At 40.1% G+C, this 123,439-nt stretch overlaps 3 protein-coding genes across 3 annotated transcripts in view; 2 read left to right on the top strand and 1 right to left on the bottom strand.

The window, feature by feature from the left end:
- The window catches only part of tmem72.L (transmembrane protein 72 L homeolog), a 21,260-nt gene extending 14,149 nt beyond the window's left edge, over positions 1 to 7,111 (top strand). The window contains exons 2-5 of the mRNA XM_018225623.2: positions 3,522 to 3,588; positions 4,114 to 4,185; positions 5,247 to 5,386; positions 6,107 to 7,111. Of these exons, the coding sequence (XP_018081112.1) occupies positions 3,522 to 3,588; positions 4,114 to 4,185; positions 5,247 to 5,386; positions 6,107 to 6,573 (746 nt within the window). The 3' untranslated portion in view covers positions 6,574 to 7,111. The remainder of the gene's footprint in view (positions 1 to 3,521; positions 3,589 to 4,113; positions 4,186 to 5,246; positions 5,387 to 6,106) is intronic.
- A 30,214-nt stretch (positions 7,112 to 37,325) lies between these two features.
- On the top strand, positions 37,326 to 119,936 carry rassf4.L (Ras association domain family member 4 L homeolog). Its single transcript, XM_018225624.2, has 12 exons — positions 37,326 to 37,476; positions 41,223 to 41,340; positions 73,051 to 73,128; positions 84,158 to 84,233; positions 104,536 to 104,681; positions 108,763 to 108,830; positions 109,259 to 109,407; positions 110,733 to 110,834; positions 111,991 to 112,042; positions 115,663 to 115,784; positions 117,909 to 118,006; positions 118,509 to 119,936. The coding sequence occupies exons 3-12, from the start codon at positions 73,070 to 73,072 to the stop codon at positions 118,576 to 118,578; spliced, it is 942 nt and encodes a 313-aa protein (XP_018081113.1). The 5' UTR covers positions 37,326 to 37,476; positions 41,223 to 41,340; positions 73,051 to 73,069; the 3' UTR covers positions 118,579 to 119,936.
- LOC108696348 (growth-regulated alpha protein) lies at positions 55,560 to 65,472 on the bottom strand. Its single transcript, XM_041569132.1, has 5 exons — positions 65,314 to 65,472; positions 64,164 to 64,302; positions 58,210 to 58,290; positions 57,144 to 57,242; positions 55,560 to 56,896 (listed from the first exon to the last, which is right to left on the bottom strand). Exons 1-5 carry the CDS (start codon positions 65,378 to 65,380, stop codon positions 56,788 to 56,790), a joined length of 495 nt encoding a protein of 164 aa, XP_041425066.1. The 5' UTR covers positions 65,381 to 65,472; the 3' UTR covers positions 55,560 to 56,787.
- Positions 119,937 to 123,439: the final 3,503 nt, after the last annotated feature.

The following is a 123,439-nucleotide window of genomic DNA, read 5'->3' on the forward strand; positions in this document are numbered from 1 at the left end:
GAGAGCCATCTCTTGGTACCTACTTGCTGGGAGTAGTTTTTTATTTATTTTCATATGCTGACTGTTTTAGGATATCTGATTTGGTTGTGTTTAAATGTTAATTTTGGGTAATTTGCTTATATTGCTTGGCTCACGACATAGTTACATAATAAAAGACGCCAAAAAAGACACACTTCCATGATGTTAAATTTTTGCTCAGATAATTCCTACGTCACCCCATTTCCTCAGAAGGGGAAAATTCCTTACCATAATTCTGAGCTTTCCTGGATAACAGGTTTTCGGAGAACAGATCCCATACCCGTATTAGCTGTAGCTCTTAGGTAATATGTGGGCAACAGCAATGGAAGACCAAGAGAGTTGAGGGAGGGCAAAGTTGCATGTCATATGATCTATTTGAATTATGTCTATGCTCACTTGCTCTCTCTTTAAAAGTCACACATTTCAGAAGCCAATCCAATTTAGACTTATGCCAGTTTTCATAAATTGGATTTTTTGGGCAACAAAAAGGGTGGTCCAAGGAAGTGCAGAAATAAATGAAAATAGGGGGGAAACAGCAAATGAAACTCTAAAGGCATTCCTTGCATTTTATGAGCCCATGTTAAGGTGCACTACCCGCTGGTTAGTTCTGCAGCTCTGGTGGTATCCTCTTAAAGCAGAACAAATAAATGATATGAAAATTACTCCAACAAGATCAAAGCGCTTACATGCACACAATTACATTACCCAACTTTAAAAAAACACAATAACTTTCAATATTTTTACATTAGTGTGTCAATAGGCCTCTCTGCTCCAATTTCTTTTCTGAAAAATAAGTTCACATTCACATTCAGTGAACCTACTGTATTCTGTGAGAAAATCTTCACCACTTTTGTAACTGGTAAGAGCAGCATTTGCTTCATCATAGATCTTTATCTGGTAAGTATTTCTCTCCTGCCTTAATGGAGCATGTACCAATCATTAAGTAGGGGTCCCCCCTCCCCTTAGCTCTGTTGCAGTAATTGCCTTGTGGTTGGCTCTGCTGCAGCAAGTGTCTGGCATCGGGCTGGGGATATTTTAAAAAGTGAATGGTTCATACAAATATTTGTCACCTGTTGCATATTTGTATATGCATTGTATGTAATGTTGTGGTGTAAATAATGCACCACAGGCCCTGGTGTAAAGACTGACTTCAGCCCCCTATCTGAATATGTGCCATGCACATGCTTTACACTTGCAGTGTATGGTGATTCCACTGGGCCTAGATGAAATTGCATCTGCTCTTCCCCTGGTAGTTACACTATTGTGTATAAACTTCCTAAAGTGATTTGTCCCAAAAGCCTCAATGAGGCAATGTATATTAAAAGTATAGGCTATTAGGCTATATTAAAGGTATAGGCTATTTATAAAACAGCAAACAATACTTGCTGTGACATAATCCTTGCCTATATCATTATGGTGGTATAGCGGTTAGATTTACTGCATTTTAGGGGGTTATTTACTTAACCCCGAATGCAAAAATCACAAAAAATATGTGAATTTTTCGGAATTTATTACACCCCGAGGCTGGAAAACTCAGAATCTGAAAACCCGGCATCTCAGACCTGTCGAGGTTGTGTATTAGTCAATGGGAGAAGTTCCAATGATTTTTTGATGTGTGCTGTGTCTCCCAATGTTTTCGGAGGTTTCAGGAAAAAATCTGAGTTTTCACCTGAAACCTAACATAATTATGTCCAATGTAAAAAAAAAATGTTATTACAATAAGAGAGGGTATTTATGTGATGACACTGAGGGGGTTATTTCTAAGCCCCGAATGCAAAAATCATGAAAAATGTGTGATTTTTGTTTATAAAATCGGGCTTTTCGGAATTTATTACACCCCGAGGCTGGAAAACTCAGAATCTGAAAACCCGGCATCTCAGACCTGTCGAGGTTGTGTATTAGTCAATGGGAGAAGTTCCAATGATTTTTTGATGTGTGCTGTGTCTCCCAATGTTTTCGGAGGTTTCAGGCAAAAGTCTGAGTTTTCGGCTGAAACCTAACATAATAACGTCCAATGTACAAAATAAAATGATTTTACAATAAGAGAGGGTATTTATGTGATGACACTGAGGGGGTTAATTACTAAGCCCCGAATGCAAAAAATCACGAAAAATTTGTGATTTTTTTTTATAAAATCGGGCTTTTAAAAAATCACGAATTTTTCAGAATTTATTAAACCCTGAGACTGGAAGACTCTGACTCTGAATCTGAAATCCCAGCATCTCAGACCTGTCGACGTTGCATATAAGTCAATGGGAGAAATCCCAATGATTATATTAATGTGCGCTGGGTCTCGTGTCATACCCCAAAGTTTTTTGAGGTTTTGGGCAAAAATCTGAGGTTTCAGGTGAAAATTTTTTTAAAAAAACGGGTAAAACCTCAAAAAAAATGGTGGAAATCTGAGTTTTTACCGCAAAGCAAATTTTTGGGAAAATGTAATAATAAATAAGCGTTAAAAACCCGAGTGGCTTACATCGGAGTTTGTAGCAGCCAATATTGAGATAAGTTCAGACCTTGGTAAATAACCCCCTAAGACTATAAGCTTAAAAAGTAACCATAGCCTAAGTATTTGTGAAAGTTAGAAGGCTCTGATGGAAAAAGGTAAAGACAATATATAGTTTTTTGTGATACACTGGGTAAAATAGCTATATGAGTAAGAGCAATAACAGTGCTGCACAGTTCATTGTTTTATAAGAGAAAAGGTGTGGAATTATATTTTTACGTATGTACCAATTAAATCAGCTAGCTGTTTGTTATAAAAGACTTACATGCAGCTTTGCATGACTCAAAAAAACAGAACAAGAAAATCTGCATATTTCGGTGATTATGTCAATTCACACTGTTTTGGGAAAACTACTAGTCTACTTTAGCTCATATGAAACTTGCATGTCATCCTTATAACTTGCTTAGCTATGTTGCTATTCAAGGATACTGTCTGCAGTCTTAACACTAATTTTCCATCTGCCTTTAATATATTTATATATAAATACTTGTCACTGACCATGAAAGCATTATAGCATTATTCACCTGCCTCGAAAAACATAACTGTCTGGTAATCAGTAAAATCCTGAACCTGTTTACTTAAAGTTACAAACACATGTGCATTTAAGGGCAAAGAACTACGGATTTAAGGTCAAGGGTGATTGAACGGACATCCTGCACACTAATATTCCATTAAAGGTATTAAACTTTATCCTGTGCTAGCTATATTATGCAGTATAACACTGCCACCTGCTGTTTAATGCCTGGGGCTACATACTGGCTGGCTAACTTCCAGAAAACCATCTAAATTTACCTGATAACTGGGACTAGTGCTTATTCTATAAATATCTGGAAGCTACAGTATACAATGTAAATTTCTGGGATAAAATTGCAGGTATGTTTATCATGCTTTGTAAAAAGTAGAGTGAAATTGGAATTGATTAAGAGTGAAGTGGAGTTGATTAAGAGCTGTCATGGCATTGATATTTTTGACAACATTAATTTTTCCCTCCATTCTTTAGTGTCAACTGGCGTCGGAATTGAAACTCTTCAACAGGGGCATTTCCCCAGTCTAGGCTACTATTTATTGTGAGTAATACACTGGCACTAGCCCTATGTACAATGATGCATTACATGACACCAATTTAATCACAGATATTGATTGAGTTTTTACACAAGATAAATAGTTTAAAAAGATAAATTCACACACAGATGGAAATGATTTATGTTCTATGCAAATGATAAATAAAAGCGAAAAACTGAATATCAAAACAGAAAAATTTGAACTGGGCAATTTTGTGTATATTTGTAATTGTTATAGCTATTTATTGAATGAGAAGGGGAAGGGGAGGAGGAAAACTAAAAGCTATTGATTTATGGGGGGTAGGAAGGTGAATGGTCAAATTAGTGAGGTAGTAGTAGAAGAAATGTTGACAATGAAATACCATTTACAAGGCCTGCAGTAATCTTTGCAGACAATAAACAGAAATCTTTTAGCTACAATATTATCTATTTTCAGGAATTTCTATGAAAATGTAAACTGGCTTTGATTACAACTGCAAGTGGGTTTGTACTGCAACTACACAATTACTGCAATGTTTTTTTCTGCAATAGATTTTGTTCAAGCATATTATTTGTCTGCGAGGGATCCTTCTTCTTACACCTATTCCTTACATCATGCTTCAGGTAAGATTCACTTTTATCCTCTGTGCTCTATTTTGTATTTCCCATGACCGAACCAACCTACAGGATGCAAAGCCAAAAGAATTCTTCCACATCATTTTTATAGGATTACAGTCAGGACTCCTAAACTTGCACCAATATAATAAAACCAAGCATATAAAGTTGTAAGTCTAGATCCCTGTAACAGCCTACTGTTAAATGATAGGTTTGCAGGAGAAGAGTTTGAATCCCACTTATTGAGGAATTCTAAATGGTTCAATGGTATCTCAGTACTTTAGTTACTACATACCTGGGTTTATTCAACATAAAAACTGAGAAATTTTAATTCAAATCCTTTTAAAGCAGCAGAAAGACAGACAGAAAATATTTGAAATCATATTTTAGATTGTAAGCTTTATTGAGCAGGCCAGGTATCAGTTGTATATCTGTATGGAATCAGTATGTTCAATATAAAATATAAACTCTTTTCTTGTAAAGAGCTGTGGGTGGAATATGTTGAAGCCTTATAAATACAGTATGTAGTACTAATAATAATAAAATAAAAATGCTCTCAATTCAAACCCGATTCAGGGTTCATTCCATTAATTGTTTAAATATATAAACCAGTACTATGTGAGAAAAAAAATGCATTCCAGTTCCAAAATTTAAGCTCCAACAGAGAGCAAGAGGAAAGAGGAAAAATGTATAAAATCAATCTTGTCTAAAAGAGATGGAACATAGCAACACTAATGGGTAAGATTACACATTACACCTTAGTAGTGATAAGCAAATCTGTCCCGTTTCGTTTCACTGAAAAATTTGCAAAAATTTTGTCTTGGTGACTTTTTTTGTCTTGGCGACTTTTTGTTGAAATGCAAGTCAATGGGCGATTTCTCTCACAGCAACTTTTTTTGTCTCTGAAATTTGGTCATGGCAAATTTTCACCACAGTTAAGTGTAAAAATTCGGAGATGGTGAAATGTGGAATTTCCATGGCTTCACTACACCTTAGTATTACACAGTGGTAAATTAACCTATTAAAATGGTTATGGCAGAACATATGAAACAGGCTCTACTCTCTTTTAGATGCCAGACAGAGCCTCGTCTCTATGTGTGCTTAGGCAAAACAGGACGCATGGGAGGATTTCAAAAATTTGTGGGATATGGCCTGCTATCAGTGGCTTGCTTTTTGCACCCAGTTTTGGTCTGGCATGTTACTATTCCTGGTAAGTCAAATTCCGAGTCTACTGGCTAGTATTGTAGGAAATACTTGGGCATCACCAATTTGAAACATAACTGTCTACATTACAATCATCACAATTACCAGTATATTTGTAAGTATCATTGCTGTACACTACCCATACAAGCACCAATCTCTTCATACAATGAAATCATTTTTATCTGTAGAATACCCAAGTGATTTAGATTATCAAATTCTAGTGCAACTTTACACTGATTGTCCCAGACATCCATATTGAGAGCCAATCTACAACTGCACAAAACCACACTCTCTCATATATTTGGCCAGTCCCATGTGCGATCAGTCAATTTCCTATGCCAAAAGTCAGCTATGATTTACTATTTGCCAAATCATCGTGTTTCTTTAAAATTACTCATATCCTATATCCCTTCCCCTCAGTCTCACTTTCTGGTCTTTTTGTAGATGAGTAGATAGGACCCCAGACTCTTTATATGTAGCAGCCCCTTTCTAATATTATGCATTTTCTTCCCTTACTGTCGTTCTATTTGTTATGGAAAAGGAGATTTGTTTGCATCTTTAGAAGTGGTGAAATAATGAAATATGTTTTCCCATATTCAGAACATAGGCTCCTGTTTTGCATTTACATTTCATTACATTAATTAACAGATGTTTTTGAAGAAAATATGTATGTGTTTGTACAAAGAGCTTTGCAGGTTCTTACCCCTTCTGTTCTACACCCTCACAGGCACCATGCTTATTGTAACAGGTATGGCCTATCTCCTTCTAAGCAAGAGAAAGAAGTTTGACAAGGAATTCATAAATCAGTCAGAATGCTATTCTGACCCATCCAGAACAGCCATTGCAATGACCGGAACTGGTGATACAGAACAAACCTATACATTTAATAGCTCTCTGAAGACAAAAAAAGACTCTCTTCTTACACAGATGAGAAGTATATTGAAAGTCAAACGGAACCATCAGTGTCCCCAGAAAACAGACTCTGACCACTTGCACAATCTGACTGATATTAATGCTGTAAAGAAACAAGTGCATTTTAAAGAAAATGTAATCAGCATTATCCCTGTCGAGGATGGGATGGTGGAGGATCAAGAAAGTGAGCAAGAGGAGACCGTATCAGACACAGCTCCCATTATACCAACAGAGCCTAAGCAGCATCATAACACTTTGCCTGTAAATATAGGCCTCTTCTAACAGCAAGATATGTGCTAATAATATATATACTGGCTGACATGCCAAACCTCAGTACAAAATGAACACATACTGTATATAGCACAGGACTTCTAGTTATTTCCTGTATATTTTGATGCATAGCATTTTGTACTACATTCCAGTGTCTTTGTGAGACATGTTTCTGTTATTTTTATTTTCTTAAACTGCAGGATACCATATATATTCTTCATGTATAGCTTTTTCTATAAGCTATTTAAGCATGTTTATCTCTTTGTGATCTGACATTTCCCTAAAACTTTAGCATAACACAATCATTTTGATAACCACAGTCTCTTCATGAAGAACCACAACAACCAAAATACTCTTCTTTGCTTGCATCTACTTTCCTTTTACGTAAATGAATATGCAGTGTTTGTTTATGGTAAATTCTTGTTCTGTTAGGTGGGTATCAGTAAGAAACATTGACATCAACATTCTATTAAGAGGACTACAGAAAATCTTATATTTGCTTTACTGCAGTGTTCAGAACTTACATATAACTAAATAAAACGCCATATAATCAATACTGACCAAAAGGTATATTTCGACAGAAACAATGGAACACAAAGTTTTGCAATCCTTAGACTTTATTATTATTATAATAATAACATAGTCTGCAGCATGCAGTATGTTGCATCTCAACCTGCGTTCGGTGCCTACACGCGCCTGTGTGAGTACAGCCCCATTGGAAAAAATGTAATGCGTCTATTCCTGCGCTCCCCTGCGGCTGAACGCAGAAAAACGGAACGCAGGGGAGCGCAGGTAGAAACACTCATCTGTAAGAGCCCTAAAGGAGAAGGAAAGCTACGGAGGCATTTTATTGCCAATAGATTAGCCACAATAGTTCAAGCCAGAATGCTATATTTACATACCTCCCAACTGTCCCATTCTGTGCTTTTGACAGCTCAACCCGCAGTCCCAGATATGTACTGCTATGTCACGAGTTTCTCTTTCATCTCCTGCACTGAACAGCCAGAAAAAGATACAAGTTTCTAAATAATTGGCTCTTGGCAGAGAGCCCAGAATATATACTTAAGATACTTTTGTAACAGTTTTAGATAAGATAAAAACTAAGACTCACAGCTTAACCTTTTCATTGCCAGCCAATTTGGCCAAGTTGGCACTTCTATTGCCAGACCGTTTTTAACATTTTTTGCTCTTTCACTTTAGGGGACTTCCTGACAAACAAGATATTGTTTTTTCAGGACAACCTAAGCTTTCAAAATATGCTAGAATTTAGTTGTCATTCCAGTCCTGTAAAAAGATATGGGCTTCTAAGTGTGTAAAAAAAAAAAAAATGGTTTCACATGATACAAACGCATATATTAGAAGCATAAATTATTTTATGCATGAGAACATGGCAGATTTGGAAAGTTCTGTGTCTCCTGAACGAGCCAATACCAAATATAAATAGTTTTATGGAGGTTTCTCACTTCTATAGATCAAAAACACAGAAGCAGTAAACTACCAAATTTCCAAAGCACCGCTCCACAAAACTGCATACATCTGATTTCAAAAATTACCTCAAAGTGTCCAGTCTACAGCATTGCATCTCCCACATATCATTATATACCAAGATAAAGCAAACTAAACATGAAAGTCTGGGGTCCGCTGAACCGTTTGATACCCAATATGCATAGGTACACCTATGTGGCAAGTATGTGGCGTATAGGGGCCCCAGAAAGAGTTCTATAATTCCAGATTCTGCATAATCAGCACATATACAGCATTTTGCGACAGGCAAAGGTACAAAAAACTACGTTCACCCCAGAAAACCATATATTTTTGGAAAGTACACATTCTGCCGAATAAAAATTCACTATACTGTCTTTCTACTCCAAACTTACATACTGCAAAGCAACGCTAAAGGCCGCGGTTTTTATGATATTTCTGAAAATCTCCTAAAAATATTGCAGTTGGTCGCACTTATCTCACCCAATTTCTTATATACAAATGGAAAACACCCTAAATATTGACATCAAGAGTCTACTGAACAGTTTGAGGCCCAATATGCATAGATATACCAAAGCAGATGGGCACATGCGGACCCCAAATGAAAATAGTGCATAAGAATTTTCTCAGCTGTCAATTCGCCTTATTTGAACATAGCGCCCTGACTGCATATAATGTGCCGTAAGACCCCCTAACAGTACGAAGACCCCTCAAAACCATATATTTTTGGAAAGTACACATTCTGCTACTCTAAAGGCAGTGGTTTTTATGATATTTCTGAAAATCGCCTAAAAATATTGCAGTTGGTCACATTTATCTCACCCAATTTCTTACATACAATTGGAAAACACAGTAAATATTGACGCCAATGGTCTACTGAACAGTTTGATGCCCAATATGCATAGATATACCAAAGCAGGTGGGCACGTGCGGACCCCAAATGAAAATAGTGCATATAATGTGCCGTAAGACCCCCCTAACAGTACAAAGACCCCCCAAAACCATATAGTTTTGGAAAGTACACATTCTGACGAACACAGAATTGCTAAAAATGTGTTTCTACCCCAAATAATCAAAGTTTAAATGATGCTAAAAATGCAAGCATAAAACTGCAATAAAAATCACAAAAAATCAAATACAATCAAGGTGAATCAACGAAATAACAAAATACCTGATCCAACAGCGTGATTAGTGGTCAGAATGCTTGATCCAGTAGTCACGTTGTGAAATCTAAAGTTTTTAGGGAAATAACATAAGGGAAACTTAGAAAATGAAGAACTAAAAAAAAAAAGTAAAAAAAAACCCTATAAGTGTGTGTTTGTGTATGCATGAGTGTACAGCTCTAAAAAGTATATAAATATGTGCATATGTGTATGCTCCTCTCTGCACGCTGATTTTGCGGTGCGTGCAGAGAAAGCGCTGTTGTAGTACAGAATGTAGCTCCTACATTCTTGGCACTTAAAGCCTTTTTTTAAAAGAACATAGGAGCTACGTTCTTGGCAGGGAAAAGGTTAAAGGGTAATTCACCTTCATGAGCAAAACTGTAATAACCCATAAAAACCACAGAAATGTTTTCAAACTTTTCATAAATTTTGTAAAATGGACATGGTCATTTGGGGGTGTGGTCAAAATGGGAGTGGTCAAAAAATTGCCGTGCTCTACGCACCAAATCTTTTTGTCCCTCTTTCTGTTTCCAAAATGTTTGAAGGTATGTATTTATTCTGCAGAATGTGTTACCATACCTGAGTAAACAGCTCTAGAAGCTGGGACAAACCCAACATATATTTAAAGGAAATACACAACTGTCATATACAATAATCAATATGTATTTATTCTGCAGAATGCTTTACCATACCTGAGTAAACAGCTCTAGAAACTCTCTGGGGCAAATTTACTTACCTCCGAAGTTATGCCAGCGTTGAGTTCGCCACACTTCGCCGCACTTCGCCAGACGAAGTTTCGCCAGGGCACCACTAATTCACTAAAATCCGAAGTTGTGCTCAGGGAGGCGAAAGGTAGCAAAGTTGCGCTACCGTTAATTCGTCAAGCAACGCGAAGTTACACTAGCGATGCCTAATTTGCATACGGCGCCAAATTAAAGTACAATGGACGTATATGTAGCAGCAAATACATCACACTACCCAAGGGAAAGCTTCATAAAATAGAGTTGTTATTTTGCCCTATACATGTGCCAACTGTATAGTTTAGGTGCCATATGTTAGGAAATGTAGGGGGGACGGAGGGTAACCCAAAAAAAATGTACGATCTTTTTCAGCCTATCACCCTTAAAAAAGTAAAAGACGCCAGCATTTTTTGGGACTCAACTTTTTTTTGAAGCAAGCCCTATCTACTCTATTGCACTTCGCCTGGTCTGAGGTGGCAAAGGCAAGTCTGGCGCAACAGTTAACATTCAGTAAAATGCGCAAGTTAGTGAATTAGCGTAGTTACGTCCCTTGGCCATAGCACAATTTCACCTGACATAAGGGTGCGAAGTAGCGCTAGAGTAGGTCCACTTCGCTAGCAAATTTTTGCCAGCGCCCGTTACTAAATCGGCGAAGTAACGAAATGACGTCATGCTGGCGAATTTTTGCTAGAGTTAGCCACTTTGCCCTTTAGTAAATTTGCCCCTCTGTTTGTTTAGGATTGCAGCTGCAGTATTAGCTTGATGTGACATCACTTCCTGCCTGAGTCTCTCCCTGCTCACTTATAGCTCTGGGCTCAGATTACAGCAGAGATGGGAGGGGGAGAGGAGAGGAGCAAACTGAGCATGCTCATGTCGGGGCAAGGAGGTTTAAGATGAAGGCAGGAAGTCGGATACAGAAGCCCATGTGTACACAATAGAAGGAAAGAAATGCTGTGTATCATTTGACAGAGAACTCAAAACAGCACTACTTTGAGGTTTACTGGTATATTTAGGTGGACCTTTCTGATAAGGATTACTTAGTTTTAACCTTTCCTTCTCCTTTAAGCAGTCTTATGTTAGTTTGTCAAATGCAAAATATAACAGATTTCATTCTTTAGTGAAAAGCTGATATGTGTCTTAGTCAAAAAAAGAAAAAACAAAGGGACAAACCCAAAATGTATATTATAATGTATAATGTATAATATAATTAGTTCTGTTTAGCAATATTGGCCAACTAGTTGTTCTCTTTTGACCATAGATATGTTTTTAATATCACTGAAACACTGATTTTAATTATAACAATATATATATATAAATAGATTAGGAAAATAAAATATAAAGCATAGATTGATCAGGCGAGCAGTGAATTGAAATGTAGTATGAAGGATGTCTCTTTAGTCTACATACTAGAACTAAAAGAATGTAATTGATGATGTGAAACTCCTTGAAGAAAATGATGGATCAAAATAGGGCAAAAGGTTATCAATGGAATGGCTTGAACACTCTGGGGACAAGGGCTGCAGGCGAGACAGAAGCTTCTGTGACTTTATCTAGGTGGCAGGTTTTCAAAACAATAAGATAAATTAAAGACGTTGATGAATACATTTCTGCCAGTTACCATGTTAGAAAACAAAGAGCATGTATTAAAGTGAACCTGACCCTTTTTTGTGGATTATTTTTTATTCATTTATATGTTTAAATGTATTACACATTTTTGGTGAGCTTTCCTGACAAAGTTCTTCCAAGTTTTGCCTTTGAGGGAAAGGCTTTACCTAAGGGAATACTGGGGGCACACATTTTGTCTTGCATACTGCATGTGTCTTATATGCTGATGCACTCTCACTAACAAAGAAGTATTTTAATGTAAAAATATAATTCATACCTGTCCATAAATTATAGTCACTGTGGACTTAAAACAAAAATTATTAGCCCCCTAAATGTAATGGGATTGTCTTAAACACATAAACTGAAATAAATGTCAACTTAAAAAAAATATAGATTTTGCACAGTGTTTTTAAAAAGTGGCTGGTAAGACTACTTTTAGTAAACAAAAGTACAAATATCACAATGCACAGCTGAGACAGTCACTCCTAATAATCACAATTTACAGAGAGTATATTTTTATAATTCTATAGTTATATCACTTATCTCGAGTTCCAGGTAAGAGAAAAGGGTTAATGCATTGTATCAGTTATTGAAAGCACAGCCTTCACTAAATTATAGAAAACATTGGGTAAAAAACATTATAGCAATATAATCAAGGATGGAATGAGGTTGTTGCCAATTTCTCCAAGGGGTGAAACAGAGCTCACCAAAGGGAAATTCCTCTGCTCTCTATTCACTTGTAAAGGATTTTTAAAAAAATTATTAAGGGTCAAAGTGATATTTAACCCTTCACTAGCTCTGTTTAACCTTTTAACCAATGTGCCACAGGGTGTCATAGAATGTCACCCAAATATTAAGTATCAGAGTGTGTGTTCAACAATGTTATGCACCAATAACTGCAACTGTCTCAAAAATAAATGTGCACGTCGGTTTGTTTGTACTTTTCCACTTGCGTGCACAATAATCTGTGAGAACATGACAAAACTAAAACAAAGGATAATCATATGACTGTTAAATACTTAAATCTAAATGAATAATATATTAATTTACACTTGATGTACAGTTTGAAGGTTGAAAATAAACTCCTGCCCCATGCTCAACTGTTTATATGTACTGTATGCCCCTGCCTTTAACCTTACAATCCGAAGAAATAACTGTTAAAGATACAAAGGTAATTCCCACAAAGCAATCTCCCCAAAATAATGATATAATTACATATATATTATATAAGCAGGCCAGGAGCCTGCTTAACTGCACAATAAAAATCCCACTGTGATTATTTAAAAAGTAGGCATTTCATTTTAATCTCAAAATAAGATAATCATTTAAAAAATTAGACAGTGGTTAGCTATTGACTTCCATCATTGTGAATGTGCCAGAAGGGCTATTAAAGTATACACCGTGCCTAGCAAAGGCCCCAATAACTAGAGCTTGTGTTCAAAATGCATTATGGTTTTAATTAACACTAGAAGTTTGTATTCTGTATTGTTTGCAGTAAACAGTGCAGAACAGTGAAACTCAAATCACTTCCATTTTATACTTCATCCCGTCTTTAGGCTGTAAAAGAAATACCAGATAATAATTTGGATTCCCTTACCCTGCAACACCAGCAGCAAATAGTGGGAAAGTGACTCACTGTGTAGTGATTTTTCTAAAAACGTAAAGAACATAAAGAAATATAAAACAAGACAAACACATTTTTATACAAGTTCTATTGATTTGGCCTGTGGTGAGGATACATGTAGAAGAGAGCTTTGTAAAACCATATTTGTGAGATTTCTATAGAAATCCAATAATATGTTATGTATATTGAAAGTTTTAGAAAAATGTAAAGCTATTAAAGTACAATTAATGGAAAATGTTGACACTAAGTTAAAACATTTATACCTAAAGTTTTAAACACACTTGACCCTTGCTGAGATGCAGAGTTTAAATTTACACCAATATTAAATGAAAGTCTGCCATATTAGGCTCTCGTAAACTGCTGGGAAGTAGAAGGGAAGCATCCACTAGGATTATTTTAGGATCCCAAGACTGAAGGAGTGAACTTAATTTATTTACTTATTTAGAAGTAAAAATTTCTACCAAGATCACAGGACAGGAAAAGGTTAAACACCGGGTGGTGTCAGAGGGAGGCACCAAAAACTGTAGTCTAAATGCCAGGCAGAAGTCATGGTAAAAAGTATTCAAGGAAGAATGTTGTGGAGTTCTGGTAGCTAATGGTAAACAGAAAAGAAAAAACTTTTTGTTTTGGGAACACCACTTAAATGCATTAGGCATCAAATCCACAGTAGCCACTTGTTTTTTAATGTTATAATAAACAGTGGCTTTTACTTCAATTTTTTTTCTTTTTTTGTCTTGTATGATTGCAGTTTGAGGAGCTCTGCATGAATGTAGGTTCACTGAGCCCTCTGCAGTCAGTCTGTGATACCTGGTGAAGGGAGCAGGGGTGAGTCTGAATAGTTTTGCTGAACTATTACAAATAATGGCAAATCGCATCCATAAATAGAGAGCAGGGTTAAGTGCCAAGGATATTTATAAGAAAAATCTGTACCACATCAATTCAGGCACAGAATTGTGTTATAACTGTGAGTTTAGAAGGAAGTGAAATAAGGATTTATTTCATATGTAAATAGTTTGGGCAATATTCTAGTTTAGCCAGAAGGTGGTGCCAACTCCTAAATTTTGTCTGTAAGACAGTGCTGTTCAACTGTTTTGTTTTGTTTCCCTTTCTTCCAGTTGTAGCCAATGTATCAGTGTTTACAGATAAGGAGGAGTTCATTATATGGGGCTTTTACTAAGGCAGTGCTGTCCAACTGGGGTCTGGCCCCCCCTTGTGTAGCTCCCCCACATGAAAGTCTGTCTGCTGTGTCTGCTTACCATGTGTACAAAAGAAAGCCAGTAGCACACTGAGTCAGGTTGCAGTTGTGTTCAAAAAGAATTATTTTATTAAGCCCATATGCAAAAAGGCAACGTTTCGAGCCTACTAGGCCCTTGTGTGTACCATGTGTAAACTTTAAAAGATATCACTACAGAGATTAACTGGTCCATGCATTGTTTATACCTCAAAATCCAACTATACGGTCCTTCATTGTTCACACATGTAATCCCCCCTGCATTGTTGACACTTGTAACACCTCTATTCACCTGTTCGCCTGTTCACACCACATACAAAATGCTGAACGGGCACCAGCAGTGTGTCACTGTATGTAGTACATTTTAGGGTGGTGGCAGACGGGGAGATTAGTTGCCAGATGAATAATCTCCTGAAATGGCATATGAATTGCTTTGTATTTCTGAAGTTTCCTCATAAGTCAACTTCAGGCAACTTCGGAAATCCGGAGCGATTCTTATGCCATTGCGATTCTTATGCCATTGCGCCGGCGATTCATATTCTTGCAGACGGGAAGATTAGACACCTGCAGTAGTGAAGATTTGTCGTTGGGCAACTAATCTCCCTGTCTGCCACCATCCTTAGGGGGAAATTCATTAAAGGGCGAAGTGATTAACGTTAGTGAAAATTCGCCAGCGTGACATCATTTCTGGACTTTTCCGATTTACTAACAGATGCAGGTGTAACTTCGCTAGCGAAGGAGATTCTAGCGCTACTTCGCACTCTTACGCCAGGCAAAGTTTAGTTCTGGTGAAAGAGCATTACTTTGCAAATTCACTAAGATACACCTTTTACTCAACGTTACCTGTTCCGCCAGACTTGTCTTCGCCAGCTCAGACCAGGTGAAGTGCAATGGAATGTATAGGGCTTCTTCAATTTCTAGTTGAAAAAGATTCTAAGTCCCAAAAAACACTGGCGTCTTTTACTTTTTCAGGGTGATAGGCTGCAAAAAATTTTTTGGGGTACCCAGGCTCCCCTATACTTTTCCTAACATATGGCACATAAACTATACACATGTGTAGGGCAATATAACAAATTTATTTTATTAAGGTTTCCCTGGGCTTGTGTAATGTGTAATGTATTTGCTGCAACATATATGCCCATTCAACTTAAACTTCCCACTATATGCAAATTAGCCAACGCAAGCACAACTTTGCTTCATTTGACGCAGTAACGCTAGCGCAAGTTTGCCAGAGTTCGGCACCCTGGACACAACTTTCGGATTTTAGTGAATTAGCGTTGTCCTTGCGAATCGACGCCTGGCTAAGTGTTGCGATGTGAGCGAAGCCGGCACTGGCGAATTTCGGCAGGTTAGTGAATTTGCCGCTTAGGGTGGTCCTTATAGGTTTCCCTGTCTCCTGCTCTGTTCTGCCTGCCCTATGCTCCCTGTGTGTGCCATACTCTGCCTGCCCTATGCTCCCTGGGTGTGGCATACTATGTCTGGCCTGTTCTCGATGGGTCTGCTATAGCCTGCCTGCCCTATGCACCTTGGGTGTGCCATACTCTGCCTGGGTGTGCCCTGCTCTGCCTATTGAACAAAAGCCTGGTAGAGGTTTGTTCTGGGGGTTTGTTAGTATTTGAAAATTGTTGTTAGGGGTCCCTAATGTGTTTAATCATGTGCTGGGGGGTTGCTAAGTTATCCACAGGGGAGGATGAAGCATTTGGGTTTAAGGATATGTCTTGATATGACAACTTTTTTTCACATATACATGATATCCCTGCAGTGAGCACCAACCATTTAGTTTTTTGGTGTGCTACCACAAGTAGGGGCATATTTATCAAGGGTTGAATTTCGAATTTGAAAAACTTTGAAATTCGAATTCAAAAAGACCAATCAAAATTAAGTCAAAGGTTTTTTGGCCGATCATCCACTCCATTTTTGATCAAATAGGTCCTTATTCCCAATAAAAAACATACATTTTTCGACCACCAATTGACTCCAAATTCTAGGAGGTCCCCCATAGGCTAAAACAGCAATTCGGCAGATTTTAGCTGGCTAATGGTCAAAGTCGATTTTTTAAAGAGACAGTACATGATAAATTTCTATTTTCAATTTTTTTTCAAATTTGAATCGAATTTGGACTATTCCCTAGTAGAGAGCTCAAAAAATAACTCGAAATTCAATTTTTTTGAATTCGATAATTCACCTCGACCTTTAAATAAGTAAATCTGCCCCTTAATGTGGACATGGTATTGTGGTAACATCGGTGTGGTTTAAAGTGGGTGTGGTTTTAAAACAGGGAGTGGTTAACACTGGCTTCCATTATCGGCCCTCCACCACGTAGGCCGGAAAAATTATGGCCAAGTACAAGTTTGACAGCACTGCTGTAGGGGAATTCCCTTAATAGGAGTCTATATAAGGAAGTGCAGGAGATATACACTTCCTATTTTGGTCTAGAAAACAACTGTGCATCCCCTACATAACAGGGGTCCTGGAGGCTTAAGGAAAGTAATGCTGTGAATGCTGTAACCAACAGGCAACATTTCGGGCTTAGTCTTGCTCTTTCTCAAGCCTCCAAGGCAAGACTAAGCCCGAAACGTTACCTGTTGGTTACTGACCAATAAACACAACTTTTCACATTTGCAACTAAGAAGTGCTGCAGTTATTTCTTCTTTTCCACTATATGCTTTTCCCCTGGCAAGGGTCCCTGGACTGCCCTGCACTCTGGCCGAAAGGCGTTCCTGTGAGGTGGTTGAAGCACACACATCTTTACACTAGTGCACTTAAATAAACCCTTTTTAATCGAAAAGTCTGCCTGGAATATTGGTTCTTGGAAGTGCATGCTCAATTTCTCTATACGGTTATCCACTCCCTCAGCTGAAGGTTCAGCGCGGTGCACCTGGACCCCTTCCCTATACTGGCGAGTGTTTTCACTGAAAGATTTACTGCATCTACCCTTCAGTGTTTTTGATTCTAATTAGTAGTGATGGGCGAATTTGCGCCGTTTCGCTTCGACGAAAAATTAGTGAAATTCGCGCGAAATTCGCGAAACGGCGAAAAATTCGTGAAATGGCGCCGGCGTCTCGTTTTTGACACCGGCGCCCATTTTTTCGGCGCCCGTTTTTGACGCCGGCGCCCGTTTTTGACGAATTTTCGCGGGCGTTTCGCAAATTTATTCGCTGGCGGCGAAACGCGCAAATTCGCCGCGAATTCGCGCCTGGCGAATAAATTCGCCCATCACTACTAATTAGCCAAGCCAGACTTCCACTCAAGATTTTTAAGAATCTGTTTTTCAGTGTAAAGAACTAATCTATAATTAATTCAATACAAGTTGGAACCATGTGGTGCAAAATATAAAAATTAAATTGATTGTGTGTGATTGCTCATTTTGCCTTCTAGGCCATATGAATCTTTGCAATATAGTCCCATTAGTAAAAAAAATTCTATCATGTAAGTAGTAAAACAGGACTTCATTTAGACATTTTTATTGAAAGCAAAAATGCAAAAAAATGTACAACTATCCAACAGCTTAACCTTAAAAAAATTATATTGCAAGCAATACATATTTGTTATAAATATAACTCTAAAATCTCTGTCTGCCAATAAATTGTCTTGCTACCTTATGTTGTGTGTACTTCTTGCTAAACAATTTTTATATCAAAAGATACATGTCCCAAGGCTTGTTTTTAGTAAAAATAATTTATTTATTAAAGTTCACATTTTAAAAGTTTGATTCATACTAACCCCACATGGCCCACCTTACGCGATTCGTACCCTCTGGCACTTATTCACAGGTGTCTCAGAGACACCTATTTAAAATGTGAACTTTATTTTTACTAAATACAAGCCTTGGGACATATATCTTTTAATATAAAAATTGTTTGTGCTGGCTGCCTTTGGAACCCGGGGCATGTCTCTCTGGCTGTGGTGAAAGATACACGGAAATCAGATGCATGGACTCCAAATTATACAATGATTTATGTACTTCTTGCTAACCAAACTGTTTTTTCTAAGGAATTTCTCTGAAATGGTAACAAAATTCCTGGTCCACTGAAATACACCAGAATGTAACAAAAAGTAATTAATCAGTATTAGCAAGAAAATAATCACATGAGTAAATCAATCAAAGCGTAAAACAAAGAGTCCAGTGTAATCAGTGACTCATGGAAGTTTAGACTCCTGGGTGCAGACAGAAACGACTACTATATGGGCTTCACTCTTCAGCTTAATGATTTTACTCAGATTATCCATCAGTGTCAACACCGCTGTCACCAGGGATAATGCAGGGTACTCCTACATATAGCAATCCCAGACCCCTAAATCAATCAGTGAAAAACCCTTATAACTTTATAGGAAATGTCTGACCTGTCTTTCCAGCGCCTGGAAATTACAATTATTGATTGATCCAATACTAATTTGCATATTGTGCAGCAGTTTTTACCCCTTCCACCACTTGATTAGTAAAACCATGTTTCCTGGCACATCTTTTATGTTATCTGTAGTTAAAGCACTCTGTATTCCAAAAGGTCTAACAGCTCACTAGAGGAGTCATTTATCACACATGGGGAAGGGCACAAGCCGCCAACATTTTTGTATTCCACAGATTGAATAAAAAAAATATTATACTTGTACAAATAATTTCCCAACATACTTACACATACAATGTAAAGCAACCCCACCCTTCCCTTGTTCCATTGTGAAGTGATGGATTCTGGGACTTGAAGTCCCTCTTTGCAGAGAATCTGTGCACCACCCACTATGGAAAGCAAAGGAACCCGAGACAAATCCCAGATTCAATCATTTCAAACATAGTAGGGGAAGGGTTGTATTTTATGTGATTTTAAAGGGGATGGGAAACTGGTGCCTGAGAACAGAGATAGAATCGCTCAATTCAAAGGTCACACCGCCGACTGGGTAAGACCATTAACGGATAAGGCAGTATTGAACTCTGTATTGAACGGGAGGTGTAACAGCTCCATTTTACGAGTGCCGGGTCCGGGGCTAATTGCACCTGGGCCATTGAATGGAAATGGTGAGTGGCCCCTGCTTACATATAGATGTATGTATGTATGTATGTATATTTTTATTTGTAAAGCGCTCCTTGAGGGCAAAGCACTGTACAACAAAACAATAAATTAGTAGTAACAAACAAGGGGTCATTGGATTAAAAAGTAACAATAAGTGCATTATTAGAATACAATTCACAAAAATATAAAATATAATTACAATGCAGATTAAGTGCTCAGTGTCAAGGATACAAAAGGCTAGAGGACCCTACCCCGTAGGGCTTACAGTCTAAATGGAAGATATTTAGCAATATACTATTAACGCAAGTTGGCTTGATTGATTTACGTTGAACCCCTAGTACAGTGCTGGATACTTTTGTGTTGAGAACAGAGGTAGACTGTCATGGTTTCCATTCAATCCGTGGAACCAGATATGTTTGCATAAAGATAAAAAATGCATATGTTTAAGCACAAGTTCACAAGCCAAGTGTTCTACAGTATGCTACAGGTCATGTAATTCTGAAGTGTTATATATTTATAAATGCTAGTAGGGGGCACATTATTTGTTATATTCTACAGGTCTGCGGGGTCCGATGAGAAATTGCTACCCCAGCTCTAACCCAGAGCCTGACCTGTGATCTAACATTCCAGCCCCCCACATATACATTGCATGTTGCCATCATGGCAGAATGGCCAACCGCTAGTGATATACGTGGGGAATACAGAATAACTTACACAAGAAGGAAAAGGAGAGACAAATAACTGTTAATACTTCAGATTTAGACATTAAAACTGCAATAAACCACTGTCATGGCTTAGGTAGCTGAGATCAGCTTTCTGGGGGTAAAGCAGCCCACGGCACAATCACAACTCATAAGAGGGTAGTCTCTTTCTGGCAGTTTATTTTCACTTGCAGCAAAAACAACATAAACAGTTCAAAATCAAAATAAACCCCTTGCCACTTAATGGGCTTCAAACTAATACAGGTCAGTTCTCCTTACTAACCAGGAGTAGGCCTTTCGTCTGTCTCCCCAAAACATATGAAAAGGAAGTACAACAAAAGTTTCAACCTTGTAGTGATTCAAAAATCTCTTTCTGCTCACACAGGCAGCTTCACTGTGTATTTTTCCCCAGACTGGAGCTTTTCACTCTGGCTTGAGCTGCCTTTTTAATTAACCACCTGAGATGCCTTGGGACAACTCAAAACACCCGAGCTGGACTAGCAGTCCCGGAACCACTCTGTTAGGAACCTGGGGCATAAATTAGCTCCGTCCTGTAGTGACCTCACCACATATCCCCTCTTATTTCAACCCAATGGTTGGAACAACTGAGGCCCAGCAGGAATGAACCCATTTGTAACCCGGGCCTATGTTTCACTGTGAAACTGTAGTCCTGCAGCGTGAGGAACCAACAATTCACTCGTCTATTGGTCTCCTTCTTTTAGGCCATCCATTTTAGAGGCGCATGGTCAGTAATAAGGTCAAATTTTCTGCCTCCTCCAAACCAATGGCACATTTCTTGGCGTTGGCAGTAAGGCCTGCTTTATGGAGGGCATCCTAAACTCTGTGTGGATGAGAGTCCCAATCCGTCCCAATCCGTATGCAGCTGATCTTAATATTCTAGCCATAGCCCTTTGAAATGTGGCTGGGGCATTTTTTAGGCCAAAGAACATTACTTTGTACTGGAAAGAACCACCAGGAGTGACAAAAGCAGTTTTTTCCTTGTCATGTTCAGATAATTGTATCTGCCAATACCCTTTTGTTAAATCCAATGTTGTCAGATATCGAGCAGTACCAAGCCTGTCTATGAGCTCATCTACCCTAGGCATTGGGTAAGTGTCAAACTTGGATACCGAATTAAGCTTTTGAAAATCATTACAGAACCGCCAACTACTATCTGGCTTGGGAACAAGAACAATCAGGCTAGACCAGTCACTACTGGACTCTTCAATTAACCCCAACTCAAACATTTTTGCCACTTCATCAGCCACAGCTTTCCGTCTAGCTTCGGGAATCCTATAGGGTTTGAGTTTAACACAAACCCCTGGCTCCACAATGGGAGTCTTTCCTGGGAGGTCAAAGAAAGTATCCCTATTCCTCATTAGAAATTCTTTTACCTCCTGCTTTTGGGAGGTGGACAAAGTTTCTGCAATGGTAACCTCAGGGACCAGAGGGTTATCTCGAGTTACATTAGAACAGTGATCCCCAACCAGTAGCTCGTGAGCAACATGTTGCTCTCCAACCCCTTGGATGTTGCTCCCAGTGGCCTCAAAGCAGAAGCTTATTTTTGAGTTCCAGGCTTGAAAACAAGTTTTGGTTGTATAAAACCAGGTGCACTGTCAAACAGAGCCTCAATGTAGGTTGACAATCCACATAGAGGCTACTAAATGGCCAATCACAGCCCTTATTTGGCACCCCAAGAACATTTTTCATGCTTGTGTTGCTCCCCAAGCCTTTTACTTCTGAATGTTGCTCATGGGTTCAAAAGGTTGGGGATCCCTGCATTAGAAACAGCATAGGCTGGTACTGCAACCAATGACATCCTATCTTTCCAGGGATTAAGTAAATTAACATGATGAAGTTGTTCTGGCTTCCTCTTGCCAGGTTCAATTACACTCCTGTGGGGTGTACACTCCTGTGGGGTGTCCTGTGGGGAACTTCCCTAATAGCAAACATAAGATAAGGTAAAAGGCAGTCCCAGCCTTTCCCATCTTTGTCCACTACCTTTTTCAACATACATTTTAGGGTCTTGTTGAACCGTTCTACCAGACCATCTGTCTGAGGGTGGTATACAGAGGTTCGCAATTGTGAGATTTTAAACAGTTTACAGAGTTCCTTAGTTACTCTGGACATAAAGGGGTACCCTGATCAGTGAGGATTTCTTTAGGGATCCCAACCCTACTGAACACCTGAAGCAACTCTTTGGCAATGGTTTTAGCAGAAGTGTTGCACAAAGGAATAGTTTCTGCTTAGCGAGTTTCATAATCCATGATCACTAAAATATATTGATGTCCCCGGCAGACTTTAACAAAGGGCCTACTAAATCCATGGCTATCCTCTCAAAGGGTATTTCAATAATAGGTAATGGGATTAGGGGACTACGAAATTGTGGCCTTGGAGCAGAAATCTGGCAAACAGTACAGGACCCGCAGTAATCCTTTACTTGCTGATACACTCCAGGCCAAAAAAACTCTGCAAAACTCTTTCTGTAGTTTTTCCAACACCCAAATGTCCCCCCATTACATGACCATGGGCAAGGTCCAAAACCATTTTTCTGTATGGTTTGGGTACCACTAATTGTTCAATCACCTCATTTGATTTTTTATACTTGGTATAGTAGATCCCTTTTAAAGCCATGTGAGGATAGGATAACCTGATCCCTGGCTCAATGGGTTCCCCATCAATTACTTTCACATTTTCTCTATCTTTTATAAGAATAGGGTCTTTTAACTGTTCTGTACCAAAAATTCTCTTAGTGTACCTCCAAGTCAGAGAAATCCACAACATTGTCATTATTAACGGAATCACTGGTTTCCCCACTAGGGTTTGGACCATCTTCAGGGTCCTCCAAGTCTCCCGCTAAAACAGAGAAAGGGAAAGCTGGGGTTTCCTGAGGAGGATCCTCTGAACCTGTTACCTCTGAATTTTCTGTGGACACATGTCCTTCCCCTACTGCATCAGAGCAGGGAGAAACTGATTGATCCCAGAGATCCCAAAACTGGGGAAAATCCCTCCCATTTATAGCATCATGCAGAAGGTGTGGTACTACCCCTGCAGAGTGAGTCACTGTACCAAGGACCGTTCTAAACTTCAGGGTTGCCACGGGATACTCCCGTGTGTCACCATGAATGCAAATCACACCAACCCTTTTTGACTGGAACTTAAAGGGATACTGTCATGGGAAAAAAAAAATTTTTCAAAATGAATCAGTTAATAGTGCTGCTCCAGCAGAATTCTGCACTGGAATCCATTTCTCAAAAGAGCAAACAGATTTTTTTATATTCAATTTTGAAATCGGACATGGGGCTAGACATATTGTCAATTTCCCAGCTGCCCCATGTCATGTGACTTGTGCCTGCACTTTAGGAGAGAAATGCTTTCTGGCAGGCTGCTGTTTTTCCATCTCAATGTAACTGAATGTGTCTCAGTGGGACATGGGTTTTTACTATTGAGTGTTGTTCTTAGATCTACCAGGCAGCTGTTATCTTGTGTTAGGGAGCTGTTATCTGGTTACCTTCCCATTGTTCTTTTGTTTGCCTGCTGGGGGGAGGGGGTGATATCACTCCAACTTGCAGTACAGCAGTAAAGAGTGATTGAAGTTTATCAGAGGACAAGTCACATGACTTGGGGCAGCTGGGAAATTGACAATATGTCTAGCCCCATGTCAGATTTCAAAATTGAATATAAAAAAATTTGTTTGCTCTTTTGAGAAATGGATTTCAGTGCAGAATTCTGCTGGAGCAGCACTATTAACTGATTCATTTTGGGAAAAAAATTTTTTCTCATGACAGTATCCCTTTAACAGGGCCTACTAAGTCTACTTTAACCAAACTAGACTACCGGAGTCTAGCAATGCAAGCAATTGTTTCCCATTCACACTCACTTTACACATTTGTTTTTCTTGAACTGGCACCGCAGTGCAGGCAACAGTAGCAAACAGGTACTGGTGTCTATTCCTGGAAGAGAAATCAGATTGCATAGGATCATCAAGCAAAGGGCAATTTGCTGCAATATGACAAAAATCATTGCAACAGAAACATTTAACAGTCTCGGAATTAAACCTAAGAGTCTCGGACTTTTACCAGATTGCCAGCCTCCCGGGTTTTTTCCAAAAGTTTCTCCCTTTAAGGGTAATTTACTTTTACCACCACCACCCGTGTCCCCATGAACAGTCTTACCAGTTGCCACCCTTTCAGGTGTGGAGCCCGGAACGATGAGGAAGAGGTGCCAAAGTTCTCAGCGGCAAAGTACCTTTCCACTAACTCCACAAGGTCATCTGCTGTTTTAGGGTCTCCATGGGTCACCCATTGGCGCAGGGCAACAGGAAGGGACCTCAGGTAGCGATCCAGCACCGCCCACTCAATAATCTCTGGTCTGGTCAGGGACTCCGGCTGCAACCATTTTCTCACCAGGTGGATCATGTCAAACATCTGGGAGCGTGGAGGCTAGTCCAGGTGATAATCCCAGCTGTAGACTCGTTGGGCAAGCAGCGCCAGGGTAACGCCAAGGCTGGCGAGAATCTCTTTTTTTAGTTTCTCATAATCCTTGGCAGCAACAGGGTCAAGTTCAAAATATGCTTTTTGCAATTCAGCGATTAGCAGAGGTGCCAAAAGACCTGCCCACTGCTCTTTAGACCAAGCCTCTCTTTCGGCAGTCCGCTCAAATGTAGTGAGATATGCCTCCGGATCATCCTCTGATGTCATCTCTTGGAGGAAATGGCTCACGTTGATTTTGATCACGTTGCTATGGGCTACTGCAGGTAGCTCCCTGGGTCTCTGTGCCAATTGTTGGACCAATCCCATCAGTACCTGCCGGTCTTCCTCTGCAGCTTTTGAAACATGGCCATTGTCTGCTGCTGAGCGGCCTTATGGCAGGCTACTGCCTGCTGCTGTGCAGAATTATAGCGGGCTTCTGCTTGCTGCTGTGCCTATTGCAGGGTGGCATTAGACAACATTAACTGTTTCACAATCTCCTCCATGCTGCACAGTTCTTCACCACCCCTTTAATTCACAGTCGCTGCAATATTATACTGCCTTCTGTTGCTTTATTTTGTGCCAGAGCACCCTCCACCGTATGTAAGGGTTTAGGTAGCTGGGATCAGCTTTCTGGGGTAAAGCAGCCCACGGCACAATTACAACTCATAAGAGGGTAGTCCCTTTCTGGCAGTTTATTTTCACTTGCAGCAAAAACAACATAAACAGTTCAAAATAAACTCCTTGCCACTTAATGGGCTTCTAACTAATACAGGTCAGTTCTCCTAACTAACCAGGAGTAGGCCTTTCGCTTGTCTCCCCAATGAGATATGAAAAGGAAGTACAACAAAAGTTCCAACCTTGTAGTGATTCAAAAATCTCTCTCTCTCTGCTCACACAGGCAGCTTCCCTGTCTCTTTTTCTCCAGACTGGAGCTTTTCAGCTTTTTTGGCTCGAGCTGCCTTTTTAATTAACCACCTGAGATGCCTCAGGACAACTCAAAACACCCGGGCTGGACTAGCAGTCCCGGAACCATGCCGTTAGGAACCTGGGGTATAAATAAGCTCCGTCCTGGACTTTCCCAGGTATTCTAGTAGTGACCTCACCACACCACATCAGGCATGCAATTAAACCATCTTTCCCTTTCACAAAATAGTTGTGTCCAAGGCACGTGCCTCTGCTGCCACCCCGAATTCAGATCCTGAAAAGCAGGGTTGGACTGGTCCCTGGGACATGAGGAGAAAACCCTCAGTCCTGTTGGGGCACACTGCCCAAGGAACATCAGCTTTGTTATGCAGCATGGAGTGCAGTTGGAACGGATCGCCTTTGGCTATTGGGGAGAAGAGCAGCAGTGGGGTTATGGGGGGGGCTATGTGGTAGTGTGGCAGGGGGTGCTGGGCCCTTGACTCAGGGCTTTAATTGGGCCCCATTTTGTAAGTCTAACAAGTGCTCTGGATCACTAGGTTTAGAGAACAGAAAAAAAATTCTAACTGTACAGAGGTAGGGGATAGGTAATAAAATGCACAGAGTTTGCCCAAGTATTGATGTGAGGTCAGGAGATCAGAAAATTCTACCTGCTGATTGTTATAGGTGATTAGCAGTGTAGCTAACTTTGCATCATTCATTACATAAACCTATTGGGTGAATGTAATATTAATTGCATTAATATTAATTAATGTAAAAATTAGTGAATTTTATAATTTGTGATAATGTGCAGAGTATGTAATAAAACTTCTTACTGAACAAGTTGTTACATTTGCTGCAAAAGTTTACGCCACCTGCAAGCACGGCTTAAAGGAAAACTATACCCCCAAAATTAATACTTAAGCAACAGATAGTTTATATCAAATTGAATGACATATTAAAGAATCTTACCAAACTGGAATATATATTTACATAAATATTTCCCTTTTACATCTCTTGCCTTGAACCACCATTTCGTGACTCTATCTCTGCTGCCTCAGAGATCACCTGACCAGAAATACTACAACACTAACTGTAACAGGAAGAAGTGAGGAAGCAAAAGGCAGAACTCTGTCTGTTAATTGGCTCATGTGACCGAACATGTGGTTTGTAGGTGTACACAGTGAATCTTACGATCTCAGGGGGCGGCCCTTATTTTTTAAAATGGCAATTTTCTATTTATGATTACTAGGGATGTCGCGGACTGTTCGCCGGCGAACTTGTTCGCGCGAACATCGGCTGTTCGCGTCCGCCGCAAGTTCGCGAACGTCGCGCGACGTTCGCCATTTTGGGTTCGCCTTACCTGGCGCTTTTTTTTGACCTCTCACCCCAGACCAGCAGATACATGGCAGCCAATCAGGAAGCTCTCCCTCCTGGACCACCCCCTGGACCACTCCCCTTCCATATATAAACTGAAGCCCTGCAGCGTTTTTTCATTCTGCCTGTGTGTGCTTGGAAGAGCTAGTGTAGGGAGAGAGCTGCTAGTGATTTCACTGATTTGAGGGACAGTTGATAGTAAGTTTGCTGGCTAGTAATCTACTTGATACTGCTCTGTATTGGAGGGACAGAAGTCTGCAGGGATTTGAGGGACATTTTAGGGTAGCTTTGCTGGCTAGTAATCTACCTTCTACTGCAGTGCTCTGTATGTAGCTGCCTGCTGTGGGCACTGATCTCTTCTGATCTCATCTGCTGACTGCTGTAATAACCCAATAGTCCTTGTAAGGACTGCTTTTATTTTCTTTTTTGTTGTTTTACTTTGCTACTTTAACAGCCAAGTGCTATTAGTCTAGCAGTGTTGGGGAGTGGGACTGGTGTGCTACTGTGCTGCTCCTAGTAGTTCAGCAGCACCAACCCGAGAATATTTTTTTTTTTAATATACATATAATTTTTTTTTATTTTACTTATCTTACTGTTCTTTAAGGTGTCCAGTGCTGTTTGCTGTTCTTCATAGTAGTGCACCAATAGTAGTGCACTTGCAGGCATTATTTGCCCAGTGGCCATCTAGCTGTGTGAGCTTGTTCACATTCTGTCTAAATATCAATAATAATACCGTCTCCAGAAACACCACCTGAGTGACGTTTTTCAAGCAGCAATAATATATTCCGTATCCACCACTGCTGTAGTGTATACGTTGACCTTGTAGGCATTATTTGCCCAGTGTGTTCTTCATTTTCAAACCACTGCCACTTAGCTGTGTGAGCTTTTTCACATTCTGTCTAAATATCAATAATAATACCGTCTCCAGAAACACCACCTGAGTGACGTTTTTCAAGCAGCAATAATATATTCCGTATCCACCACTGCTGTAGTGTATACGTTGACCTTGTAGGCATTATTTGCCCAGTGTGTTCTTCATTTTCAAACCACTGCCACTTAGCTGTGTGAGCTTGTTCACATTCTGTCTAAATATCAATAATAATACCGTCTCCAGAAACACCACCTGAGTGACGTTTTTCAAGCAGCAATAATATATTCCGTATCCACCACTGCTGTAGTGTATACGTTGACCTTGTAGGCATTATTTGCCCAGTGTGTTCTTCATTTTCAAACCACTGCCACTTAGCTGTGTGAGCTTTTTCACATTCTGTCTAAATATCAATAATAATACCGTCTCCAGAAACACCACCTGAGTGACGTTTTTCAAGCAGCAATAATATATTCCGTATCCACCACTGCTGTAGTGTATACGTTGACCTTGTAGGCATTATTTGCCCAGTGTGTTCTTCATTTTCAAACCACTGCCACTTAGCTGTGTGAGCTTGTTCACATTCTGTCTAAATTTCAATAATAATACCGTCTCCAGAAACACCACCTGAGTGACGTTTTTCAAGCAGCAATAATATATTCCGTATCCACCACTGCTGTAGTGTATACGTTGACCTTGTAGGCATTATTTGTCCAGTGTGTTCTTCATTTTCAAACCACTGCCACTTAGCTGTGTGAGCTTGTTCACATTCTGTCTAAATATCAATAATAATACCGTCTCCAGAAACACCACCTGAGTGACGTTTTTCAAGCAGCAATAATATATTCCGTATCCACCACTGCTGTAGTGTATACGTTGACCTTGTAGGCATTATTTGCCCAGTGTGTTCTTCATTTTCAAACCACTGCCACTTAGCTGTGTGAGCTTGTTCACATTCTGTCTAAATATCAATAATAATACCGTCTCCAGAAACACCACCTGAGTGACGTTTTTCAAGCAGCAATAATATATTCCGTATCCACCACTGCTGTAGTGTATACGTTGACCTTGTAGGCATTATTTGACCAGTGTGTTCTTCATTTTCAAACCACTGCCACTTAGCTGTGTGAGCTTGTTCACATTCTGTCTAAATATCAATAATAATACCGTCTCCAGAAACACCACCTGAGTGACGTTTTTCAAGCAGCAATAATATATTCCGTATCCACCACTGCTGTAGTGTATACGTTGACCTTGTAGGCATTATTTGCCCAGTGTGTTCTTCATTTTCAAACCACTGCCACTTAGCTGTGTGAGCTTGTTCACATTCTGTCTAAATATCAATAATAATACCGTCTCCAGAAACACCACCTGAGTGACGTTTTTCAAGCAGCAATAATATATTCCGTATCCACCACTGCTGTAGTGTATACGTTGACCTTGTAGGCATTATTTGCCCAGTGTGTTCTTCATTTTCAAACCACTGCCACTTAGCTGTGTGAGCTTGTTCACATTCTGTCTAAATATCAATAATAATACCGTCTCCAGAAACACCACCTGAGTGACGTTTTTCAAGCAGCAATAATATATTCCGTATCCACCACTGCTGTAGTGTATACGTTGACCTTGTAGGCATTATTTGCCCAGTGTGTTCTTCATTTTCAAACCACTGCCACTTAGCTGTGTGAGCTGGTTCACATTCTGTCTTAATATCAATAATAATACCGTCTCCAGAAACACCACCTGAGTGACGTTTTTCAAGCAGCAATAATATATTCCGTATCCACCACTGCTGTAGTGTATACGTTGACCTTGTAGGCATTATTTGCCCAGTGTGTTCTTCATTTTCAAACCACTGCCACTTAGCTGTGTGAGCTTGTTCACATTCTGTCTAAATATCAATAATAATACCGTCTCCAGAAACACCACCTGAGTGACGTTTTTCAAGCAGCAATAATATATTCCGTATCCACCACTGCTGTAGTGTATACGTTGACCTTGTAGGCATTATTTGCCCAGTGTGTTCTTCATTTTCAAACCACTGCCACTTAGCTGTGTGAGCTTGTTCACATTCTGTCTAAATATCAATAATAATACCGTCTCCAGAAACACCACCTGAGTGACGTTTTTCAAGCAGCAATAATATATTCCGTATCCACCACTGCTGTAGTGTATACGTTGACCTTGTAGGCATTATTTGCCCAGTGTGTTCTTCATTTTCAAACCACTGCCACTTAGCTGTGTGAGCTTGTTCACATTCTGTCTAAATATCAATAATAATACCGTCTCCAGAAACACCACCTGAGTGACGTTTTTCAAGCAGCAATAATATATTCCGTATCCACCACTGCTGTAGTGTATACGTTGACCTTGTAGGCATTATTTGCCCAGTGTGTTCTTCATTTTCAAACCACTGCCACTTAGCTGTGTGAGCTTGTTCACATTCTGTCTAAATATCAATAATAATACCGTCTCCAGAAACACCACCTGAGTGACGTTTTTCAAGCAGCAATAATATATTCCGTATCCACCACTGCTGTAGTGTATACGTTGACCTTGTAGGCATTATTTGCCCAGTGTGTTCTTCATTTTCAAACCACTGCCACTTAGCTGTGTGAGCTTGTTCACATTCTGTCTAAATATCAATAATAATACCGTCTCCAGAAACACCACCTGAGTGACGTTTTTCAAGCAGCAATAATATATTCCGTATCCACCACTGCTGTAGTGTATACGTTGACCTTGTAGGCATTATTTGCCCAGTGTGTTCTTCATTTTCAAACCACTGCCACTTAGCTGTGTGAGCTTGTTCACATTCTGTCTAAATATCAATAATAATACCGTCTCCAGAAACACCACCTGAGTGACGTTTTTCAAGCAGCAATAATATATTCCGTATCCACCACTGCTGTAGTGTATACGTTGACCTTGTAGGCATTATTTGCCCAGTGTGTTCTTCATTTTCAAACCACTGCCACTTAGCTGTGTGAGCTTGTTCACATTCTGTCTAAATATCAATAATAATACCGTCTCCAGAAACACCACCTGAGTGACGTTTTTCAAGCAGCAATAATATATTCCGTATCCACCACTGCTGTAGTGTATACGTTGACCTTGTAGGCATTATTTGCCCAGTGTGTTCTTCATTTTCAAACCACTGCCACTTAGCTGTGTGAGCTTGTTCACATTCTGTCTAAATATCAATAATAATACCGTCTCTAGAAACACCACCCGAGTGACGTTTTTCAGGCAGCAATAATATATTCCGTATCCACTGCTGTAGTAGTGTATACGTTGACCTTGTAGGCCTTGTTTGCCCAGTGTGTTCTTCTTCTTCTTCATTTTCAAACAACTCCCATCTAGCTCTGTGAGCTTGTTCACATTCTGTCTAAATATCAATAATAATACCGTCTCCAGAAACACCACCTGAGTTGTTGTTGTTTTTGTTTTAAAAATAATGCCAGGCAAAGGCAGGCCGCCACGCAGAGGCACTAGGGGCCGTGCTGCTATGCTGTCCTGTGGCCCTAGGAAATTGCCCAGTTTTAAAAAGGCAATGACCCTGAACTCCCAAAATGCTGAAGAGGTAGTTGACTGGCTTACACAGCACACCCCATCCTCTACCGTTTCTAACTTTACCACAACATCCTCATCCTCCACTGCTATGGGCACCCCACGTAACACTTCCTCCACCACCGGCGCCCCTTCTTCACTGGAGTCAGAGGAGTTATTTTCACATGAGTTTCTTGAACTGAGTGATGCGCAACCATTATTGGCAGAAGAAGATGAAGGAGATGAGGACGTTACACCAGATTTAATTCTGGCAGAGAACACAACAGAGATGGACATAATGAGTGATGACGAGGAGGTCCCCGCTGCTGCTTCCTTCTGTGAGCTGTTAGAAGAAATTGATGCATCTGAGGAGAATGATGATGAGGAGATTGATGTTTTGTGGGTGCCCAGTAGAAGAGAGCAAGAGGAGGATAGTTCAGATGGAGAGACGGAGAGTCAGAGAGGCAGGAGGAGAATAAGACTTAGAAGAAGCAGGGAGGACAGCTCGCAGGGAACAGTAGGGCAACAACATGTATCGGCACCTGTGGTCAGCCGGCCAACGCACCCGCCATTGCCGCCAACGCCGCCGACTTCTACTTTTACCCCCAGATTGCCAGCCTCAAAAAGGTCAGCAGTGTGGGATTTTTTTAATGTGTGTGCCTCTGACAAAAGCGTTGTAATTTGCAATGAGTGCAGTCAGAAACTGAGTCTTGGGAAGCCCAACAGCCACATAGGTACAACTTCTATGCGAAGGCACATGAACGGCAAGCACAAAGCACTTTGGGAGCAACACCTCAAAGGCATCTTACTGCTCTACCTCTGCTGTCCTTGACCCGTCTGAACCACCCTCCACTCCGCCTTCCACCTTGACCACCAGTTCCCATTCCCAGTCATCTGCCCCCAGCCAAGTTTCTGTGAGGGCCATGTTTGAGCGTAAGAAGCCAATGTCTGCGAGTCACCCCCTTGCCCGGCGTCTGACAGCTGGCTTGTCCGCACTCTTAGCCCGCCAGCTTTTACCATACCAGCTGGTGGACTCTGAGGCCTTCCGCAAATTTGTAGCAATTGGGACACCGCAGTGGAAGGTACCCAGCCGCAATTTTTTTTCAAAAAAGGGAATACCACACCTGTACCACCATGTGCAGAGCCAAGTCACCGCATCTCTGTCACTTAGTGTTGGGCCAAAGGTCCATATGACTACTGACGCATGGTCCTCCAAGCATGGTCAGGGCAGGTATGTCACCTACACGTGCTTATGCGCGATGCCTGCAGGCTCATGCGCCCTTTTGAAGAGGTTACAAATATGGTCAGTCGCACCGAAGGCACCATCAGCGACCTAATACCCTTTGCTTTCTTCCTGGAGCGTGCCGTGCGACGAGTGACAGATGAGGCTGTAGACCAGCGTGACGAGGAGCAGGAAGCGCACGATTTCTGGTCGGAATCACCAGAACGAACCCAGGCACCTGCTGCAACGCAGGGAGAGGTGTCAGAAGTGGAGTCAGAGGAGGAAGGTGGCTTTGTGGAGGAGGAGGACCAACAGGAGCAGGCTTCCCAGGGGGCTGGTGGTGACCTTTTGGGGACCCCTGGTCTTGTACGTGGCTGGGGGGAGGAGACCGTGGATGATGCAGTCCTTGATAACGAGGAAGCGGAGATGGATACCTCTGCATCCAACCTTGTGAGAATGGGGTCTTTCATGCTGTCATGCCTGTTGAAGGACCCCCGTATCAAGAGGCTTAAGGAGAAGGACCTGTACTGGGTCGCGACTCTACTAGACCCTCGGTACAAGCATAAAGTGGCAGAAATGTTACCAACATACCACAAGTCTGAAAGGATGCTGCATTTACAAACCAGCCTGCAAAACATGTTGTACAATGCTTTTAAGGGTGATGTCACTTCAGGAACTCATCAACATTCCAGGGGCAGAGGTGCCAGTAATCCTGCCACGAGCGCACCTGCAAGGACAAAGCACTTTGGCCACTCTGTAACGTCAGACATGCAAATGTTTTTCAGCCCAAGGCAGCGGCAGAACCCTTCGGGATCCACCCTCAAAGAACGCCTCGACCGGCAGGTAGCGGACTACCTGGCATTAACTGCAGATATCGACACTCTGAGGAGCGATGAACCCCTGGACTACTGGGTGCGCAGGCTTGATCTGTGGCCAGAGCTGTCACAATTTGCCATGAACCTCTTGTCTTGCCCCGCCTCAAGTGTCCTCTCAGAAAGGACCTTCAGTGCAGCAGGAGGGATTGTAACTGAGAAGAGAACTCGCCTAGGTCACAAAAGTGTGGATTACCTGACCTTTATTAAAATGAATGAGGGGTGGATCTCGGAGGGTTACTGCACGCCGGAAGACTTGTTCTGAGTTTCTGATTCTGACTCCCCATGCAGCTGTCCTTCTCTGCACGCCTCATGACTCCACATACAGCTGTCCTTTAGCGTCCTCCTCCCTCCACCACCGTTACAAACTAGGGTGCAAACCCTACTGGTTTAATTTGAATCCAGGTAAATCCTGAGTTTTTCTGGCCTCTGTGCTTCAGTGGCTGCGACCAAAAAAAACAGAATATTTTCAGCATTTATATGGCATATTTTTTCTGGCCTCTGTGCTTCAGTGGCTGTGACAAAAAAATGAATATTTTCAGCATTTATATGGCATATTTCTTCTGGCCTCTGTGCTTCAGTGGCTGCGACTAAAAAAAACAGAATATTTTCAGCATTTATATGGCATATTTTTCCTGGCCTCTGTGCTTCAGTGGCTGCGACCAAAAAAATTGAATATTTTCAGCATTTATATGGCATATTTTTTCTGGCCTCTGTGCTTCAGTGGCTGCGACTAAAAAAAACAGAATATTTTCAGCATTTATATGGCATATTTTTCCTGGCCTCTGTGCTTCAGTGGCTGCGACCAAAAAAATTGAATATTTTCAGCATTTATATGGCATATTTTTTCTGGCCTCTGTGCTTCAGTGGCTGCGACTAAAAAAAACAGAATATTTTCAGCATTTATATGGCATATTTTTCCTGGCCTCTGTGCTTCAGTGGCTGCGACCAAAAAAACAGAATATTTTCAGCATTTATATGGCATATTTTTTCTGGCCTCTGTGCTTCAGTGGCTGCGACCAAAAAAAACAGAATATTTTCAGCATTTATATGGCATATTTTTTCTGGCCTCTGTGCTTCAGTGGCTGTGACAAAAAAATGAATATTTTCAGCATTTATATGGCATATTTTTTCTGGCCTCTGTGCTTCAGTGGCTGCGACTAAAAAAAACAGAATATTTTCAGCATTTATATGGCATATTTTTCCTGGCCTCTGTGCTTCAGTGGCTGCGACCAAAAAAATTGAATATTTTCAGCATTTATATGGCATATTTTTTCTGGCCTCTGTGCTTCAGTGGCTGCGACTAAAAAAAACAGAATATTTTCAGCATTTATATGGCATATTTTTCCTGGCCTCTGTGCTTCAGTGGCTGCGACCAAAAAAATTGAATATTTTCAGCATTTATATGGCATATTTTTTCTGGCCTCTGTGCTTCATTGGCTGCGACTAAAAAAAACAGAATATTTTCAGCATTTATATGGCATATTTTTCCTGGCCTCTGTGCTTCAGTGGCTGCGACCAAAAAAATTGAATATTTTCAGCATTTATATGGCATATTTTTTCTGGCCTCTGTGCTTCAGTGGCTGCGACAAAAATAAATGAATATTTTCAGCATTTATATGGCATATTTTTTCTGGCCTCTGTGCTTCAGTGGCTGTGACAAAAAAATGAATATTTTCAGCATTTATATGGCATATTTTTTCTGGCCTCTGTGCTTCAGTGGCTGCGACTAAAAAAACAGAATATTTTCAGCATTTATATGGCATATTTTTTCTGGCCTCTGTGCTGCAGTGGCTGCGACCAAAAAAAACAGAATATTTTAAGCATTTATATGGCATATTTTTTCTGGCCTCTGTGCTTCAGTGGCTGCGACTAAAAAAAACAGAATATTTTCAGCATTTATATGGCATATTTTTCCTGGCCTCTGTGCTTCAGTGGCTGCGACCAAAAAAATTGAATATTTTCAGCATTTATATGGCATATTTTTTTCTGGCCTCTGTGCTTCAGTGTCTGCGACAAAAAAAATTTATATTGTTAGCATTTATATGGCATATTTTTCCTGGCCTCTGTGCTGCAGTGGCTGCGACAAAAAAAAATTTATATTGTTTGCATTTATATGGCATATTTTTTCTGGCCTCTGTGCTGCAGTGGCTGCGACCAAAAAAAAACAGAATATTTTAAGCATTTATATGGCATATTTTTTCTGGCCTCTGTGCTTCAGTGGCTGCGACCAAAAAAATTGAATATTTTCAGCATTTATATGGCATATTTTTTCTGGCCTCTGTGCTTCAGTGTCTGCGACAAAATTTTTTTATATTGTTAGCATTTATATGGCATATTTTTCCTGGCCTCTGTGCTGCAGTGGCTGCGACCAAAAAAAAATTAATATTGTTTGCATTTATATGGCATATTTTTTCTGGCCTCTGTGCTGCAGTGGCTGCCACAAAAAAAAATTAATATTGTTTGCATTTATATGGCATATTTTTTCTGGCCTCTGTGCTGCAGTGGCTGCCACAAAAAAAAATTAATATTTTCAGCATTTATATGGCATATTGTTTCTGGACTTCTGGTTCAGTGGCTGCGACAAAAAAAACATAATTTTTCAGGAAAGTACACATGCCTAATTTTTCAGGGTTCTGCAACAGTGGCAAAATCGCATCTTTTATGGTCACCGCAGGTGATCAATAAAGTAGACCAAAACTGGGCCCACACTGCAGAATCAGTGTTTTTTGGTTCGCTTCACTGTACATTGAATTACCTCTGCCTGACCGTGCACGTGCGCACAAGCACGGTGACTGCTAAACACACCACTACAGAAATATTGCCACCAACAGGACGAACATCCTGGAGGTGACAAGCAACTAGTAATTAAAAACTATTATTTGCTCACTTGACGGTATCATTCATTAAAGCTCTTTGCGTCTTTTTGCGTTGCAGTAAGCACCGCGTTTCGTCTTTGCGTGTGAACAGGCTGTAACTTTTACACGACTTGATTGGCATGTAGACGCCGGACGTTTTAAAGCATTTTATTACACAGGTTTAGAAATGTAGTGTGATTTCTGCCCTTTACAGCACAAAACGCAGCGCTGTGTCAACAATGGATTTTTTAGAAACATTTTTGCCCTTGATCCCCCTCTGGCATGGCACTGTCCAGGTCGTTGCACCCTTTAAACAACTTTAAAATCATTTTTCTGGCCAGAAATGTCTTTTCTAGCTTTTAAAATTCGCCTTCCCATTGAAGTCAATGGGGTTCGCGACGTTCGCGAACCGTTCGCATTTTTGACGCAAGTTCGCGAATATGTTCGCGAACTTTTTTTTCGACGTTCGCTACATCCCTAATGATTACCCAATGGCACATACTACTAAAAAAGTATATTATTATGATTATGGTTCATTTACATGAAGCAGGGTTTTACACATGAGCTTTTTTACTCAGTATCTTTTAATAGAGACCTACATTGTTTGGGGGGTATAGTTTTCCTTTAAAAGTTCACAATGTGCAATTAAGATTCACAATGCAATAAAAGCTTAATGAAGAGTATTAACCTGCGGCAAGCAAATTTTTATTCTTATTTGTGCGCAACTTTGTTCTCTTTGTGAATTTTATTAAATTTCCTCCTATATGCTCTGTAGATAAAACAAAACACTTAGATGAGAGACTGAGCAAATTTATCCACTGACCTTCTAAAATTCATACCTACAAAAAATATAAACATCAAAAAATTACACAACAGTACTGAATCTTGTGTAATTAAATCGCAATAAGTAATGAATGACTCAATGCAGCCCAGCCAATACAGACAATTGTGTTTTAATTACATGGGAGCTAAATGCATTTACTGAATGTTCTATAGAGTATACAGGCCTCAAAGCGTCTCCAAGGAAACCAGAGAGAATAGAGGATGCCTCTCCAGGCTCTGGGATACTAAGGACACTCCCACTATAAGCTACTCCTCCAAACTGGTTTTAATCACGGAGAAGCAGGAAGAAGAAGAAAGGGATGAAGCAGGAAGAAGGAGAAAGCCTATAACAGGATTTGCAGAGCTGGATGAACAGGGATCAAAGTGACAGTTTGCACATTGAGGCTCAGGCAGCAGGAGCAGGTATTATTTTACTAATTTGGCCAATCATATAAATGTGACAGTCTATTCTCTTCAACACATTCATCAGGCACCAGTTCCCTTGCTTCAATCTCTCCCATCAGTCTTAATGATGTATTTCCTTTACTTCGACTCTGTCCTGCCTTAGCCCTTTATGTTGCATTTGCCTTGCTCTAGTTTTCTTGCAAGATAAGAAAATTCTTCTGAATTCCAGAATCAAACAAGCACCAGATCCCATAGAGGCACAACAGACGAGAGTGGAAACAGAGCAGGAGAGAGTGTTAAGAGAAGACTAAAGGGCAGACAGAATGCATAAATTATAGAGAATGGTGGGGGAGGCAGCAGCAAGGCAATTTGTATTGTAGAAGGTGACATCTGCCGATATACATGCCTACATCTCTCTCTCAACAAATGCCACTATCTACCGTACTCCTAGATTGAGCACAAATGAACAATGCTCAGAGCAGATCAGTCAGGTTAATATATATACATACATACACTCTGTATTGTTCATGGTCCTGCTCAGGGCCACCAATCTGAACTGTTAACACGGAAATGGGGAAAAGGAAGAAATTGCAAATGAAAAAAATAAATAATACGTTAAAATATTAAAATAGAGGATAAGTTGGTACAAGAATGGGATCAAATCCAAAAACTGGTATCCAGAAAGCTACGAATTACAGGAAGGCCATCTTCCATAGAGTCAATTTTAAGCAAATAATGATTTCCTTTTTCTCTGTAATAATAAAAGAGTACCTTGTACTCAGTGCCAGGCTAAGCCAGCCAGGCACCCTAAGCAACCCAGCCGCCACTTTGTCCCCCACCTGGTGTGGGTGCCCATGTGAAAATGCGAACCCGGCGATGCTTGTACTTCATACAAACTAAACTGTATAAATCCATATTGGTGGTAAAACAATCCTGTGTGGGTCAAGAGGGGGGGGGCATTGCTAGTGCAGCAAGTGTTATTGGGCTCTATGCCCTGCAGAGTCAAATTTCCATTTTAAATAATGGAAATTTGGCCTCTTAAAGTTCCAGACACAGAATTTTGCCACCCCTGGTAACTGGCTGCTCATGGCAGGAATGGCCCTGCCCTAGGCTCACAAATAGTGTTGTGCAGGCCGTGCCAAAACCCCTTTGCCAAGAAGATTCTGTTCGAGTAGGTCACAGGCAGGTGGCAGGTCAAAATTTTCCTTGGCCTCAACCCACCCATGACATCAGCTCCCTCTGATTTCTCCTCCCTCTGACCAAGGTAACTTATTTATATACCATGATAGTTTATCCGTAAATTGTACAAATCCTTTCTCAAATCCACTTTGGGTTCACAGGGTCAGGCAAGCCCTTCATAATTTTCTATTGTAAAGTGATGGATCCTGGGACTTGAAGTTTTTCTGCTTTCCAGAGAATCTGTGCACCACCCACTATAGAAAGCAGAGGGACTTGAAGTCCCAAAATCTATCACCTGGACAAGGTGAGGGAGGGGCTGCATCACATTGCAAGCACAAGTGCATCAGTTGGTCCAGGAGATTTTTGCTGAAATATATAAGGGGTGATTCTAAGCATATTTTCATCCAGCCATGGAAATTCATTTCTAAGGTGGCAAAACATCATGAACCAACTCTAATGCCATAACCTTAAAAAGGTTAACGGATCTCTCGGTAATTTGGATCTTCATACATTAAGTCTACTAGAAAATTGTGTAAACATTAAACAGGCTGGTTTTGCTTCCAATAAGCATTAATTATATCTTAGTTTGGATCATGTACAAGCTACTGTTTTATTAATAAAGGAAATAATTTTTAAAAATTCTGATTATTTGGATAAAAAGAAGTCTATGTAAAACAGCCTTTCTATAATCTTTCTGGATGATGGTGATTCTAAGCATATTTTCATCCAGCCACTGAAATTCATTTCTAAGGTGGCATCATGAATCAACTCTTATGCCATAACCTTAAAAAGGCGATTTCCCAGCTCAGTATAATTGTAACTGATGAGGAAGCTATATTGCTATATAATTTCAAGATTTATAACAGCCATTGTAAAGATCATTTTTACAGTGACAAAAGGTTTTTACATTGACGTACATTTACATTCCTCATACAGCTCACTTCAGTAGAGATTACAGTGCAAATATATATAATCTCGCCCATAAAAATAATGAAATATGACAACAATCTTAATGTTTCTAGCCTTGATATAAACATTTTTCTCAATAAATATGCAATAGTGATCTTTCATCTATCACAGTAATCTATGGTAGTATGCATGCAACTCATATACACTAACTAGATATTTTCAGATGAAAGGGGAAGTATACCCCTTTGTTTATCATAAATTCAAAATCTGTTTTTTTTTTTTGTTATTTCATGAGAGAAAGAGGAAAATTTTATTTACTTTATGTGTGGCCCTTGCAACATAGATAATTTATTACCAGTGCACAGATAATCCCCCTGTATAATGGATTCCTTCTCACAAAACAGTCACACCAAAGGGTAAAAGGAGGGGGCTGTATAATTGTATTAACATTTTAATACAGTCCTATTTGATGTGAAGAATAGTTTGAAAGTAATTTCAAAAAAATTCTGATTTAGTGCTTTTAACAAAGCCTTCCCTGAAATGTCCTATTTAACATGGAAAAAAACACGGTATCTTGTCTTTGGATAATTGGCTAATACTAGTTGAACAAACACATTTTTCATGCAAAGACATATTTAACAAATGAACACATAATAAGAAAACTCTCTTACATCAGTCAGTCAGAATAGGCTTATTGTAGTTCCTGAACAGTGAACAAATAACAAATATTCTTAGTGGAGGTTTGTACTTTTTCCCTATTTTGTTAATTGGACCTATTAGCCCAAGAAATTATACGTTTTTTTTCCACAGCCAAAACAATTCATCTGCCGACTTACAATAGGAGGGGAGCAATTTTTTGGATATGAAACAAATTATAAATTTGATATAAATTATTATTATAGGATAAGCATATTAAATTATATTTAGGTATGAATTAAGACAAGTATTTGTATTTGTGGGTATTTGTGCTCCCTGACTTATATATGTAAATATACCACCTCCAGCCAGCCCCTCATAAATACAGTACAGGTATGGCATCTGTTATCTGGAAACCCATAATCCAGAAAGCCCCGCATTACGGAAAGGCCGTCTCCCATAGACTCAATTTTATCCAAATAAACCAAATTTTGAAAAATAATTTCCTTTTTCTCTGTAAAACAGTACCTTCTACTTCATCCAAACTAAGATAGAATTAATTATTACTGGAATCAAACTTGGCCTATTGGGTTTATTTAATGTTTACATAGTTTTCTAGTTGACTTGAGGTTTGAAGATCCAAATTACAGAAAGGTCTGTTATCCGGAAAACCGCAGGTCCCGACCATTCTGGATAACAGGTCCCATAACTGTACTGCCAAATGCCTCACTCTGAAATAGACAGAGAGCTGCAGCAATTCAACTAGGAGAAGAAGTCAGCGGAAAATCTGAATGTTGCACCCTTCCATGTCATAAATGACACCTGAAGTCTTCACTGCATGTTCAATCTACTAGCAGAATGCTACATCTAAATTTAAAAAAGCAATGAAAAAATGTTTGTGTCCCCTTAAAATTGCCATTTGTCAATGTGTCAGTAGCCAAATTCACTAGGGCTGCATCTGTAACATGTAATATTTCAGTTCAGGTTCGTCCTAGAATTTACAGTAATTCAGAGGTTAATTGTATGACTTTTTTTTTTAGACTTATACTTCCTTCTTCTCTGAACTGTGATCCAGCAGAGTCCGTAGATGAATAGAAAAAGAAGATAGCTTACAGTACACAACTTTACTACCTGGAGCTAACTAACATCAGAGAACTGGTGAGTGTATTTTACTTTATAAAATATTTGTACCCAGGACAGGTACAGGTAAGTGTACCTAAAAGGGCTCTTCTGGAACCACCATGAACAAACATCTAATTTTTCTATCAGTTTCAGATAGGTTGCTTAGCATGTACAGTATTAAATAAAAATTGAACAGTAGTGAGCTTTTCATAAAACAAAGCTCTCTTATTAAAGATGATCTAACATCAAAAACTAGTATATAATAAATGCAATGTTCTTTCTATTTTTAAATATATTAACAGTTGTATACTACAAAATGGGGTTTTGGGCACAGTAGCTCTCTCATGGCTGCTGAGCCAGTAATATAAATGTTAACTGAATATGAGGGTAACATCTCCACTGAGACTGCACTCTGCTTACCACTAAGACCTTAGGGACATTTGTGTTGCACTACCAGATGGAGAGAAGGGACTGTTTCCCTCCAACCCTGCTTGTTTTTCTGCCTCTTCCTACTATAATTTGGATCTGCCATCAATCAGATAATGGGTATTCACTTCCTTTCTCTGGGGAAAGCACAAAACTGGTATTTTTTTCTGTTTAAGAAATACAATTGAAGCAATATTCAAAATGACTTACAATGCCATGAGCAGATTACATTAAATATTACTCTTGTATTTAAATGTGTTATCAAAATCCATGGTGACTAAACAACCAGGGTTGCACCTACTAGGGTTGTATGGCTGGCACAGTACAGAGTCCTTTGCAGAGATACATGACCATGAAATATGTAGTCTTCCCCATTAGTATATTAGTAGATAAAGAAAACAGACAATACTTATTTTTACATGTAGTTTAGTGGTTAGAAGGACTGGGATCAGGGCCTGATTTACATAGCGGGCGCCCCTAGGCCCGCTGTCATTCGTTGCCTCGTCCTCTCCCTTTTATTCAATCACATTTTCATCATCAGGACCAGAGCAATGGGGATTGGCCTACAGGAAATTTTAAAAACTATAATATCTCCTGCGCCTCCCCAGAGTTTCTGAACCAATGTGGGTGTAGTTGGGCAGCATGCCGCCCCCTAAAATCCTGCCACCCTAGGCCCGGGCCTTGGTGGCCTCTCCACAAATCCAGGCATGACTGGGATTAAGAATCTGGTGGGGATCTGGGGCACAGGAATTGGGTGTAACAAGGAAGAGGATGCAGCTTATAACTAAGAAACTGTAGATAGTTAGAGCTGCAGATCGGTTATTGCTGGGAAAGGAAACTCTATGCTGTGTACTCTGGCTTTTCCTAATGGAAAGGAAACTGCAGCATATTCATCACAGATTTACCAACATAGAAATGTGGAAGCTGAAGTGTGGAACCTCTGTAGCTATGTAAGCATCAAACTGGCACCTTTCTAAAATGCCCATACGGGCCGGAGGGGTGGCAGGCTAAGAAAGGGACAGGTTTTGATGTAAAAGAGGAGTGCTGTGATCAGGGGCGATCCTGGCCCCTCTGCCGCCTGAGGCAGCTGCTGCCCCCCCTCCCCCATGCGCTTACCTTTTTTCGCCTGAGGGGTCCACGAGGGCGACAGAGAGGGCCAATATGCTAGCGCAGAGAGCCTAACTGCACTCTCTACGCTAGAAGAGCCGGCTCTTAAAGTACCAGGAGCGGCATTTTTGCTGCCCCTGGTACCTAGTGGGGCGCTGCCGCCTGAGGCGACAGCCTCATCTCGCCTCATTGGCGAAGCGCCCCTGGCTGTGATGTAAAAGTGGTGGAGCGATGATGAAAGGAGGCAGAGCAAGGGTGTATGGTTAGACAGAGGGCAGGTTATGGAGCAAATCTGGGAGGAGAAACTGTAAAATTGAGTAGATCGGGGACTTAAGGGACAAGCCAGGGGCTAAACTTAAGGGTATTACAAATTTACCCACAACTACATTGCTGCTAAATTTCCTATACGGGTATAGAATCCATTATCTGGAAATAATTACCTAGAAAGCTCTGCATTACGTGAAAGTCGTCTCTCATTGATTCCATTTTAATCAAATAATTCACATTTTAAAAAAATGATTTCCTTTTTCTCTGTAGTCATAAAACAATATCTTGTACTTGAGCCTAACTAAAATATAATGAATCCTTATTGGAGGCAAACAATCCATTTTGGTTTATCAAATGTTTAAATTATTTTTCAAGGTACGAAGATCCAAATTACTGAGAGATCTATTATCCAGAATACCCCAGATCCCATGCATTTGGGATAGCAGGTCCCATACGTGTACTGGCTTTGGTGTTTTACCAGCTACACCAGTAAAATACTGGCCAGAATACTGGGACAAATTAGTGGGTCTAGTCATATACTAATATAAATACATTTAATTTCCCTCCAGTTTTCAATGTGATAGTTTGTTATTGCTCATTCTCAAGTGAGTGCACATTTATATAAATAGGACATAGTTTTACACTGTTAGTATTTATTATTATCATGAATAATAATAATAAGCATATCTGAAAAATAGTAGAATGGCAATTCAACATTACCTAGACAGTAATTTTTTAGTGAAGCATGGCACTAACACTAGCTGTATATTAAAAAAGGTACACACATTCTTTTTATTTTAGAATTCTAATTGTTCATTGCAATTCTTTTTTAACAGTCTGGGAAGCAGAAGTAGTTAAAAAAAGCTAATGGGAACAGATGGTTATGTTGGCTTCACATCTCTCTGAGTTGCTTTGTATTCCTCTATTGACATCTTGAGAACTGAATACAATGCCTCTTCAATAACAATACACTGCAGCTGTGGGACTGGCATCTGTTTAACTAAAAGGGTCAGTTCCCTCCTCTGTCCCATGTTGGCCTTTTCTATTAAAGAATTTCCTGAAGGACATTCAGTCCTTGATTTTGTATCTGTGTATTGTGTATTATGTTTTTGTCAGCTCTCATATATTTATATCAGTTGTAATGTTATAATGATTGCATTCTCAAGCACTGAGCTAATCTGCTTGAAGCTCCACCCTCCATTAAAAATAAATTTACAGATGTTATTGTGAAATGGATGTTTTGCAAAAGCTGTAATATTATTAAAGCATTGTGTAACACCTATTTGGGCCACTCGGGGTTAATTCACCAGCTAGAACACTAGAGCATGGGTTACACGCGACTTACACCCAGGGCAGGGCCTTCGCTAAGTGGAAGTGTTCCCTCTATGGTGTAGTGCAACTACATCCCCCCCAGGCTACTGTGCACACAAAAACAACTTGGGCGCCAGGAGGTTCTTAATCAGGAACGGTTTATTATGCCAAAAAGGGCAAATGATCACAGGTTTCAGTACTCACGCAGGAGTTGAGGAAAACAGCATATTGAGAGTTCACACAGAACAAGGCAGGCTCACACAGAGGGTACACAGGCAATTGCAGTACAACCTTTCCCTCCTGGAAGTTGTCAGGAGAGCAGCTTCTACCCTACAGTCCCTCTTCACTGAGGTCCCTGACTGGAGGCAACACACAGAGCCTCTGGGAAGCTACTCCCTTTCTGCAAATCCTTGTTGGAGCTTCAGCTGCTCTTTCTCTCTATCCTATCTGCCTTTCTCTCCTAGAGAGACTATGACAAGTCTGCCCTAGTATATCTGTTCCTCATTCACGGGGTTACCTGGTCCCCGACTTGGACACATGCCTTCTTCTGGGCCTATTGCACTCAGTCCCCCTGAGCACACCCAGCTGGAATCACATCCAGAGGCAAAAGAGGAAGAGGCCACTCCCTGCACACACTATATAGGAGTGAGTCAGAGCAGTGTCATCAAATCTCTCAGCCTATCACTGTAAAGGTTATTTTGTAACAGGGATTCTACCCAATAACCCAAGGAAATGGTGAAAAGATTAAATCTATAAGGCCTGTATCCCTATAGGGCCCTACATTCACCCGGGGGGAAAAAACCCATTTCTCCTGACAATGGTTTAACAATCCCCAACATTTCAACTTACAGTACCATCACATCCACTTCTGGTATCCTCTCCTAGGCATACCTGGTAACAATGGTCACTGCTAAGGAAAAATACACAGCATACACAATACTGTATCAAGATTAAATAATAACAGTTGCAGTTGGTCAACTTTATTACACATCTGCAAAAATACTTCTCCCCCTCCCAAGGGTCCACACAGGCCAGTCCTTGGGTGCAGAAACACTACTCAGCGAGTAGGTGAAGGCAGAAGAAATGGTGGTGGGGATCAATAGTCTTTTGTTAGAACCCACTTAGTCCACAGTCCTTCAAGCCACAAATAGCAGCTGTACTCTAGGCATCTCAAACTCTGAAGTGAGTCCGTAGAGAAGCTGTAGAAATCAGAAGAATCCATCCTCCAGGTTCTCCTCTTCCAGATCCATGATCCGGGATCACACATGAGCAGGAAATGGCTCCATCCGGGACATCCATCTTCCTCCCATCCAAGCGCGCGAAAAATCTCTTGCGCGGGAACAAATGGACGCCAGCAAAATCTCGCCTGGCGTGACTAGTAGTGGCGCAGGCGTAAAAGGGCAATCGGGAAAAACCTCCAAGCCCGAACCCACGGCCTAACATGCGCTCGCACAAAAACAGACATTGCGTGCAGGACTGCCCTTTGCCTATCTGGTCTGGCAGCCTGTCAGCAAAATTTAAAGAGAAAGTACTTAAAATAGCAAAAATTGCACAGCCTGGTAATTAAAGGGTTAATCCCCCACGTTGGGCAGCCAAATGTAACACCTATTTGGGCCACTCGGGGTTAATTCACCAGCTAGAACACTAGAGCATGGGTTACACGCGACTTACACCCAGGGCAGGGCCTTCGCTAAGTGGAAGTGTTCCCTCTAAGATGTAGTGCAACTACATCCCCTCCAGGCTACTGTGCACACAAAAACAACTTGGGCGCCAGGAGGTTCTTAATCAGGAACGGTTTATTGTGCCAAAAAGGGCAAATGACTACAGGTTTCAGTACTCACGCAGGAGTTGAGGAAAACAGCATATTGAGAGTTCACACAGAACAAGGCAGGCTCACACAGAGGGTACACAGGCAATTGCAGTACAACCTTTCCCTCCTGGAAGTTGTCAGGAAAGCAGCTTCTTCCCTACAGTCCCTCTTCACTGAGGTCCCTGACTGGAGGCAACACACAGAGCCTCTGGGAAGCTACTCCCTTTCTGCAAATCCTTGTTGGAGCTTCAGCTGCTCTTTCTCTCTATCCTATCTGCCTTTCTCTCCTAGAGAGACTATGACAAGTCTGCCCTAGTATATCTGTTCCTCATTCACGGGGTTACCTGGTCCCCGACTTGGACACATGCCTTCTTCTGGGCCTATTGCACTCAGTCCCCCTGAGCACACCCAGCTGGAATCACATCCAGAGGCAAAAGAGGAAGAGGCCACTCCCTGCACACACTATATAGGAGTGAGTCAGAGCAGTGTCATCAAATCTCTCAGCCTATCACTGTAAAGGTTATTCTGTAACAGGGATTCTACCCAATAACCCAAGGAAATGGTGAAAAGATTAAATCTATAGGGCCTGTATCCCTATAGGGCCCTACAATTGCTTTTCCCCATCTGAATAAAATATCCCAGGTTTATTAATCCAACCAGATTTGTTTGAATGACACCCATGACATCTCAGTTTTTAATTATGCGGTGTAAAAGCATTTCAGGTGATGTGAGATCAGTATGTTGATTGGACAACTGTAGAACATTAACCTTTTTGTTCTTTAGCTCTTCCAATGCTACTATGCCTTTTGTTTTCGGTTTTGTCCTGCAAAAAGAAAGATTTACCCATGCGTCAATGTTACATGAACTTTAACATATTAAGGTATTGCTCATACAAGTCATAACTCGTGTATAAATATATTTATATAAACACCCTTGTAAACCATTCTGACACTGCCTCATTCCATCTTTTATCCTGCTCTTTCTATTGTTTTCTCCTACATGCCTCCCTACGTATCTCAAATATGGCCACAGTCTTTCTTGACTAATTTTTTTATTACCTGTTTTGTCAAATGCTTATGCATGTCAGAAATACGTATCTGCTGCTGATGCAACCTAGGTTTTTCCTTCCTCTGTAACCCCTTTTTTTTTTTTACAATACTCAACCTTCTCCATTGCAAATTCATCTCTTGCTATATCAGAAGCTGATGTCCTTTGTTTTGAACTGAAGCCTTTCTCTTGATAACCCCTTTGTGTTCTTCTATTGCTTGAACTTGAAACTTGAATTTTCATACCAACTTTTTCTTTCTGTGGCAGTCTCACAGTTGTATGCTGGTAAAATTGCTCTTGTCTTTGCTGCTGAGGTGATTCCACATGTTGCCTTGCATTGACCTGCTGCCAGTCTGGTTCTCACTCCTAGAGATAAGATTCTGGGGCCCCGTGTGACCCAATGTTTTACCTAACCTGTATCAGCCTACTTTGTCATCTGCTCCCTGGCCTGACAGACTTGTCCCTTCTGCAGAAATGTCAGATCGTTTGATAATGGGGTCTGGGCTGCCTAGGTGGGCTGCAGCAAATGGAACTCCTGCAGTATGCTGGGGAGCATTTTGAGGTTTGACTTTGCCCTATGTGTATTACGGGTGTGCTTGTGGGTACTATAAACCTCAGCTGGTGGCTGAGCCTGGGGAAACATGTGGAGGGAGGGCACCTGGAAGCTGGGGCACTGTTGGGAGGATATGCTGTAAACCTGCAGGATTGTGATTTAATCTGTCCATCTTATTCACAGTTCAATTATAGCTAAGATTCAATGCCAAGACCTCTTAATTCCTGCTGGCTTTTTCCTAAGCACTGGGCCAGTAAGGCAGCAGTTCAAAACACAAAAACAAAAAGGACCCTCCTCCCTTCTCATACCTGCCTTGAGCCAAGGGGAGGGGGTTGAAAACAACCAACTAGAGAGACCCCCCACCCCTTCCCACTGGCAGTCAGCAACACCTAGCCCCAAGAACAATAGGCCTTATGGGCCTCCATTTAAAAAAATTGCATTTTTCTAAAGATTTACTCATCAATTTCAGCAGACTGAAACAAGCTATTTCCTGGTATTTTGCATCATCTATATTTTTTCTGCTTTAACAAAATGCCAGTCCTTGCTAATGAAAATCACCCCATTTATGCTAACATCGCCATACTTCCCTGTTTGGTGTTTTTAAGAAGTGGGAAGTATTAGATTTGTGCTGCAGAAACTGAAAAAAAAATCGTATTCTTATCTGACCACAAAACTTTGCCTACACGATGAACATCCAGATGAATGTGCTTTCACATAGTTTACATAGTGACATAATGACGCCAGACAAGTTAAGGCTAATGCCACACTTAGGCAGATCTAAGTTTGCATAAAAAAGCTGGCCAAGAATCAGTCCCTAAGGAGCTTTTTTCTTCTACGCCTGCACCCGGAACAATTGTGTTCGCTGGGGTCAGGCCCAGATTTGTGGCGAGGCATGATTTTAGGGGCTGCATGCCGCTAATTGTGTGATTGCGCTCCCCACAGCCACACATGAACCTGTATGAATGGGAGGGGGGTTCCTTGTCCTTGAAATCTTCCAATAGCTTTAAATTTGTGTATAAATGTTCTACTACCTTTGACTTAAAAAAAATCACCTCTTACCCTTGAGATCCTAAATGACACCTTTTGAGTTTGTTTAATCCACAGGACACTGGCCCAGGTAAGTATTACTGCATTGCAGTACTTGGGTCCTGACTTTCATATCAACCTGGGCACTATCTGCAAGGAGTTTCTATTTTCTCATTGGGTATTCCAGTTTCACAGGCAGCCTACATACAGGCACCATAATTAACTCCTGATCAAATTGACCCTAGCTTATGTGAATATGAGAAAGTCCTTAAATTGTTAGCTGGGGCAGGGACTAAACACTATTATTAAGCCGACCTTGTTTAATTTGTTGTGTCAAAAGTAGCATTAACAGTGCTGGAATTGGGGAGAGTTGCACAAGGATGCCATCCCTCCACTTCTTTATTTTTGTGAAATCGCCTCTCCTTAGGGGGGATGGAAACATTTCAATCCCATAAAATTTTTTGTTGTAATACCACAGCTTTCTTTGCTCCTTCCCACTTCTGCATGCAAACAAATTGGAGAGGTTAAAAAGCACAAGTTAAAAGAGCATATAGAAGATAAAAGGAAAGAAAAAAATCACTGGGAGAGAAGTAGAGACGAGACGAAGAAGTGTTATACAAATGAAGAAGGTGGAGGCATCAGAGAGGATTATAGAAAACAGTAGAGAAAAAGAAAATAGGGGAAACAAAAAGAGAAAATGAAAGTAGAGAATGGTAGAAGTTTGAGGAATGGTGACAGAATGATACATCTTAAATAAAGTGGGGTAATATAGAATATGCTGAGGTTGTGCTATGTTATGACAAAATATACAGGTAAGGTGCTGTGCTTTCAGAAGCTGCATTGGCAGTCAAGAAAAGCGATATTCACAATTTTCAGGCCACATACTTGGGTAAATCTATGTATCCTGGACATCAAACTGTTCATTAGACGGTACCAACATGTAAATAATAAAATGGCTTTGCTTTGAAGTGGATGAAACCGAAAAGTATTGGTAGGTGAGGCTTATTATAACAGAGGGTGTTGCTTACAATTGCGGGAGGAGCTTTTTGGATGCACAACATCCATAGTACCCCTCCACTTTTTCATCCCAGTTCAAACTCTGAACATTTATTGCACACAGTGTCAAGTAAGTGCTCAAACAAGAGTGTTCTTGACCCTAATGTGCTTGCCTATGTACAATTATTTTCAGAACAGAAAGCAAACTGTGACTGCAAAATTGTACATGCAGTGCACTGACTTTCTCCTGATTTATTTGCAAAAATCATAGTTAGCTGTTATAAAATTCTGCATTTAGCACTGCAGTGAAATCAAAATAGTTTTAAGAGAGGAATATGCTGTAAGAGAAGTGGTATAACCCTTAGTGCTAGTTTGCCCTCAAAATAATTTGTCAGTGCGGACACCTTTGGTCCAGATTTATAAGTAGCTTTAAGAGCATATGACAAAATATTAACGAGCTGTGTGAAGCTGCATAAAGATACAGTGAATTTCAGAAGCATTGTTGATTGTGGGCAGGATCAGTGCTTGGCACATAAAGGAGCTAAGCATGTGAGAGGCATTAAAGGAAAACTTTACCCCCAAAATGAATACTTAAGCAACAGATATCAAATTGAATGACATATTAAAGAATCCTACCAAACTGGAATATATATTTACATAAATATTGCCCTTTTACATCTCTTGCCTTGAACCACCATTTCGTGACTCTATCTGTGCTGTCTCAGAGATCACCTGAACAGAAATACTACAACACTAACTGTAACAGGAAGAAATGAGGAAGCAAAAGGCAGAACTCTGTCTGTTAAATGGCTCATGTGACCTTACACGTGGTTTGTATCTGTGCACAGTGAATCGTACGATCTCAGGGGGCGGCCCTTATTTTTTTTTTATTTATTATTATTATTATTATTAACATGTATTTATATAGCGCCAACATATTGCGTAGCACTGTAAAGTAAATGTGATTATACAACTACATCACATGAATTACATATATAGAATATATGGAGTAACAAACATCACAATCAATACAGGTATAAAGAGGTGAGGAAAGCTCCAAGCATAGGCATACAGTCTAAAGGGAAGGGAGTAATACACAAGGTGTGGGAGTGGGCAAGATCGAAGTAAGTGGGTGAGAAATGTGGTACTGTATGTGGTGTTGCGTTTGGTAGTTAAGCAGAGTGAGGGTAGGCTTCTCGAAAGAAGTGCGTTTTCAGAGATTTTTTGAAAGCAGAAAGGTTGGGAGAAAGTCGGACAGACCGTGGGAGAGCGTTTCAGAGGATGTGTGCAGCCCTTCCAAAGTCTTGAATGCGAGCATGTGAGGAGTTAATGAGAGAAGAGTTGAGTAGCAGGTCAGTAGAGGAGCGTAGTAAGCGAGTGGGTGAGTATATAGAGATGAGTTCAGAGATGTAGGGTGGAGCAGAGTTGTGAAGTGCTTTGAAAGTCAGTGTCATTAATTTGAATTTGATTCTGAAAGGTAACGGAAGCCAGTGCAGGGATTGACAGAATGGCGAGGCAGAGGAGGAGCGGTTGCTGAGGTGTATGAGCCTCGCAGCAGTGTTCATTATGGACTGGAGAGGTGACAGTCTCTGGAGGGGGAGGCCAATTAAAAGAGAGTTACAGTAGTCTAGACGCGATATGATGAGAGAGTGAATAAGAATTTTGGCAGCGTCTTGGGTGATAAATGATCGTATTTTGGATATGTTCCTTAGGTAGAAGTGACATGATTTAATAAGTGACTGGATATGAGGAGTGAATGACAGGGCAGAATCTAGGATAACCCCAAGGCACCGGGCCTGGGGAGAGGGGGTGATAGTGGAATTGTTAACTATGATGGATACTTCGGGGATGCTACTGGTGTTAATTGGAGGAAAGAGAACCATTTCAGTTTTAGAGAGGTTTAATTTAAGGTAGCGTTGCGACATCCAGGTAGAGATAGCGGACAGGCAGGAGGAGACGCGAGTTAGGAGTTCTGGGTTGAGATCAGGAGATGAGAGATAGATCTGAGTATCGTCAGCATAGAGGTGGTAGTGGAAACCATATGAATTTATTAATTTGCCAAGGGAAGAAGTATAGAGGGAGAATAGTAATGGTCCCAGGACAGAGCCTTGAGGAACTCCAACAGAAAGAGGTAGGGGAGAAGATGATACTCCATTGTAGGAGACACTGAAGGAACGATTGGTGATGTAAGAAGAGAACCAGGACAGGGCTGTGTCACGAAGGCCAAGCGACTGGAGGGACTGGAGGAGGAGAGGGTGATCTACAGTGTCAAATGCGGCTGAGAGGTCAAGCAGTATTAGTAGTGAGAAATGATTGTTGGCTTTAGCGGTTAAAAGGTCATTAGTTAGTCGAGTCAGGGCAGTTTCCGTGGAGTGTTGTGGCTTAAAACCAGATTGTAGGGGGTCCAGCAGGTTATTGTCAGAGAGGTATGAGGTAAGTCGGTTGTAGACTAGGCGCTCAAGTAGTTTAGAGATGAAAGGTAGCAGAGAGATAGGTCGGAGGTTGTCAAGATTGGAGGGATCAAGAGAGGGTTTTTTCAGAATGGGGGTGACAAGAGCATGTTTTAGTTGAGAAGGAAACAGTCCAGTTGAGAGTGAAAGATTAAATAGGTGAGTTAAGGCTTTGATTAGACAAGGATTGGTATTGCGGAGAAGTTTTGAGGGAATTGGATCAAGCGGGCAGGTGGTAAGGTGAGAAGAGGCCAGAAGCTTTGAGACTTCCTCATCAGTGACAGGGGTGAAGGAGCACAGGAGAGACTGGGCAGTGTGTATGATTACCCAATGGCACATACTACTAAAAAAGTATATTATTATGATAATGGTTCATTTACATGAAGCAGGGTTTTACACATGAGCTGTTTTACTCATTATCTTTTAATAGAGACCTACATTGTTTGGGGGGTATAGTTTTCCTTTAAGATTCTGTGAACAGAGGATGTGTAGTGAAAAATAACATAAGGAATTCTAGAAGGAGGAAACAGTGCTAATTTACAAGTACATGCGTCCTATCTTATGTTTTTTTAAAGAGGAAGGAAAAACACACTTCCTCATTCCTCATGTTGCATTTTTGCCAAAATTAGGTATTCTGCAGATACCTGACATAAACAGCATCTCCAATTGTTTATAAGTTTTCCAGCTACTCAACTGCTTATGGTAGAGAAGGATTTATAGTGTGTTCATTCTAAGCAACTTTGCAATATACATCCATTACAAATGTTCTATGTTTTTTAAGTTAAATGTACTGATATTGAAAACAGTGTTTGTCCCTTTATATTCTCTGCCCTGATGGCTAAGACTGTTGATACAATATAAGACAAGGCAGCTGATTAACAGACCTGTCTTTGCTGGGGCACTCTGGGGACTTTTGCAACATTGGTTAAAACGTAAAAAAAAAAGTTGCTTAACAACCTAATGCTGCTTTCAATAAACGTTAACCAAAAAACTTGCATGTTTCTTTAGGTCAGTTAATTATCTGACTTCTGCTACATTGCATAAAAAGAACAACTGGGACAGAAAATAGAAAGTGATAGCCAAATACTGTTATCAATGCATTATTATTATCATGCATTTTTATTATTAACTCTTGTGCTTATTTGCATAACTAGATGTTTGCTTTATACCCAGGGATGCCAACTGGGGGGAGGGGGGTGGACAGGAGGGACAGTTGTCCCCAAGGGGGGTGGCAGGAAGATAGGGCAAAGTTATGTTAATTGTATAATTAAAATATAAACTATAAACTTCTGCCAAAACATACATAATGCATATAAGTTATGTAAGTACTTACGTGGCTTACAAATAAACTTTTCTAACCTACATAGAATATAGAATGAACTTCACTGACCACCTATGAACTGATATAAGCAAGTCTGTATAGGCAGATTTCACCCGCAGCTTGGTGCCCCCGTTTGAGCTGTTTACGTGCAGTTTAAAGATGCCTGTGATCAATTTAACCATGTCCTTGAGTTCAGAACTACATAACTACTGGAGAGCAGTTTTTATAAGCTTTTTTTTATATGCTTGGACCATGAAAAGTCTATATAAATCTTGTAATTTCTTTGTGCAGTTTTCAGACTCTTGATGAGTTCAGAATCCATGTAGCTTGTGGCAAATAAACGTATTATCTTTTTCCTCAAGTGGTCTCCGGTAACTGAACTTCCCCAACAAAACTGAGTTATGAGCACATTACTTAATCAACTATTTATATGGGAACAAAATTCACATCAGTGTGAGGGATCTCCGATTGGCTCCAATCACGTGTCCTAGAATCTGGGTTCCTGGCTATGGAACTACTTACTACATCTTGAATAAGGATATATTCGACACGATTTCCAATTTATAAAATATATAACTTTATTTGTTCCATTTAAAATTTGTTAGCTTTGGTACAGTGCATGGTGATCACCACTGACGCGTTTCATGCCCTACGGCACTTCCTCAGAGTGTTCCGTAGGGCATGAAACGTGTCAGTGGTGATCACCATGCACTGTACCAAAGATAACAAATTTTAAATGGAACAAATACAGTTATATATTTTATAAATTGGAAATTGTGTCGAATATATCCGTATTCAACTATTTATATGATATGCTTATTAATATGTTTTTGTAAAATGGACATGTTCTAGGTGTGGCCACAAAGTGGGTGTGAGCTATGAGTACCAGATCATTTTGTCCCTTTATCTATTTTACAAATGTTTTGAGGCATGTCATAGTAGCTGTGTTAAAACACACAGAAAAAATTGCATTTATATTTAGTGAAATCACTTGCTTCAAATTAAATTTAATTGGAAGGAAAGAGACTAATTTAATTATGACCTTTTGTCACTTTTGTTATAGAATTATTTGAGATATAGTTTCTGGTATGGTATGCTTAACATTATAATCTTAAACAGTTAAAGATACATCTAATTCATTAGCATCATATCTGGTCTTCATCAATTGTCTTACTTGATTAATATGGATAAATTACATTTGTTAGAACAAATAAAAAGAGTATGCTTCCTTACAGAGATCTAGCCAAGCGTATTAAGTTACTCTTTAAGGATATAACACAATAGTAACATTATTTCAATGAATAGAAAAACATTTTATAACTGATAAGTAGTAACAGATTATTATGCAAAAGGAAGCACTGAATGTATTACCTTTATATAAACAATTACGGCTGCTGTAAAAAAAAATCGGCTTTGTATAGATGAGACATATAATAAGGCTGTAATAGGCAATATTTAAGTTTGTTTGTGTACAATATCATAATAATTGAATTTTATAATAGAGTGTGTCTATTAACAAACAATGTCATTTCCGGATAGCCGTTAGATATCTGTTAGCAATGCCTATGACTACGTATCGCAAGATACGAAACGCGTCAGGATTTTATGATTTTAACTTGCTGAAATAAAGTTGCCTTTTACCTCACGAGTGGCTCCAGGAGTGCTTGCCGATTCTTCTCCAAGTTGAAAAAAAACAAGTTCAACCTTTTGTCCTAGCAAAACCTACTTCTGATGATCTTTGTATAGTGCATACAAGGGGAATGGCCAGAAATTGTAATATTGCATACTTGTGTTTATGATAGGAGACAAGACAAATAATTTGTACAGGGCCCCAAGATTTCTGATGGCATGGCAGCCCTGATTGTACTTCAACCATAGAGTTCCCTCATTTAAATAATAAAAAAAAACATTTGTACCATACAAAAAAAATGAGGTAATGGCTTTTGTGTGCATAAAAAGTTTATTTTCTGTATATCTGTAGAGAAATGCCATACAGATTGACATTCACCTGGGGAGGCACATTTATCAAGGGTAGAATTTCGAATTAATGTGAGTTTTTATAAAACTCCCTTAAATTCGATTGAATTCGAAATGTGACTGGTGGATATTTATTATAAATATTGTATTCTTAAAACTCGGTTGAATTTTATTGATCTGAAAACGCGAATCGTATTCAATACGTATTTGATTCGTATTCGATTAGATTACTATTTGAATCTTACGGATCAAGTTTTTCAAAAGAAATCCAAGTGCAGACACAACATGTTTCGGGCTAGGCTAGGCCCTTTATCACACTTGTTAAGGGCCAGAGCATGATAAATCTCGAAAATCCAATTAAAATTTTTTAAAAACTTAAATCCAGTTTGGATGATTCCCTAGTTGATTTTGACAGTTTAGAGTAGACCATAAAATAAATTCAACCCTTAATAAATCTGACAAGAGGAAGTAGTTTGTTTTCCTATCGTGTACTGATAGAAAGACTGCTTGCTATCCAAACAAGCATATAAGAAAATATAAAAAGGAACAAAACAGTATTTGTATATGTTGTCAGTTTGTACATTTGTTTTACAAATACAAATATTTTTCACTATAAATCATCTACAAAGCAAGGTTTCGGCACTAAGGCCTGTAACAGAAGCAAGACAGTGGATAACCATTGGCAATTCTCTGAAATCTTGCCTAATACAGCATGTATAAATTATACTCATCATCCCTGAAGGATTATAATATTTAGCCATCCAAAGGGATTTTTCAGATATGGTTATGGAGAATAGCCGTTAAAAATATTTTCATTTTTAGTTGTACCTTTTCCTTTGGTACACATGGTGGTGCTGTCTTTCCTGTGTTTACCATGGCTTTATAAACCAAAGTCACAGCATATTCCAGTCAGAAACGAGATGTAAAATGACATTTTAAAAAATATTTTTTTAAAAATTCAATCAAAACAACAGAATGCAAAGACAATGAAAAGGTATCTGTAAGATTTGGAGTGAGCCATAGTACCCCCAAACAGTATTTTCTTTCTTTCTGTTATATGAAATGGACATTGATGTAAGAAAGGTGCAGAAGCCCTTACGGAAATACATTTGAAAACAAGTGATCATGCTTTATAGGTACCATTTCTAGTAAATTAGTAATCTTCAGACAGTTATTGCATGGAAGTTACAGGTCAAGTGGGTACACCAGAATGTTTTTTGGGCTTTCTTTGGCCTTTTCGATTCTTCTTTTTAAAAAACTTTTTCATGCATTGCATCTGCTTCTTATCACTGCTTGGATGTCTAGAAGAGACAAGCACTTTATTTTAAATTATATTACAAAACATTCATTTTTAATTAATTCATATTAATATATTTGATTGGATATTGATTACATGAACATGGTGCAGTGCAAAATCTCACCACTAAGGGCTGAGGGCCTTATTATATCACACAGAACAGAGTTCATGACCTGGGAGGTTCATTCTAATTATTAAAACCTTTTCATGTATTTTACTGGAAATAAAAATGTGTAGGGATCATAACTTACTTAGCTATTTCCACTGAGTTGTTTCCATAGTCTTTAAATCTGCCTCCGCTTCTAGGCTTGCCACTGGTCTGGTTTTCATTTAGGCTACTCAGTTCAGGCCTAGGTGCCGATACATGGAGTAGATATCAGTGCTGAAATGTATACTTATGCACTTAGCCACCAAAATTTGCTCAAATGGGCCAATGCAATGGCTCTGGGTGCAGGCACATGAGAAGGCTGATGTGAGAAGGCTCATTTTAGCCCTGTGTTTAGGCTGAGAATCAGCCCTGTGTGACATTAGTCTCACTGCTTCACTATTTTTACTTTAGCTCTACATTTGTAGATATACAGGGCCAACATAAGGATGAAGAAAAGGCATGAAAAGGAAAGCATAGCAGTTAATATTTAAAGTGGTGGTTCACCTTTAGGTTAACTTTTTAGTATGTTATAGAACCGCTAATTCTAAGCAACTTTTCATTTGGGCTTTATTCTTTATTTTTTTATAGTTTTTGAATTATTTGCTTTTTTTTCTGACTCTTTCCAGCTTTCATCTGTCTATTCAGGCCCTCTCCTATTCATATTCCAGATATTATTCAAATCCATGTATGGTTGCAAGGGTACAGATTGCTGTAATTGCAGACTGGAGAGCTGCTGAATGAAAAGCTAAATAACTCAAAAACCACAAATAATGAAAAATGAAAACCAATTGCAAATTGTCTCAAAATGTCACAATCTACTTCATACTAAAAGGTGACCAATACCTTTAAGTAACCACTCTGAACAACATAAGGTTATTGCCAGATGTTGCAGAAAAGTTGTGGATCTCTGCCTGTGGAGATGTGACTCCTACCTTATTTTCTCCAAAATGTTATTATGGTTAGATTACTTTTACAATGTAAGATCATGACTTGACATGTTAAAAGATCTGTTGATGCATATATGATTTTTTTTTTTTTTTTTTTTAAAAAACAACTTCCAGCCACGGATCAGATGTTTTCCCATGTTTGCATGTTAATTTAAGCATAAATCTCTGGACGACATGACATGTTAAAAGTTCTTTAATGCATAGTAGATTTTAAAAAAATACCTTTTATCGCAACGAATCAAGTGTTTTCCCATCTTTGTCTGTCTATTGAAACATACTTTTCTGGAATCTTTCAAGGTTAGTCTGAAAAACCAACAGGCAGCTAAATAATCAGATCATAAACAAAAAAAATTAATTCAGACAGGAGATTTGGGCTTTTTAATGTTGCAATGAAGTGTGACTTATAGCTGTAGTCACAAGAGAGACATATTGAGGAATGCATACAGAAGGTGGTTAACTTAGCCATAAAGCTCAATTACTGTCCAAAACACCGATGCAGCCTATCACAGTCTAGATAAGACATAAATTGACTGCAACACACCTTCTTCCGGCCCATGCGTCACAAGCAGTGTGCAACCCCTAGACTTTGTCTCTAGCCTAAAGATCAGGATGACACAAGTGATAAACACTTAACAGGAAAATTAATATTGCACTATACTACACATAATATTACACTAAAGGGATACTGTTGTGGGAAAACATGTTTTTTTCAAAGCGCATCAGTTGCATCTGCACTGAAATATGTTTCTCAAAGGAGCAAACAGATTGTTTTATATTTAATTCTGAAATCTGACATGGGGCTAGACATATTGTCAGTTCCCCAGCTACCCCTAGTCATGTGACTTGTGCTCTGATAAACTTCAGTCACTGTTTACTGCTGCACTGCAAGTTGGAGTGATATCACCCCCCCCCCCCAGCAGCCTAACAACAGAACAATGGGAAGGTAACCGGATAGCAGCTCCATAACACAAGATAAAAGCTGCCTGTTAGATCTAAGAACAGCACTTGATAGTATAAAGCCAGGTCCCACTGAGACACATTCAGTTACATTGAGTAGGAGAAACAAAAGCCTGCCAGAAAGCAGTTCCATCCTAAAGTGCTGGCTCTTTCTCAAAAAGCACATGACCAGGCAAAATGACCTGAGATGGCTGCCTACACAACCAATATTACAACTATAAAAAAAATACACTTGTTGGGTTAGGAATGAAATTTTATATTGTAAAATAGAATGAAGTATTTGCACTGTAAACAATGACATTTAGAAATAAAAATGACACCATAAAAATGACATGAAAGAATCCCTTTAAGCCTTATCATAAAAAAATCTTAGGAACATAATCAGTAAATGGCAGATGGTACCTTCAATAAAACCAAAGCCATAAAACAGTGGCATAATAAAATTCTCTTTTAGCTATTACATACTGTAGTTTTACAAAAAAACGTTCAAAGAGCATGTAAAGGATAGCAGGTTAAATGATAAAAGTATATGGTTTTTAAAGCAGCATCCTGTTATTCTCATGTACCAGAATTTTGTAAAGTTCTAGAAAAGAAGCAGTTTAGATGTACACACCAATCTACTCATGGATAACCCATTTTACATTGACATACTTTCTACCCAATTCACAAAGCTTTGCAATAAATCCAGGATTTTTGTGAATCTACACCAGATGGTAAAATCTAATCTTTATGAATACACACCAAAATTGGGGCTGCAAGGGTAAAGAAGATTATAGTTGTGCCTTTAACGCCAAAACACACTGCAAGTAATACCTATGATCTGAATGAATAAACATTTAATCCATACATCAGTTAAGACAATCACACCAAAGTTTCCACATTCCAAAAAGAGAACAAAGCTATTGCAATAGCAATGGGCATGTTGACCTGAAAACCACATGAAACATGTTTACTCGCAAGTCTGATGGGTTTGGGTTAATATTTGTGTGACCACTATGGGTTCAGATGGGCACAGGTCAGACTGGGGAAGTACATTTCTCCTCCGCTTCAAAAAAGGCCCTGTCTTCAAAAACAGAAGTAGTACACTGAGTGGAACCATGAGTGACCCAGGTATGGGTTGGGTGCAGATCATACACTGGAAACGTTTTGCGGGTTAGGTTAGGGTGCAGGTTAAGTTTTTCCTGACCCACACATCACTATATTAAAATATTGTTTGAAAGGGTTGTTCACCTTCCAAACACTTTTTTTCAGTTCTGTTGTCTTCAGATCACCAGAAATAAAGACTTTTTCAATTGCCTTATTTTTTTTAACCATTTTTTTCAAAATAGAAGTTCAAAGTTTAATGTACCTTTTTTTTGGTGGCAGCTCAGTAATCCAGGAGCAGATTCTGAACTGCTACATGTTGCTACATTACTTGATACATTTCTCAGCAGGATCTGCGGCCACTATTGTATCAATAATAACCTCTTCTTCAGCGACTAATCTCCCCTAAATGCCTCCCCGCCGGCTAGAATGTAAATCTCCGGTGGGATGGCAGTCGGATCTCTTCATTTTTCCGAAGTTGGCTCACAAGGAAACTTCGGGCCACTTCGGAAAGCCAAAGCAATCCAAGTGCATCCCGCCGGCGATTTACATTCTAGTCGTCAGGAAGGCATTTAGGGGAGATTATTAACCCCAAGAAGAGGTTATTTGTCATTGGGCGACTAATCTCCCCCAGTAGCCACGTGTGCCACCACCCTTAAAGGGGTGGTTCACCTTTAAAGTAACTTTTATCATGTTATAGAATGACCAATTTTAAGCAACTTTTCAATTAGTTTTCATTATTTATTTTTATAGTTTTATAGTTGTTTGTCTTTTTCTTCTGATTCTTTGCAGCTTTCAAATGGGCGTCGCTGTCACCTTCAAAAAACAATTGCTCTGTAAGGCTACAAATGTATTGTTACTGCTACTTTTTATTTCTGATCCTTCTATTCAGATTCTCTCCTATTCATATTCCAGTCTCTTATTCAAATCAATGCATGGTTGCTAGGGTAATTTTGGCCCTAGTTACCAGATTGCTTTAAATGCATATTGAAAAGCTGCTCAATAAAGAGCTAAATAACTCAATGTTCAATTCTGCCCAATGTGTCACTCAACCCCCTTTAAAGTTACAGAATGCCCACTATAGAGGCTGAACTGGTTTATTTTATATAACCCTATAATCTTGTAAGGATATTGCTCAATGAACCACACCTGTGTCTTAGTCCCTGTCTTAAATAAACATTTAATCCATATTCAAATAGTTCCTCTTGGCACTCACCTCTGCTAGCATGTTCAGTACCGACTAATTAGTGAATGCAGACTTATAAAGCTAAATCATAAAAGCAATTCTGTCATTTTCTGGATTATGTTTATCAGTGCCACGTGTGTCTATATTGCATTTGCTGAAAAACATTTTCATAATAACATCTTTTATCTATAACACACTATTTACTATTACTTAGAGCAGTGATCCCCAACCAGTAGCTCGTGAGCAACATGTTGCTCTCCAACCCCTTGGATGTTGCTCTCAGTAGCCTCAAAGCAGCTGCTTATTTTTAAATTCCAGGCTTGGAGGCAAGTTTTGGATGCTTAAAAACCAGATGTACTGCCAAACAGAGACTACTGTATACTGTCAGTCCACATAGGGGCTACCAATAGCTAATCACAGCCCATATTTGGCACCACCCAGGAAAATTTTCCGTGCTTGTGTTGCTCCCCAACTCTTTTTAAATCTGAATGTTGCTCATGGGTGAAAAAGGTTGGGGACCCCTGACTTAGAGATTAACATGTGCTGAAAAAAAGGGTTGGTAGGGGAAGAACACATCTAAATGCTGAAAATAGGGGCAATTACTTCCCAACCAATATCAAATTTATTTCAGTCTTCACAATAAAGTTATTAAGTCGTTTGGACAAAATATATGTTGCAACACTGATACATTGTAAAACAAGCAAATTATTCATGCAAATAGTTTTTATTATAGCCTGGTATTGTTTAAATTATTTCACTAAATGATGAAATAAATGTATAAAGCAATATGTGTCTAGAATTAAATTTCAGCAGTATAGAATCAGGTCAATGGCTGTACTGGATACCCCTGCTGTTGCCTCCCATTGAAACCAATATAGTGTAAAACAGTTAGATGGTTCAGGGAGATAATTCAACGACACAACAACACAGCTCTAATTGGCTAAGGGGAACTATCTTGTAAATTTAATATAAGCTTCATCATACTGAAATAGGAAACTTTGTAAATACAATCAATTAAAAATTCTGCATTGTTTCTGAAATAATGAAGTTTATCTTGACTATCCCTCTCTCTGCATGTTTCTATTCATTCTGTCTCTATGCAGCCAGTGTCGGACTGGCCCACCGGGGTACCAGGAAAAATCCTGGTGGGCCCAGGTGTCAGTGGGCCCTCCTGCTGCTAAACATTTGGCCTGTTTCATGGTCATTCTCCATTTGTATGAGAACAAAGAGACTAAATAGATGGAATAATAAATTATATTATGTAAAGAAAAGACACTAGGAGAATAGAGGCTGAGTGAGGATAGGAAGAATAATATTACTAAGAGTGGGTCCCTTGTCGTAGATTAATTGGTGGGCCCCTGGTCAAAGTTTTTGGGTGGGCCCCTGGTGTCCCAGTCTGACACTGCATGCAGCAGTTGGGTGTCAGATATTCATTGACACATTGACAGTTAGATCTAGTATATCTTAAAGGGGGGGCTTCCTTTCCTAGCAAATTAAATAGAGCTAATACATCTTCTAGGCAAAAGGAGCACCCAAATAAGAAAGATTGGATCTAACTGTCAATGATTATCAACCAACTCCTGCATGAAGAGAGAATGAAGATAAACAGATGCTGAGAGAGGAATAGTGAATATGAATTTCGATTATTTCAGAAACAGTACAGAATTTTTAATAGATTATATTTAGTTTCTTATCTCAGTGTGCTGAAGCTTATATTAAATTTTCATTTTCGTGATAGTTCCAGTATAAATGCTGCTGACTGACATATTGCTATGGATATGTTTATTATCCATAAGCACCCCAAGGTCCTTGTCGAAATTCCCTACAAGCATGAAACATACTGGTTCGATTAAATTATTTCTCTTTCAAGTTATGAATGACCAGATTTAACGGGGAACTGTTGTAAAAAATTTAAATTTAAAATAATTTACATCTTTACTACCCCCTCTCAGCGATCTTTCTCTCTCTTCATGCTGGAGTCAGACTCAGAGTTAACAGCTAGGTCTAATACATTGGGTGTATAAATTGTTTTTTACATTGAAATTATAATGTCAAAATCACATGTATTATCACAAAGAGTCTCTGTGATCAAGATGATGAATCTGACACATGCATACACTGTAAAGTCTGCAATGAAAAAAAGACTGACTTTTGTAGGTATCAGGGCTGGAACTAGGGGCAGGCAGAGGAAACGCCCACCTAGGGCACAATCATGGGGAGGGGTGCACTTTTAAGGGGAGTTTTTTTCTTTTTTTAAAAAAAAAACCCTGGTTTACTTGGCCCTTAATAGTTTTTCAGTTTTATAAACCGCCTGTTCCAACCCCCACTAGCCTGTGATTCGTACTGTAGGCAGAAGCACTCCTCTTGGCAGCTGTTGGCACAGGTACATATTTGTGGGCAATATCTTGGCTGTTGCTTGCACAGGTAAACAGATGATTATGGGCAATATGATGGATTTTTGTCTGTTTCTGTATATGGGGCAATGTGGTGTCTGCTGGCACAGGTACACAGATGTTTGGGGCAATATGACGGATTTTTGGCTCCTGCTGGCACAAGTACAAATTAGGGGCAATATGATGTTTTTTTGGCTGCCGCTGGCATAGGTACAGATTGGGGGTAACAATATAATGGATGTTTTGGCTTATGCTGGCACATGTACAGATTGGAGGCAATCTGAGGTATTGATTGCTGTTGGCACAGGTACAAATGGGGGCAATGTGAAAGGTGCTGGCTCAGGTACATGGGGCAACATAATGGCTGCTTGCACAGCTACAGGGGGTAATATGAATGGTAAGGTGTGAAGTGGTAAAGCAGGACTGGGTGGGGGAGGGGCACTGATTGAAGCCCTTGCCTAATGCCTATATACCTTGGCCTGGCCCTGGTAGGTATGTTTTTTTCATACCTTTCATGCCAGAGGCACAATAAAATATACTGTTGCTTTTTAACTCACATGATTTCTTCAAAGTTGCAGTATTCATTTAGCCTGTTAACCTTAAAAGAACCAATGAATTTATGGTGAATTTGGTTGATAGGATTATGGCACTGGCACCTGGGGACTGCACTGAGGGCGGCAAACAGAGGTTCTGTACCTGGAAAAGAGAAAATATTGATATTGCAGCAAAATATTTCTATATTATAGCTTTCATCTTGTATCAACTATTATTGTGTAGAATTCCATTTCATTTCATATTTAATGACCGACGTACAGCATTGCTTTCTTCTGCATAAACATTCTTAAACAACAACTCATTTTCATTACGGAATATTCTGCTTCTATTTAAATGAGATTTTGTATGAGATGAAGGTAATTGTTACTACTGTATTTCTAGGTGTAACACAGGTTTATACAGTTCTAGCTCACTACAGTATAAGGGTAAGGCCACACAAGGAGATTCGGGGAGATTTTGTCGCCTAATCGACTCGTCTTCTGAACGACAATCTCCCCGAACTGCCTCAGCATTTTTTCCCATAGGCTACAATGAAAAGTCGCCTGTGCTAATGCACACGCAGCGATGCGTTTTCTAAAGTTGCCCGAAGTTGCCTCACACAGGCAACTTTGGGCGACTATAGAAAACGCATCGCCACGTGTGCATTAGCTCCATCCCTAGATTGGTATTTGCTGTCAAATAATTCAGTTCTGCGTTTCCTATCATGTGAAACAGTGCATGGTGGTCATGGGAGAAATACATGTTTTTGTCCTTTCTTATGTTCAATCCTGCCCAATGTGTCACTCAACCCCCTTTCAAGTTACAGAATGCCCACTATAGAGGCTGAACTGGTTTAATTTATATAACCCTATAATCTTGTAAGGATATTGCTCAATAAACCACACCTGTGTCTTAGTCCCTGGCTTCAATAAACATTTAATCCATATTCAAATAGTTCCTCTTGCCACTCACCTCTGCTAGCATGTTCATACTGATTTAGTGAATGCAGACTTACAAAGCTAAATAGTAAAAACAATTCTGTCATTTTCTGGATTATATTTATCAGTGCAATGTGTGTCTATATTGCATTTGCTGAAAAACATTTTCTTTATAATATCTTTTATCTATAACACACTATTTACTATTACTTAGAGATTAGCATGTGTATCTTACCTGCCTGCTGAAGAGAAGAGATTACACACAAGAGGGAGAAAAGCACTAGACAAAAGAGAAGATTCATGTTTGAATGTTTGGTGTGTTCAGGAGAAATGGCAGCTTGAATGTTCAGTGTGTTCTGGAGAGATGGCAGTTTGAATAAAGGTGTATGTTTTTATTGTGAAATTACTTCCTGCCCTTCTACAAGTTGGTGGGCGGAGTCATTTGTAGGTAGTACATAACAAATTCCTGGATTTCTTTTTTTTTCACACTAGGCTATTCTGTATTTATAGGTGTAGTTTAGCACTGCCTCTATGTTAGTTTATATAATATAATTATACTACATGTACTAATATACACATTTAAATCATAAAATATAAAATGTACGTAATCTTTTATATTGTCCTTGGGAAAAAAATGCATTACGTTTAATAGAAAGTAAAACATTTATTGAAGAGAATTTCAACCTACATACATGGTTTTTTTTGTATAACTGAAAGAAAATGTAGTTCTACAAATACATGAAATAGACATTTTCTTTGAGGTTATAAATGTTATTGCTATTGAAAGAGTATTTGTTCTTGATTACCCCTTTCTGTTTCTGGCTGTTTCTTGAAACGATACAGTAGAAATCTGTGCTCCTCGATGTGTAGAAAATATAAACAACTAGACGGATCATTTCTTTGGCAAGTACATTTTCAAATAACATATAACCACCTACATTTTTAATGAATGTATGTTGGAAAGCTGGAGAATGCCGGTGGGAGAGAAGGGGTCCGGACCAGGGGTAGGCATAAGAAGATATACGTGCTTGTCGCCCCCACTTCGTTGCACCCTAGGCACGTGCCTCTTCTGCTTGCCCCTAATTCCGGCCCTGAATTCAATACTTAGTTTTTGTGCAGTTCAGTGTTACTGCCATGTACAGGGTTAAAGGAGAAGGAAACCCTCACCTGAAACCCCAGGCCGGTGCTACTATCAGCAGAAAACTGTACCAGTGCCGGGGTGCAGTGATAGGCCCAGGGGTTTCAGGTAATTATATACAATCACTTGGGGCTGCCTAACTTTTGGCACCCCCAAGTAAATAGGCCTTAGCTATCCTTTTAATGTATTACTCCAAATCCATTTCTGCAGTTCAGTTTTACTGGCATGGTTGTGGTTAACGCAGGGCTTTAAATGATGACTAAAGCTTAACTAAAGAAGTACGGCAGTAAAAATCTGTGCCTCCCGAAGATAACACTGTAGCGCCTTCTTTTCTGCTGAGCTTAGGGACTGACGGATACGATTCTTTATATATATATATATATATATATATATATATATATATATATATATATATATATATATATATATGTCACAATAATAGGCTGATTAGTAAATAATTCAGATCAGTCGTGGCAGCTCAGAAACCAGCACAATTAGCATCAGATAGCATCAGCATCAGATGACAAGCAAACCTAATTTCCCTGGCCCTCTCCATATCAGCACTCATCGGGTTAGCCCCTCCCTCACCTCAATGAAGAACCACTCCCACAAGTAATTAAATATCCAGCTCAGGTACCTACCCGCGTCTTTTTTTGGTTCTTTCTTCACCTCGCTCCTTTTGAAAGGAGCCTTCTTATTTTTTGCCTGAGGGTAGCATAGACCTGCGGAAATGCGGTCCTGGAACCGGGGGTTTTTTTGGCTGATCCTTTTTTCCTCGTTTGAGACGTCTGTGCGCGAGTCCGCTGTCCTCCCATTTCCTACTAATGGTGTCAGCTGCACAAATCGGATGCGGCGGTGCTGGCTCAACCAGCGTTGCCGCACCGGAAGAGTCTCAGGTTCCCCCGTCTTCCCAGTGAGCGGTAATGCCACTGGCGGCTGAGCGCGGCGGGCTGTCACTTCCGGTCATCGCCAAGTTAGCGCATTCCATTTTTGTCGGGCGGGGAGGGTGGCAGAAGGGGATTGGTGGAGCGCACTGCAGGAACTGACGCGCCTACCAGGAAGTATTTTTAGAGCCGGTGTGCTAGCGTCTGTGTGTTGCCTGCCCAGCCGCCACGCTGCTGCTCCTGCGGTCTAACTAGTGAGTAGGTGACCTGGGGGTGTTATGCCTCCTGGCGTTAAGCCATATTTTAATCTGTAATTTGTTTTATAGGCTATTTTCCCGGGTCACCAGCTGCCACCCTCAAAAGTCTACTCTCAGGTTGAGGTATTTTAAAAAAAAAAAAAAAAAAAAAAAAGGGGGAAGGGTTACTTTTAATGTATTAAAAGACTTTGTTCTTTTTCAGTGATGAAGTCTGTCAAGCCCAATCCAAAGGGAAAGGACTCATCGCCAAGACACACTACAACTACTGAAGTGTCAGTTTCTTGCACGGCATGTGGGGAGCCACCCCTTCCCGATAAGAGATTGTGCCAATCCTGTTTAAACTCAGCAGCAGGAACTTCATTCTCTCAATCTGAAGTAATTTCTTGGATTAAACAAGCTGTTTCCCAGGAAGTGTCTTCGGCTCCATCAAGGTGTTTTCAGTCTGATCTGAAGTTAGCAGGAGAAGAAGCAGGGCAGCCTCCTGATTCTTCTTCTGACGCAGAGTCGGAAGATGATGATAGTCCTTCCTTTGACTTCTCCATGGTTCAACCCTTAATTAAAGCCGTGAGGAAGTCCCTAGGATTGGTTGAAGATGATCAGGTACCTTCGACTTCCTTTCTTCCTGGAATAAAAAAGAAAAGTCAAACTTTTCCCCTACATCAGGAAGTTTGTGAGCTCATCAAAAGTGAATGGGAGATAATCTCAAGGAAACTTAAAACTCAAACAAAGTTTGACAGACTATATCCTTTCAAACAAGAAACCTTAAAGGATTTATGGACTGTTCCATCGGTTGATGCTCCAGTTATCAACATAGCCAAAAGTACCTTACTGCCTGTAGAAGATACAGCAACTCTGAAGGATCCCATGGACAGAAAGGTTGATGCGGAATTGAAAAAATCCTTTGTCCTGGCAGGAGAAACAGTCAAACCTGCTGTAGCTAGTATTTCAGTGGCCAAAGCCATGGAAATCTGGTTAGATAACTTAGAAACTGCCATTCAGGAAGGACGTGACAAGAATGACATCCTGGAAGGATTGTCTGAGCTTAGAGTTGGGGCTTCTTTTCTCATCAACGCCTCCATTGATACCACTCGCTTGGCCTCTAGATCATTAGCTCTCTCAGTTTCTGCACGAAGAGCTCTGTGGTTGAGGTCTTGGGAGGCAGACACCACCTCTAAATCAGCACTTTGCTCTCTGCCCTTTCAGGGACAACTCCTGTTCGGAAAAAAACTAGAAGAGTTAGTTTCTAAAGCATCTGGAGGCAAAAGCCAATTCCTACCACAAAAGAAACGTAAACAACGCTCAAGGAGGTTCTTTCGCAGCAAGTTTTCATTTAAATCCAGACCTGCTGGAAACCCAGAATCCAAAGGTTTTAGGAACAGGAAAGAATCCTTCAAATCTAATTGGCAAGTGGGAGAGTCCCAGTCCTTTCGACAGCTCGGTTCCAGCTCTAGAACTCCTCCAGCTTCCTTCTCCCGGAAGTCCTTCTGAAAGAAGGGGTCCCCAGGGGCTAGAAACAGGAGGAAGATTACATCTTTTTCTGGCCACCTTGGAAAAATCCACAGACGATCAGTGGATTTTGGAAATCATAAGAAGGGGGTACTTATTGGAATTTCAGGATCATCTTCCTCCTCCAAGATTTATGATTTCCCCACTACCGAAACAAAAGGAGAAAAGGGAAGCCTTACTAGTTTGTCTTCACCAACTGTTGGCTCAGAAAGTCATAGTTCCAGTACCTTTTCAAGATCAAGGGAAAGGAGTTTATTCCCACTTCTTTCTTGTACAAAAACAATCAGGAAAATGGCGCCCAATCTTGAATCTACAAGGAGTGAACCGAATTCTTCGAGTTCAGAGATTTCGAATGGAATCATTGGAATCAATAAGGGCAGAAATATGTCCAAAGGATTGGATGTGTACACTGGACATTCAGGATGCTTACCACCATATTCCGGTGGCATTCGTTCACCAGAGGTTCCTGAGATTCTGCATTCACAACCAGCACTTCCAATTCACTTGTCTTCCATTCTGGATATCCACTGCTCCACGGGTGTTCTCCAAAATTCTGGTATCACAGGTGGCCTTTCTGTGATGGCAGGGTGTGAGGATATTTCACTACCTAGACGACCTTATTCTGCTAGCATCATCAAGGTCCCAAGCAATCAAGCACAGGGACATGGTGATAAAAGTCTTGCTGGACCATGGTTGGTATCTAAACTGGTCAAAAAGTCAGTTAGATCCAGCCCAGGAGGTCATCTTCCTGGGGGCAGTTCTGAACACCCTCACAGGGGTGGTGAAACTATCAACTCAGAGACAGCAGGATCTGCAATTACTGGGGTCATGGATCCTTTCGTCAGCCAGGGTTCCAGCGGCATCATTATCACGTCTACTGGGAATGATGACATCTTCAATCCGGTTAGTGGCCTGGGCACATTGGCACATGAGGTTCCTTCAGTAGCAATTAATCAAGACAGGGGGGATCATCAATCCAGAAATCCTAATTCAAATCGATTAACCGCTGAGAGAAGCCATACAATGGTGGCTCCAGCCACACAGACTGTCTACAGGTGTTCCTCTATTTCCAAGAAGATGGATCACCCTAACCACCAACGCATCGGGATCAGGTTGGGGCGCGGTCCTAGAAGGAAAAGCAGCACAGGGCTGGTGGCAACAGCCCTTTTCAGACATGCCCTCGAATGTACTAGAGGTCAGGGGCATTTTAGAGGCACTCACCTTTTTCCAGGATGAATTATTGGGAAACAGGGTCAAAATCAGAAGCGACAACACTACAGCAGTCGCATACATCAAAAGACAAGGGGGAACCAGAAGTCTATCAATGTTGTCAGAGATAGAGCCAGTGTTTGTGTGGGCGGAAAAACATGTCTCCGAAATAACAGCAGTCCACCTTCCAGGAAACCTCAACAAGGAAGCCGACTTCTTAAGTCGGAGTTCCCTGGATCCACACGAATGGCAACTACACCAGAGAATCTTCAACCAGCTGGTAAGGGAATGGGGCTGTCCTTGCATGGACCTGATGGCATCAGCGAACAATGCCAAATGCAGGGCTTATTTTTCCAGAAATCAGGAACCACAAGCCTCGACAGTGGATGCCCTAGTACAACACTGGCCAAAGGATTTATGCTACATCTTTCCTCCTCTTCCTCTGATTCCGAGGATTCTGCAGAAAGTAATGGAGTGCAGAGCAGAAGTCATCTGCATTGCCCCAGCCTGGCCGAGGAGACCTTGGTTCCCAACTCTCCTCAGGTTATCAGTCCGGTCTCCTTGGAAGTTGCCATTGTCAAGGGATCTTCTGATTCAGGGACCATTTGTACACCCAGATCCAGGTCACCTAGCCCTGACGGCTTGGAAGTTGAGCGGAAAGGTCTATAGGCTCAAGGGCTTTCCAAAGAGGTAATTGAGGTTCTCATGAACTCAAGAAAGCCAATTACCAACTCAAGATATTATAGCATTTGGAAAGCTTTTAGAACTAAAGGGAAGGGCCATGATCCATCTTCATCCTCAGTCTCGGTAGTGGAACTCCTTGATTTCCTTCAACAGGGCCTAGACAATGGGTTAAAACCCAACACCCTCAAAACACATGTCTCAGCTATCTCTGCCTTTTCGGGAATTCGGTGGGCTCTCCATCCACTGGTCGTCAGATTCTTTAAAGCAGCTATCAGAATATTGCCTGCAAGAAGACCCTCTTGTCCAGCATGGGACCTTCCGCTAGTTCTTCAATTTTTATCAGAACATCCCTTGAGCCGATTCAGGAAGTGCCTGTTGGACTGCTGACTTTAAAGACGGTCTTCCTCGTAGCAATACCATCAGCTAAGAGAGTGGGTGAACTACAGGCCTTGAAGTTTGGTGAGGACAGTCCAGTGTTTCTTCAGGATAGGGTCATTCTGAAGTTTGTTTCATCCTTCAAACCTAAGGTGGTTACCAACTTCCATATTAGAGACGAATTGTCTCTCCCTTCCTTCCGGGTCCTTAATCCAGATGACGGAGATCATCCTCTACACTCTCTAGATGTCGGAAGAGCGGTGAATACATATTGTTCAGCAACTCAAACCTTCAGGAAAACAGACAGACTATTTCTCCTTCCTGGAGGTAATAGAAAAGGGGAAGCAGCTTCCAAATCGACTATCTCCAAATGGATCAAGTCGGTAATATCAAGGGCTTATTCTTCCAGAGGATTGCAAGCTCCTACAACCTCAGCTCACTCAACCAGAGGTCAAGCAACTTCATGGGCAGCAGAAGTTGGTACTCCTTTGGAAGTAATTTGCAGAGCGGCTTCCTGGGCATCTCCTAATACTTTTGTCTCACATTATTGTCTAGATGTGGCTTCAGCAAACTATGCTCATTTTGGCCGTAAAGTACTTTCCACTGTCTCCTTTGCACATTAATTGCATTTAAAAAAAAAGAGAATAATAAAGATAATTATGCTGACTCAATTGTGTTGCCCGCCCCTTTTTTGTCGGGAAGCTTGCTATATCCCGATGAGTGCTGATATGGAGAGGGCCAGGGAAAAGGGAAAATTGCTACATACTTACCGTGATTTTCCTTTCCTGGCTCCTCTCCATATCAGCAGGTTCCCTCCCTAAGTATTTTCCAGTTAAAGCTTTTTACAAGACGCGGGTAGGTACCTGAGCTGGATATTTAATTACTTGTGGGAGTGGTTCTTCATTGAGGTGAGGGAGGGGCTAACCCGATGAGTGCTGATATGGAGAGGAGCCAGGAAAGGAAAATCACGGTAAGTATGTAGCAATTTTCCCTTTTTCCGCTTGATGATTTGTGATGACCCCTAGACTTAGCTTATTAACAGTCGCTCAGAGCACACTGAGCATGTGCGTGTCACAAACATTTCATTCTTCATTACAGAGATGCTGGACCATTAGGCTAGTTCAGTAAGTGCAATATATAATATATGGCATTTTTTTGCCATGTTAATTTTTAGGGTTTTGTTCTCCTTTAATTTCATTACTACAATGCAATATTACTGAGATAGCTCGGGTCAATGCAATACTCTAAATACATTTTATCAGTAAAATGTTACTAACATGATTGAATTTAATGCACTGTTCACACCTGTATCCCCCTGTAGCATTTTGGAACATTTGTTTCTTGATAGGATCAGTGACTCCCATTTGAAAGCTGGAAAGAGTCAGAAAATAAAAAATGAAGTCCAATTGAATAATTGCTTACAATTAGCCATTCTATAAGATGCTTTAAGTTAACTTAAAAAGTGAACCACCCTTTAACATAATAATGTCATAAAGTGAAGTCTATTGAGTCTTATGGGGGCCATAAAAATCTTTTGGAATGCCACATCTGTCCCACATGCTGCTGGTAGGACAGATGAAAGGTCTGATGGTAAGCACTGACCAAATAGCCCTATTATCCATTATTAAAATTGTCCTCATGCTCTGTCACCACCAGCAAGAAAATAACTATTTGAAGTTATGGACTTACATCTCACTGTGAGGTATGCCTAGAAAATACAGTAGTAGACAATGGAAGTAGTCGTTTAACCAAAAAAAACTATAGTATATACTATATGTGGTTTTATGTAATAAAGGAATAAAAGTTACTAGCCAGCATCAGATACTAAGTACTAGATTATGAATGAGAGAATATTTCAAGAACTCTGCAACTGCATTTAAATATTGGGTGCATTGACTTTGTTTTGGTATCTCTCACAGGGCCAGTCAGAAACTGACAATGGAGAACAGTGCAACAAACCCATTTGTGAGGACCAGCAGCAACAAGTGCATACTGAGGTACAAATCATTTCTGGACACAGTAAAGCATTTTACTCCTTGTTTATTTTTTAGAAAACGTGCATTCTGAAGTTTAGCAATGTGTACTTTCCATATGTCATAGAATTACTTTAATAAAGGCAGAAAAGCTTAATACGATTCTTTTTATAATTCAACATTGTTTCAAGGAAAGGCTGCTTTAGTTTGATCATTTTGTTATTAAGGGGCATATTTATTATGCAGTGTAAAAAATAGAGGGATACTACACACAGCCCCAGGTTTCGCTGCATAAAAAAAATGTTTGCATTTTTTTTCCTAGAGTGACTTCCGCCATTAGCAATGTAAAATAAAATCTTGTGTTTGCATGTAAAATTACACACACCTTGATAAGTAGGGATGTAGCGAACGTCGGAAAAAAAGTTCGCGAACATATTCGCGAACTTGCGCAAAAATGCGAGCGGTTCGCGAACGGTTCGCGAACCCCATAGACTTCAATGGGAAGGCGAACTTTAACATCTAGAAAAGACATTTCTGGCCAGAAAAATGATTTTAAAGTTGTTTAAAGGGTGCAACGACCTGGACAGTGGCATGCCAGAGGGGGATCATGGGCAAAAATGTTTCTAAAAAATCCATTGTTGACACAGCGCTGCGTTTTGTGCTGTAAAGGGCAGAAATCACACTACATTTCTAAACCTGTGTAATAAAATGCTTTAAAACGTCCGGCGTCTACATGCCAATCAAGTCGTGTAAAAGTTACAGCCTGTTCACACGCAAAGACGAAACGCGGTGCTTACTGCAACGCAAAAAGACGCAAAGAGCTTTAATGAATGATACCGTCAAGTGAGCAAATAATAGTTTTTAATTACTAGTTGCTTGTCACCTCCAGGATGTTCGTCCTGTTGGTGGCAATATTTCTGTAGTGGTGTGTTTAGCAGTCACCGTGCTTGTGCGCACGTGCACGGTCAGGCAGAGGTAATTCAATGTACAGTGAAGTGAACCAAAAAACACAGATTCTGCAGTGTGGGCCCAGTTTTGGTCTACTTTATTGATCACCTGCGGTGACCATAAAAGATGCGATTTTGCCACTGTTGCAGAACCCTGAAAAATTAGGCATGTGTACTTTCCTGAAAAATTATGTTTTTTTTGTCGCAGCCACTGAACCAGAAGTCCAGAAACAATATGCCATATAAATGCTGAAAATATTAATTTTTTTTTGTGGCAGCCACTGCAGCACAGAGGCCAGAAAAAATATGCCATATAAATGCAAACAATATTAATTTTTTTTTGTCGCAGCCACTGCAGCACAGAGGCCAGAAAAAATATGCCATATAAATGCAAACAATATTATTTTTTTTTTGTCGCAGCCACTGCAGCACAGAGGCCAGGAAAAATATGCCATATAAATGCTAACAATATACATTTTTTTGTCGCAGACACTGAAGCACAGAGGCCATAAAAAATATGCCATATAAATGCAGAAAATATGCATTTTTTTGGTCGCAGCCACTGAAGCACAGTTGACAGAAAAATTATGCCATATAAATGCAGAAAATATAAATTTTTTTGGTTGCAGCCACTGAAGCACAGAGGCCAGAAAAATTATGTCATATAAATGCAGAAAATATGCATTTTTTTGGTCGCAGCCACTGAAGCACAGTTGACAGAAAAATTATGCCATATAAATGCAGAAAATATAAATTTTTTTGGTTGCAGCCACTGAAGCACAGTTGCCAGAAAAAATATGCCATATAAATGCAGAAAATATAAATTTTTTTGGTTGCAGCCACTGAAGCACAGTTGACAGAAAAATTATGTCATATAAATGCAGAAAATATGCATTTTTTTGGTCGCAGCCACTGAAGCACAGTTGACAGAAAAATTATGCCATATAAATGCAGAAAATATAAATTTTTTTGGTTGCAGCCACTGAAGCACAGAGGCCAGAAAAATTATGCCATATAAATGCAGAAAATATGCATTTTTTTGGTTGCAGCCACTGAAGCACAGAGGCCAGAAAAATTATGCCATATAAATGCAGAAAATATGCATTTTTTTGGACGCAGCCACTGAAGCACAGTTGCCAGAAAAAATATGCCATATAAATGCTGAAAATAGTCATTTTTCGCCATACGTTGACCTTGTAGACATTGTTTGCCCAGTTTTTTTGGTTGCAGCCACTGAAGCACAGAGGCCAGAAAAAATTAAACCAGTAGGGTTTGCACCCTAGTTTGTAACGGTGGCGGAGGGAGGAGGACGCTAAAGGACAGCTGTGTGTGGAGTCATGAGGCTTGAAGAGAAGGACAGCTGCATAGAAGTCAGAACAAGTCTTCCGGCGTGCAGTAACCCTCCGAGATCCACCCCTCATTCATTTTAATAAAGGTCAGGTAATCGACACTTTTGTGACCTAGGCGAGTTCTCTTCTCAGTTACAATCCCTCCTGCTGCACTGAAGGTCCTTTCTGAGAGCACACTTGAGGCTGGGCAAGACAAGAGGTTCATGGCAAATTGTGACAGCTCTGGCCACAGATCAAGCCTGCGCACCCAGTAGTCCAGGGGTTCATCGCTCCTCAGAGTGTCGATATCTGCAGTTAATGCCAGGTAGTCCGCTACCTGCCGGTCGAGGCGTTCTTTGAGGGTGGATCCAGAAGGGTTGTGGCGCTGCCTTGGACAGAAAAACATTTGCATGTCTGACGTTACAGACTGGCCAAAGGGCTTTGTCCTTGCAGGTGTGCTCGTGGCAGGATTACTGGCACCTCTGCCCCTGGAATGTTGATGAGTTCCTGAAGTGACATCACCCTTAAAAGCATTGTACAACATGTTTTGCAGGCTGGTTTGTAAATGCCGCATCTTTTCGGACTTGTGGTATGTTGGTAACATTTCTGACACTTTATGCTTGTACCGAGGGTCTAGTAGCGTTGCGACCCAGTACAGGTCCTTCTCCTTAAGCCTCTTGATACGGGGGTCCTTCAACAGGCATGACAGCATGAAAGACCCCATTCTCACAAGGTTGGATGCAGAGCTATCCATCTCCGCTTCCTCATTATCAAGGACTGCATCATCCACGGTCTCCTCCCCCCAGCCACGTACAAGACCAGGGGTCCCCAAAAGGTCACCACTAGCCCCCTGGGAAGCCTGCTCCTGTTGGTCCTCCTCCTCCTCCTCCACAAAGCCACCTTCCTCCTCTGACTCCACTTCTGGCACCTCTCCCTGCGTTGCAGCAGGTGCCTGGGTTCGTTCTGGTGATTCCGACCAGAAATCGTGCGCTTCCAGCTCCTCGTCACGCTGGTCTACAGCCTCATCTGTCACTCGTCGCACGGCACGCTCCAGGAATAAAGCGAAGGGTATTAGGTCGCTGATGGTGCCTTCGGTGCGACTGACCATATTTGTCACCTCTTCAAAAAGGTCGCATGAGCCTGCAGGCATCGCGCATAAGCACCCAGTAACGGGGGAAAAAAATCCCCAGCTGTGCAGATCCAGTCCTACCACCCAGTTCAAAAAGGTACTCGTTGACGGCCCTTTGTTGTTGCAGCAGACGTTCCAACATAAGGAGCGTTGAATTCCAGCGAGTCTGGCTGTCAGAAATCAAACGCCTGACTGGCATGTTGTAGCGCTGCTGAATGTCAGCAAGGCGTGCCATGGCTGTGTAGGAACGCCTGAAATGGGCCGACACCTTTCTGGACTGGGTGAGAACGTCCTGGAATCCTGGGTACTTGGAGACAAAACGTTGGACTATTAAATTTAACACATGTGCCATGCAGGGCACATGTGTTAAATTGCCTAGTCTCAACGCTGCAACAGATTGCTTCCATTGTCACACACCACTTTTCCGATCTGCAGTTGGTGTGGGGGTTAGCCACCGATCGGCCTGTGACTGCAGAGATGACAGGAGTACAGATCCGGTATGGTTTTTGCTTTCCAGGCACGTCATCCCCAAGACAGCGTGACAACGGCGTACCTGGCACGTCGAATAGCCTAGGGGGAGCTGGGGGTGCACAGGTGTGGAGGAGGAGAAGGAGGACCCAGCAGCAGAGTAAGAAGAAGAAGAAGAAGACGAGGTAGAGAGCGATGGAGGAGTAGAGGTGGTGGCAGAACCGCGTGCAATCCGTGGCGGTGACACCAACTCCACTGTTGTTGTTGAGCTACCCATTCCCTGCTTCCCAGCCATTACCAAGTTCACCCAGTGGGCAGTGTAGGTGACATACCTGCCCTGACCATGCTTGGAGGACCATGCGTCAGTAGTCATATGGACCTTTGGCCCAACACTAAGTGACAGAGATGCGGTAACTTGGCTCTGCACATGTTGGTACAGGTGTGGTATTCCCTTTTTAGAAAAAAAATTGCGGCTGGGTACCTTCCACTGCGGTGTCCCAATTGCTACAAATTTGCGGAAGGCCTCAGAGTCCACCAGCTGGTATGGTAAAAGCTGGCGGGCTAAGAGTGCAGACAAGCCAGCTGTCAGACGCCGCGCAAGGGGGTGACAGTCAGACATTGGCTTCTTACGCTCAAACATGGCCTTCACAGAAACTTGGCTGGTGGCAGATGACTGGGAATGGGAACAGGTGGTCAAGGTGGAAGGCGGAGTGGAGGGTGGTTCAGACGGGTCAAGGAGAGCAGAGGTAGAGCAGTAAGATGCTGGACCAGAAGGAGTGTGGCTTTTAGTTTGCCTGTTGCCTTTGAGGTGTTGCTCCCAAAGTGCTTTGTGCTTGCCGCTCATGTGCCTTCGCATAGAAGTTGTACCTATGTGGCTGTTGGGCTTACCAAGGCTCAGTTTCTGACTGCACTCATTGCAAATTACAATGCTTTTGTCAGAGGCACACACATTAAAAAAATCCCACACTGCTGACTTTTTGGAAGTGTGCGATCTGGCGGTAACAGTAGAAGTTGGCGGAGTTGGCGGTATTGGCGGCAATGGCGGGTGCGTTGGCCGGCTGAACACAGGTGCCGATACATGTTGTTGCCCTACTGATCCCTGCGGGCTGTCCTCCCTGCTTCTTCTAGGTCTTATTCTCCTACTGCCTCTCTGACTCTCCGTCTCTCCATCTGAACTACCCTCCTCTTGCTCTCTTCTACTAGGCACCCACAAAACATCAATCTCCTCATCATCATTCTCCTCAGATGCATCAATTTCTTCTGACACATCACAGAAGGAAGCAGCAGCGGGGACCCTCCTCCTCATCACTCATTATGTCCATCTCTATCGTGTTCTCTGCCAGAATTAAATCTGGTGTAAGGTCCTCATCTCCTTCATCTTCTTCTGGCAATAATGGTTGCGCATTACTCAGTTCAAGAAACTCATGGGAAAATAACTCCTCTGACCCCAGTGAAGAAGGGGCACCGGTGGTGGAGGAAGTGTTACGTGGGGTGGCCATAGCAGTGGAGGATGAGGAGGATGTTGTGGTAAAGTTAGAAACGGTAGAGGATGGGGTGTGCTGTGTAAGCCAGTCAACTACCTCTTCAGCATTTTGGGAGTTCAGGGTCATTGGCTTTTTAAAACTGGGCAATTTGCTAGGGCCACAGGATTGCATAGCAGCACGGCCCCTAGCACGGCCTCTGCGTGGCGGCCTGCCTTTGCCTGGCATTATTTTTAAAAAAACAACAACAACAAAAACTCAGTTGGTTTTTCTGGAAACGATAATACACACAGCTAGATGGCAGTTTGAAGAAAACAGTGTGCAAATAATGCCTACAAGGTCAACGTATACACAGCGGTGGATACGGATTACGTAAAATATAAGAATGCTGCTTGAAAAAAAGTCACTCCGGTGTTTTTTCTGGAGACGGTAATATTATGGATATTTAGACAGAATGTGAACACGGGCACACAGCTAGATAGCAGTTGGTTGAATAACACACTGGGCAAAAAATGCCTACAGGGCAAATAATGCCTAAAAGGTCAACGTATACACAGCGGTGGATACGGATTACGTAAAATATAAGAATGCTGCTTGAAAAAAAGTCACTCCGGTGTTTTTTCTGGAGACGGTAATATTATGGATATTTAGACAGAATGTGAACACGGGCACACAGCTAGATAGCAGTTGGTTGAATAACACACTGGGCAAAAAATGCCTACAGGGCAAATAATGCCTACAAGGTCAACGTATACACAGCGGTGGATACGGATTACGTAAAATATAAGAATGCTGCTTGAAAAAAAGTCACTCCGGTGTTTTTTCTGGAGACGGTAATATTATGGATATTTAGACAGAATGTGAACACGGGCACACAGCTAGATAGCAGTTGGTTGAATAACACACTGGGCAAAAAATGCCTACAGGGCAAATAATGCCTACAAGGTCAACGTATACACAGCGGTGGATACGGATTACGTAAAATATAAGAATGCTGCTTGAAAAAAAGTCACTCCGGTGTTTTTTCTGGAGACGGTAATATTATGGATATTTAGACAGAATGTGAACACGGGCACACAGCTAGATAGCAGTTGGTTGAATAACACACTGGGCAAAAAATGCCTACAGGGCAAATAATGCCTACAAGGTCAACGTATACACAGCGGTGGATACGGATTACGTAAAATATAAGAATGCTGCTTGAAAAAAAGTCACTCCGGTGTTTTTTCTGGAGACGGTAATATTATGGATATTTAGACAGAATGTGAACACGGGCACACAGCTAGATAGCAGTTGGTTGAATAACACACTGGGCAAAAAATGCCTACAGGGCAAATAATGCCTACAAGGTCAACGTATACACAGCGGTGGATACGGATTACGTAAAATATAAGAATGCTGCTTGAAAAAAAGTCACTCCGGTGTTTTTTCTGGAGACGGTAATATTATGGATATTTAGACAGAATGTGAACACGGTCACACAGCTAGATAACAGTTGGTTGAATAACACACTGGGCAAAAAATGCCTACAGGGCAAATAATGCCTAAAAGGTCAACTTATACACTACTACAGCGATGGATACGGATTACGTAAAATTTATTATGGCTGCTTGAAAAAAGTCACTCCGGTGTTTTTTCTGGAGACGGTAATATTATGGATATTTAGACAGAATGTGAACACGGTCACACAGCTAGATAACAGTTGGTTGAATAACACACTGGGCAAAAAATGCCTACAGGGCAAATAATGCCTAAAAGGTCAACTTATACACTACTACAGCGATGGATACGGATTACGTAAAATTTATTATGGCTGCTTGAAAAAAGTCACTCCGGTGTTTTTTCTGGAGACGGTAATATTATGGATATTTAGACAGAATGTGAACACGGGCACACAGCTAGATAGCAGTTGGTTGAATAACACACTGGGCAAAAAATGCCTACAGGGCAAATAATGCCTAAAAGGTCAACTTATACACTACTACAGCGATGGATACGGATTACGTAAAATTTATTATGGCTGCTTGAAAAAAGTCACTCCGGTGTTTTTTCTGGAGACGGTAATATTATGGATATTTAGACAGAATGTGAACACGGGCACACAGCTAGATAGCAGTTGGTTGAATAACACACTGGGCAAAAAATGCCTACAGGGCAAATAATGCCTAAAAGGTCAACTTATACACTACTACAGCGATAGTAAAATAAAAAAAAGTTAAATAAAAAAAGAATGAATATTAAAAAAAAAAATTAAAGTTGGTGCTGCTGAACTACTAGGAGCAGCAGATTAGCACACCAGTCCCACTCCCCAACACTGCTAGACTAATAGCACTGGGCTCTTATAGTAGTAGTAGTAGTAGTAGTAGTAGTAGTAGTAGTAAAACAACAAAAAAATAAATAAAAGCAGTCCTTACAAGGACTATTGCTATTGCAGCAGTCAGCAGATGAGATCAGAAGCAGGACAGCTGCCCACTGCAGCTACATACAGAGCACTGCAGTAGAAGGTAGATTACTAGCCAGCAAAGCTACCTAAGCTTAAATGTCCCTCAAACCCCTGCAGACTTCTGTCCCTCCAATAACAGAGCAGTATCAAAACGATTACTAGCCAGCAAACTTTCAACTGTCCCTGAAATCACTAACAGGCAGCAGCTCTCTCCCTACACTATCTCTTCAGCACACACAGGCAGAGTGAAAAAACGCTGCAGGGCTTCGGTTTTTATAGGGAAGGGGAGTGGTCCAGGGGAGAGCTTCCTGATTGGCTGCCATGTACCTGCTGGTCTGGGGTGAGAGGGCAAAAAAAAGCGCCAACAATGGCGAACCCAAAATGGCGAACGTCGCGCGACGTTCGCGAACTTCCGGCGAGCGCGAACACCCGATGTTCGCGCGAACAAGTTCGCCGGCGAACAGTTCGCGACATCTCTATTGATAAGTTCACCATTTATTTTACTCAGCTTTTTACACCGTTTTTTCAGTGAATTTTGTCTTACACAACATAATAAATATGCCCCTAAGTGTAAGATCTGGGAGAATGTTCCATGTTCAGGAGAATAACATCTATTGAGGCAATTTTGCAAGCTCATCCTTTTAATTCAATGATGCCCAATGACATGCAAATGACTAAGAGAGAGAACCAAAATGAATGGAGAGAAAATGTCATGTCATAGATTGAGGGCACAGCCAGAAAAGATGTTATATTAGATCCAATGATCTCTAACAACCCAGAATTAATTACTAATGCACTGGGTACTAACAGTGCCCATAATACTATCTCATTTAAAGTTTGTTGCAAAACATACATACATTTGGGTCAAAAAAAAATTCAATTTTAGGATTGCAAAATTTAGCATAAGATAACAGCTCCCTGGAAGATATGAGAATAGCACTCAATAGTAAAAATCCCACTGGGACTCCTTTTAGTTACACTGAGTAGGTGAAACACCAGAAATCCTGTCTCTCTACACTCAGGATTTGTGCCAAAGGCAGTTATTTTGTTACATTTTGCTTGCACAGGAATCTGTTATTTGAGTTAGCTCTAACATATCTACTAAGAAAGGGAACCCCCCTCCCCATAAGAAATATTGGATTTTACTGTCATTGAAAATCTGACACCCAATTCCTGCAAGAAGACAGAATGAAGAGAAACAGATGCCAAGAGGGGGTAGTGAAGATAAACTTGATTATTTCAAGAATGTTTAATTGATTGTATTTAGACTTATTTCAGTATGATGACGCATATATAACATTTTCAGTTTCACAATAGTTCCCCATTAAAGGAACAGTAACAACAAGAAAAGAAACTGTTTTAAAGAAATTCTAAAGGTATGCCCTGCACTGGTAAAAGTTATGTTTGCCTTAGAGCCACTATATGTGTAAATAGTCTGTGCAAAATAAAAAATGTTTCTAATATAGTTATTAGAATGTATAAAGGCTGGAGTGACTTGATGTCTAATATAATAGCCAGAACACTACTTCCTGCTTTTCAGCTCTATAACTCTGAGCTAGTCAGCGACTTGAAGGGGGGCCACATGGTACATATCTGTTCAGTGAGTTTGTAATTGATCCTCATCATGCAGCTCAGATTCAAAAGCAACAGATATGACCCATGTGGGCTCCCTGCTGTGTAGTCATTGGGCCTTAGGAGATGTATGTACACTTTTAACTTTGATTAATAAAAACTGATTTTTTTAACAGATTTTTTTGTCCCTGATTCCTCTGAGTGCCTGATAGCCTGATCTGAAGCAGACACATCAGTTTTACCATGGCAGGGCAACACTACATTTTGTTGGTTATTTACTAAAACTCAAATTTATCTCATCTTTTTATTCTTTTTATTAAACCACGTTCAACCAAACTCTCATCCACGATTTTAACTTATATATCAATAAAATAACTTGAAATAGTCGGGTCGGGAAAAGACTCAATAAAATCGAGCGAAAAATTTCACTCACGAATAGCTCTATTTTTAGGGTTATTGCCCGAAAAACCCCAAATTTTTCAGATTATCTGACGAAACCCAACACAGATCACGATAAAGAGGTTAAGAGGATAAAGAGATAAAAGGTACATCTGCCATTGACTTCTACATGACCTCAACATGTTTGGGATATTGAATTTTCGGATTTGAACTTTTAGCAGCTTTGGGGCAGGGGTATTACAAACAGAGGAAGCAGGGGGGCTCAGGAGGTATAGGGGCCCAAGGAAGCCCTAACTCATATACAATTTCAATTAATATTAGTAACATTTTGGGGGCCTGAAAAATAATTTGCTGTGGGGCCCATTCATTTCTATTTACGCCACTACTTTGGGGTACAATAAATCTCAAAAAATGTTAGGGTTTTTTCTCTAAAAACTTTAGTTTTTGCCCCAAAAAAACTTGACCAGAAAAAAAATTGAGGTTTAGTAAATAACCCCCTAAATTTTAATTACTTTAAAACACTTTGACTTGTTGGTGTTACTGTTCCTAAAGCAGTTCCATGGTGAGGTGCTGGCTAAATAATATATTTGTAATGTAAAGAATGTAATTTAGAAATTAAAATTGACACCATAATAATCATGACAGAATCCCTTTCAGCAAAATTAATGTGATTAAGGCCCAGAGCCTGAATAAATAGGTTCTTAGGTTAGTTTTAGTCAGGACACTTTTTATGTTAGGGGACAGGTAGAGGAAGGGGGGGTATCCTCATGAAAACAACAGCACTGCCGAACACAGGCAGTACTATTTATGGGGTTGAAGTGGAGAGCAGAGACTTGCAACAATACAGAAAGCTTCAAAGTACAGGAAGGTCATTGCCTATAGACTCCATTTTAATAAAATCATTGACAATTTTAAGATATATGTCCTGTAATAAAACACATTGTACTTGATCAGCAAGTAACATACAGAAAACATTCAGTTATTTTGAGAATTAACCTATGGTCATCTTTATGCTTCCAAAGTACAGAGAATAATTCTGTAAGAATAAATCAGAGACCCTCCCAAGTCCTACCAAGTGCAAATGTAGCAATGGACACGTTAATTTGGGGGTTGGTGGTTGGATGGAAGTTTTTTGCAGCATTGTTCTTTTCCACCAACAAGTCTATTTTGCTTACCCAACTGAAGTTCAGTAGGGACAGAGGATACTGATAATTGTCATTCATTTATTTATAAGCTAGCGTATTAATTAAACAGACTGAATTTTGCATAATTATTCATTCCTGCAGGTCAGAGCTGTTGTCACTTCTGAGAACTTACAACTGTTTTCATGAAGGAAAGAGCTTCCAACTGTGGCATCACGAGGTAAGAATGAGAACTGCAAGGCACATGATACAAATGGCTGGACAGTTAATTTCTTGTTTCCCAAATTTTATTTTGTAGTAGTAGAAAGGTGACAATGGTTCATAGATCAGCCTAAAGTTTACACAGCACCATTATTTTTCTGTTCATAATTAATTTGCTCTTATAGAGCTTAATCTATGTCAGCCATGTTGCATAGTACATTTAATACATACAGTATACAATCATATTTAAAAATCTCAAAAAGAAAATTATTTAGTATTGTTATAAAACTGCAATTCAAGAATAAACACTAACTGTTTAATGGAGAACTAAAGGTTATATGACTTAAGACAGCTTTTTTTTCTCTACTGTGCATGTTCCTGTTCGTTCCCATATGAAAAACGACAGAAGGGAAGACTGTGCCAGTAAAGTTTTTATAGAAATACCCAGGGCTGGTGCATTTTTCTGGTAACAGGAGCACTAGCGTATCTGATAAGTGATTATAATCACTGGGGGTGCCTAATATTTTGCCTCTCCCTAAGTGATATAACCTTTTGTAATCCTTTTAACAGAGATAAGGAATTAATTAATGCAAGTGTGAAGAAAATCACACATCCCTCAACATACCAACATCACTTACGGGGTTATTTATGTCCTAATGCCAAAAACCAGAAAAAGTCATGTTTTATTTTACTATAAAATCTGAATTCTTAGTGGTAAAAAAACCTCGAATATTTCGGGCTTTATTATACCCCGAGGATGGAAAAAGTCTGAATCCGAAATTCCGGCATCTCAAAACTGCTAAGGTTGCATATAAGTCAATGGGAGAAGTCCCGAAGTTATTTTGATCTGCACTGGGTTTCGGGCAATAATCCGAAGAATTCGTTATTTTGAAGCAAAAATCCAAAAAAGTCTGAGTTTTCGTACAGAAAATCCAAAAGATTTAGACAATCCAAATTTTTTTGGGGGGTTTTTTTCCCATACAGGAAATTTTCCAGAAAATGTATTGATAAATAAGGGGAAAACCCTGTGCGGATTAAGTCAGAGTAGTTTTCAGAAAATTATTAGATAAATTCAGACTTTGATAAATGGGCCTCTTAGACTGTAAGCTCCACGGGGCAGGGACCTTTTTCCTACTGTGTCTCTTTCCACATAACACTTAAGATCAATGTCCTTATATAAGCTGTGTTTACTGTGCATATTTATTGTATCTATTATGTGACTTGTCCTCTCTGTTTGTTCTTTTTCTATATTGTACTTTCATATATTGCACTTTTATGCATTGCACGGCGCTGTGGGTCCCTAACTGAGCTTTTTACATAAAGTTATACATACAAACATACCTTGATTGAAAGAATAATATTGTGCAATGTATAATCCATTTAAGCCTAGTGACTAGTATACTAATGATTGGAGGTCTCTGGGTCATGCAGTGCAGTAGCATTTCTTTAATTTCATTAAATATATCTTACTTTGATCTTTTACTTTGACCTTTGGTGACTGCTGGTAGTGAGTATACTCCATTTAATCCCTTACAGTAAGTTAAGTAGGTAAATTCTGGTTGCCCCTGGACAGGCCTCCTTCCCCAACCACATCAAACCCACTGCCAGAAACGCTTGCTCTATACTTCTTGTTTTGTTGCATTACTTTCTCAGTTTCCAAAGGGGGGCTTCAGGTAAAATGATGTGGGGTTTGGTTCCCTTTTAATGCAGTAGTAATAACTCTTTTTAGAAACAATTTTGTTATTATTTAGGTAACATATTTAAAGGAAATGTACTTAATGCACTTGTTCTGTTGTGTACATTTACACAGTGTATAGTGGCTGCCAATGATTTGTGTATACCTGGTATTGATACAGTTACAGTATTTATTATATAGGGGAGTATCAGGAATTTCCACAAATGTGGTTGAAACTTTCTATACTTTGTATGTCTTGCAGTTACTTTTATCTGCAGGCTATTCGTTCATGCAGGAGCTCTCCAACCATGAGGAAAGTTGAGAAACTTGCCTCAGGTGGCAGCAGCCTGCAGGTTACCAGGGGTGGCAAAAAAACTGCTCCTGCTAAAATTAAGAGTGGAAATTCAGTTTTTTAAACTTCAGCTCTACTAGGGGAAAGAGCATATCTGCAACCCAACCCCTCTCCAACTCTGAAAAATGAAGCATCACTTCAGCCGCCTTTAAACTAGTATCCATACATGCAAAAGTTAAAGGATTAATCACAAGTCTTGTTTGAGAGAATAGGAAATACAGTTGCAGAAGTCCAACTTAACAATGTACAGTATTATAGCCTGGAATTGTTCTCCCCTTGCTCGGGATACTTCTGTTTAGCCAAAACAGATAAGCATTCTGAGAAACAAAATGGAAGGAAATAGCTATGAGTGTGAAGCTTTTTTTTCCCACTGCAACATTTGAAGCGTCGGACTGGGCCAGCGGGACACTGGAAAAACCCCGGTGGGCCCCGATGGCCCAGAACCGGTAGACATAGGCAGCGCTCCTGTCCTCCCCTCCCCCTGCCCGATTGCGTACACATGAAGAAGGTACGCGTAACTAGGGCAGAGTAGGCTGCAAGTGCTCCATGTGATTATGCCGCGCACATGATGGTTCCGGGTCACAAAGTGTGGAAGGAAGTTCATATTGGTGCTGTTCTGCAGGATTGTAAGTGCCGGGCTGTCCTTCCCTCTCCCCGTCCGATCGCCGATACACACAAAGCAGGTACGCGCCACTGGGGTGAAGGGAGAGGGAGTCTGGTGACTGGGGTAGCGGGGGCCCTGACACTGGTGGGGGAGCGGCGGGGGGCCCTTCTACTTGTGGCTGCAGCAGGGCCCTGATGTGTCAGTCCCAGTGGGCCCTGCCCCCCCCAGTCCGACCCTGAACATTTGTTGCTCCTGTATATTGCTTATATACCACATTTATATGTTTGAAACCCCCCTTTTGATTAATATATTTTGTTAATTGTGGCTGAACTACTGTAGAACAGTTTCCAAACTTATTATATGATAATAATGCATTGCTGTGGATATTCATTTTGAAAAAGCATTGCCATTGTGTGACAGCTTAAAAAATCCAATCAATACCTCTAGCACTTTAGGAGCTGGGCAACAGAAACAAAACAGAATGAAACATTTTCATACTAAAGGAGTCATTCACTTTTTGAATGATAATTTCTTAGACTTCTAATTAACTGTTTTTTTAATTGGTATACATTTTTTATTTATGGTTGCTTTATTGCACTTCATATCAATTTTAAACTGGCATCTTCCAGCTGCCCCATTGTAACTGTTTCCCTGCTCCTTGCTAATCCCAGGTCAGTGACTTCTCTCTGACAGGAACATGTGCCATAAACTAAGGTGCCATTCCTTAATGATGCATACTTGTTACTTGAAATTATTTGCAAGGTCACCAACCTAGGTTCAGCAAGGAGCAGGGGATTTTAAAATGCTTGTAATAAAAAAACTATGCATTAACTTCCTTTCTTCTAATTGTAATGGATACCTTTCTGTTTTCTGAAAGGACTTACTGATTAATATGGCATCAGATAAATAGTCAAATGGTCCTATATTTGTGCCTAGTGACCATATCTTGTTCACGTTCGAGTTAACTTTTATTATGATGTAGAGAGTGATATTCTGAGACAATTTGCAATTGTTTTTCAGTATTTATTATTTGTGGTTTTTGGCCTATTTAGCTTTTTATTCAGTAGCTCTCAAGTTTGCAGTTTCAGCAATCTGGATTTTAGCAACCATGATTTTAATAAGAGACTGGAACATGAATAGGAGATGACCTGAATAGAAAAATTAGTAATCACAAATAGCAATGACAATAAATTTGTAGCTTTACAGAACATTTGTAACCCCCATTTCAAAGCTGGAAAGAGTCAGAAGAAGGCAATAATGTAAAAAAAGAAATAAAAAAAACAAATGATGAAGACCAATTGAAAAGTTGCTTACAACTGGCCATTCTATAACATACTAAAATTTAATGTAACGGAGAACCACCCCTTTAAGTATCTTTTCTCCAGTGTAAAAAGTCCCATAATAGATTCTTATTATCTGTTACTTTAAGGGTCGAATTAAGGGTCGAATATCGAGGGTTAATTAACCCTCGATATTCGACTAGGAATTGAAATCCTTCGACTTCAAATAGTTGAAGGATTTAGTGCAAATTCTGCGATCGTACGATCGAAGGATTATTCCTTCAATCGAACGATAAAATCCTTTGAATCGAACGATTCGAAGGATTTTAATCCAACGATCGAAGGAATATCCTTCGATCAAAAAAATTTAGGAAAGCCTATGGGGAAGGTCCCCATAGGCTAACATTGACTTCGGTAGCTTTTAGCTGCCGAACTAGGGGGTCGAAGTTTTTTTTAAAGAGACAGTACTTCGACTATCGAATGGTAGAATAGTCCAACGATTTTTATTTCGAATCCTTCGATTCGAATTCGTAGTCGAAGGTCGAAGTAGCCCATTCGATGGTCGAAGTAGCCCAAAAAATACTTCGAAATTCAAAGTTTTTTTACTTCGAATCCTTCACTCGAATTTAGTGAATCGGCCCCTATGTGTTTTACAGAAGTTATACATCAGTCCCTACAGAAATGGGCTAAGCTCCCTATCATTCACTAGGGTCAATTTTATCAGGACCCAATTAACCTGCCTGAATATTTTTTAGAGTGTGGAAGGAAACAAGAATACTCTGAGGAAGCCCTCACTGACACAGGCAGTACAGGCTCCTTGCAGATGTGCATAAGCCAGAATTGAATTCAAGAACTCAGCATGGCTGAAGTGCTAACAACTGATCCCCTATCCTACCCAGATCTTCCATTCCCTTTATCAGTTTAGTTCTCTCATACAATAGTGTCCTTTTTGAATACTTGACACCAAGGGGCCCATTCACTAAGTTCAAGTGAAGGAATAGAGGAAAAAAAACTTCGAATTTCGAAGTGTTTTTTTGGCTACTTCGACCATCGAATGGGCTACTTCGACCTTCGACTACGACTTCGACTTCAAATCGAACGATTCGAACTAAAAATCGTTTGACTATTCGACCATTCGAAAGTCGAAGTACTGTCCCTTTAAGAAAAAACTTCAACCCCCTAGTTCGCCACCTAAAAGCTACTGAAGTCCACGATTGATTATTCCTTCGATCGTTCGATTTTAATTCGCCAGTCGAATATCGAGGGTTAATTGACCCTCGATATTCCACCCTTAATACATCTGCCCCCAAATGATTAATTTCCTGAATGCAAGTGCAAGAGTAGTAACTGGCATAAAACTGCAACAATGTCAATGGGTGTCAATGGGTGCACAGCATGGCACTTTAAGGTGCAAAGCAGCCCTATACTTAATGCCTGTATACAGAAGGCTCGTCTGTCCTTGTGCTCCTGGCAGACCCTTGCACAACATCTACTATAAATGATGTGAAAGCTATGGGGCATATTGAATCTGGATCAGAATCTGATAGGGGCAAAGAACAAAATGCAAAAACTGGGTGCACTTTGCACCCTGCCGAACAATAATAAATGTGCTCTTACAGTCCATGTGCTCTAACTGCAGTCCATGGTCTAGTCGAGCTATATATGTGCTTTATGAAGGAGAGCTTTCTTGTCCCATTTTATTTATACAACTTTTAATACAGGACAATATCTTTCTAAATGCACTGTGCACAAGTACCCTAAGGTCCATGTCCTTAAAATTTCCTGTGTTAGGCATGCAAATCCCTCGTTACCAAAGTCATATTAATACATGATGTCATATATCTTGCTAGCAGAACAGTTCTGTGACTGGCATGTTAGTGCAGAACTATGATACTGTTATAACAACTAACAAAAGTTTGAAGGCTTGGAAAGTTAGCTAGAGGTAATGATACTGATGTACAGTATGAGAAGTGATGACCCCTTTATTTTCCATTTCAATATGCAGCATTGATATAATTATTTGTCTTTGAATTGACTTATGTACAGTATTTATATGTATGGGATGCCTTATCCAGAAAGGTGATAAGGGATGGTCATCTTTCATAGAGTGCATTTTAAACAAATCTGTTTTTTTAAAACAATTTCCTTCTTCTCTGTAAATCTCTGCAAATAAAACAGATGTAAATCAGGTGTATTTAATTACAGATCCCTGGAAAACCCCATGTACCAAGCATTCTGGATTATAGACCTCATAACTGTACAAGGATTTTTAATTTAATTAATAAAAATTATTTATAAACGTTGGCAACTATGACATTGGCTATAAACAGCAGTCATGCTAAGATAAAACCTATTAGTGAAGAAGCTTGTAGTATTTAACACCTGCTATCTAAACATATACTGTAGCTGTGAATATGTTTCACAAGCCCAGTGAACATGTCAGGACTGTTTGTACAAGACACTTTCATTTAGGATATGCTGCTGTGCCAAGCATTATATTTAGGAGTTATGAAAAGAAACCAAAGGGCCAAGAGCATAGTGAGATACAGCATCAAATATGCACATGCCAGCTCAAAAAGTTAATTAGTTGAAACATTACTATACAGGGGTGGTTTCCTTACCTGGGTACTTTGTCATCTGTCAGTATCCCTACACCACTTGTATTTGTGCACATTATTGCTTGAGATAAGTGTAAAATAAAGTTTTTCACTGTGTCATTATTAACAACAAAATCTGGAGTAAACAAAGCCTAATCTGTTTACCATGGAATGAATAAATGATTAAACAGCATTGTTAATTAAGCAAAAATAATTTATTAATTATATATTAAATGTATCAAGTCTGAAAAATGCAGACGCACCATTCTCTAAGACAGAGAACATAAAATAATGGAAAATGTCAAAGTACTTTCATCTGGAACTAAAACTCATATATAATTGGTAGCTGAGGTTTCTGAAGTATATTTAATGCCCCTCGGCAAGTGTAGCCGGTAAAACGACATTTCTTTTGTAGTCTTTGGGACCTGCTTTTTCTTCTTTGCTGAATTTGTTTCTCACTGCACTGATATTTGCTGATGTGGTGTTGACATGTCCCAAGAATGTGTAAAGTATTAGACTGTTGATTCTGTTGCAGGGTAAGGTGAATTGAAGCATGCTTCTCTTGGCTGTCTTGATTTTCCTTCCCACTTGCTCTGTATAGCCAAGCCAATGGATCAGCAATAGCTTCAGCAGCATTAAGGTTGTTAGGAGAGGTCACATTATCTTGTTGTGGATTTAGAACTCGGCCCTTGCAACCCATGAATAATGATCTGGGTTTATGCCAGTTTTTACTCTTGCTTCTGGCTTGTCCTTGCTTCATCAGGTCTTCTGTCAGTGAACTTGGTTGAGCAAGAGTTAGAATTGATTTGGCATACTCCTCAAGTCCATTAGACAAGTGAACATCATTGCAAGGTCCTTCCTCATTTATGGTTGGCAAATGTTCTACAGTAATTAAAAGGTGGGATCTCATTGCTAGGGGGAGAAAGAAAGAGTCATTAGAATTATTATTAGGCACAAAGTTCCAGTTCTAATATAAAACAATAAAAGCACTTATCAATGAATTCATATTTGAGTGCATGCTAAATAAGTTGTCTAAATTTATTTAGAATAAAATATATTTCATTACATTCAGTAAGTATTTCAGTTAGCCTGTTATTTATTAAGTTATATATTTTCTAATATGATAAAATGAATGTTAAAACTACATTCCCCCGTTGTTTCCCCCCTCAATACAACTGGCTAGAATAACTCTACAATAAAATGTATTTTATACAGGTATGGGACATTTTATCCAGAATGATTGGATTTTCTGGATAAGGGTTCTCTCTGTAATTTAGATCATCATACCATAACCCATCTACTAAAAAAACATTTAAACATTAATTGAACACAATAGGATCAAGTACAATGTACAGCTTTATTATTACAGAGAAAAAAACTGTAAATGTGAAATATTTTATTAAAATGGAGTCTAGGGCAGATGGCCTTCCTGTAATTCAGAGCTTTCTGGATAACAGCTTTCCCAAAAATGGATCCCACACCTGTATTCCTGTCTATGTATTTCTTTTCTTTGTTTTACTTTTTTTTTAATCAAATGTTCTAAGGGATGTTGCTTATTAAAAGCTATCATTTCTAATGAAGATATTATAGACAGAAGCCCTGGAGTAAGCATAAATACACATGCAAGATTTACTTTTATATTTTACTTTTATCCTTAATGATAGTTTTGCTCTCCACCACTGAAATATAAGAACATGGTGGCTTGTGATCCGAGAAAGTTAATACAGGTATGGGATCCATTATCTGGAAACTTGTTTTCCAGAAAGCTCCGAATTACAGAAAGGCTGTCTCCCATAGACTCAATTTTATCAAAATAATCCAAATTTTAAAAAATATTTTATATTTTAATAATTTTCTCTGCAATAATAAAACAGTACCTTGTACAAAGGTAAATATAATTAATCCTTTTCAGAAGTAAAACCAGCCTATTGGGTTTATTAAATGTTTACAAGATTTTCTAGTAGACTTAAGGTATGAAGATCCAAATCACGGAAAGATCTGTTATTTGAAAAACCCCAGGTCCCGTACATTCTGGATAACAGGTCCCATACCTACACTAAAGATTTGTTAAATAATAATTATAACATAAAACAACTATAATAATAACTATCAGTTATTAAAACCTTCTCCAGCATTAGCATTACCGATGTATATAAATTTAGCAGGGTGAGGATAGTAGTGGTATCAATTTGTTTTCAAAAACTGCGCAAGTGGCCCACCAATGGGATCTTTGTCCAGGGGCCCACTTGTGTCTTATTGAGGTTTTGGGTTAAGAAATGGAATTGGCGAATTATGCTATGCTTGACTGGTGGGGTTGTTAGTGGATAATGTGAATTCCTTTTTAAATTTAACATATTGTACACTGGATCTATAAAATGTAACCAGAATACATACACTTGGCTATAAGAAGGAATCTTACCTTCTGGTGCTTGTTTGATTCACAGTTGCTGTATGTTGGTCTTTGGTTGCTTTGTCAGCGTCTGTCAGGGTGCTTCTGTTCAGCCTCTGCTTGTTCCATGCCTTTTTATAGCTCCTTCCAGCCACGATTAGCCGAGTTTCCTAATATAGCAACAGCTGTAAACGTGAGTAAGGATGTGAGAGGAAGGTGATGTACCCAGTGGTGTAAAGGGGGGGGGGACTTCAGCATCCTACTGCCTCACCAGCATATTTGCTTTTCATTTTTCCTCCCAGCTCTGGCCATCTGTATTTTGAACATTGAGCTGTTAATGTGCGGAATGACACGTTTTCTCACAAAGCCTCAGGATGGAGAGGTACAGCTAAGGTCATACATACATACATCTTCTGTCACGTTGTATATGTGGCTGCACAGCTCTGATATATAACTAAGTAACAGGAAATAAATGACAGACTTTGGCATAGCTGTTGCCTTTTCTTTTTATAGAACTATGCCATTTTGAAATAGATTTGTATTTCTGATATTTTTTTCTGGGCTGAAACACAGGTAAATACATGTTTGAATGCAGCTATAAATAGATACCCAATGGACTTATAAATAGATACCTAAATGTCAGAGTTTTTATTAAGCTACTGCATGAGTCACTATGGTAACACTATGAAGACTGGATCAGATCTTCCTTTAGAATTCTATGCTCTGCAGTATGAAATGTGTCAGCCCTTTGACTAAGAATTGAAATTATAGTCAAAAGTCATTATCTATTTTTTGTTTGCTTAGATTGGTGCAGAGAACTAATAGAACCACATAATAAGGGCAATGTCACATATAGTGGGTTATTTATCAAAGGTCGAGTGTTTTCTGATTTAAGAAAAACTCAAATGGAAAAAACTACAATCAGTAAATTTGGATGTAAAAACCTGAAAACTCAAATTAATTTTGCAAAGAAAACCCCTCAAATCGCTCTAAATTAATCTAGTTTTCAAGCCAAACCCATCAAGAAAACCCGAACATCACAAAGGATACAAACATCTTCAAATGTTAAAGGGAACTCTGCCATTGACTTCTACATGACCTTGACAGGTTTTTAGCCTGAGTATTTTCGAGCTATTTCCAGGTTCGCGGTATAATTAATCTAAAAAAAAAATCGAGTTTTTTTTTTAAAAAAAATAAAAATTCAAGTTTTTTTACTAATACTACTACTACTACTACTAATGATAATTTTTCAGGTAAAAATCAACTCAACCTTTGATAAATAACCTCCATTTGTGTGCAGTAAAAGGGGATATCTTGTATAAATGATATTAACATTTGTGGGTTCATAGTTTCTATAATTATTTAGTGGAGAAGCGAGGGTATATGAACTGCTATTAAACAGTCCAACTGTGCTCACTAAACTTGAGGAACCAACTCCCTACCTGAAAAAAATGGAAATATTAGTATGATTGTCTTCTTTTTTTTTTCATTATTTTGATAATTTGCATCTGTGTGTGTGTTTAAAATATGTGATCTTGTGCTCTTATTGGCCTTGTGTAGGAGAGGAAGCAAAGTGCAAAATATGGGCACAAACCATTGGGGAATGTAATAAAAGTTGCAAAGATCAAAACAATTAGCACAAATAAGAATAAAAAGACTAATTTTGTAATGTAATACTCTTCCTTCAACTTATTACATTGCAAATTTTAATTGTGCATTGCGAATTTTAATTGTGTTTTAATTGTGTTTTAATTGTGTGTAATTAGTGCTTGAAGGAGTCAAATGTTTAGGAGCAAACATAACTTTTTCAGTAATATGTTTTATAACACTCACTGCGCACTGGCGCTAATTATAACATTTGCAAACCTTCTTCCACTGTCAGAAGTGGTCATTAAACAGTATCCGTGTTCGGAAAAGCTATATTAAATTTGCCCAAAGGAAAATTTGTTCGCACAAAGGCATAACTTTTCGCATTGCGAATATTTTTTATTACAGTCCCCCAAATGTGTTTTGTACTCTTGCATCCTGTCCCACACCCAGTGCTTCCACCATGAATACAGCAGTGTTTCAGCCATGAATAGTAATGTCCCAGATGCAAGCAATGCAATCCCAGATTGCACTTTCATCTGGGACATAATTAGATGAGCCCTCTAATGTGTTCTTTATTTAAAGAGAGGTACTCCATAACTACAATTTATGTATGAAGATAATTTAACAACTTTGATCCAAACACCCCCAAAGCTAAGCATCCTAATATTATTCTAGTGATTAAGCTTTTTTATCATTATTTGTTTTGCCAGTTTTTTACTATATTGACTTGACATGACAGACATGTTGAGCTGTTTTTTTTTACATATTCTTTATTTGGTTTTTCTTTTTCAAAAGGGTAAAACAAAGACAATATACAGAAAGAAGAAAACATAAAATAATAAGAATAATAAAAAATTAGAAGGGTGAGACCCCTGGTAGCATTCACAAGATGTATGTACAGTCAATGCAAGCAGTAGTACACAATAATTGACACCATCTCGGAAACAGCATAAGTAGAACCCAGTAACATCATCTTAATCAGTGGTAGCAAGGGTCATCAAAAGAATAAAAAGACAAGGGTGGATCAGTACATCACAATCTAACAGATCCTAAAGATGCAACAACATCATCATCACGATCTATCATCTAGTTCACAGAAAAAAAGAAGGTCACAGATGCAGACATTACCCATTCCATGAAGGAACATCATACAGCAGCTAAAGCACGGGTATAATCCAGGGAGGATTTGAAAAGGGTCCAGGATGCCCAGATTTCAATATACTTGGTAGGGGATTTGGTTGTGTATGAGAACAACTCTTCCATACGTTGTATCAGGTTAAGTTCCACTACCCATTCAGCCACTGCGGGCGGTCTAGTACTCTTCCATAATCTAGGAATGACAGTTCGAGCTGCCGCTATTGCAAATGCAACAAAGCCCTTAGGTACAATTTTCAACTGAGTAGTGGGGGAAGGTATTGTTAGCAGTGCTAATGAGGGATCAGGTGGGATATCTAACCCTACGACCCGAGAGATGAGCTGGAAGACTGATACCCAAAAGGGTTGCAATAAAGGACAGCCCCACCAAATATGTGTCATATTCCCTCTCTCCACGTTACATCGCCAACATAAATCGGGCACCCCTGGGTAAATACTATGTAGGGTCGTGGGGCACCTATACCACCTGGTGAGAATCTTATAGTTAGTCTCCTGTGCTTTGCACGCAGTTGCCAGTTTGTGAGTAAGGATAAAGGATCGTTCCCAGTCTTTGACACTAAAGGAAGTATTAAGCTCTCTCTCCCAGTGTGTTTTAAATTTAAGATCTTGGGTACCTTTCAGCTCCAAGAGTATGGAGTACACCTGCGCTAGAGTATGGGCAGGTTTCAATTTAGCTAAACAGAGATCATCAAATGCCGTACCGTCCGCCAATAGCAAGTCTTTCTCCGGATGTGTTTGAAACCAATGGGTTAGTTGATGGTGCATAAACCTCTGTGCAAAGGACTGCGTGGGGGTCTCCAAAATATTTTCTAGGGTAGCCACTCCTGTCAAACTTCTCACCTTGATAAAGGGATAATTCTCCCTCTGTCGTTTAGCCAAGAAACCCTTACTAAGCATACCCGGCGGAAATGCTGGATTCCCAATCAGGGGTGTCATTGGTCCCGGTCGAACCGACAAGGGTATCTGTCGTATGAGCTTGTCCCACGTCAATAATATATTGTATATAGTTATGGGTAACATCGAAGTGTCTTGTCTATCTTTGGGAATAATCCAAGGTAACGCCTCTAAAGGCTGCTTCACCTGAGACTGTTCTATCTGAATCCAATCTTTTTGGTCCCGATAGTGAAAACAGTCAACCAGTCTAGTGCAGGTTGCTGCTTGCCAATAAGTATACAGGTCGGGTAAGCCTGCCCCTCCATTCTGTTTGCGCCTGTGCAATACTGACATTTTGATATGGGGTGACTTATTAGCCCAAACAAATTGTGTGATGAGTTTATTGGCTTTTTGCAAGATAGTCATTGTAGGCGGTGTGGGGAGGGTCTGGAAAAGGTAGAGAAATTTTGGTAGGATTATCATTTTGATAAAGTTAATCCTCCCAAACCAGGTGACTGGTCAACCCTTTGTAGGTCAGCCTTAATTTGGTTCAATAATTCGGAATAATTGAGTGTCGCAGCTGTGGAACTGTCGTGAGGGACCAGAATCCCGAGGTATTTGAGGGAATTAGGTTGCCATGCAAATGGAAAATTTCGTTGCAGTCTGAGTAGATCGGGTTTGGACAGAGAGACATTTAAGGCCTCAGACTTGGTCATATTAATTTTAAAATTGCTATAGAAGTCGAACCTGTCTAATTCTTGCATTAGTGGAGGGATTGAAAGAAAAGGGGATTTCACATAAACTAATAGGTCATCTGCAAATGCAGCTGCTTTAACCTCCCTGTCACCTATTGTCACGCCCTGTATCAAAGTATTATTCCTGATTGCAGTTATCAAGTGTTCCATTGTTAAAATATAGAGCAAGGGGGACAAGGGGCATCCCTGGCGCGTTCCATTCGTGAGGGAGAAGGCTGTCGATAGAGTTCCATTTATCCTGATCCTAGCCGATGGGACTGTATACAATGCCATGACTTTAGATATAAATGACTGCCCCAGACCAGTCTGAATGAGAGATTCCCTGAGAAATTTCCAGCTTACCCGATCAAAGGCCTTCTCCGCGTCCGTCGATAACAAGATAAGTGGGATTTTAGGCCTTTGAGCATATTGGAGAGCGGAGAAGGTCTTGATGGTGTTGTCTCTCGCTTCCCGACCCGGGACAAACCCCACCTGATCAGTGTGTATAAGTATGTTCAGCAAGGGCTTCAATCTTTTGGCCAACATCTTGGCGTACAGCTTTGTGTCAACATTCAATAAGGAAATGGGGCGGTAGCTAGCGCAGTTTGTCGGGTCTTTACCCGGCTTGGGCAGTACTGTTATGGTCGCCTCCAGGAAGGACTGGGAGGGAGGTGTCGTGTCAGAAATGGCGTTAAATGCTGGGAGGATAACCGATGCTAGGGAGTCCCCTAAATGTTTATACAGCCCTATGGAAAAGCCGTCCGGCCCGGGACATTTTCCCTGGGGGGTAGAGGAGATGGCCAGTTTTAGTTCCTCCTGAAGGAGGGGCCCGTTCAGTGCCTCTAGTATTTCTGGATCTACTAAACGCGAATGGGTGGTTGCAGCTATGTAATCCTTCAGTTGTTGTTCATCAGGGAGGGGGTCCGCCTTTAAGTTGTATAATTTAGAGTAATATTGAGTAAAAGTCTGAGCAATCTTATTGGTATGGTGGGTGGATTGCCCCTCAACTGTTTGGATGGTTTGGATATAATTTACATTCTGCTGCTGCTTATACAACCTCGCCAATAGCTTACCACATTTATTGCCCCAAGCATAAAATTTCCCCTTGCCCCTCTCAATGTATTTGCAGTATTGGAATTCGGCCAAGTCCTTAAGCTCCTGCCTGGCTTGTTGAAGTTTACCGTACGTTTCAGCATCAAGGTCAGCCTTGTGTGTGGTCTCCAACACATGGATCTGCTGGAGTAATTGACTATACCTCAGTGTCCTGGCCCTCTTGAGTCTAGACCCGTGTTTAATAAGAGTGCCCCGAAGCACACACTTCAACGCCTCCCACCTCGTCAGCGGGGTCGTGTCGTCCCCTTCGTGGTCTCGCTGAAAATTTGTTATGGTTTGTTTCAGATCAGACATACAGTCTTGGTCCCTCAATAAGGATTCGTTAAGACGCCAGGTCCACTGGCGAGTGGAGAGGTCAGGAATTTTTATGTCTATAAACACGGGGTTGTGATCGGAATTAGTTCGCGGTCTAATGTCGGATAAGGAGACCCAGTCTAGGATGTGATGGGACACTAAGATATAGTCAATTCTGCTGTATTGATTGAAAGGGGGGGAGTAGTATGTGAAATCCTTGACAGTCGGGTGTTGGATTCTCCAGGGATCAATAAGCTGGTACTTATAAAGAACCTGTTTGGCCTGACGTAAACGGTGGAATGGAATGCTAGACTTGCCAGTCGAAGTGTCAAGGCGGGGGTTGAAAGCCATGTTAAAGTCCCCTCCCACAATGAGCTGACCTTCTATAAACCCCTCTAAAAGCAATAACATTTGTTCCAAAACTGCGTCTGTCCTGTGTTCGGGGCATAGCAATTGATGATCGTTAGAACAGTCCCCTGAATTTCTATTTTGATGGCTTGTACGCGCCCAGTGCCATCTACTTTCGTATCTTTCACAGTGCAGTTACAGTTTTTATGTATTGCTATAGCCGTACCCTTACATTTAGCGACCGGGTTATCATTACAAAACCAGTTCGGGAAGTATTTGTTGGATAACTTGGGCCTATGCCCTACCTTAAAATGAGTTTCCTGCACTAGGAGTATATCAGTCTTATCTCTATGCATCTCATAAAGTAGTTAATGGATGTTATCCGTAATCCTGCCATAAGGACGTGCTGTGAGGAACAAAACCGCCGAGGTCCAATACACCTGGAGCGAATTGCATGTCAGGGAAGCTTGTGATCTGATCCAAAAGGAAGAAAGAAAAAGAAAAGGGGGTGCATTTCAAGAAAACACATATCAAAAAGACAAACAAATCTAACTGTAACAATATTCTCGTATTTGTGGGTACCTGTCCCACATGTGTCCTAGGGGGGGGTGGTGGTCCGTCACCTGCCCTAAGGGCCGCATAGAAAACTCTGGTGTCGTAGGGGGTCAATAGAAACCTAAACGTAATTGGACGGGTGCCCAAAAAGAACAGAGGTGGAAGACATAGAGAGCAGCAATCAACTTGCAAAGAACAAAAAACAGTGAAAGAAAGGTATATGAAAACTCTATGTCCATCAACCATACGAGCAAAACTGCTCCATAGTAGAATGTCCATACATTACCAGGTCATCGGAGATTAGGCGTAGAAGGAAACATAAACCTGTAACTGTATAAGAGTAACTGTTGAGTCAATCTGAAACCATGAAGGCTGTTGGTCTCGACCATGCTTCACTGGACTCGCAATAGAATCGATCATCTCAGATCCTTCACTACGACATCACTCCGAAGCCGGCCTCGCCGTTCCAGCCGCAGCAAATCTCCAGGAGTCCGGTCCCTTCCACGTAGGCAACGTCATCGGGGGTAAAGAGAGCTGCTTCAGAAAGCCTTCTAGATCCGCCGGATTCCTCAAAGTGGCGGGTTTGCCCTGGTGGAAAGCTGTTAAGGCAAAGGGGAATCCCCACTTGTATTTAATCCCCTTCGCTTGGAGGACCTGCAGCAATGGACGCAACGCCCTCCTCTGGGCCATTGTAGTCCTGGATAGATCTTGGAAAAATCTGAGCTTAGCTCCATCAAAGTCAAAGTCTCTGGCTAAATTAGCCTTCGACATGATTCGCTCCTTCTCAGCATAAAAATGAACACGACATATAACATCTCGCGGAGTGGGAGCCTCTGGCATTAGCGGTCGCAATTCTCTGTGTACTCTATCAATCTCGATATGAGTTGTAGGAGGCCTACCCAGTAGTTGATTGAAAATGCCTTGCACCGAGGGCCTCAGGTCCTCCGGACCAGTGGCTTCAGGGAGCCCTTTAATGCGGATGTTATTGCGCCTTCCCCTGTTTTCCTGGTCATCTAGGTGTTGTTGCAGGAGATATATCTGCGAGGCTTGAAAAGTTACTGTTTTCTGGAGGGCCCCAACATGATCCGACTGCGCGGATTGAGTTTCCTCCAGTGCCTGGACCCGACTGTTAACTTGTTGAAAGTTCTTATTGAGATCAGCCAATTCTGTTCGCAAGGCACTCTCAAGCTTGCACACCACCTGGGTCAGGTCTGCTTTAGTGGGCAGGCCGGTGAGTGACTGCCGGATCGCTCTCAAGTCCGCCGTCAGCGCTGCTTGGTCTGTGGTACATGGACCGGCAGCCGCCAATCCACTGCTATGCTGCGTCACAGGAATCGGCCCAGACTGCATATGTGCGGGGGTAGCAGCCCCGGTGCCCCTTGGCGTATAATGGCTATCAGGCCATGGCGGGATGGTAAACGCTGGGCTGGGCAGCGCTCCAGTAGTAGTATCGCCGGGAGTGCAGAGTAGGGGGTTGCTTGGTACGGTACCGTTAGTGGCGGCGTTAGACAAGTGCCCCACAGGCGTGCCGTCTCGGGTGTGTCCGGTTTGCCAGTCTGCTCCGTCTACCGAACTCCACGCCGATGCACTGCTGTCTGGGGTGGTACGCGGGGCATCCGCCCGCGTACCGTGTACTTGTGCTTGGATGGTCATCTGCCGCTTACTGTTGTCGGCTGGCGGGTAAGGTGCAGGCGTGGTTACTGTATCTTCCTCGTTCATTTGCCCCACTCCAGCTGCTTCGTCATCAAGGCCTCTGGTCCAAGATGGCCGACGCGGGTCTGCTGAGAAGTCGGTGCAATTGTCTTGTGCACGGAAGAAAGATGCGATATTACCTCTGGGAGAGTTCCCTTCAGGTTTCTGCTTCGTTTAATGTCTCCGCTGCCTAGTCATTGCAGCTTAGGCACCCAGAAATAGGATTAATTAGACCCCTTTACACAGAGCTCCTGCTACATGCGTGCTACTCGGTTCAGCGCTAGGCCCCGCCCCCATGTTGAGCTGTTTTTATTATATTAGATCAAGTCAAGTCAAGTGGATTTTATTGATCATTTACGTGGTAAATAGTCATGGAGTCAGGTAAACGTAAAAGGGCTGAAATAGTCTCCCTTTATTACATGAACAATACTATAAATGCGCAACTCTCAACTCTCCTTTCAGAAATCTTCACTATCTACGTGACATCCCTTATTTTGTTCTGCAGTTAATAATACAGGCAAAAGTATTGTGAGAGCACAATGGTTTCTAGTCTAGTCACTGGAAACTTCCTCTGTACAGTTCATTTACAAGTGTTTCTCACTGGGGTGTGATTTTCTTAAACTTGCAGCCAATTTTTTTTTTTCCAAAAGAATTTGATTGTTGGAGTGAGCACATAACAGAGTGACCCCAGATTGACACGTAATGTCAGAAGCAAGCGTCTAGATACAATTATTCCGGATGAGAACTCAGCTTAGTCATCACAAAGCATAATGTGCAGTATAACACGTACTGCAAGGGCTTTCTGAAAAGGTCTTAAACTCCTGGTGAGAACAATTCATAGAGAAGTAAAGCAAGCAAATCAAAGTGCTAGCACAAAAACTTCAATATAGTGAAAATTGTGGTTAGAATTTCCTACTCACCCACATGTGCCAACAGTTCTATCAAAGGGGTGGTTCACCTTTTAACTTTGAGTATGTTATAGAATGGTCAATTCTAAGCAACATTTCAAATTGTCATTCATTCATTATTTATTTTTTATATATATTTTTTTAATGATTTGCCTTCTTCTGACTCTTCCCAGCTTTCTAACAGGGGTCAATAACCCCATGTATACAACAAATGCTCTGCAAGACTACACATGTATTGTTCTTGCTACTTTTTATTACTCATCTGTCTATTCAGGCCCTCTCATAATATTATTCCAGTATTTTATTTAAATCAGTGAATGGTTTCTAGAGTAATTTGAACCCTAGCAACCAGATTGCTGAAACTGCAAACTTGAAAGCTGCAGAATAAAAAGCTAAATAACTCAAAAACCACAAATAATTAAAAAAAATGAAAACCAAATTCAAATTGTCTCAGAATATCACTCTCTACACCATGCTAGAAGTTAACTAAAAGGTGAACAACCCCTTTAATATTTTATCACCAAATTTTAAAAATTAATATTCTATGTCTACACAAATGCACCCATGTGCTACACTTAACAAATAATGTAGATCTGCTGTATGGTAGAACAAAACAAAAATAAACTAAAGCAAACTATAAGTATAAATATTAACAGGAAGGTTGCTATGAGTTTTCAAGCTCCCAGTGTTACCTTTTCCCAACAGCACATAGAATAAATATCACATAAGTAGCCTGGAGAGGGGACTTACCCCTGGCACAGTCTCCCTTGTGCAGTTTTACACGCCCCCTAACCCCTCCTTAATTGAAGTGGTAGCAGTCACTCAGCTTGAAAGTTCCTGTTCTGCATGACCACAAAAGTGCATAGAGTTCACAGGGCGATACAGTTGTGTTAACTAGCTAGGTTATATGGCTGTTGTTATTTTGCACCTGGTATTCCATATCTGCCTCCAGCAGGTTTTCTTAACTTACAGTATGTGACGGGATCTAAAAAAAATGCGTGTCCATATTCCTTTTGATAGAGTAAAATCTATTCTTACAATATTCAATAGTAATTACAGCTAGCTGCATAATTAATTCTACAACAATTCTTTAGTCAAAAAGCTGGGAATAAAGTTAAGAAACGCTTGCTGACGACACCCAGCAGAAATTTTATTTTGGTCCATTTTATTTGTTTGATCAGATGCACATCTGTGCAGAGATTTTATTTCTCTGTGAAATCTTAAACACAAATGGGATAATGCAATAAAAGGTTTGTGCTACCTGCTGATTCTCTGCTATTGGTTACTAGAAAAGTAGCAACTTTACACAGTAGCATAGCACTGTATTTTTCCCCTTTGTTGCATGGCTATCTTCACCTTTTTTGTTTTTCTGAGTACCTTTGTGCCCTCCAGCAGCCCTGCAGGAATGAAATATTTTTCAGTTTGACTAATTTCTGAAATAGCCTGTTTTTGTAACTACAGCATGCAGCATCCCTTGTAAACAGAGCTGTATCGGAGCTGGTTCAGAACCAGAAAAAGTAGGAGTTGGTGAAGTGGGAGAGAGAATGGGAGAGATCAGGAATTTTGCAGATATATTAAGGTTATAGAATTCGGGATGAGCTATCAGGCACTTACCTAGGGGCGTTTCTGGAGTAGGGCCATTGTGAGGTGGCTCAGCCCCCTCCGTGCTGAGTTTTGTTTTTTTGTGCCGGAGCTGCTCAAAGGGGACGCATCACTAGTGCAGAAAGTGTAATCGTGCTCTTTGCAATACAAGAGATGAAATTCTGATTTATAAATCAGAATTTCAGACTCTTTAAGTTACCAGGAGAGGCTTTTTGACACCCCTGGTAACTTGCAGTCTGCTGCCCATTGAGGCAAGTTTCTCAAGTCGCCTCATGGCAGCAGCGGTGGTGCAGAACACAGTGGCATCAGCCATTTGCAAGCCAATTTACTCCTAGTGTGGAACAGTAGAAAAATATGTTCCATATTGTCTTTGTAACACCTCTGCATGAGAATTGCAAAATATTTTTATTACCTCTCCACCAATTATATTTATATATTTTTACACTTTAAATTCATAGTAGTAGAGTTGCCACTTGATGTTTACTCACTAATCACTTGTGGTTTCTAATATTATTCTTGCATTCATTATTATTTTACCATGTAATGAACTTTTCAACTAGGAGGGAGGAGATCTTGTGGTGGAAGGCCTTCTGAATATCTCATGGGGTTTGCGACGGCCAATCAGACTACAGATGCATGACGATAACGAGCGGATATGTTTCAGCCCCTCAGAGCCCTGGAGGCAGGAGTCACTAAGAAAAACCAGGTGAGAGAACTTGAATGTATGTTAGATACGATGCAGCAGAAGTGGATTAGCTTTTAAAGGAGAAGCAAAGCTCCAATCCAAGAGGGGTGCCAAATGTTAGGGCACCTCCTAAGGATTGTAGTGACTTATCTGACCTGGGCCAGCACTCCTGTTATCAGAAAACTGCACAAGCCCAGGGAACTTGTGAGTGAGTGCTCCTCTTCCTTCTTCTTGTTTCTTCAAAATCCAGAGGCTGACGCACATGCAGTAAAGCAAAAAAGTTGGCTTTTAACTCAACTAGGCATGCACGCCCACATGAAGGAAGAAGGAAGAGGATCTATACTACATACAGAATCTACATGGGATAAACAGGACCCCATACCAGGTCTGGACTGGGAGTCAAAATAGGCCCTGGCATTTAATGTACACAAAGGCCCAAACAACCCCTGCCAGATAAATAATTACTGTATATGGCATCTTACAGCAGCTAATCATGGGGCCCCATATTACTAAGTTAGCAGGCCCCTGAGGGGGACCCATGATTACTAATCATCTAAAGATCTAGGTAATACAATGTGTTTTGTGCATAGGACACACATTATTGCCCACCTTGACGGAACAATATTGTAAGTTAGAAAAGTCAATAGCTTTTGCAGATGGCCTGCGTGTAAGGGAAGCCCAGTGGTAAGGTGGACTGTCTGGCAGGAATGTGGGTAATTAAACCAAGAATTGTAACTGGAAGGGGCAGAAGAGACAGAGAACATGAGGTGCTGTTTATAAATCTAATTCAGTGGACCAGGGGTGCTACCAGCTGCCTCAAAACATTTGATTGATGCTGTGCAATGTTTTTGTGGCAGCACAATAGGTTTGCATAATGAAGAGTGAATGTAATAATGAAAATATATGTAAAATATAATATAAATAAAAATATATGAAATAACAAGATTTTAATTGTTAAATATGTTTGGCATTTGCCTAAGAAAAGAAATTTACATATCACACAGTTTGCCTTTAAGAATTGCGTGCTAGTGAATACTTCAATATAACCAACAGGGAAGCTGTAAATTAATGTAATGTTACTCTGTTTAGTATTACAGTATTATTAAGCTGTGACCTAGTATTTTGCTTGGTAACCGACCCAACCCCAGACCTATTTAAAAGTTTCTTCTACATACAGTACATACGTCCCAACTGTCCCATTTTTCATGGGACAGTCACAATTTTGACAGCTCATTCAGCAGTCCCAAGTTTCTCTTTAATATCCTGCACTGAACAGCCATAAAAAGATACAATGTTTCTGAATTAAGTTGCACCACAAGAATAGGGCTCATGTGTCATTTGCACAGCGAACACCAGAAATAATGCCAACAAACACAGGATATGGAACAGGCAGACTTTGAAAATGTTTGGTACACTTGTGTCTGATTTGCAATGAAGCATACATGCAGTTGCGCTAATTTGAAATGCTTCAAGGATCCCATTAGCACTATATAATCTTTTGGCCCACTAGCATTTCCATTGTTTGTTTCCCCTTTTATTACATGCCTGTTTGCAAGGTGCAAGGCACAGAAAACAGAAGCATTAATTATAATTTGTAATTATAATTACAATGTATGGGCTCACTATCACTCCAGCACTTGCACCCCTGCTCATGGTAAGTTATTATTACTATTTTTTATATAATGTCATTGTCTCCTACAGATGACACAAACAGAAGACATAATAACTTATTCCTACAAACATTGACTTTGACATCTTACTGAAGATTATATTTTATGGTTCATAGTATTAAGGAGAACAAGGAGAGGGCCCTGCTCAAAGATCTTATGGTGAAGGTCTCCAAACAAGCTGATCTTTGGCTGATGACCAACCATGTGTCAGGCCAAATCAGCCTGATCCAATTGGCCCCTGGACCAAAGATAGGATCCTAATACAGGCCAATGCAGACCCATCAGTAGAAGACCCACATCAAAGTGCCAATGCAGTCCTAGTCCAATAGTATTTTATAACTTGATAGCTATAGCTCAGGAAAACAAACAAGAAACTATCATGCAGCAGGGGCAGTTGTAAATGAGCTCTATTGTCTTCTATGTTTTTCTGTAAGAGGTTTTAGATCTTTATTGAAATAAGCATTTACAAAGTAAAATAAGAGCAGACCATACAACTTCATATATGCTAAGGAAAACTTGTAATTAACATGAGCTTTCATGCACCTGTTTGCACATCCGAAAATAATCGATCATGTGAATTATATAAAGCGCAGTGTGCCAGTCACATTCTGGACATGTGGTCATATTGATTTGCTGATTATTTCCTTCACACAGACTCTTTTATTGTTTCCTATACCTTGTGCAAGCTTGTATTTCACTGCAAAGGTTATTGATATTTTATCATTTTGTTTTTTAAAATATCTGAAAGAAAACTGAAATTAGCAGAGCACAACTAATGGAAAATGTTATTGCACTGTGTATACAATAATGCTATTGCATTCTTTTTTTGCCCATCCAAGTTTTCAGAAATTGAGCCTGTACTTGCCTCTAGTGCTTACCAATGGATTAGATGCTCACTCATGTTGAAGCTTGTTAGTATAGGTCCCAGAGTTTATGATCAACAATTTAGAAGCCATTTACAGACAAAACAATTTAGAGTGAGTTCAAACACAGGGTGAAAACTGGGCCAAAACCTAGATATGCTGAATATATACATATTTTAACTTATTTTTCAACCTGTGTGTAAGCAATACGGGGGTGTTCAGTGTAACTTGATAAATAGTAATAGAAGTGTGGATAAATGGTAATAGAAGTGTGGATGCAATATACTCCCGCATCACTAGAGGGAGATAGTGAGTCTAGAGGTATAAAAAGGGGACCACACCCTGGTTTTATGGTCTTAGTCTGGAGGGAATGGGAGAGAACGGAAGACTGGAAGATAAGAGATCTGAAAAAGAAATAGAAGCAGGCTGAGGGTAGGTAAGAAGAAGTATAGCAGTCACTATATCAAGGGTCGAAATTCGAATTCATGGGAGAATTTTCAAAACTCAAAACAGGAAGGCAGCAAACAACTCCAAATTGAACCCAGGACCTCTCCCATTAACTATAACAGATTCGAGTTTTTAAAGGGCCAGAGTATGATAAATCTCGAAAATTCAAATTTTTTTAAAAAAACTCGAATCGAATTTTAACAATTCCCTAGTCAAATTTGACAGTTTTGGCCATAAAAAAAATTAGAAAATTAAAATTTTTACTTTGATCCTTGATAAATCTGCCATTGGTGTCTGAGCTAGGATAGTGAACATGGGCTGCCTAATGCCTCAACAAGAAGGGTAATGGGAATAGTGCCCTGGGAATTTACAATAGTTCTTCCATATGAGGGTGGTATGGACAGGATCGCCATCAGAAATCACAGGGCCCCATATGACAAAATTTCCTGGGCCCCCTGGGCTGCGCCCACCGCAAGCCCCACCCCACAGGTCCGTCCTCCCCACCCCACAGGTCCGCCCCCCACCACACACCACCACAGTAAAAAGCAAAAAAAATATTGGTGGCTAGGGTTCCCACATGTTAAAAAAAATAAAAAGATATTGGTGGTCAGGGCCCCCCATAAAAAAAATTTGTAGCCAGGGCCCCCCCATTAAAAAATATTGGTGGCTAGGACCCCACATGAGGAAAAAAAATTGGTGGCCAATATTGGTGGCCAGGCCCCCCCCCCCCACATTATAAGAAAATTACCGTCCATGCCTTCCCGAAGTCAGCAGCTCTCAGAAAGATGGGGGGGGCTGGCTAATCAAGTAAGTGTGGCGTGGCCGGGCCCCCCTTACCCTTGGGGCCCCCTACAACTCTCCCCCCTGTCCCCCCCTGATGGCTGCCCTGGGTATGGACGTCAAATGCTCTGCTGTGTGATAAATTCCATTGGTTACTGCAAATTGCCCATATTGGTTTATGCGAAAAATTTGTATTTGTACCTTATTATTGGATAATGGGAGAAAGCAATAGGTTTTAAAATCTTAAGACTGTGTAAGAGGAAGAAACTAGCCCTGCGTGTGTTTACATGTACTTCATGTTTTCATAATTCCTACCTTGAATTGCATTTATTTGTTGCACAGGCCAGAGATACTGCCAGTGGAAAGCCCATACGACCCAGAAGAACTGAATAACAATACCAATAGCAGAAGTAAGTAAGAAGGCAGAATATGGTACAATTGAATGTAAATGAGCTTCTATTTTTTACCTAGTATGCAAACACAAATGAAACTGCGTGTAGCATTTGCAGTTATCACTCTAGCTTGATAGGCAGACTATTCTACTCAGGGACGGATTTACATAGTGGGCGCTCCTAGGCCCACTGCTGTTTGTCGCCCCTGTCCCCTCCCCTTTATTTATGCAAATTTTCATTATCTGGTCTGGAGCAATGGGGATTGGTGCACAGGAAATTTATAAAATCATTGTATCTCCAGCGCATTCCCAGTGTTTTTAAACCAACGTGGGTGTGGTTGGGCAGCATGCCGCTCCCCCTAAAATCCTGCCACCATAGGCCCGGGCCTAGGTAGCCTTTCCACAAATCCGGGCCTGATTCTACTACCTGGAATAATTACGTTACAGATGTAAGTGAGGAGGAAACCCCACAACTGAAGAGGACAAGAAGCGATGCCAGTTTTGTCCAGATGCGAACAAAGCTCCGAAGCCCAGGAGAAGTGCAGAAACTGAAAAGTAACAGGTTCTCTATCAATGGTCACTTCTACAACCACAAGGTACAGGAAATAGTGATTTGTTTGTACATGAGTCATTCATATTTCTACTTGAACGTATTCTCAGTAAGGAACATATAAGGAACTTAGGTTAACATCCCACTCAGTATAAATTCTAACCTGGGGATAAAATTAGGGTTGCCACCTTTTCTGGAAAAAAATACGGCCTTCCTATATATTTATCTTGTTCCCCTATAAATAACATTGGGATCACTCATAATCTTTACGGCCAGGCCAGTAAAACACCGGCCAGGTGGCAACCCTAGATAAAATATGCTAAGCCTTATTAACTATTGTTAGCATCTTGTAAGCATTGACCAAGAGCTAGAGCAAAAAAGGAGTGGTGTTGCTCCCTCTTAGAACTTACAGCATGTCAATTATACAATAATATAAAATAAAATTGGAAAGGTCTATTTATTCATTTTCAAGGTTGAGATTGTCCCTCAAGCAATACCATTATTTGCATTATTTAAGAATAAAATGTGACAAAATAATCATAGTATTTTAATGAAATAATTCAAATATTCAAAACAATGCCTTTTACTTTATCCCAACTTATATATAATTAATCTTCTTTTCTGAAGGCAAAACAAATTGCAGTTAAACATATAGAAATCCCCAAAAAATATTCATACAAATTTGTATAACAACACCTTTCCTTCCTGCACCCAACGTGTTTCTTACCTCTTCAACCAAGACTGCAGCAGAGAATTCAGGTTTGCAGGCAAGACCCAGCAGGCTGAAGTGAAAATATGCAATATGTAACACTAACCTAGATCTAATGCATATTCATGTGGTTGCAACATTATTTTTGGTTAACACACGGAACAATCTCCATCTTTGTAGTCTATTTGAATATTATATGCACTAAGACATATTAGAACACAATATACTTCCTGATTTGTGTTGAATAAACTCACTGGGATGTGATGGCTTGGGGCCATTTTACCTTTTATTCCTCATTGAGAAGTATTGCAGTTTTATAAATAGGCATGGGATCTGTTATCTAGAAACCCGTTATACATAAAGCTCAGACTTACGAAAAGGTCATCCCTCACAGATTCTATTTTAATGAAATAGTTCAAATATTTCAAAACATATTTATTTGTAATAATAAAACAATGCCTTGTACTTTATCCCAACTAATATATAATTAATTTTCCTTACTGGAAGCAAAATAAATTACAGAAAGTCCCAGGTACCAAGCAGTTTGGGTAACAGGTCCCATACTTGTATTATATAATAAAGTATGAGTAAGTTATGCGTTTTTAGATTTTCTAATACTTCCTATAACTTTTCTACCACCATCCTGTCTTGCTTTCTATCAGACCTCTGTGTTTACACCAGCCTATGGATCAGTCACAAATGTGCGTGTTACGAGTAAAATGAATACATGTCAAGTCTTGAAGCTGCTGCTACGGAAATTCAGGGTAGGCTGAGTAAATATGTGGAATTAAATGTAGAAAATATGACCAGAAAAGTAGATTATTTCCTACGAATAAATATTGGACCAAAGAAATATGTATATTTATTTTTCAAATTATTACTTTTAGAAATTAATTGCTAATAGCAAATATTTTCATTTCATCTATATGCTTTACAGCAAAATAGACATTGTTTTTGTTTTTTTTTACATAATAATGCCTGGCGATCAGATGGTCAGCTTCAGTCTGGGGTATCCAGGACCCACCAAGGCTGTGGCTCAAGGGCCTTCCTCCCAATGTTTGTAATGTTATCACCTTCCTCCTATGTCGTTTATTTTACACAGCATGATATATAGGCCTCTGTGTGTGTTTATGGCATTAGGAGTGCACATTTCACATTTCTTCTATCCAATACCCAGAACCTTGTCCTCTCAAAAAGTAATTAACGTAACACTCCTGAGTCATTTTCTGAGTGCTTTTGAAAGGTACATTATTTTTTTCAATAGCAGTTTTTTGTAAACATATTTCATTTAACCCTCTGGTGAGCAGCTGTGCCAAAACCATAATATTAGCAGTCTAAAACTGTTAATATCTATAAAACCTTTTTTAACCCAGGGTTTTCCAGAAAAGGTGCATAATTTAAAATACCGTGCTTCAGCATAATTAAAACATAAAAACATTAGGAATGTTTTGCCACTAACATGCAAAGTTATATGCTAGCAAAGTTACTTCTAGTATAATATAATAGCTAATTACTAATGGAGAAAATAAGAATGTTTTGCTTAAATCCGAAAATGTCATTCTCATATTTCAGAACTATCCAGATCATGAGCCTCTGGATATCTGATCCCATACCTGTATTGCAAAAGTGCTCAGCAGAGATATCTCAGCAATTCTACATTATTACTGTAGATTGTAAGCTCTTTAAGGTTTGATGCAAATTGCTGGACTGATTGTCCTTATCAGGTTACCACAAAAAATATTGTTTTTTCTTTTCCTGAACTATAGATAACACAGTACAACATATTCTATTGTCCCCACAGAAAACTGTTTAGCTTGTTACAAATCACTTGTGTTGCATGATGCTTAAATTTGCAAATAAACATGTCCATCAGGAAGCAGCATTTTTTCATCAATTCTCTTTTTTGTTTTTTTAATGCAGGTGGAAAACAGTCCTAATGAATTTGCACTTTATTTGCTTCATGAATCAGGGGGTAAGTTCAAAAACACAAATGATATGTTAAAATAAATATTACATCCTGCAGCGTTTTCCTTTGATACCTTTAGGTGAAAATACTGCTTGGTGCCCTTTGTTTTTTAAATCAATCCTAAAACTAGTTATTAAAGAGATATGAACAATAGAAATTATCTCTTTTTTACATCTATCATAATATTGCCTTTGAAAGCAACTTATAGCTTTGCCATAAAATATCTGCCGAATGTTTTTACATTACCTAGCTGATTCCCCCATGTTCCTTTATGAGGGGGCTGCCATATTTGTGCAGCAGTAGTCCCTTCAGTAAAAAACGATCAACATGATTTATTAACTTTTAATGTACATTCATATTTTAAAAATATTTTAGTGTAACTATACTATTAACAATCACCCTTAAATTATTAGGGGGAAATGGAACATGAATTTCTGTCATTCATTTTGCACTCTGAAATATGATTGTAATCTTTTCACACCTCATTGATTCCTGTGGCACTCCAGCAGCACCTAGACATTATGTCTCAGTGACAAATGTATGTTGTGTTTTTTTATGTTGCCAAATCAACTTCTTTTGAAATATTTCCTTTATTAGAAACCCTGGGAAAATAAAATACAGGTAGTTCCACATACCAATTTAGTAACAGCAGCAAAGGTGTTTTCTGTTGCTAAAACATTAACCAGCAATATTAGCCAATCAAGCAGATCTGGTAGTTTATGGCCAATGCCAAATGGGGTTGAACAAGAAGCACACAAGAATGTATTTCGGGCAGGGCCGTACCAGGCTGGCCGGGAGCCCTAGGGAACCCGGCCAGCAAGTCCAGCCCCCTGTGTGTGTGCCCCCTGAGCGATGGAGGGAGCAACAGAGGGAGGGGGAAGGGCTGAGCAACTGAGGGGAGGGACGTAGAGGAGAGCGACGGAGGGAAGGGAGGGACAGCAACGGAGGGGAGGGTGTCAAAAGGGAACTGGGACTGGGGGTAGGCAGAAGACAATTTTAGAGGTAGCTGCCCAGGGCACCCTTATTATTACACCCTAGGCAGCTGCCTCTACTGCCTACCCCTAGTTCTGGCCCTGATTTTGGGGGCTGAAATCTGCATGGCTGCACCCAGGCCAACACAGTGGCTCTGACAGTGTCGGACTGGCCCACTGGGAACCAGGAAAACTCTCGGTGGGCCCAGGTGTCAGTGGGCCTCTTGCTTCTAACAATTTGACCTATTTCATGATAATTTCTTATTTCTTTATGGGAACAAAGAGGCTTTATAATGGAATAATAAAGTATAGTATGTAGAGAAAAGAGACTAGGAGAATACAGAGTTTGAGTTAGGAAAGGAGGTATAATAGTTTGGAAAGTGTTAACATATAGAATAATAGTTTAATAGGCAGACACGAGGAAGTGTCTCGTTTTCAGGAGGGTAAGATGTAATAGGGTAAAATAGTATTCTCTAGGGCAGGGGTCCCCAACCTTTTTTACCCGTGAGCCACATTCAAATATAAAAAGAGTTGGGAAGCAACACAAGCATGAAAAAGTCCCTTGGGGTGCCAAATAAGGGCTACGATTGGCTATTTGGTAGCCTCTATGTGAACTAGCAGCTTACAGGAGACTCTAATTGGCACTATACTTAGTTTTTATGTAATTAAAACTTGCTTCCAAGCCTGGAATTCAAAAATAAGTACTTGCTTTGAGGACACTGGGAGCAACATGTTGTGCATAAGCTACTGGTTGGGGATCACTGCTCTAGGGAGTGTAAGTTAGAGAGGTAATTAGCATGGGCAGCTATGGCCCGACTAGGAGTGTGTGGGCATAGTGTTCCCAGTGAGAATCTCGCCAAGCCGGGTTTTAAGAGGAAAGGCTAGATCTGGATTGAGCCGGCCAGGCACCAAGATGGGTGCCAGTGAGCATGTGTCCCCCCTGGCAGTGTGCAGTTACGGAATGAGTCATATGTGGAAAGCTGGGAGATTGAGCCCTGTGAATCTGCTGCTGCTTAACTGAAGGTCGTGACAGTAAGGAGAACGAGTTTCAACTGCAACTCTATGCATCATGTGTTTCACTAAAGGTTTCCCCCACACAAAAGGTTGGTGGTACATCAAGGGTTAATATGGGTCTGGCACAAGAGATATTTGCCCCTGTTACAAGTGGACCCTCAGCCAAAGGTTTTCTGGTGGGCCCCTGGCATCCCAGTCCGACACTGGTCTCTGATACATATCGGCTCTTAACATGTAAGCCTCTAATGTGACATTATTCTAAGGCTGATGCCAGCAGATGGGTTGATCAGTCCCTATGTGGCATTATCCTTGGAGTAATGTCACATTAGAGATTCACAAGTTAGAGCAGGTATGTATCAGAATCAGAATCCAACCTCTCTAAGGCACATAGCACACCCAAGTGTTTTTTTTGCCACATTTCACCAAAGCTCTTCCCCATTTATGCTTCCAGCTATAGACATAAAGGAACCTGTCAGCTATTGGTCCGAAAAGGACCAAGTGGTAATAGATGTAGCTAATGTTTGGTGGGCCCTGTCACAAGTTATGTTTATACAGTACAACACATTGCTATGTTGGCTAGTAGCAGATATACAGGTATATCTAAGCAGTGTAAATATTGTAACTGAGTCAAACCCTTTTTCAAGAAATGTCTTTAAAATAACAGAATGATGCAAATGTTGTTCCAAATTATACACACGCAAATAGTTGACTATACTTAAAGGTTAACTTTAAATCAATAATTCACATTATTCTACCTTGAGCTTCAATAGTGACATCTTCTGTAAGAAAAATTACATTGGTGAATAATCATATTTTTGCTTTCTATTCAATTTGTACTTCATATGCGATTAAAGCTAAACTATACACCCCAAACAATGTAGGTCTCTATAAAAAGATATTGCATAAAACAGTTCATATGTAAAACTCTGCTACCTGTACATAAACCATTTTCATAATAATATACTTTTCTAGTAATCTGTGCCAAAAAATAGGGGCCGTCCCCTGGGATCGTACGATTCACTGTGCACACAAACATACCAAACAAACCATACTTGTTAGGTCACATGAGCCAATTAACAGACAGAGTTCTGTTATTTGCTTCAACACTTCTTGCTGTTAGAGTTAGAGCTTTAGTATTTCTGGTCAGTTGACCTCTGAGGCAGCACACAGACCATCACTAATTGGTGGTTCAAGGCAAGAGATGTAAAAGGGCAAGATTCACTTGAATGTATAGACCAGTTTGGTAAGATTCTTTAATATGCCACTTTTTGATTAAGTATTCATTTTGGGGTATAGTTTTCCTTTAAATATAAAACGAATGTTATATTTAATATCTAAATACATATATATTATTATATTAGCGGAATAATTAAGTCTAAACCATAGCTTTAATATTAACAGTTGAATAAAATAATGGTATCTATCATCTGTGTGCAAAAATGCATTTCTTTATTTGTCATGAGTTTTGAATTCACATGATTGGGGTCGGATTCAGTTCAGCTGACGACAAAGGACACAAATCGAAAACATGCAAAAGGTCCTGGGATTTGACACATCCCTAGTGTGTGTGTATATTTATGTATATTTTTTTCACATTATATTGAATATTGCAATTTTATTATGCTTCTGTATTTCAAAAAGAGAGAACAAAACTTGGAGAAACAGAGTTTCCACTGATCTGCAGGATTTTGCAAGGACCCAGTGAAAGGATTGCCAAGATATTCTTAATGGAGACTGACCTTGGAGAGGAAATTTCACATGATGTAAGTAACCCAAGCCACTGCAAAGTTAAGAGAACACAACAGTCCCCAACTTTTTGCTGCTTGCAAAGTCATGCACAAGTGACATGGGAAGATTAAAGGGATAATACCACACCACAATGTGCAAATCACTGTAGTTTTCAAATTGCTAGGTTTTCTTTCCCATAGTTTTTTCCCCATAATTTCCGTGTAAATGAGGGTGAGATTCGCCAATCCCAATTGCAGCCAATTCCCTCCTCATCCCCTTTATCTAAGGCAGGCCAGTGACTAGGGCTGCATGGCGTACTCTGCCTGCCCTATGCTCTATGTGTGCCATACTCTGCATGCCCTATGCATCCTAGGTGTGCTATACTCTGCCTGCCCTATGTTCCCTGTGTGTGCCATACTATGCCTGCCCTATTCTCCTTGGATGTGCCTTACTTTGCCTGCCCTATGCTCCCTGTGTTTGCCCTGCTCTGCCTGTGAAACATAAGCCTGGTAGGGGTTTGTGCTTCAGTTTAGTTTTGAAAACTGAAAATTGTAGTTAGGGGCCCATAAGGTGTTTAATCATTTGGTGGGGGGTTGTGTTATCTACAGGGGAGGATGAGGAATATGGATTTAAGGGTATGTCTTGATATCACTTAACCTTTCTCGCAAATGAGTGATAAGTGATATCCCTGCAGTGAGCACCAACAATTTGGCTTCCATTATTGACCCTCCACCATGTAGGCCAGAAAAATTCCGTCCCTCGGTACCACAGAATTTGGACAGCACTGCCATATTTTATATACTGTATAACCAGCCTAGAAGATCAGCATCCAGTAATGATCCAGGCCTTCAAAGTTGTCACAGGATTTCTCATCTTGAATTTTGAGTGAAGAGTGTCTGTGACACGCATACGCTCAGATCTGTTGCATTGGTCCCTAAGCTTAGTACCTGACAGCAGCACAGAGCATATGCAGCAGGAAAAGAAGACTAGAAGCTACTGGGATATCTTTGGAGGCACATAGCTTTACTGCTAAAGGGCTGTGGTTGCCTTGGCCTGGTACTTAAGCCCAAAATATAATGTACAACATTTCTGCCCTACTTCTTTAGTTAAGCTTTAATTTTGCTTTAAACACAATAGAAGAACAGTGGCCCTTTATGAACACTAGGCAGATTTGTACCTGGGCAGTAATCCATGGCCACCAATTAAATTTTTGCTTTTATTCAACTAATTGCAGCTGGCTGAAAAAATCTAAGCAGTGATTGGTTGCTATGGGTTACAGGCAAGGTGCACATTTTACCCACCAGTGTGTTTAAATTCTTAAAGGGATACTGTCATGGGAAAAACATTTTTTTTCAAAATGAATCAGTTAATAGTGCTGCTCCAGCAGAATTCTGCACTGAAATCCATTTCTCAAAAGAGCAAACAGATGTTTTTATATTCAATTTTAAAATCTGACATGGGGCTAGACATATTGTCAATTTCCCAGCTGCCCCAAGTCATGTGACTTGTGCTCTGATAAACTTCAATCACTCTTTACTGCTGTATTGCAAGTTAGAGTGATATCACCCCCCTCCCTTTTTCCCCCCCAGCAGCCAAACAAAAGAACAATGGCAAGGTAACCAGATAGCAGCTCCCTAACACAAGATAACAGCTGCCTGGTAGATCTAAGAACAGCACTCAATAGTAAAAACCCATGTCCCACTGAGACACATTCAGTTACATTGAGAAAGAAAAACAGAGAAAGCATTTCTCCGTGTCAGATTTCAAAATTGAATATAAAAAAATCTGTTTGCTCTTTTGAGAAATGGATTTCAGTGCAGAATTCTGCTGGGGTAGCACAATTAACTGATATGTTTTGAAAAAAAAACATGTTTTCCGATGACAGGACAGTTCACAATGCTTAATACTCACACCACTCTAGCAACTCAAGACTTTACAGTCTGCTCCTAGGGACTCCACTCTCTATGCCTGAGCTCTACCAACTGGAGTTGGTCTAGCAAGTGTCTACTGTGTAACAAGCCCACACTATAATCTCCTTGGTGGAGCACACTTCACACCAGGATCTGCATATTATAAATGTATACATTTTGGAATGTTTTGTCTCTATTTCCTGGCACCAAATAAACATTAGAAGTTCACTAACATAGCTGTTTCACTAGGTGGCCCAGTATATTAAGTTTGAGATGCCTGTGTTGGACAGTTTTGTTATGAAACTGAAGGAAGAAGAAGACAGAGAGATCATCAAACTGACCGAAAAGTAAGTAAAGCTGCAAAAAGCAAGAGACGGGTGTGCCTTGCTCATTTTGCACTAGTGTAAAGACTGGTCTTTGCTGGAAACAAAGTTTATGTGTGGAATGGGCTCTGCGATTGTTCCACTACTCAACACTCAACTTATAGCAGCTCTATGGGCAGCAAAACCCAGAGTGTACCCTAAGGGAACATACATTACATAGAGATGGTTTACTAAACCATCTTGAACAAAATATTGTAGGGCATTGCAGAATTACAAAGACTATTTATGTCACTGACAGTTATATAGTTTTTCCTTAAATATTTTGAAGCTGAAACTTTTTACATTCTTGCCATCAGCAAATGTATATGTCTGCTTTTAAGTTTTAGCATGCATACGCCCATCTTATTATCCCATATTCCATGTCATATGTTCTCTAAACTGTAACTAAACTTTCATAATAGCTCATAAATGTGGAATATTGTTCCTGTTTATTCTTAATCTCTAAACATATATTTCAACTTTACAGATATACTGCCATACGCATGATGATGATGCAGCGCTTGGAGCAATTAAATAGTTGTGAGAGTTACGCCTGAACAACACTTCTGTACCACAGAGAGCAGATGTGGGCTGAATGACCCGTTACACTACTGCAATCGGGGACATTGTATTTAAAGAGCAGTGCATGGCTCACTTGCAGTTGCACACTTGTTCGAGCTGAAGTTCTTGTTTTCTCAGGAAAAAAAACACTTGCTTCTTAGCAAAAGGGAGATTGCCTTGGCTACACACAAATGCAAATAGTTCAGTCTCATACACTCTACTTTTATCGAAGTAATGTACAAAAAAAAAAAGGATAAAAAGTCAGTGATGCATTAATAACAACAATCTATCTCTGAATAAAGAGAACATCTAGTTTTGAAAGAAAGATCTCAGCTTTTGCCCAGTCACACCAATCAGAGACTGTTGTACAGCTTTCTCTAAGCTAGATCATGTAGAACTCAAGGCAGTTCCTGAATGCAAGAAAGTATCTGAAGCAGCAGCCCTGTAACTACTGACCACCCATGTCCACTTACTCTTTCACTCAAATTGTGTCTGTTCCTATTTGCTAGTTAGGATGAGTTCTGTAAGTTTTAATGTCAAGGGATGATCCACTGTTATTCTTTTTACCTCAAGCAGGGATTGCCTTTTGATGTGGCAGCAATTAAAGAACACCAGCGAGACGCCATAATAACACAGCAAAATGCAGTACTTTTATACTATGAAGTTGAAAAGGATGATTTGATATTAAATACACAAAAATAGAAAATAATATCTAGGCATTGCTCCCATGTGAGTTTTTTTTTAAAAATGATAAGTTCATAATTTTTACAGGGATCATTTTCTTAAGCTGTGTCAATTTAGTTTGCTATTTCCATAATACACATTTAAGGACCAGTAACAATAAAAAAAACAATTAACCTGACCTTCTATTTATTTCTGTCATGTAAAAAATGTATTTGAAGTCCTTGTTTTTATTGAAGCTTATTTTCAGCTCTGACCAGTTCAATAGCTTTTATATATAATGCCTCTTCAGTGAAAAGTTAGATATTTCATATTTAAGAGCCACCTTTAGAAAACCCTATGAAAAATTGCAGGTATTTTTCATATAAAAAAAGCTTGTGTTCTAGAAATTATGTCTATACAGCCAGACTGCATACCTTACTTTCTTGTTCATTGCCTGTGCGGTGCTAAATGTTGTTACAGGGACCACTGATATTTAAAGAAGGGAGAAACAAATTAATACATTGGCTTCACCACTCCTCCAAAACCTGTTAAACAAGCTTGTATGATTTTTCTCATGTACTTCAAAATAACAAATTTGGAGAATCAGAGAAAATAAATTGATGTTGGAGGGATAAAGGGTAGTCTGCCTATTCAAACACACACTAAAAAACTGTCATTGTGAAAGATATAATTACTGTCTCATGTCTTGAATAATCTTTTTAATCCGCTAAATTCATGCTTTCTGTCTCCCTTATAACTGCAGTTTGTGCATCCACTCCTTCAACTTGCAGCTACTGAACAGTCATCCAGGGCTGTTATTTCTATATGAGCAGAGAATGTTTAAGTATCTCCTTAAACATTACTTAACAACAGCATTAAAGTCTTAATCTTGCTAGTCTTCTAAACTGCTGCACTTTTGATAAGTAACATTGTATCTTTTCATTAGAAAGTGCAGATAATGTATATATCTACAATGGAATTATTTGCCTAATGAAAGAAATTGTATATAGGGAATAAAATACCCCCATTGTAAAATATAAGGATAAGTCCCAGTGGAGTTCGATGATGGCGACTGTCAAACATCAGATGACTGATAAGCTCTGTAGTATACAATGGGACTCTTCAGAACATATCTGCTATCTACTGTTTATCCTGTGCTTGAATGGCTGCCCACAGTAGCTTGTTTTATATTAACTATAGTTGTGTTTTTTAAATAAATACACCAGTTTTATCAGTGCAGGGCAACACTAAATTGTATTGCCATTTCACTAAAACACATCAATTTTTTTGTTATTACTGTTTCTTTAAAGGAACAGTTCAGTATGAAAATAAAAAGTGGGTAAATAGATAGACTGTGCAAAATAAAAAATGTTCCTAATATAGTTAGTTAGGCAAAAATGTAATGTATAAAGGCTGGAGTGAACAGATGTCTAATAAAACAGACAGAATGCAACTTCCTGCTTTTCAGCCCTCTAACTCTGAGCTAGTCAGCGTCTTGAAGGGGGGGCCACATGGTACATTTCTGTTCAGTGAGTTTGCAATTAATCCTCAGCATTCAGCTCAGATTCAAAAGCAACAGATATGACCCATGTGGCCCCCCTCAAGTCTCTGATTGGTTACTGCCTGGTAGCCAGGGTAACCAGTCAGTGTAAACCAAGAGAGCTGAAAAGCAGGAAGTAGTGATCTGACTGACATGTTATACATCAAATCACTCCAGCCTTTATACATTACATTTTTGGCTAACTAACTATATTAGAAACATTTTTTATTTTGCACAGCCTATCTATTTACCCAGTTTTTATTTTTACACTGAACAATTCCTTTAAGGATTAACAGACGGCACAGGGAACTAGAAAGTAATACAGTGGTGGGCTCTCTATCTGAAAACTTGATATCCAGAAAGCCTTATACTGTATTATAGAAATGTAATCTCCTATAGAGTCCATTTTAAGCAAATAATTAAATTTTTTAAATTTCTTTTTCTCTGTTAAACTGTTAAAATAAAAAAGTAAATTTCCATGGTTGGAATGGAAGCGAAGGATCACCAGCGAATAGCTCAATTCATGATTACTGTGTATGCTTACATATAGGGACAACTCAGCTAGTTACAAATGTGAAAGTACAAGAAACAAGTGCAAGTGTTGAGTATTCTAAGTATAAGTGTTGAGTATTCTAGGCCCTCTGCCACTCTCATTTAGTGTGTTGATGTAGTCTTCACCCACAAGCTGGTCCAAAATAGGCCCAGATCTGTTTGTTTGATGACTTTGCTAACTAGAGGATCTGGCATTGCATGGTCAGCTTTACAATAATATTAACTGTCAATTTTCAGGGCTTGACAGTTTAGTAGGGTGTTAGAACTCAGCAGTGAGACTAAACTGTGACACCACATAGCACATAATGAAGGTCAAGTTCTCAAAAACGTTAAATGTTTGAAACATTTGGAATATGTTCTGAGGAATACAGGGTCGGACTGGGCCAGCGGGACATTGGGAAAAAACCTGGTGGGCCCAGCTGTTGTGGGCCCACCGGCCCAGACCTGCTATTAACGTTGCTTCCTAAACTTACTTCCGGCCCCCAGTTGCCAGCACAGATACAATCCCCGTTTGGCTGGGCCCATTAAAAAACAAACATATTGTGGGCCAGTGGGGCGGCATGCATGTGCACATACGAGTCAGCATACCCGCCATCGTTCATTGCATGCACACATACACGGCGGCGTTCACGCATGCGCACATGAATTTTTCTAGATTTATTATACCCCAAAGCTGCTAAAAGTCCAAATCCACCATCTCAAACCTGCCAAGATCATGTCGACGTCAATGGCAGATGTACCTTTTACAATTTGTGAACGTGATTCGTGATCTGCGGTGGGTTTCCTCCGATAATCCAAAAAATTCTGGATTTTCGGCAATGACCTGAAAAAATGGAGCAATGTGTACAATTCGAGTTTTCAGTTAATTTTATCGAGTCTTGTCCTGTACCAAAGTTTTCGAGTTATTTCATTAACAAAAAAGTTAAAATCGTGGCTGGGAGTTTGGTCGAGCTTATTTTAATAAAAAAAATTATATAAATTTTAGTTTTAGAAAATAACCCCCTAAATGTGTAGCCTTAAAGCACATTTGTTGTTTAGTTGGGGTCAGTGAGCCCATTTGAAAGATGGAGAAGGCAAATAAACAAAAATATAAAAAATAAATACACAGACATACAGCTGCCTGGCAAATAAATGTACATTTTGACTTGCTACAGCAGTATTAATTCCACAATACCCTCAATAAAGCAAACATATTAACCCCAGATAAATACCTGACTACCCTAAAGTCAGATATTTTACCCTTTTGCAAAATGAAGCTAAACATTTCCATAGCTGGCTTAATGGGTCCATGGGAGTAATAGTTCAACATATCTATGGGGGGGCAACTATTAAACTAAGCTCTTCTAGTCCAGGGTCTTGGACTTATTTGTTGTAATGTGAGCTAATGGATGTTTTCTGCATGGTTGTGTTGAATGGACCTTGTAATAACTAATAATACTGAACTAATTTCTAACATTTGTGTGGGTGAGCATTTAGGGAATAGTGATCATAACATGGTCTCCTTTGAGATTCTGTTGCAGAAGGGATATAAGGGAGTAACTAAAACGCTAAATTTCAGACGTGCAAACTTTGACAGTATAAGGGCATCTCTGCAACATATTAAGTGGGAAATGCTTTTCACAGGGTTAAACACAGAACAAAAATGGGAAGTCTAAAATGCTGCTTAATAAATATACTTGTCAGTATATTCCACTTGTAAGCAAGGAACGTCGTTGCAAAGTAAAACCTTTTTGGTTCAATAGAAGTGTTGGTGTTGAGGTGGGTAAGAAAAGACATGCTTTTAAGGCTCTCAAGTTAGCTGGTACAGCCGAAACATTTATAAGGTACAAGGAGGCCAATAAATCATGCAAAGAATCTATAAGGCAAGCTAAAATTGCTATAGAAAAGGATATTGCAGCAAGCAGTAAAAAAAAAAATCCAAAATTATTTTTTAAATATGTTAATTGTAAAAAAATGAAGCAGGAAGGGATGGGACCCTTACTATCAGAGGGGGGTCAGCTGGTTGATGAAAACAAAATAAAAGTGCAGATTCTGAACTCATATTTTTCATCTGTCTACACAAATGAGGAACCAGTAAGTGAAGGTTTCCTACTTAATAGTCC

The sequence above is a fragment of the Xenopus laevis genome, chromosome 7L (assembly GCF_017654675.1).
Source record: "Xenopus laevis strain J_2021 chromosome 7L, Xenopus_laevis_v10.1, whole genome shotgun sequence".
In the NCBI taxonomy this organism is placed as follows: domain Eukaryota; kingdom Metazoa; phylum Chordata; class Amphibia; order Anura; family Pipidae; genus Xenopus; species Xenopus laevis.

Excerpts from the sequence above, each read along its gene's own strand:
- LOC108696348 (XM_041569132.1), bottom strand. The coding sequence starts at position 65,380 with ATGAATCTTCTCTTTTGTCTAGTGCTTTTCTCCCTCTTGTGTGTAATC. Across the intron at positions 57,243-58,209 it reads TTGATTCGTTGCGATAAAAG|GCCTGAACTGAGTAGCCTAA; the intron begins GTATTTTTTTAA and ends ATCGGCACCTAG. Across the intron at positions 56,897-57,143 it reads AACTCAGTGGAAATAGCTAA|ACATCCAAGCAGTGATAAGA; the intron begins GTAAGTTATGAT and ends TGTCTCTTCTAG.
- rassf4.L (XM_018225624.2), top strand. The coding sequence starts at position 73,070 with ATGGAGAACAGTGCAACAAACCCATTTGTGAGGACCAGCAGCAACAAG. Across the intron at positions 84,234-104,535 it reads TCCAACTGTGGCATCACGAG|GAGGGAGGAGATCTTGTGGT; the intron begins GTAAGAATGAGA and ends CTTTTCAACTAG. Across the intron at positions 110,835-111,990 it reads TGCTGCTACGGAAATTCAGG|GTGGAAAACAGTCCTAATGA; the intron begins GTAGGCTGAGTA and ends TTTTTAATGCAG.